The 144,179-nt window shown below is 31.6% G+C and overlaps 5 protein-coding genes, 1 long non-coding RNA gene and 1 pseudogene across 6 annotated transcripts in view; 3 read left to right on the plus strand and 4 right to left on the minus strand.

Moving 5' to 3' along the window:
- Positions 1-5,891: 5,891 nt before the first annotated feature.
- Positions 5,892-19,920, plus strand: LOC143053709 (uncharacterized). The gene is made up of 14 exons (XM_076226837.1): positions 5,892-5,901; positions 8,683-8,796; positions 10,280-10,393; positions 10,711-10,824; positions 11,144-11,257; positions 11,566-11,679; positions 12,171-12,284; positions 13,271-13,384; positions 13,855-14,054; positions 15,623-15,811; positions 17,307-17,378; positions 18,275-18,383; positions 19,012-19,131; positions 19,844-19,920. Exons 1-14 carry the CDS (start codon positions 5,892-5,894, stop codon positions 19,918-19,920), a joined length of 1,575 nt encoding a protein of 524 aa, XP_076082952.1.
- Positions 19,921-20,146: 226 nt separating this feature from the next.
- On the plus strand, positions 20,147-36,404 carry LOC143045185 (adhesion G protein-coupled receptor B1-like). The gene is made up of 13 exons (XM_076217562.1): positions 20,147-20,261; positions 23,858-23,904; positions 24,547-24,670; positions 25,084-25,187; positions 26,533-26,635; positions 27,254-27,401; positions 28,671-28,740; positions 29,571-29,637; positions 29,925-30,010; positions 30,578-30,704; positions 31,035-31,076; positions 32,939-33,016; positions 35,611-36,404. Exons 3-13 carry the CDS (start codon positions 24,653-24,655, stop codon positions 35,848-35,850), a joined length of 1,083 nt encoding a protein of 360 aa, XP_076073677.1. The 5' UTR covers positions 20,147-20,261; positions 23,858-23,904; positions 24,547-24,652; the 3' UTR covers positions 35,851-36,404.
- A 4,737-nt stretch (positions 36,405-41,141) lies between these two features.
- LOC143085034 (serine/threonine-protein kinase B-raf-like) lies at positions 41,142-73,489 on the minus strand. Its single transcript, XM_076261172.1, has 16 exons — positions 73,346-73,489; positions 65,864-65,965; positions 64,401-64,619; positions 64,017-64,120; positions 63,173-63,293; positions 61,985-62,148; positions 61,333-61,504; positions 56,312-56,351; positions 53,287-53,441; positions 52,470-52,666; positions 51,264-51,440; positions 49,823-49,869; positions 48,206-48,324; positions 47,586-47,717; positions 46,962-47,096; positions 41,142-46,345 (listed from the first exon to the last, which is right to left on the minus strand). The coding sequence occupies exons 1-16, from the start codon at positions 73,448-73,450 to the stop codon at positions 46,160-46,162; spliced, it is 2,175 nt and encodes a 724-aa protein (XP_076117287.1). The 5' UTR covers positions 73,451-73,489; the 3' UTR covers positions 41,142-46,159.
- A 6,617-nt stretch (positions 73,490-80,106) lies between these two features.
- LOC143045264 (uncharacterized) lies at positions 80,107-83,813 on the minus strand. Its single transcript, XR_012968927.1, has 2 exons — positions 83,755-83,813; positions 80,107-82,169 (listed from the first exon to the last, which is right to left on the minus strand). It is a non-coding gene; the product is annotated as an uncharacterized LOC143045264 (long non-coding RNA).
- A 19,278-nt stretch (positions 83,814-103,091) lies between these two features.
- LOC143054546 (big defensin-like) lies at positions 103,092-104,508 on the minus strand (annotated as a pseudogene).
- An 8,462-nt stretch (positions 104,509-112,970) lies between these two features.
- Positions 112,971-119,962, plus strand: LOC143045301 (fucolectin-like). The gene is made up of 4 exons (XM_076217766.1): positions 112,971-113,205; positions 117,445-117,708; positions 117,918-118,103; positions 119,259-119,962. The coding sequence occupies exons 1-4, from the start codon at positions 113,178-113,180 to the stop codon at positions 119,330-119,332; spliced, it is 552 nt and encodes a 183-aa protein (XP_076073881.1). The 5' UTR covers positions 112,971-113,177; the 3' UTR covers positions 119,333-119,962.
- A 9,863-nt stretch (positions 119,963-129,825) lies between these two features.
- Positions 129,826-144,179, minus strand: part of LOC143045383 (chymotrypsinogen B-like) — a 17,677-nt gene continuing 3,323 nt past the window's right edge. Inside the window, exons 2-8 of the mRNA XM_076217882.1 lie at positions 136,035-136,178; positions 134,523-134,612; positions 134,140-134,320; positions 133,424-133,523; positions 132,081-132,507; positions 130,770-130,903; positions 129,826-130,449 (exon numbers count right to left, since the gene is read on the minus strand). Of these exons, the coding sequence (XP_076073997.1) occupies positions 130,288-130,449; positions 130,770-130,903; positions 132,081-132,507; positions 133,424-133,523; positions 134,140-134,320; positions 134,523-134,612; positions 136,035-136,178 (1,238 nt within the window). The 3' untranslated portion in view covers positions 129,826-130,287. The remainder of the gene's footprint in view (positions 130,450-130,769; positions 130,904-132,080; positions 132,508-133,423; positions 133,524-134,139; positions 134,321-134,522; positions 134,613-136,034; positions 136,179-144,179) is intronic.

Raw genomic sequence — 144,179 nt, forward strand, 5'->3', positions numbered from 1 at the left:
CATGCATCCCATAATATATATATGTTATATAATTAAAAAAATTAATTACAATAATAAACTGATTTGGGAAAGTGTAGTTTTAAGATGAGTCCTTATGAATTCCCTTTTCTAAAACTTTAAGAAAAAATGATAATTAGATTTTCTGATATATTCATTTATGATCTTTATTTCTGCTTAGGATACAATCTTTAAAACTTCTGATTAAACTTTACTTCATAAAAATCAAAAAGTGAGAAAATCATGTCGCTTCAGAATTCATTATTCTAATTTCTTCAGACCTAAATCACTAGGTTTCAATCGTCTCATTTGTGCAACATACTTGAGTAAGTAAATACATCTTCCAATCAAATTACAGAGGGCAGTCATTCCAAATACTGTGCACTGCTCGACTCTTTTAAGGTGGTACCCAACACTTTCAATAAAATTAATTTGGCCCGTTTAATTTTCATAATATTTTGTCAAATTATTTACTTTTACCCTTTAACAAAAATATAAAAATTTCAAAACGTTTTAACCAACCGTTTTGTCAGAAAAATTACACTGGTTATATAGCAGTTTGACAAACACCTATTTTGATCATTGAGAAGCTTAATATTCCTTTTACAACACAACGTAATTAAAACGTTTAGCTGACTTTACAGAGTTATCTCCCTGTAGTGTTAGGTACCACCTTAATACCTACGTGGTCGGTAATGACAAATGTTCATTTTGCATTATAGATGTGCTTGACGTTACACTGTCACATATTGACTAAATTGTGGCGGTGAAACGATAGTCAAGTGTTTCAATCGGATCATGAAGTAACTGGTATCTGAGCGTGAATGCATTTAAATGCAGTTTAACTTTAAAATAACGGATCCTAAACATTTCCATTTATCATAAGCATGGGTGAACCGGTATTTTGTTGTATAAATGGATTAACTAAATCGATTTTGCTGTGTCGTGTGAATGAAATGTAAGTTATATGTTGTGCTAGGGATACACAACAAATGCAGGAAACATTGAGGTCTAAATGATAAAGGAATCAATATTCACCATTTTCCATGAGTCTGTAAACACTTGTGAGCGTTCTGCATAATACAACCGTAAAACGCAGAGTTGGATAGTAAACTGTTTATAATATTCCTTCATGGGGAATGATAATTCAATCTATGAGTTTGACTGAATTTCTGGTATATTTCACCCCTCTTTCACAACAAATCCCTTGTGATATTTTGATACCTCTCTCTGATTTAAGGTACGCAGACTGTTGCTGGATCTCTCTTGTCGAAGGTGGTAGCAACTGGTCATTGATGGCAACTGTAAACTTATCCGTTCGGTCGGATACTGGACTTATCAATAATCCACCAATTTGTTCTATGCAACCAGTTGTTAGAATGAAGCAAAGATGTTCGTATTCTATGAAAATACCAGGTAAAGTGCTTACAAATTGTTTTGCATATTCAAGTTAATTTATCAAATTAGACTAAATCTAAACTTTACTGAGGAAGTTGTTTAAATGGCAACTGTAAACTGAGTAAAATAATTGTTCAAGGGAGAAAAAGAACGTGGAAGATAGTCACATTATTTTTCAAAAATGGCATATAGAAAAGATAGGAACATTTACATTAATTTTATGGGATATTTGACCAAAGAAACAATCTACTTCAGATAAATATGTTGAAAATTATCCATCAGAAAACATGTCTTCCTAAGTTTTGAAATACGTGATCTTGTTTTGATGAGCTTATATTTGTTAACCCTTAACTGCAAAAATCTGATTTCAGTTATAGATGAAGATGGTGATTTCGTAAAGTGTCGATGGGCAACCAGTTCGTCGGGAGTGAATGAATGTGGAGATGTTTGTAGTGGTCTAAGTAACTCCATACTGGATGAGGTATATTCCATTTTAAAGTATATCATCAGCAATCGTACTTACATGACATTATTGTTTTGAAGAATAGCTGATTATTAACGTATTGATTAATTGTACATGTATTAAAACTGTTTGCTCTTTAGTTGTACATAGTTCAGTTCATACGTGATCATTTGTTTTCTCTCAAACGGAGGGTCTTGAAATCATTATGATGGGTTTTCACCGGCGTTTCTGTGTCACAAAGGATTAACTTTGTCATGTGATGTTTTAATTTACAACACTTTCATTTTAGGTTTTGATATTGAATTAGACTGGACATTTAGCATTCAAAACATACTGCATGTATCGATCGTAAAAGAAGCTGCTTTTTAAAGTTTTAAGGTGGTAGCCTACACCTTCACGTAAACTATGTGACTCGTTTAATTTACACACAATTTTGAAAAAGTATTTACTTTGACCCTTTGACACTAATATAAAAATTACAAAACATTTGAACCAATAATTTTATCAGAAAATTACACTGGTTATATAGCAGTTTGACAAACACTAATTTTGATCATTGAGAAGCTTAATATTCCCTTAACAACACAACGTAATTAAAACGTTTAGCTGATTTTACAGAGTTATCTCCCTGTGGTGTAACGTACCACCTTCAAGCGCAAAAAATGGAGAACTCATGCATCTAGTGAACAAAATACCTTAAGTTGAATGTGTACAAAAAAGAAACGTTTTGCAGAATATTTCAAAATTATTATTTTTTCATTTATTCACAATTTATATAGAATCGATAAACGATGTTTTAAACGGACACCTGTCGGTCATTCTCTCTAGAATGCAAGATTTGTTTTGGTTATACTTGTTTTTGGTTCATGTCTTATTGACGTATACACCACATTTTTATTTAACATGACTAATGACATGCTCTTAAGGTTAATAAGTTAATTTTACTTGAATGATCTCAATCTGTTTCCAGGAGACATGCGAGTTATCATATAATGCGACGGGAGTTTCAGGATGGTATGTTGTTGCTCTTCAAATAGAAGACTTTGCTTCGCGGCAAGATACGAATCCATTAAGTAGTGTGCCTTTACAGTTCCTGGTCTACATTTACTCTTCAAGTGCTTTCAACTGTGACAGTAAACCAGTTTTAGAACCAACTGTTGCCGATGGTTCGATTATTCATATTGTTGTAAATACAAACTACCTGCAAACCATTATAGCAAGCTCTTCGAGTTCGTGAGTATGATAAAAAAAAATCCGATTTGGTCTCGGGGAAAAGTTGAATCCATAACTAATAGGAGTGTATAAAAATACAAATTGTTCATGAGTAAATTATAAATACGTCCTCATTACGGTATTTGTGCAAGCCCTAGACTTGAAATTGAGAAAAAGTGTCAAGACCTTTGTTTAAAGAATGTGTATTCACACTTAAAAATTAAAAAAATATATATGTTTAATGTCATGACAACTTATGCATGGCTTACAAACAATTATTGAACACATTATATGATAGAATGTTGTGTAATTGCCACTGAGATAAGTATCCTACAAATCTAGTGTCTAAATAAAGCGAACAGGAGTGATCCGCAAAAATATGCAGTGCAGAACCTGTTCCGTATCATATTTTGAACATATGACAATATTTTTCTTGTTAACAATATGAAAAAAATGTACGCATAAATTAGGCCGTCAGTTTTCTCGTTTGTAATTTCGGTACCTTTTATAGCTAACTATGTGAAATGGGCTTTGATCATTGTTGAAGGTATTTGTACGGTGACCTATAGTTGTCAATTTCTGCGTCATTTGGTCTCTTGTAGAGAGTTGTCTCATTGGCAATCATACCACTTCTTCATTTTTATATATACAATATCATCTACTACAGTAACTGTAATGTATCAACACAGATTACTTTAATTTAACTCATGTATCGCAGAATATAATCAATAAACTTTCACCTTGATATATATAATCTATTATCAATGAGATATTTCAAAATTAAAACAAACTTGTTTTTGACGTACAGCCCCATGTCACCAGATGATGGAAGGCTGCCTAAAATACCTAATCTGGACGTGGACTTTTTTTTATGATAGAAATATTAAACACCTATGTTATACTAGACAGACACGCAGTATAGTGGAGTGACAAATCGGGAAAAGTCGCTTATTTAAAGAGTTTAATGGACCGAAATACCTCACGGTTGAAAATGCGCATGAAGATAGAGTAAACATAATATTTTCATTTTAGCCCTGTCGTAGAGTTTTCCCAGGGTGCAGTTTTGTGTAAAATTGCGTTAAAGTGTGATTTTCGATTTTTTTCTTTTTCACTAACAAATACGAGAACGCTTATAATAAATTCCGGAATGAAGATATCATAAAAAAAAATTGCTATGAGATGAAAGAGTGATGTATCAGCTTTTATTTGACACCAAACTTTATTAACATATGAACATATAAATTGCGTTAATTGGACGATTTTAAAAAGTATTTAACATGTTTTCCAATCTTACCGTCTGTCAAAGTATATTACATTTCATATATATATATCACAAATAGTAAATTTTCACACAAAAAAGTGGAACAACCAATACTTAAGAAATTTTGATATATAAAGGTTTGATAGAACATACAATTCGACTTTAACAAGCATTTTTATAAAACTCACCACAAAGCAGTATTACTACTCAATTTTCAACCCAATAAGTCATGTAACGTTCCCTTTCCTATTTTCCCCTGTCATATGAAATGCAATGAATTTAATATGCATTTTCTAAAAGTTTATAAAAAAGAATATATTTTGTATCAAAAGTTGTGTCTATGTGTTTGAATAAGTACAGATGCTAACTAAAGGTTTAATAACTTTTGAGCTGCTTTTATTCTTCTTTTTCGAAAAGACTAATTTTAAACCACATTGGAATAACTCCGAAATATTCTTGAAAGTTATTGTCAGTGCTAATTTCATTTAATAAGAACGAGTAAAGTAGCTTAGATCGTGTTATTAAGCCTTTATATGTCAAAGAAGATAACATTTTCATACATTTGAATTAGTGAGAAAAAAAACATGCGTGTAACGATGAATCAACTTTCGTTAAAACACGCTTCATGGCATTACCATGATTACCATGACTAATAAAAAATGTCTTTTTTGGAGGCAAAAGTCATGCAAGTTAAGCAATTAAGGCATGTCGAGTCATTTGAGAGTGCCGATATTTATTTCAATAACGCAAATTATCAGGCAGGACATCCAGGGTGAGTGTACTCTTCATAAATACCTTCAAGGACAAGCCGCGTCAACATTCAATACGCAATGTTAACTACTTGATGAAATTAAAAGTCATTTGCTTCTGGTGCTTCAAATTACTCGGGGCATGATGTTGCTTTTCAATTACTAAATAGAAAGTCTACATGATGATCTGTTTGCAAAAGAAAGAAAAAAACCTTTTCGTTTTCGTATAGTTTGCTAGTTTCACTTGTTTACAGAAAATGTATTTTGCGAAAAAAAAATATTGTGAAAAGCTGTTTACGATCGTTCGAAATTTCAAATTATTTCTATCTTTACAATGTATTCCAAATCCAAAAGGACCCGAATTGACAAATGTAAAACAATTCAAACGAGAAAAACAACGGCATAATAAATGTACAAAATAATAAACGAACAACAAAAATATAACAGCAACAAATGACAACAACTGAATAACAGGCTCATGACTTGGGACAGTCACACACAGAATGTGGTGAGGTTAAAGATGTCAGCGAGCGATGTGGTATGACTGCCAATGGAACAACTCTTCCAAAGAGACCAAATGACACAGATATTTACAACTATAGGTTACCACACGACCTTCAACAATGAGCAAATATCATACCACTTAGTCAGCTAGTAAAGTCGTCAAAGGGACAATAAGGTTTATTTCAAATGGTGGTAGATCCAAATTGTTCTTCAAGTCATTGATTGCAGACCAATTAGAGATTATAAAAATGTCTTTGTGCACCTGAAAATAAATATGGTTGATAGGATTTGTAGGTACATTGTAAATATGCACTATCGTACTACAATAATTTTGATTTGCAAGAACATGGCGAAATATATCTAGCGGGATCTTTTCAAAATCTATAGAAGTAATTTTGTGTAGGATCGGTAAATTACTTAGGAGACAGATATAAGAATGATTCTGCCGCCTCGTTTTGCCAATGAGCAGATATTGAAAAGTTATTCCTGGGGTTGCATAATATTAAAATCATGACAGTTATGTTTTATTTCTAATAAGGTCTTTTCCTCAGATGTCAAACATGATGAATTGTGATTTTAGACTGGAGGCGTTTCTTCAGCAAAAGCCACAAGACAGTTCACAACATATGCAATTTTTTAGTTATTGGACCCCTGATGTCTGGCACAACAGCAGCTCGCGCACTTACAGGATGCGATACGTCTTCTCTAATCGAAATTAGCAAAAGACAACAATTATAAGGGGTCGGGAAAAAACATGCATGTATCAAAACTTATCATAGCTGGTTCTTATATTCACACATATGTTGCAGTGAAAATCAGTTCACCGCAGATCAAAATGACCAAGAAGCAATGGTCAATCAGTACATGGTGGTCTGAATAAACTTATGAGTATTGTCGGCGCAATACAATGACATCCAACTTTTTTTTCTAGTATTCCGTTACCTTTTCAAATTGATGTGCATATTGATGTCTAGTGTTAGTGTATTATAATTATACATAGACAGTGTTATATCCCTGTGAATTTTGTTTGTAGTTCACATATATATCGGGCTTTTACGTCTGCTATTTACTTCAGTGTTCATAGATAAAAGAAGGTGTGGTATGAGTTCAAATGAGACAACTCTCCATCCAGGTCATAATTTGTAAAAGTTCACCATTATAGGTCAAAGTACGGTCTTCAAAACGGCGCCTTGGCTCACACCGAAAAGTAAGGGCTCCAAAAAATTATAGTATGAAACCATTGCAACGGTCTAATCAATATAAAAAAATAGAAGCAAGAAACATTTATGAACCACATCAACAAACGACAACCATGTCTGTCGTTGTTTTATAAAAAAAAAAAGGGGGGACACATCTTCTTAATGTGATATTAATTTTAGTACTAATTTATTTATTAATATAAAACAAACTTCATATACTATTGTATCATGAACATGGAGGCTAATTTTTATAGTTATTGCCTCGCAATTCGAAGACAAGTAGCAAATATTAATTCGATAGCCTAAAAGGTGACCAAGACGTGAATCAAGCCCACAACGTCTATCATTCTAATTGAGAACACAACCGCAGAAGGAGGTTTGTGTTGCTAAGGAGAATAATCTTTATCTCTTCTATTAAAGATACAGATTCTGTAATTTTGTTGTGTTACAATGAGTTTTATCATATCTCTTACTTTAGAATTGCAGAAATAAATACAGTTTCACCTTTGGGAATGACAAAGTCTGAATTGTTGGTTTATGGGACATCCAATAATAAATGGTATATAAACGTAACCTGGACTCCAACAGAGACACAAGTCGGCACTCATATATTCTGCTATACAGCATTTGATAATAACAGGTAATTGTGCTTCATATGAAAAAAGTGAAAACTTGATTACCAAGGCAGCAACAATCGTCATGATAGCTCTCCAGAGTATTATATTCATTACGTTTGAATTGCCTTATAAATTCGCTCTCAATGACTAATTATTTTAAAAAACAATACTTCCTTCTGTTAGCTATTCGTATGTAAACGCACTTTTAAATAAAGCGCGGAAACGCTTATGACTGACAATGTGTTCAAAATCAACGCCTAAATAAAAAATTGCAAATTTGGGCATCCAATTCATACGATCATTTGAATACATTTAATAAACAGTATTTTTGCCATTTATAAAAACGATTAGATTTTACCCTCACAAATTTTATAAAGCTATTCGCTATTGGCTTTTGAGTCTAGACTTTTCTTTTAAAGTTCATTTATCCTTTTGGGAAATATTTTTTTCAATGGTGTATAATCCCTTTCCATTAATGTTTTGGAATAATGAAGGCTCATGGTGGATTTTCTATTATTTTAATCAAATATTTATCTGTATTCTTTTGGGATTTTTTTTCAGAGAGGCCTCTGACCAAGAATGTATCAGGCTTGTCGTTGTTAATGGTGAGACTTATTTGTACATATTTCGCCAAGGATAAAATCGAAAATGCAAATTGGGAATGTGTCAAACCCGACCATAGAGCAGACAACAGCTGAAGGCCACCAATGGGTCTTCAATGAAGCGAGAAACTCTCGCACCTGGAGTCGTCCTTCAGCTGGCACCTAAACAAATATGTATACTATTTCAGTGATAATGGACGCCATACTAAACTCCGAATTAAACACAAAAAAACTATGCGACAGGGTTAAACATGTTTTTTGAGATATCAACCATCCTCCTATATCTACCTCTAGACAATGTAGAAAAAAACAAACGCACAACAGTACGCACAGTAAAAGAAGTTCCATTCCGATGTCAAAATAGGTAACAAAAGAAAATAAACAAAATGACAATAATACATAAATAACAAAAGACTGATAGCAGTTACTGACATGCCAGCTCCAGACCTTAATTAAACTGATTGAAAGATTATGTCTTCATCAAATGAATATCAAGCACACTTTTGAAATAGCAGGTTTATCTTTGACGACAGGTATACTTGTCTAGTTATGAAAAAATATAGGAAAAGAGTTCACATCGTATGGAAACAAAATTCTAAATGTTCATTAATACATTCAATTGAAGTAACTACTGTTTGCACTAGTGTTAATGTCAAGTTAAATTAAACAATTTTTTATAGATATCGACGAATGCTCATCTAACCCATGTAAAAATGGAGCTACTTGTAATGACCAAGTCAATGGATATAGTTGTGCATGTGCTGATGGATTCACGGACACACATTGTCAGAAAGGTAAACAAATTGACAAAATATCTCCAACGTTTATGCAGACTTGTTTCTTTATTATTATGAGGCAGACTTTATCATGTTCATACAGGAACTGCTTAAACAAAAAAGGTGATACGGCCTATATACAGTTTACAATTTGATTACACATGCGCTTATGTCAATTACAATGAAATATTTTTTTTACAGATATTGACGAATGCTCATCTAACCCCTGTCAGAATGGAGCTATGTGTAATGACCAAGTCAACGGATATCACTGTATGTGTGCTGATGGATTCACCGACACACACTGTCAAACAGGTAAGCAAATTGACAATACATCTCCAAGGTGTATCTTTAAAAATCTACCTTGACAACCTTTTGTTGAAACTACACTTATTACAATTTACTATTCATTAAGTTCTAAACAATTCGACTCGTTTTGAACTGTTGAGTATAACTTTTAAGGAATATCCGGATTATATCTGACTACAGGTTAATGCGATTAGGTTTTAAAAAGTATAGGCAGAAAGTGTACACTGTTAGAAATCAAAAAGTGATTAGCGCATTACTACAGTCAATTAAGCTACTTCTTTTGAGCACATTTGTTGGTATCAAGTAAAATAAAATTTATGTTTTTCAGATATTGACGAATGTTCATCTAACCAATGTCAGAATAAAGCTACTTGTTACGACCGAGTTAATGGATATAACTGTACATGTCCTGATAAATTCACGGACACACACTGTCAGACAGGGAAACAAATTGACAAAATATCTCCAGCGTTTATCTTTTAAATAATCTATCATTGACCAAATTTTTAGAACAAACAACTGAATTTTAAAATCTACCAATCATTCTCAATTGATCAGTATAACTCTTCAGGAATATAAACATTATCTTTGACGACAGGTATATGTGTTTAGTTAAAAAAAAATATAGGCAGAGAGTAAACACCTTTAGGAAAAAAATGAGATAAGCTCAATAGTGCATTTAATTGAGGTAACTGCGTTTTGCACATTTGTACGAATTCATGGATGTCAAGTTAGTTAACTTAAATAAATATGGTTTTTTGTTCACAGATATTAACGAATGCACATCTAATCCATGTCAAAATGGGGCAATTTGTATTAACCAAGTCAACGGATATAGCTGTACATGTGCTGACGGATTCACTGATACACACTGTCAGATAGGTAAACAAATTGACAAAATATCTCCAAAGTGTATCTTTAAATATCTAACTTAGACCCTTTTATAGAAACAACAGCTGTAACTAATCATGTCATTCTAAAAGCACCGACTCATTTTTAACTGATAAGTATAACTCTTCATGAAAATCAGGATTAACTTTGACGACAGGTATATGTATTAGGTTTAGAAAAAATATATACAGTATGTTAACATTATAAGAAAACAAAAAGTGATTGTCAGATTTATAAATTCAGCTGAAGTAATTACGTTTTGCACTTGTGTTGATGTCAAGTAAAATTATATATTCTACAGATATTGACGAATGCTTATCTAACCCATGTGAGAATGGAGGCACTTGTAATGACCATGTCAACGGATATCACTGTGCATGTGCTGATGGATTCACGGACACACACTGTCAGATAGGTAAACAAATAGACAAACAATCTTCAAAATTTAGCAATAAACATCTAAGTTGACAAACTATTGTAGAAACAACAACTGTGACTATTCATTAGTTTAAAAAAAATACGATTCGTTTTGAACTGATAAAAGTATAACTCCTTGTGAATATCAGGATTATATTTGACGACACGTTTATGTGTTTAGTTCAGAAAAAAATATAGGCAGACAGTTGACACCGTTTGTCAACAAAGAGTGATTGGCGCATTAATATATTCAATTGCAACTACTTTGTTTTGCACATTTTTTATGTCAAGAACAATTAAATATATTTTTTTAAGATATTGACGAATGCTCATCTAACCCATGTCAGAATGAGGCTACTTGTAATGACCAAGTCAATGGATATGATTGTACATGTGCTGATGGATTTACGGACACACATTGTCAAACAGGTAAACAAGTTGACAAAATATCTCGAACGTTTTTCTTTAAAAATCTACCTTGAAAACCTTTTGTAGAAACACCAACAGTGACTTTTCATTAATTTCGAAACACCCCGACTCATTTTGAACTGATGAGTATAACTCTTTAGGAATATCAGGATTATCTTTGACGATATGTGCATGTGTTAAGTTCAGAAAAAAATATAGGCAGACAGTTGATACCGTTTGTCAACAAAAAGTAATTGGCGCATTAATGCATTCAATTGCAGATACTTCGTTTTGCACATGTGTTTATGTCATGCAAGTAAAATTAAATATATTTTTTTAGATATTGACGAATGTTCATCTAACCCATGCCAGAATGGGGCTAATTGCATTGACCAAATCAATGGATATGATTGTACATGTGTTGATGGATTTACCGACACACACTGTCAGACAGGTAAATAAGTTGACAAAATATCTCGAACGTTTTTCTTTAAAATTCGACATTGGCCACCGTTTGTAGAAACATCAACTAATCATGTAATTCTAATAACTCTGACATATCATGAACTGCTTAGTATAGCTCTTTGACAATATCAGGATTATCTCTGATAAGGGTTAAATAAGTTTAAATTGGTAAAATTACAAGCAGAGTGTTTATATCGTTTAAAAACAAAATGTGATGGGTCATCAATATATTGATTTGAAGTTACCACGTTTTGCAGAAATGGTCTTGCCAAGTTAAAGTTCATGAATGTTTTACAGATATTAACGAATGCTCGTCTCACCCTTGTCAGAATGGAGCCACTTGTAATGACCAAGTCAATGGATATATATGTACATGTGCTGATGGATTCAATGATGAACACTGTCAGACTGGTAAGCAAATTGACAAAATATCTCCAACATGTATCTTTATAAATCGACTTTAATGACCTTTTGTAGAAACAACACTAGTGGTTAATCATGTAGTTCTACAAATTCCAACTCATATTTAACTAATAAGTATAAAACTTTAGGCATATGAGGATCAACTTTGAGAGGTATATAAGTTTTGCAAAGAAAAATAATAGGCAAAGTGTTTACTTTTATAGAGAAGCGCTTGGGACGCATAAAATTATTAAACGTGTTCTTTTCAATATTATAATGGTCTTAAACTTTATACTTGTTTGGTTTTCTAGCTATTTCAATCTTAGTGTCACTGGTGAGTCTTATGTTGACGAAATAGGCGTCTGGTGTATCAAATATAAGCCTGGTACATTTGAAAACTATCAAAAACAAAAAGTGATGGGTCATCTATACTTTCAATTGAAGTAAGTTCGCTCTGCACATACATTAATTTCAAATTCAATTTGATATATGTTTTACAGATATTAACGAATGCTCATCAAACCCATGTGAGAATGGGGCTACTTGTAATGACCAGGTCAACAGATATCACTGTACATGTGCTGATGGATTTACCGACACACACTGTCAGACAGGTGAACAAATTGACAAAACATCTATAGGTTGCATTTCTGTTAATATTGACAATGCAATTTCCCATAGGAACTCCTTTTACGGCTAAAACTGTACCACTTTTACTATGACGTTTTGAAAAAAATCTTATCCTAGAATTGAAAGTTCATATGCACCACAATTTTTTTCAAAGGTCAAAATATAGGGCTGTGCGGCATATTTTCAACGTTTATATGACCTGAACTTCTCAGAGTTTAAACTTACACTAATTTTCTTAACTACCCCTACCTCGAATGAAAGGTTACCACAGATTTCAATGTAAACAATATGCACGAATTTATTTACTGGTAACATTCCCAAGTTCTGTCTCTGCGATATGGAACACAGAGAGCATAACTGGGAACCAGTATGTAAACAAAATGAATTTTCTATGAATATTCAATTACTCCCCAAAAGAGGCGTGTTTTGAGAAACAGCTGTATTTACAAAGTGCAACCTTTAACGTTTATTTTTAAAAAGTCTATCATTGACCAAATTTTGTAGAATCAATAACTGTGACTTATCTTGTTATTATAAAAAATGCGACTTATCCTGAACTGATCAGAACAACTCTTCAGAAATATCAGGATTATCTTTGACGACAGGTATGTGTGTTTTAATTTAAAAAGAAAAATGAGCAGAGAGTTTACACTGTTCGAAAAAATAATTAGAAAGGCGAAGTTATTTATTTATTTGAAGTTCATGGATGTCAAACTAACTGAAATGTATATGTGTTTGTAGAAAAACAACTGTGAATAATCCTGTTATTCTAAAAACTACGACTCATGCTGAACTTAAGTATAACCATTTAGCAATATCTAGTTCACTTTTGACGACAGGTTTATGTGTTCAGTTAATAAAACTGTAAAGTGTAAACATCGTAAGTAAGCAAAATTTAATAGGCTCATCAATATATACATTTGAAGTAACATTTGTTTATGTCAAGTAAAAGTAAATATATGTTTTACAGATATTGACGAATGCTTATCTAACCCTTGTGAGAATGGAGCTACTTGTAATGACCAAGTCAATGGATATAACTGTACATGTGCTGACGGATTCATTGACATACATTGTGAGACAGGTAAAGGAATTGACACAACATTTTCAACCATAGAAAAGTTATAGAATATATTTGAATTTAAACTTTCTTTTAGAGTTTTGATTCATTTACTAAGTTTTAGTTTAGTGTGGTATCAATCTTAATGGACAAATCGTTGTTTCTATTTAAGATGTTTTTGTCATGTATCAAAAGGACATGTTCTAGCATGTAATGAATATATTCGATGTATTCACATTCAGGGATTGTTTAGAAGAAAATTTGATCAAATCCGTTGTCATCGATCTGTGAACAAGATATTGAATACCAATCAAACCTGTCATGCAGGCGTACGATAAAATTGCAAAGTTGATCGTTTTGAAGGTTTGCATTGCTATAAATGTATGTATCCCTCAATGTCATTCAATTTTTCGTCTGAATTCTATTTGTTGACAATTTTGTCTATCCCTTTCTAAGATATACCAGTATATGTAAACTTGACTCATTTGTTTCAGACGTTTTAGACTTATGTCCAGAGGATGTGGACAAAATCCATACACAATGGGGCCATACAAAATTCAATACCAGTGTTATCATTCCTTGCACTGGTGGTTCGATTGGTAATGTGTTAAGATATTGTGACATTGACAGACAGTGGCAAGAGCCCGACTACAGTGGATGTATAAGTGTACAAATATATCATCTTAAAGAACAGGTGAGATATAACAAAAAAGAGTTTCCTAAATCATGTTCAGTGACATTAAAAATGGATTTTCGGATTTCGTTTTTTAAACAGGTAGTTCCATATTCCCTACATAGTATTTATTTTAAGATAAATGATATCTAAGGCAAAAACGACACAATACTTATCTTTACACGAGTACGGCCGTACTCAATTAAATGCATTAGTCATATATATGCTGATGGGATGACTTCGTTCTACAATATTTGAAATGTTTCTACTAAATATTTCTACGCATTCAATATAACTTGTTACTATGAATGGATATAGATTAGAAGAAAAATATGAACATACTAAAAACTTAAATGCTACTTATTATAGAATTCTGACTTAATATAGGTATGATTTGTGAGACCAATGATTATGCTGATTTGTATTAAAAACTAAGAGTATATAACATATCGGATTAAAGAACACATGTTTAGAGAGCCCCATTCTTATAAATATATCTTAGTATTCAAACATTTTTCGTTTCTGTTAATTGAAATAAATGACAAAACGCAATCTAATTTTTTTATAAATTATGCATTGAAAAGTTGAAAAACAATTAGCATGTTTAAGTCAGAAATATGACAGTTGTTATCCATTCGTTTGATGTGTTTGAGCTTTTGATTTTTCCATTTGATTACGGACTTTCAGTTTTGAATTTTCTTCGGAGTTCGTTTTTATTTTTAGTATTCTACTATTTATTTATATTTGATAAATGACAAACAAAATCAAGAGATGATATAAAATTAGTCAGGAAAATTTTTGATGCAACAGTGATTCTAAAAGAATGCAGCAAAGGAAATGAATTTTAAATACAAACATATTTTGTAAAAAAAATTAGCTACGTATTTCGTTGAAGTACATAAAAGAATCACACAAATCACGTAAAATACCGAATAGCATAACGCCAGTATAAACCAGTCGAAAACAACAGCAAACTACATATGATCTAGAAATTTTGACTTGGTAAAGGCGCAAGATGTGGTTGGTTTAAATTACTCTTCCGTGTGGACAAAACTTCCTCTTTGTTTATCTAGATCATTAATCATAACACTATATAGAACACAATAAAACATGACTTGCAAAATGCTGCTACAGTTAAAGTGATAAAGTAAACTGTTTTTTATAGAATATTTTGAACTTAAATCAAAATGATTATTAGCCAACAAATACACCTCAAAATATAGTGTAGATTTTATTCTTTTATAAAAATTCCGACGGTTGTCGTTTGTTGTATGTATACCGTTTTCTGGTTAAATTATTTGACCATTTCATGATTTTGCCATTTTGGGGCCTTTTATAGCTTGCTATGAAGTATCGATTTTGAAAGCAGAATGGAAATCTATTGCTGCTTACATCCACAATTGTTTCTTTAGTTATCATTTTCTATCTTTTGTTTTTATGTACAAAAATCATGTTTTTAACAACATCCATATTTATTCCTATTCAATGTTTTGACAGTTTTTATCTTTCTTTACCCATATTTTCCTATATATTACCTAAACCATATGTGAAAACAGCAGTTGTCCATCTAACTTTTAATATCCTTTTAGTCTTCTCTATTGAAATCTGGTGTGGGTACAGAAGAAATAGTTAATAAAATTCTAGATGATCTTACCAGCATAACATATACGATGAATGCATTAAAGACTGGAGATTTATCAGCTTCAGCAGGAATTTTATATGATATCGCCGAAAATGTAGCAAAATTCACTGATCGAATATCTGAAAATCAGTTTGACGTAAGTATGTCTTATAAATTTGATAAAACATAGGTGTTTGTGGTAGTTATGTTCCTCTTTTAAATATAACAAGACAGTATAACTTTGCATTCGAATACAGACCACGGTTTATACGATGTGTTCTTTCAATTCATCTTGAACATTATTGTTGACAAGAATGGAAATTATCCAAAAACAAAAGGACGTCTACAAGACTTCACTATTACAGAACATGCATCATCGATTGATATTTTACAGCCGATTCCATTGAGTGTGTAGGCAAAGGTAGTACATTGTATCTTTGGTTAGCTTGCTTGCTAGCTAAACTGTAAAGTCATTATTAGGTAAGGTATACTACCCTCCTTTCGAAGTAGCCTAGTCCTACAGACAGATAGATTGGTTTTCTGTCGGACGTTTATTCTTAAAGGAGGGTAGTTTACCTAACCTAATAATGACTCCACGGTTCAGCGAGCAAACTAGCTAACCATAAAAAACTTTGCCTGCACACTCACTGGAATCGGCTGTAAATGATAACGGACACATGGTCACTAATTAATACTGCACACACATTGCGGAAATTACCATTTCACTGTCAATTAAATTATTTGTACTTCAATGAAGACTAACCTGGATCTCAATAGTGTTTGCTTAACAAGAATGTCACTCTATAGTGGTTAAAAAGGTTAGCCACGAACATTTCTGAACGATAAAGCCTTCCTTTTGATCCAGTCATTGATCTTCTAGTACGTGTGGTGAGAGTGAGATCCCTAATACGTTTAAAGTAAAAGTACCGTTTATATTAGTATAAAGTACGATTTGTATAGAAAGAAGTTTCGAAAATTAAAAGTTTATAACTTGTAGTGAACACGATATAGTATTAAATGCATCAATGTTACAGCACCAAATGCTTTCATCGACAATAAATGTATCTTAAAAAATGCGCAAATCCAAAATATTCAAATCTAAGATTCAGAACCTAAAAAAAACGTTATACAGCCGATAACATAAAAAGAAAGAAAAATAGAGACCAAACCATATAAAACTTTTTTTTGCGTTATAATAACTTTGTCCATTTTTCTGTATGTGAATATAGTATGTTATGCAATCATGCAACATATGCTGCCTTTTACACTGGATTATATTATAAAACAGGGAAGTGTATGAAATCAAACTTTGCAAAAAAGAGAAAAAAAATACATTCCGAAATTAAAAACTCTGGTTGGTTACTATTCTTTAAATAGAAATGAAACGGTGCAGAAACATATTTTTGATTTTTATTTATTGACAAGCAAACGGTAAAAAGAGTAGGAATGTAGTAGGAGGTTGTCAAAAACATACAACAAAACTGACATATAGAAGGAAAAAGCAAAAACGGCTAATAAAAAAAACATCACAAATCTCAGAATGCTCTGAGGTAAGCGCAGGTGCTCATTTTTTATTATTTGTTTTATGTTTGCATTTCACTATGCCGTTAGATAAAGTGGTTAGTCTTGTTCTAAGATTATTGTTGTTATAGGCATTTACCGGTATGGCAAGCCGACTGTTAGATGAAAATAATATTCATGGATGGTCTGAACTAAAATGCAAGGTAAGGACATATTAGTTGAAAAAAAACCATCTGAATTTGAAGAAGGAAATCACTATGTTAAATTGTTGAAACCTTTTCACAGCGAACCAAGGATTGAGTTACACGTACCAACAAACAAAATGGGGGCTAATGCAGGTGCTCTGAATCAATAAGCAGTTTCCTTTAAACTACACAAACTTTTGACTTTGTATTGAAAATCACCGATTAAACACCATACAATAGCAGATCGACAGTTTTCTCTGAACTTATCCGAACAAAATACTTTCTATTCGAAAACATTTCCGTAGCTGAAATGCGTACAAATTCCTTAACCCAGATTTTTCAAAAATTCGCTTACTTTAGATTATAAGAAATTTTTATACCTACTACACGAACGGATATGAACGTTTGAAATATAAATAAAAACGGAATAAGAAAAAGTTGTCGCAGGACGAATATGATAATGTAAAGTGCTGAAAAACACAAACTAAAATATAACAAAATACAACACAGAAACGCCAAAAATCGTAATTTTAGTTCCGTCATATTGTTTATGTATATACATAGATATAGGAAGATGAGGTATGAGTGCCAATGAGACTACTCTCCATCCAAACAACAATTTATAAAATTAAACCATTATAGGTCAAGGTACGGCCTTCAACACGGAGCCTTGGCTCACACCGAACAACAAGCTATAAAGGGCCACAACAATTACTAGTGTAAAACCATTAAAACCAACGGTCTAATCTATATAAAAAAACGAGAAACAAGAAACACGTATAAATTACATAAACTACTGTACATCAGATTCCTGACTTAGGACAGGTGTTTGTTTGCCAGTATATTTGATTATCAATTCAATCATGCCCATTTGTAATAACTTAATCATGGCTTAATGAATTATTAAAATCTAGGTGATGGGTGACATTACTTATTTAGTGAAAGCAGTAATGTTGTACAGTAAAACATGCACCCACATCGTTGATAGTGACAAACCAATGCTTGAACAGAAGGATAACTTAGGTATGATTCGATATATAAGGAGAACGGTAACTACTGATTTTATCAAATTTAATTTACACGCGATTCTTTAGTCACACAACGATGCATGTGTGAAAAAGAGATTTCATATATTTCAACTTGTGTCAAATTGTAAAAAACAAAAGTGTTTATGGTATGCAAGATATCATAAGAAATTATAAATATGTTTGAACTCCATTGAGCATTCAATAAAATAAATACTGATACATTTTCGTAATCTGAATGTTTATAATTTAGCAAATTTCGAACGGGGCTTATTTTATCAAAGGTTTAGCCATTTCGAGGTCGAGAATGCAGTATTTGTTATCAACTTGTGGAAATTATTTGTTTCAGAAATTTTAAATGAACACATAACTTTGACATTAAAATGTAGCGCTCCAAAACAGGCTTATAACTGGCGCATATACAAAAGTTCAAATGTGTATCTATGATGAGTTTATTGTTCGGCCAAAGCTACTAATTTTGTTGTTTAAACAAATGTTTTGCAGAGAAACAAAACTATTAAAATTATATCAATTGGTAACCTTACTTCATATATTGAAAATGCATGTTTTATAAAAAATATTTTTCACACGTATGAGTGAAGCTATAATTTTTACTTTTATTACAGTAATTCAAGTAGGAAAGATAGGTTCTAAAGAGATAATTGCTCCAGACACGTCTCAAGCATCCCAATCATGGATGTTAGAATCTGCAACACATATCAAATTGCCAGCGAATATTTTCAACGGTAAATACAATTAATACGTTATACTAGTATATGTTTTATGTTTGGCCGCTTTACTGTATTTGCATTCGTCTGAAATTCTTTGCAACCGTCCTATTGAAAGCCATTGATGTATAAACTATACATCCTTAAGCAGCTAAAATACCTTACTATTTACGTAATATAGGGGAAATGCCTGACGGAGTTGGTACCTTAGTTTATTTTAAACATATAATTAATTTGTCAGTCAATATAATTTTACTAGTTATATCAATACCTTAGTCAAATTTTAAAATATCAACGTCGGAAGATCATCAGTTAATTAAATAACTTAAATATAAAGACATCATTCTGTATGTATGTGCCTGTCCTAAATAAGGAGCCTGTAATTCAGTGGTTGTCGTTTGTTTATATGTTAAATATATGTTTTTGTTCATTTTTGTACATAAATTAGGCCGTTGGTTTTCTCGTTTGAATTGTTTTACATTGTCATTTTGGGGCCTTTTATAGCTGACTATGCGGTATGGGCTTTGATCATTGTTGAAGTCTGTATGGTGACCTATAGTTGTTAATTTCTGTGTCATTTTGTCTCTTGTGTAGAGTTGTCTCATTGGCAATCATACCACATCTTCTTTTTTATATCACACTATTCCATTCTTTTTGACAAACTTTGTATTTTATATGTTATTTTATGCATAGAAGATTCAATATTTGCAACAAGCATCATACATTTTAGGTCCAACATCGTACAGTAGTACATTCTACAGAAATCTTTCAAAGTCATTTCCAGGAGGTATTGAACCAGACGAGTAAGTTTAAGAATTGAACACATTCAGATTTTACATTTTTATTATGTACCCTTTGAATTAACATGTATTATTTCATCAGTTTTTGCTTAAGCAGTGACAACGGGGGGATAATAGAAAAATTAGATTCGTGTTATCAATTGATTCAGAAATATTAAAACGCTTACATAACCATAGCTATGCATGTGTTTGAAGTTTTCATTATATTAACGTATAGTGTCTCTTTATAGGGTATTACAGTCATCCAATGGAAGTTATGGTGTTAATTCCATAATTGCTGCTTTCACTACTGAAACAACTCAACATAGTTTAGACTATCCTGTTGTTGTTAAATTTGAGCATTTGTCAGTATGTAACATTTTTAAACACATTCTTGTATTTTTTTATACCAAATGATACGAAGTTTAACTGTAAAGTCGTCTTTTTGAGATCATTATAATATAGCTTATTTTTGTACATGCGAAACGTACGCGAGTTTCTTGGAAACAATTCATGAGCCAGGAACTTCCGAAACCATTTATAGATTAAGCACGGAATGTTTTTGTGTAAGTTCTAACTTTTAATCTAATGCCATTGATTTTTTTGCAAGATTTTGGCATCAATTCGGGTTTGTTTTTTAAGAGACTGACACAACCTCATTCCAATCGTATGGTATGTACATTTCAGAAGTATGACGTTACACTCTATAGATTCACATTTAACGAACTTTATTAACGTGGATGTGCTTCTATCATAAAAACTGCTACAACAGAGTGAAATCGTTATATAAATATATGAATATGTGTACGATCGCCATCACTAACATGTTTACCATTTCAATATGTCTGTTTTTTTCGCATCACCGTCGAAATGATTTCATTGTCCTTGCGGTCAGTAAATAAGCCGATTGCGATATTTTGACTGAGTGTTCGTTCACATAGAGGTAATGTTGATGTATGTATAACATGAGACCAGTACCCTGTCAACGAATCCAGTCTTGCTTTGTGTAGTTACAATTCCCTTAGAGTTAGAGTTGTACTTTTATTTGTATCTTCCTTATGGTTTCATGACATTTTAACATCGGTAATTAATGTTGCCTCTGTTTATTCCGTGACTGTGTAAATGAGTGACAAAAAGTATCGCAGTGTAAATACACCTTATCGCTATTTAGTCCAATCCGGGAAAAACTTCCTGTTTGGGTCATTCCGCCGAAAATAGAGGTCATCAGCAGTGAGCTGAGGGAGGAAAAACTTTAGAAAGCGACCATTAAAAAACTTTGACAGAGTATGATCCACTTTTTTCGAAATTAAAATTGAAGTAAAAAAATATTTTGCATGAAGTATTTACGGTAGTTTAAACAGGTCTCATTAAAAAGTATCTTGCATGGTGCAATGTTTAAACAGGGTCCCAGATAGTTTCAACTGGATGAAAAAGTTGAGAAATTTTAGAACTTATTCGGAATGGAATAAATAGCGATTAGGTGTATAGTCTGTGTACACCGTGAAACTTCAGATCTTAACTTCAGATTATCATTTTTGGAAAAAAATCATCATGTAAGGTCAGAATTTGTTGGGAAAGTCTAACACAAAATTATACTGCTCTGGTCCTTTACCAAACAGCCAAACACGTCAAAGTTCAACATTTTCTGAAGGTGCGGCACTTAACTTCAGATATCGTTACAGTATGTATTATTCTGAAATGTATACAATCAAAATGTTTATTAACCAACTAAGTACATTATTGCCAAAAATGACTATTTATTAAAAATTACATATTTTCTGTAATGGCCCTGTTTTTTTCTGTAATGGCCCTGTTTTTCTGTAATGGCCCTGTTTTGTTCTGTAATGGCCGTGTTTTTTTGTAATGGCCCTGTATTAATGCCCAGTTTGTCTGTATTAAACCCAGTGAGGGTTTTTAATAAAGTTAATAAAATTAAGTTGTAAAGAGTATAATACCTTTTTGTATTTTGTTTAATTTAGTAACCAGCAACAAACATTAATATAGTAGTAATGAATGGGTGTTTTTACAATGGCCCTGTTATATGTCCAAGGTCTGTAATAATGGTCGAGGAAGTCTGTAATGGCCCGAGGCAACGCCGAGGGCTATTACAGACATCCGAGGCCATTATTACTGACCGAGGACATATAACAGGGCCATTATACAAACACCCATTTCTTAATACATTTATTAACCAACTGAACACAAGTGTATGTGTTGCTACTAACTTGATGTACTGTCTTACTCTTTTAATGACAGTTTAGTTTGAACAAAATAATTTGTACTTTACCATTATAAAGCTTTAAATATACCAACTATCCAAGATATTAAGTTGAAAGAGATATGTGTTAAAACAGGATGAACAGTGATCCCTTTATATGGTTCTTTAATGTTGGTTGCTGAATTAAATAAAATACAAAAAGGTATTATACTCTTTACAACTTAGCTTTATTAACTTTATAAAAAAAAAAACATAACAGGGCTTAATACAGACAAACTGGGCATTAATACAGGGCCATTACAGAAAAACAGGGCCATTACAGAAAAACAGGGCCATTACAGAAAAAACAGGACCATTACAGAAAAACAGGGCCATTGCAGAAAAAAACAGGGCCATTACAGAAAATATGTACTTTTTAATAAACAGTCACTTTTGGCAATAATGCACTTAGTTGGTTAATAAATAGTTATAAAGAACCATATAAAGGGATCACTGTTCATTCTGTTTTTCAACACATAACTTCTTTCAACTTTATTTGGATATTTGGTATACTTAAAGCTTTATCATGGTGAAGTACAAATTATTTTTTTTTTCAAACTAAACTGTCATTAAAAGAGTAAGAGAGTACATCAAGTTGGTGGCAACACATACTTTTGTTCAGTTGGTTAATAAATGTATTAATAAATGGGTGTTTTTATAATGGCCCTGTTATATGTCCTCGGTCAGTAATAATGGCCTCGGATGTCTGTAATGGCCCTCGGCGTTGCCTCGGGCCATTACAGACTTCCTCGACCATTAATCCAGACCTTGGACATATAACAGGGACATTATAAAAACACCCATTCATTAATACTTTAATAATGCCTATTAATGTGATCATGTACACACTACTTCTAAAAACAGGTCTGGAAATTAAATGTCCAAGTTTTCATTGATTGTTAATCATACTGCATTAACTTTTCTTATTTCAGAAAACATATATATACAGTTTGTCTTCTTTTAAATTGCAAAGGAATGTAGTTTTTCATTTCAAGGACAGATTTGACCGAAAACCTTTGTTTGTATACAGAATACACCGATTTGGTGGAGCATGTACATGTGTAACTTAGTTTTCTGTTTTCTTCGTTTATCCGGAGTCGGTTCTGGCATAGCGTTATCAGTTTATATTTTCTTTCACAGATGATATCTGATTTGTTCAATATGTCGTAACTACAATCTCGTTCCCTTTTCACGAATGTGACCTTCCGAATTAGACTATTACCGGGTTTGTGATAACATGGGCAACTTGACGGGTGCCACGTGTGGAGCAGGATATGTTAACCCTTCCGGAGCACCTGCTATCACCCCCAGTTTTTGGTGCAGTTCGTGTTGCTTAATCCTTAGGTTTTGTGTGTGTTGTGTCTCGTGCACTATTATTTGTCTGTTTGTCTTTTTCTTTTTAGCCATGGCGTTGTCAGTTTATTTTCGATCTATGAGCTTGAATGTTCCTCTGATAACTCTTCTATTCGACCTATAAAATTTGAATTTCCCGTTGGTATTTTCTGTTGGTTTTTGTTTAAATTTCTTTAATTTACAATTATTTGATTTAAGGCGTTGACTATAAGGGTATGTCATATTGAAACACTTTCATAACAAGTATGTTATGTATTTTTTGGTCTATCTTCAGATAACTCTTGAAAAAAACCTCATTTTTACTCAATCTAATACCTTTCATCATCTTAGTTTCACTATAAAACTTTTATTGCAGGAAAATTTCTCAAAACCTATCTGTGCTTTTTGGAATTTCGAAGCTCTGTAAGTATATGTCTGCAATATCTCTTTACCAAATACAGGGACAATACGGATGTCATTTCTTACTGCAGAAATGTTTATTATGATCTAATATCATTAAGAGTACCAATATCAATGCACCAGATGCGCATTTCTACAATTAATGTCTCTTTGTTGATGCTCGAGGCCGAAATATTTGAATATCCAAAATCTCATAAAAACATGCGAAAGGTAAATCAAAATAAAAAGACCAGTTCTATATGATCTAGATGTGTACCTATTAAAAAATTGAAAACAATAGTTTAATAGTTTCTTGCGTCCGAAGCGCTTTTCTGGATTTACTTTCATCAGGAACGCTCAGAGCCAAACATTTGAAATCCGAAGATGTATAACTACCGAAAATCGTTGAAGAGCTATGTGTCAAAAATACTGAAAACAAATAGCCAAATTCATCTAAAGCCAACTTTGCCCGAGGGAGTTGAAACCTTAGTTTCATATTAACTTATGTTTGACTACAATGTATGTTTGAATCACTAGTATCTTATTTTATTAAACCACACCCCTATATAAAAACGTGGTGTTATTTATACATGTAATATTTACAAATATCAAAAGGATAGATTATCTCGTCATGTTAATACGTTATGTTGACATTTTTATTGACAGCAATGCATGTAATGGAGCATGGTCAACATCAAGTTCAAGAGTAGTTGAATCTACAGATACATATACCATTTGTGAATATAGCCAAACCGGAAATTTTGCTTTATTGATGAGCCCTGGAAAAGCTGTAAGTAGTTAACAGAGCAGTGATTGTTTTTTTCAAACCTTAAGTGGACAGTCTTATTGATTATTCGAAGCGTTCATGCATATTCAATTATGTCGAATTATTCACTTGCAAGTGAATAACTTATCAGTAATGTTACTGCGATTGTTTTCACAAAATTTAACAAAATTGGTTGATGAAAACGAATTATTATTTCATCATTTCACTAATGCTAATGATTGAACCAAACAAAATCATATTCTGGGTTTTTTTTCATATCGCATACCCGCCAAACGATTAAAAAATATTGAAATGTAATGATAATTCTTAGTGAGAACTTCACCTTTATTTTCTCTGTTAAATAGATTTTTAGTTGACTTTATAATGCATGCACTATTGATCTTATTTATTTAAATTGTGCTTATGTTTTTTGACAGTCACAAAAGCATAAAGCGGCATTGAGTCTGATATCAGTCGTTGGATGTGGAATTTCAATTGTATTTCTAGTTATCACGATTTTCATTTATTTCAAAATCTGGAGGTACGTATTTTAATATATTACATTTTCTTACAAATGTTAGCTACCCGATAATTTCGACTGAATAAACAATCCTTTCAGATTACATCTTAATCAGACTTTATATTTACATCTACGTAAAATGTAAAATTGAGAAAGGAAATGGGTAATGTGTCAAAGCGACAACAACCCGACCATATAGCAGACAACAGCCGAAGGCCACCAATGGTTCTTCAATGTAGCGAGAAACTCCCGCACTCCCCCACCCGTAGGCGTCCTTCAGCTGGCACCTTAAAAAATATGTATACTAGTACAGTGATAATGGACGTCATACTAAACTCCGAATTATACACAAGAAACTAAAATTAAAAATCATACAAGACTAACAAAGGCCAGAGGCTCCTGACTTTGGACAGACGCAAAGTTGCGGCGGGGTTAAACATGTTTATGAGATCTCAACCCTCCCCTATACCTCTAGCCAATGTAGAAAAGTAAACGCATAACAATACGCACATTAAAATTCAGTTCAAGAGAAGTCCGAGTCCGATGTCAAAAGATGTAACAAAAGAAAATAAATAAAATGACAATAATAAAAAAATAACAACAGACTTCTAGCAGTTAACTGACATGCCAGCTCCAGACCTCAATTAAACTGATTGAAAGATTATGTCTTCATCATATGAGTATCAGGCACAATCCCTCCCGTTAGGGGTTTAATATCATACTTGAATAAAAATATATGAGAAGAACATAACCCGTGTCATGCCAACAACTGTTTTTGAAATAAATGTGTTTAGTTCCGATGCAAAGACCCTATAAGTAAATCAATATTAAAACCAAAATATGCCATCTTTAATGACCTGACAACAGTATCCCTTCTTAATAAGTCTGTTTAAAGGTTTTGTAAGCTTTTGAGGTGAATACTGACATTGTTGTGCTTTGTAAAGAATATTACCATAAAAGATTGGATGTAAAATACTTGAACGTATACGATGTCTGCATGTTGAGTTATATTTACGAATTACTTCGTGTAGCATGTTTTTTGTTACAAACAAAATGTAAAATAACAAAAGTAACGTATTCCTGTTTTGGTACAGGCATTTTTCTTATATCAAGTCTTTGTATTACAGATTTAAGTACGTCATTGAATTTGCTGCGTATGGTCCCTTCTCGCTTGTCGTTTCAACATCTTCTAAATACTGTTAGGGTTTTATTTATCCTTAGGTTCATCTTCATCTAATTGTGTCAATGTTTGGAATACTATTTAAGCAATTTTTTATGTTTTCATGACCTGTGAAATGTATAAACAAAAACTCAATAATATCATAAACATAGGCAAATGAATACAAATACGACTATATTATTGCAGGTATGTTGAGCCTGACAGCTCTCAAATTTTAATGCACCTATGTATATCAATGATCATAACCTACATTGTGTACCTCGCTGGCATAACAAGAACTGAAAACGAGGTAGGATGAGTTATAGTTTAGAACCTCTCTACAATCCAAGTGTTTAGGTTTTTTTTCAATTGATTATCTGATTTATCTGTCAGGTGTACGCTGATGTTTATTTAGTTTTTTGTTTTGTTTTTACTTCTACTCATGGTTCTTGTCATTATTATACATTAGATTTTTTTATCGATGAAGCATAGACTTTAAAAAGCAACTCAATATCAGAAAAAATAAAAGAAATCGAAAACAAAATTAAATGTTGTTTAGAGTAAAATCTTCATATTTATATGCAAATTCAAAATATAAATAGACAACACGTCTATGTGGTTTAAAGTAAAAAGATGCATGCTAGTACATAATTAAGAAATTGTGAACACTATCATTATAATAAAGCAATATGATAAATTGTCTATTATTTAATTGCCTATGCAATGGCTATTATTTCTAATGATATATATTTAAACCTGTCTGAATTGAAAGATAAAAGATAGACGTCAAGTATTTTAGTTGATTTCAAAGATTGTAAAGAATACTTACTTGCAAAGGAACTGAAACAATGAAATTTAGAATGGAATAGGTAAACTTTTCATTGATGTTTTATTTTCAGAAATTGTTATATATGTTGCCTTTTTTCAGGTGGTGTGTACATCAATAGCCATAGCATTACAGTATATTCTTTTAGTATACTTGACACTCATGTTAGTAGGAGGAATCCAAGTAGCATTAATGGTCATTCTAGTATTCTATCGTTCATTTGTACGTTGGTTACTAGCTGCTTGCTGGGGTAAGTTTTCAAGAGTGAAGAAATATATGTTTTATATAACATGTATAACTAAAGAGCATGTTTTATGAACTTTTGGTCCTCAATACCCTTAAACATCGTACTGTTTTTTTTTTTTATTCGAGTGTCACTGATGAGTATTTTGTAGACGAAACGCGCGCTAATACAAAATTTAAATCCTGGAATCTATGATGAGTTTATTTCCTACAGTTATTCATAGAATAGCTGTAATCTATGTTTCTTTCAGCTCCAACATTTGACGAAGATCGACTTTTTACATTGAACAAGCATACACAATCATTAAGCTGTGCTGTACATGATGTGTGCATACGTTTTCATTTCTGTTTGGAAAATTGTGATTACGAACTTTTCATCGCATTTATGTAACAAGAGTGTCTATTTTACCTTGATGAGACAAAAGCTTTGGTCCTGATGTCAAACAATCTATTCCCTTAAACTGATTGATGTCTTAACTAAGACTTGATTAGAATTTTCTAACACGACCGAGGAATGTTTGCACAATGTATGTACGAACAGGTACATGTGCATACCGATACTTATGTATTACCGTCTTAGTAACTGAAAACTACAATGTCACTGTAAGGCATTTAACAAAAAGTAAAACGTGTACCATCTATAAAAGGTTCCGTCATGATAAAATTCAAAACGGTTCAATCGGGAAAACCAACAGTAGCATTCAAGAAAATAAAACAAACGATACAAATATGACAGACAGAAGCCATCGACATGTTGTTGCATTTCTAACTTTTTAACCCTCGATTGATACCAAGGTTAGTTACAAATAGTCGATGACGGTATATGATGTGTAACTAAATTTGAAAATACTCATGATAATCCACTGAGATTTCAACTTAAAAATGCATCGAGATATTACATGTGTAAAAATTGAAAGCAGATGATGAATTACTATCTTAACAGGTGAAGGACTATATGCAAGGGTCCTGAAAGAATACCAAAATCTATATTATGTCAACTTTGCCTGGGCGAGTTGAAGCCATATTTCATAGTTAAAGGACACAACTTTTTATAATAGTTTTGCATCCATAGAGCTTTTTTTGTTTATCTTAAGGAATATGCATACGTCAACTTTGTTATTTGTTTTTCTACGTATTTGCATATAATATGTACGTAGTTTTATTTAATCAGTCAATTACGAACATACCTTTAGTCCTGAATTGAATGAGACATAATACAAAGGAGAGTTGTTATCGTGTTCCTAAATAATAACTAATATATCCATTATGTTTGCAGTTGTTCCTGCCATTATCGTTAGCAGTTCAGCAGGTGTGTCTAAACTGGATGGTTATGGAAGTTCTGAATAGTAAGTCACATCAAGTCTATAAGATAGTATATTGAATAGTTATTAATAGGAAAATGAATTTAGTCCCTGTCTAATCCTCTCAATAATTCATTTATTCATTTTAAATTACAAGAGTAAACGATTTAAGTCAATACTGACTAGAAACTGTATATGTTTTTAAAGAAATGGGTTAAAAACGAGGAACCAGGAACAGTTACAGTTTCGATACTTATACAACTTCGGATTTCAAATGTTTGGCCTTGAGCGTTCCTGATGAAGGTAAATCCAGAAAAGCGCTTCGGACCCAAGAAATTATTAAACGTGTTGTTTTCAATTTTTTACATGACTGGGTCGATACCTCTACCGAGGGTATTATCAGCTCAGTAGTCAGTATTTCGGTACTGACATGATTTAACACACTTTACTAAAATTGTCCGTTTATAGATTTATAAATTATTAAGAAACTAAGGTTTCAACTCCATCAGGCAAAGTTGGCTTTAGATAAATTTGGCTATTTAATTTAGGTATTTTTGACATATAGCTCTTCAACGGTTTTGGTAAACGTGTTGTTTTCAATTTTTTACAATCAGATGAAAACATATTTTGCTTGTTAAGGTTATTACTGTAAATACTTTTCTCGCTATTATAACTGATATTGAAAAAAAATATATTGTGTTTACACTATGCATGCGATTACACTTTGTTATATACTATATATGATGCTTAATATGGCAATGTGCAACTGGGATAATTAATGTATGCATCTTTTTTTCTCGGGTGTAGTTCAGTTAATATGTGATATCATGAAGTTTTAGTTTATCTTAGTAGATTTGTATTATTTTTGATTTAAGTTGTTGGCTATCACTGGAATCAAAACTTATCTGGGCAATACTTGGACCAGCATTGTTAGTTGTTGTGGTATGTGAAATACTAAATTATTATTGTTCAAATCTAACATTATCTGCTTGTTGGCATAAAGAAGGCATGACAAGGCTCCCTAAATCCATAAAATGTTAATGCGTTCAAGTACAGACATTTTTTTACAAACTTCATTACATATTTTTCTTTATACACATATAAAATTAATTTGAAAATGTTTTATGGTTTCAACATGAATAGGTTTAAGAGAAAGGTTAGCAAAATACTTTATATTGTAACTAAAATTGATATATATATAGATATGTAGATCTCAAATTTTCTTTTAGATTAACCTGATACTACTTGTCATAGTGATGAACAAGTTGAAGAAAAGTAAAGGGTTGGCTGCAAAAACATTGAAGGAAAAATCAAGGTACACGAATTAATAGGACTCTTAATTCATAAGTACAAGAAGCAATGTTACCTAATGAAAAATATTTGATAATGATCAACATTAACAATTAAGAACTCTGAATTGCAGAGGTCTCCCTCAACGGTAACATGAATGACTTAATTCTATGGCAATTGTCATTGAGACACCAACACTGGACAAAATAAAACTTCACTTACTCCCAAAAATAAATTATTAAAAAACCAAACAAATGTAAAAACAAAACAAAACACGAAAAAACAAAAATAAACGAAAGAGAAATTAATGCACTGTATTTGTAAATTTTAATTTAAGAAAAGAATAAAGATTTTTCTTATAAAGATATGGTGTGAGTCAATGACACAATTCTCCTTCCAAGTCAAAATTTATAAAAGTAAACCATTATAGCTCAAAGTACGGGTTTCAACACGTAGCCTTGGCGCACACTGAACAGCATGCTATAAAGGGCCCCAAAAATTAATAGTGTAAATATTTGTATGTGTCTATTTCAGATAGCATTATGACAATACATCCTTAACTCTCTCAAAATAAAGGTAAATTCCTTTTCAGACCTCGAATCCTCATTATTTGTATCCTTTTACCATTACTTGGAATCACATGGATGCTTGGAGCTTACTATATAAAAGAAGATGTACTAGTGTTGCATTATCTGTTTTCTATTTGTAACTCACTTCAGGTAATATTCTTATGCAATTTCGAAGTCACAAAGTTTACCAATGTTTGCTCACAAAACTAAGACGATCTGTAACTTAGGATTTCGAGTTGAATTTAATTGTATCAACACTAAAACCATACACTAGTACTATTTTTTGTTACGGGGCCAATTTATAACTTTATACCCATTTTAAAGATCCATGTTATGAATGACTACAGGTTATCATCTTAGTATTAGATATCAACAGACAGAAGGATTGTCGTCAAATATTTACAATGTTCACGAACTGTTTTTTTTTTTTTTTTAATTTATAATTAGTATGATTTCATATTGTACCTCTTTCTGTTTCAGGGTTTTTTCATTTTTTTGTTCCATTGCATATTTTGCAATCAGGTAAGGCTAAATAGCTTTAGTATGTTATTGATATTTCTATACATGCATTTCATAAATGTTTAGCATCAGCGGAAATATATAAAAAAAATGTGTCCTAAGTACACGGATGCCCCATCTGCACTATCATTTTCTTTGTTCAGTGGACCGTGAAAATAGGGTAAAATGTCTAATTTCGCATCAACATTAGAAAGATCATATCATAGGAAACATGTTTACTAAGTTTCAAGTTGATTGAACTTCAACTTCATCAAGCGCTACCTCGACCACAAACTGTAACCTGAAGCGGGACGAACGGACGGACAAACGCACGGAAGAACGGACGCACAGACCAAAAAACATAATGCCTATAAATGGGGCATAGAAATATAGGCAACAGTAGTTTAATTTTAACCATTTTCAGATCTCGTAATTGCATTTTAAGCATATAAACCAACATAAAAAATCAGTTAATCGCATGATCTCCAAAAGGAGTTTGACTTTCTGTATTGACAAGGTCACCTAATCAGAAACATACATCCCCCATGCGCGCATCATCTTAATCAAAACTCAGTAAAATTGTGTCAATATGGATTGAGATCATTTACAGATCAGACGATCTTTTAAGTAGCTTAATATGTGAGTCCTAAAATATGTGTGTGTATTTACTATGGGCACCTTGATAGATGTTGCTGTTTGTGAAAAGTCTTCCTTCCCTTCAAAGGCACATGAGATCACCCATAATTTTTGTAGGAGTTAATGTTTATAAGTTTTTCACGTTGTATTTTGTTAACTTGTTTGTATTTTCGTGGTCTCATTTTTTTCAGCTGTCAGTTTGTGTTGACTTATGATTTCTGAATGTCCCCTTGGTATCTTTCGCCTCTTTTTTGTGTTGAGACCAAGACATAGTGCCGGTCGCCAAGTACTTCATGGTGATAATATAATTTGCAGTATCAAGTCGCGTCTATCTTTCTCTGAGCCCCTATGAAGCAGTTATACATACATTTTTTCTTGAGATAACACTCGAGCATTGATTATCAGTTTTGGTTCATTGAATGATGGTAATAAAGTCACTGGGATTTTATATTTGTAATCATGGAGATTACAAATAAGTATAGTTTTTATAGAAGAAAACATGACTGATAAAAGAAATGATTTGGGAGTGTTGGTTTTGGGGGAACGATATCTTATCAATGCGCAAGCGTAGATAGCCAAACGATGAATATTTGATTTGCTCTTTGTCGTTTCTATCAAGTCATTGGTCATAAATTTACTCTGAAGTAGTTATGATATGCTGTTTTACTACTGAATAACCCCCCCCCCACCCCCCCCACCCCCAATCGCCCATCCCCTCCACACACCCCAAAAAACACAAAAAAGACATCTGAGTTATTTCTCTCTTTGTTGAAGACTAATTAGTGGCCGTCGGTTGTTTTTTTTTTTGCACTATGGAAGGGTTGTGGTCTCTTTGACACATTGTCATTCTCAATTCTATCTACAAAATGTACGCGTCAACATAGTATATCAACAATAAAACAGTGTATATACCAAAGATCTACCTTCAACTGTTCCGATAAAAGATTCGTTATATATAATGGTAAAATTTAACATGGGTACAAACAAATAAAAAATGATCAGAAACAAAAAGTCTAACGTTAGCGATTGTCATTTTCAACTTCAGTTTATTTGTTTTATGAAAGTGTTTGTGTACATTTTCATAACGGCAAATGGACATGACTCAAGTTCAGATTAAGTCAATGGAAAACTACAACTTTTTACAGTATTTGTGTCTGGACATTTAGTATAACTTTTGTGTCCATATGTAATTCTTCTTTAATAAATAATGTAATGAAAAATAAAGTAGTAACTGTCTTGTACATCCACAGGTTGGGCAAGGGTATCTACAATGTATGAGAAAACGGAAAGAAAGTCGTACGTTATCGTCGACAGATTCTATAAATATTGTAAGTTATAATAATATTGATTTGTATTTAATAAAAAGTAAAATCACAAAAATACTGAACTTAGAGGAAAATCTAATCGGAAAGTCCATAATCACATGGCAAAACCAAATAACAAAACACATCAAAAACGAATGGACAACAACTGTCCTATTCATGACTTGGTACATGCATTTTCAAATGTAGAAAATCGTGGATTAAAGCTGATGTTACAGCGCTAACCCTCTCACTTTGATGACAGTCTTATCAAATTCCATTATATTTACAATGATGCGTGAACTTACTTTGTAATGCATAATAGAAATATATCATAAAGACATAAAATAGAACAATATCATACTGACGGGATCTTTTAAAGTACAGAGTCACGTTATAAGAACCAAAGAAATACAAAAAGTCGCCTATACAAAACACACCAGAAAAAAATGAAAGACAATACAAACACATTGACGGGATGTTTAAGTACTGAGCCACGTTAAATGAACAGAACGTTTTGAAAACTAAATTCCTAAAATGTATGGGATTTGTTTACACAGTTAAGGGCATACGATACAGTTTTGAACCTGTATTTACAAGTTGATGAACATTTGCATATAGGCTATTTTTTACCTGATTAAATCAAATATGTCATAAAAAATATACCTTCATGTGCTACTTTTTGAGTAAAATGAGGTCGAAATTTTGTATATTTGCTCAAAATTCAGATTTGTGTCCATATTTTCTTTTTCGAAAGAACGACGTAACTTTTTTGCTTTAAAAGATAAACACAAATTGTTTTTTGTTAAATAATCGGTAATTTCTGTATTTTATAACTATCATTAAAAATTATGCAATTTTTATTCCGAAATAACTCTATATTTATCAAATGTTCATGAATAGAGGAAAAAACGTCATTTTTTGCTGAATGTTTATTAAAATTAAAAAAATTGCGCTATTTACAGTTTTATAAAATTTGGGTCACATAATCTCCTTGCAAAATGAAACAAATTGCTATTTTAAAAAATAGGGGTCCATGCACTCGTTTTCAAATTAAATCAGTTTGAATGATAAAAATCAGTCGAAAAATGCATCTTTTCCCGATATGTCATAGTTTGACGTCGCGAAAATAACATTTTACGTTAGCAACGTCATTACCTTCCCTGTAACTGTATCGTATGCCCTTAAGCATTGACAGCGACTGTCTTGATTATTTTAATCAAGTATTGACAAAAAGTTAACTGCTCTTTAATATTGAGGTTTACGGAAACATTGCTTGAATCATATGGGTCATTTTCAAAAAATGTGGATATTTCAGTTGTGAAATAACAATACATAAAAATATTCAATTTTCAACTTTAATATATGAAATTGAATAGTTTAACAACAATACAACCTGAAATAAAAATATGCAATCTTAAATGCTACTACAAAAATATTTTAAAAAATAACATAGAACCAAGTATGGGACATATGTCAACTACATAACGGATTTAGTTTCGGTCCCTAATTTGTTTTTAATAATATTTACATTTTGCTTGATATATATTTCCATAAAAATCATCACACTTTTTTCAAAACAGTTAAACATGTTAAAATAACACTTTTTAGAAACATATTTTAAAGTGAATTTAATTCAGCATTGTCAACTACATAACGCTTTTTGTCAACTACATAACGATTCACTGCGTTATGTAGTTGACTGTTATGTAGTTGAACTTGACCTATTTGTTGTTTTTGGATGTTTTTCCTGACCCTAATACTATCAGATAAATGGTTTTTATTGAATTAGAGTCAGTATTATAGACTTTGAATGATTTATGTAAAAAAAAATATTTATGCCAAAATTTATCAATGTGTTTGCCGTTACAAAGTTGACATAGAATAAAATTACGGAGTAATTTGTACTCACCAAAACTACTCTATAATGAAATTAATCAATGATGTCATCCTGTAACTTTAAGCACGTCATCAGAGGATGAAGAGTAAGTAGAGGGCCCTTCCTTAGTTACTAGGGATATAATCAGTTGTTTATTGGCAACATTATTTCATGTGTGTTATGTAGTTGACATTTTTTTTAAAGTACGAAATGAAAAGTAAAAAAAAATGCTAATAAAATCTAATAATTCCCTGTATTTGTGTATACATACCTGCAGTGATACCTATATATTTATAATAACAAAAGAAAAATAATAATTTCCGCTGGGTATTAAAACCAGCATTTAAAAAAGACTAGTTTTTCAATTTCGTACAAGCAATTTTGGGATTTTTGGACCCTTTGAAACCCACTGGAAGCAATTTCTGTAGCTAAATGTCATATTGAATTTGCTGGAACTTGTTACACACACCAAAAACTAAATTGTGTATCTAAAAATTGGATAAAAATATTTACACTTTTTTAGAAATATTGATTGTACAAGAAAATCCACATTTTTTGAAAAAGGCCCATATTTCACTTTCAAATTGCCATGTTATCGTCTTTTGAAGTTGCTTCTGACTGCCTTTGCAAAGGTTTGACATTACATTTGAGATTTCCTTAATTCATTGCCTATTCTTTTTAATTTTCTCACTTTTGGATATTTAATGCATGTTTACTACCTTTATTTTATATTTTAATGCAGAGTTATCAACGAAGACTAAATCAGCTAAAAATTTATCCCGACAAACATATACCTCACTTCCCAAATGAAGAATTTATCAAACCATCAGACAACCGAGAAGAACCGTTTCCAGATTATCCGAAGGAAGCAACACAAAATGTAGAAAATTCTATATACAACTTCAACAGACTGGCCCGAACCGTATATTATGATTCCAAATACGACAATAGAGGGTATTCGCCGTTCGATATTCCGAAATAAGTGTATTGCTCTATGAAAGTTGTCTATTCACGAGCTGAGTAACAACGCATCATTCTCACACTATTTCTTATTTATCTTTTATTGTTATTTCGGACCAAAATTGATGCATATTAATTGTCAACATTAATAATATTATTTTTTCTACTCTGTCTAAATGATTTTAACATTGTCATTGTAATATAAAATACCTATGCTTTTATAGCATAGTCCGTCATAATATTATACCTCTGTCGTTATCTTAATTTATGTTTTAATAACTTCAAAGTCATTTACATAATTAAAAATAAACTTACTTTCTATTTGGTATTTGTTCGAGAATATTCAAGTGCACCTTGACCTCTATATATAATTGAATATATATAGAACTGTTGGGTTTTAAGTCAAGGAGTCGGCTACCAAATGCCAATAGCATTCATCATTCATCAATCACAGTTTTAAGCATAGCATGACCTAGATTAATAAATTCAAATGCATGTTATGTTTCAGAAAATTAAAATAAATATCTGGATTTTGCTATGCACGTTTTGTCGTTCCTACAAAAGATTCCAAAATAAAAAAAGTTGGAGAAACGTTTGAAAAATTCCTCAAATAGTTATTATGAAAGTGAACTGCATTTATCTTCTGTTTGAGAAAAAAAAACAAAAAAAAAAAACAACGTGAACAACAAAATCCATTTAATAAGTGTTTAATTTTCTGAAACAAAACATTCGTTTGAATTTTATTGATCAAGGATAAGAATTATGTGGTTCATACTGTAGTTATCGGATGATATAATATGAATCGTAGCAATACAATGTTATTAGATTTTATAATCTTAAGAAACAATTGTACTTGATTAAAAAAAATCTCCCTAAAATATGTTTTCTGACTGCTTCCAGTACATTGCATGTCAGCAAGCAATAAGAAAGTGCTTCGTCTCATTTCTGTATATTACTGACTAACTGTGCACCACTTATTGCGGACCTGTGTTTGTATTGTTATGAGTTGCAATTTATGACAAAAATAAGCAAAGACCCATCGAAACAACATCTGATAAACAAATTTAATAATACTTTTAGATATTTGGATGATATTTTGGCTCTCAATAATGACGACTTCAGTATGTATATTAATGAAATTTATCCTGTTGAACTTACTTTAAATAAAGCTAATACTAAGAATGACCACTGCCCTTTTCTCGATCTTGATATCTATATCACTAATGGAAAGCTGAAAACTAAACTTTATGATAAAAGGGATGATTTTTCATTTCCTATCGTTAATTATCCGTTTTTAGATGGTGACGTTCCCTTGTCACCATCTTACGGTATTTATATATCTCAACTTGTACGATTCGCTCGTGTATGTAACAATGTTTTAGATTTTAACGAGAGAAATTTATGTATTACTGAAAAATTATTACACCAGGGTTTTCGATATCACAAACTAGTCAAAACATTTACTAAATTTTATAATCGGTATAAAGACATCATTCGTAAATATAGCTCAACATGCAGACTTCTAATACGTTCAGGTATTTCACATCCGATTTTTTATGGAAATATTCTTTATAAAGCACAAAGGTGTCAGTATTCACCTCAGAAACTTACAAAACCTTTGAATAGACTTATTAAGAAGGGATATAATTACGATACTGTTGTCAAGTCATTAAAGATTGCATATTTTGGCGTTATTATTGAGTCACTGATAAGGTCTTTGCATCGGAACTAAACACATTTATTCTAAAAACAGTTGTTGGCATGACACGGGTTATGTTCTTCTCATATATGTTATGATGGTATGATACTAAACCCCTAACGGGAAGGATTGTGCCTGATGTTCATATGATGAAATCATAATCTATCAGTCAGTTTAATTGAAGTCTGGAGCTGGCATGTCAGTTAACTGCTAGTAGTCTGTTGTTATTTATGTATTATTGTCATTTTGTTTATTTTCTTTGGTTACATCTTCTGACATCAGACTCGGACTTCTCTTGAAATGAATTTTAATGTGCGTATTGTTATGCGTTTACTTTTCTACATTGGTTAGAGGTATAGGGGGAGGGTTGAGATCTCACAAACATGTTTAACCCCGCCGCATTTTTGCGCCTGTCCCAAGTCAGGAGCCTCTGGCCTTTGTTAGTCTTGTATTATTTTAATTTTAGTTTCTTGTGTACAATTTGGAAATTAGTATGGCGTTCATTATCACTGGACTAGTATATATTTGTTTAGGGGCCAGCTGAAGGACGCCTCCGGGTGCGGGAATTTCTCGCTACATTGAAGACCTGTTGGTGACCCTCTGCTGTTGTTTTTTATTTGGTCGGGTTGTTGTCTCTTTGACACATTCCCTATTTCCATTCTCAATTTTATTTTATTTTTTATATATGTATAAGCTTGGAGTCAAGACTGGTTAAACATACGATTGGATGACATTGTCCTACCTTCTACATCTAAGATAGACATTGCATACCAGATAATTGTTCATTTTCACCTGAAAAATTGTATTGATCATACATTTCTTCAAAGTTGCTGTAGTTGGTACAGTGTGTATGAAAGTAACAGGGTGATTTTATTGGTATTTTTTAAAACGCATTTTTGTGAAACAGTTGTTAATTTGGCTTGCTTTCATTTTTTTAATTAACGGTTATCTATTTACCGTTCGACGATACTGTTATCAGAACATAAGATACTTTCAAGTAATTTTATACGTTTTAGATCATTGTTTCAAATTTATAGAAAGCAATCCAGTCAATATGTAAGGGTTCCGCGGTACCCAGTGTCTCGCCTACTTTTGCTGCCAATCGCAGGCTCAACAAAAATGAGAATAAAATGCATAGAAATATTCCTCTCGATACTATCTTCTGATTGTATGGAGCTTCTGTCCAAGTTTATTCAAATTCCAGGATAGTTTATGAAACTAATAAATGTTTTAAAACTGAACTGCAGACTATATGTAATGTTAACTGGAAAAAAACTAATTCCATATATACGTTAAATACAGAAAAAACAGGAAGAAAATTTTAACAAAATTTACTTCTGGATATAGCTTTTGATCATAAACAAGCTTCTGTCTAAGTTTGGTACAAATCCAGGATAGTTTAATAAGTTGTGAAAATTTTAAAAACTTTATTTACAGAGTGAATGTAATGTTTCCTGGCAGAAAAAAAATTAGTCCTTTTATTAGTAAAATACAGGGAAAATAGAATTTTTCTTTTACAAAATTAACTTCTGGAAACTACCCTTAGTTTTTTAATGGGGTTCGTGTTGCTTATTCTTAAGTTTTCTATGTTGTGTGTACTATTGTTTGTCTGTTAGTCTTTTTCATTTTTAGCCATGGCGTTGTCAGTTTATTTTCGATTTATGAGTTTGACAGTCCTTTTGGTATCTTTCGTTCATCTTTTGTGATCATAAACAAGCTTCTAATCAAGTTTGGTACAAATCCAGGGTAGTTCAAGAAAGTTATTAAAATTTCAAAATCTTTAACCACAGAGACGCCTATGGAATGTAGGATCGCTATGTCTCGCTTTTTCGACAAAAGTCGATAGCTCGACAATAAATGGAGTGGCAGTTGCAGTTGGAAATCTAAAACTTATCTTTTGCCTTTCTGATATTGTTTAACATCTCAACCCTTATTTTATTGATTTTGTGTTTACATAGTTTCATTGATAAAATGCATTCGTTCAGTGTGTTTTCACTTGTTAGTGTTAAAATGTCTTTTGATTTAATTCAGCCATTTTAATTGATATTTATAGTGTATCTTTTTATATGGTGACGTTTTTTATAGCGTATCTTTTTATGTTGTGATGTTTTTATAGTGTATCTTTCTATGTTGTGATGTTTTTTTATAGTGTATCTTTCTATGTTGTGATGTTTTTTTATAGTGTATCTTTCTATGTTGTGATGTTTTTTTATAGTGTATCTTTCTATGTTGTGATGTTACACAATTGTTCTGGTCACTAAACTGGTCGTTTTGTTTCCATTCATAACATGCTTTCTACTTTTCAGCTGAGGCTGTTCGAATTTTTCGTGTAAGAACTTGTAGTCTAGTTCTCCTGTTCCTCAATTTTAAACGGATTGGTTCCTACTTTGTCCCTGTATAAGAAGAAGTCTATGCATGTTGAGTCGTACCCTTTTGGATGTATAAAGGTCAGACAAAGTTACAAGGTTTATGTTCCTTCATAAATCTATGGAGGTATTAGGATATTTTACTTTAAGTAAAAATGTATTGCACTTTCTTAAGATCTGATCCATGTAATACAAAGATGGAAGTTTTTAACGACCTTGACTGGCTATACTGCCCTTGCATTGTCGGCCCTCACATGCAGATATACTCATAATAGTTACCATGATAAATTTTGTTCTTACGCCAAAAGTGCGTTTTGTCTAATATTGACTCCTCATTTACGCTTCAATCCAAAAAAATTATTAAAAAGGCCAAATTAAGTATGAAGTTGAAGAGCATTGAAGATCCAAACTTGTATGTTGTGTGTATCTTGCTATAAGTATATTTCATTTAATAGATCTATATCCTCCTGATATCATTTATGTTGTTTGTCGATCCTCTTCAGGCAGATATACAGATACAAAGAGAAGTGGTTCTGCTCCCTTGATTTTAAATGCCTTAAATATACGGCCACTGCCATCTGGCAGTTGTGTGATATACAACGTAACTATTGATTTGTTTCATCCAGATAATTGCTCTATATCTTTATACACTTTACCAATAGCTTACAGTGTAATTCTTAAAATTCCTAAAATTCTGGTAAGAGGTAAGTTGTATAAGAGATATATACTGTTAATATTGTTCATGGATTTATAGTGTGGATTTCATAACTTATGTGAGAGCTTTTTATTAAAATTTGAATGGGAAAAATTAAGAAATTTAAATTTTTGTATAACAAATACTGAGAGCCTTCTTTTTATGAGGTCTTGTTGTCCCTGATGACAATAGTTGATCATCTGAAATTAAATCTGTAAAAAGCTGTTTACTGGATCTGTGAGTCATTTTTATACATGTATGTTCCAATAATAAGTTCCAAATCTTTAAAAAAAAAAACAGATTAAATGACCCCATTTGCATGAATTGTTTTCTATGATTGAAGGCCATAATTCCCAAAACGTCAGTCAACTTTAAGAAAACACCTACTTAACCTTTTCCAAAAAAATATCTGCAGAATTAAAGAAAAAAGTCTTGACAATTGTTTGATTCAGGAGGATGGACTTTGTTTTACACTATTTGCAAAACTAATCACTGGCTAGGGCATAAAAACCTAAAGAAATGGACATAGTTTTAAAATTAAAAACAAAATCAGATCAGAAAGGAAATTTTTACTTGCATTTAAATATAACACAATTTAATTTCACACTTTTCAATCATACATCATATATACTATAAATAAAACCCTTTAAAAAGCACTGAATAAACATATCAAATGTGCTGTAAGATCAGACAGATATTTGTTATATAAACATCATCTTTTTACTTTGCAGTACACTTTCATTATTTGTAAAATATCAGAACTATTTCCTGAAACCAGATACAGATACAGAATCATATAGTATTGTAGTTATAAAGTGATTGAACACAAAATTAAATAATAAAATACCTCTCCTGGGTCTAGTATTGTCAAAAGTCAAACAGGGTGTATAACTTTTCTTGATCATGTATAAAAGTTAATGTTTATTGGAATGCAGAGTTGTTTCATAACATTTCAAAGCATGTATAGCAGAAAAGCATAAATCAAAATTTTGCAAACATAAATTTTTGTTAAAATTGATCCAAGCAGGCATTAAAAGATAAGATGTTTGGATGTTAAAATGCTTTCAACATGTTAAAATACATTTCTATTATTATAAATATATCTTGAAGTTTATAAAGCAACTGTTATTCTTTTTTTTAATTTATAAGAAATACATTTTTAGTCAACTTAAAAGCCATGTTTTAATTTTTTTAATGATTATATTTCTTAAAATACAATAATAATGTAAATATTCATTTTTTCATCAAGATTTGATTGAAAACAATGGTTTTATTTGATTAGAAAAATAAAGGAAATGAAGCAAATTTATAGATATATATCAATTATTTTTGACATTGATTGCAATATTTTACAAACTAAAAGTAATTGTTCAACATAAAAAAAAATGTCTTGGAAGGACCTGAAATTTCCAAATTGAATGAATTTCACTTTTAACCTTTTTGATCAAATATCAAGACTGCCAAGTTGTTTTAGTCAAAAATACGAAAGAAAGTTTTAGTTTCTTTTACTTGTAAACCATTGTATAATTTCACAGTATATAAAAAAAAAACGAAAATGGAAATTTATTTTTTATATGTAGCATAGTCAATATTTTCCTCAAAGATATGCTATAGAAATATGAGTATTGACAGGTTCCTGTCATGGAAAAGTCGACAAAAAGTATAAACATTAAAAAGGTTGATAGACAAATCTTTTTAAATTTCCCCACTAAGTGAAGTTAAAATGCAGTAAAATATTTTGAAATCATTTTGCAATTAAAATACAATAAGGTCAGTCATGAAGTAAAGTTTCATCAAATATGAATTTTTAAGATATTTACTTTTTAACATTATTTTTCTTATTCATAGATAAGAAATGTGGTATGAGTGTCAATGAGACAACTCTCCAATGGTGTCATAATTGTAAAAGTAAAATATCCTTTTTTGAACAAATACTTATAATATTTACTAAAATCAAAATTATTCAATAATAAAAACAGACTGCATTGAGAGGTGCTTTATATAATACACAGGAGCCAAGCATTCATACCCTATCTTCTTCAATCATACAAAATCACGACACCATCAAATTGGTGACATATATAATATACATGATGCTTGTGTAGAAGTATTGTACATTGCACGTTCCCTTCAAAAACAGAAAAAAAACAAACCATGTGAGCACAATTCCATGACCATTAAAACTGGAATATTTTTATATACAAATAAATAGTTCATCTCTATTTCACCCTGCCAAACACAGCTAAAACAAAACATTTACTGGAAGTTCTATTAAAAATATTCATACACAAGGAGGAATCTTAATGCATCTCAATTTCACACATAATATTAAAACTAATATTCATCAACTTCAATCGTACCATTTATCATTTGCAGCAACTCATGTACACACATTCAGCCTCACATATACTAACACATGTATATTCATACTCATACTATGTATAAATATATAAGTACACTGGCAATTTTGAGTTCATATCAAAAGAGCAGAATTTTTTTAATACATTATGTCTGTGTTAATAGTAATTTTCCTTTATTCTTGTTCTATCTGACTTAACACATTCTCAATCATCAAATATTGAGATACATTTTAACTACATAGACAGTTAACACTGAACAATTAAATCTGTTTCATTTTCGAAAATTCTTTATTTTAGCGAAAAAAATAAAACAAAACAGACACATTTTTTTCTGTTTAGGGTTAGATACTTGTCATTTTATCTTTTAATTAAATGTTCCAACACTTTATTTATGTAAACAAAATGATATATATTTCATCAAATGAAAAATGTGAATAGCTATTGCTATACCAATGAATTTTGTCTTTGTAAATTTCAATTTTGACAGTTTTCAAATATAGATATGTCATAACTTTTACTCATCTTTACACACATCAGCAGCTCTAGGCTCTTTTCACCAAACTTGTAATTGTAAGATTAAGATTCTTGCAGTCATGAACATTTTCATATGATTTGAAAATCTGAATTGTGTAACTTTAATATGAAAAGAGTCACTGTGTCGCTTCAACGTGTAGGGATGTGGTATTCAATTGTTTGGTTCAAATGCTGTGTTTCTTGAAACAAAAAACTCATTATTACATTATTTTTTTTGAGAATTAACATAGTTTGACCCACATTTTTTTCCGTTTCCATCAAGCCAGACATCTATAGAATCTATATAGTACCATGTAATCATGTTTCAAATTTAACAAAAAAATAAAGTCCAGTGGTGAAGCTACTAATAGGTAACCCTCATCTTATTGGTTTATTGTATCATCCTAATGAGGCAATTGTAAACTGTGTTCTTGGTCAAACTATACATGTACCCTCTGCTGATTAGTGTGAATTTAATCAATAACGGTTTCTGATAAAATATATTACAAAATGGAAATCTGATTTTTCAAAAGAATACATTTTTTTTAAAAGCCAAACTGAAATTAATGCAACCCTATATTATAGAACTCCAACTATTGATATATTTTACTAATGAAACACAAAAAATGCTTACATAAATTCACAATCTCACTCACTCTATCAGACTTTCTCATTCATCAAACACAAGACTTCCATGAAGCATATCTCAAACAAAAAAATTAGTCACTAATTTACATCCTCTAAAATCTTCATATATATATTTTAAACAAATTATGCATACACACACAAAAATCGTAAAATATACACAAACACTAAGACTATTTACACAAGACTTAATTGTACACAAAATCACAGTAAAGTCATATAATGTATTATAATGCCATGGCAACTGAGATGAGAGGAATATTGACCTTGAGAAGGTCAACAGGTGATTAAGAATCTGACATGATTTTCTAAGTATATTTCAGCTTAGTACACAAATGAAATAAATGTATCGCCCTATCTATATGAATTTGGTCTGCCACTGTCAGTTCAAAAACTGTTTCGTCTTTTATTAAAGCCATAAATGAGATCTACTGAATATTTAATAAATGAAAATATTCATTTTAGATTCAAAGTTTACACTCTTTAATTTCTAGGATTAAATTGTTTATTTTTTTGTATTTTCTATAAAATCTGAAATTCTCATAAAAATTTCATGATTTTTTTTCTAAACAATTCTTATGAAAAAAAAAAGAAGAAATTTCATCTTTAATATGCCAATTATAAAAATAACTTTATTTTCTCACAATAATAGAAAGAAAAAAAAATCCACCAAATTGAACAAAGAAATCAAAATGTCTAAAATTGAGATGTTTATAATTTTCATATTTTTATAATTACAACACAAGTTTCTTTCAAGAGATGGGACAAGCTTTAATATTTCTGGTATTACCTTTAAAACATACCTAATCAAAGTCGTTTTGTTGCCATTTTTGATAAACATTTTAAGGAAATTAAATACTTGTTTATGTATTCAATAAATTTCCTCACTATATAGAATGTGTTTTTCCAATAAAACATAATATATCACAAATGTTTTAAAGCTGCATAATCCAGCACTATTAAATGACCAAACAAATCCATGTCTTATGGAATCTGTTTGATTAAATGGACCATTGAAAAAAATAAACACACTGTAACATCAAATTATACCGTGTTATAACAAAACCAGCTGTAATGCTGGCGACCTCATTTCTTGTCAATGTCACATGGTAACTATATACAATAAAATAAATAAATAGTTTAACAATATTAACAGTTCTCTTTAACATAAGATTATGTGCATTTAAATTGGGAAAGATTTGTCAGATGAACTTAAAACAGCTCATTTTTTGGTACATTTCTTGCAATTAAGAGATAATGAAATATACAGTTACTAACTTTTTCACAAATAGGAAGATTGAGTTCACTGTCAAGAGTTGAGCAAACTTTGAAATACAACTTTTCTTTTACCAAACTAGTTATATATCTAGATGTTCACTTTTTCCTCATCTTTTAGCAAGTCTTACCTATTCATAGAGTTTGAAGTCTTTATAACAATAAGATGCCACAAAAAAGGAAAATCAAAATACTAGTGAATCCAAAATCACTTTTTTGAAAGCAGTTGCACTTGTGCATTCATACCATTGTTCGAAGCTTCCATTTTGCAAAGCTTACATTAAGGAATCAATTTGTGACAAATGCTTATTGTAGAATAAATCTATTGTTTTTTTTCAACGTTATTGATATCTTAAATATAAATCAATACTACTGCACTGGAAAAAAATATTAATGTTGAAATTAATCCTTTTATGCTACAACTTTCCATATTACAAGAAAAAAAAAAAAGGTACAGTATAATTTTTTGCATTGAAGCTTAATTTGTTTCTAACTGAATTACGTATTAAAAAAAAAATGAAGAAATTGCCCCAAAAAAATAGCATATACAGTCTGTACATATTTATGAAATAACTTTATCATGATTAAACACCCTTCACTTTCAACTGCTATATACATTACAGACAGCTATCAAGTGAAAGACATAAACTTATAGACAATATGTGGCTGACAACTTTCTTTCCCACTAAAAATGCACATGACCTTATGACATAAAGAGCAGTACAATTTATCAATAACATAAAAAGAAAGACCTGGTAGTGTAGAGATAATTGTTTACATTAATAAGCAGGCGTAGGTGAAGAAAAGATGAACTGAGAGTACTGGCTATTTATAGGAGTTTTTGGGGACGCACACATGTACATTAAATCATAGTCTTCAGTGTGTGATTGATTTAAAGTAGGTTCAGATGAACTCCGATGAACTTTAGGTAACGACCTTTCTAATGTCTCCAGTACTGATAATATCTAAAAAAGAAAAAGTGTAGAATTAAAATTGGTTGTGGGTTGCAAATGAGCAGAAGAAATTATGCATAAAAGCTAGTCTTCCTTTTTCAGACAATTCCATCTATAAAAATTGTGACATTAAGGAGTAAGTATTGTAAGGGTTCTATATGCCATGATAAAAACTGGTATTTTGTTGTTGCAAACAAGTGAGTAATTTGTCCTAAAAAAATATAGCAAAATAAGTTCAATGTTTTTACCCAGCCAAATTCTGTATGATCCTGTTCCAAGTCTGGAGCCTGGAATTCAGTAGTTGTCATTTGATGCTGTATATGATTTTCCTTTTTGTTTTACATATAAATTTGGCCTTTTGGTTTTCTTTTTTTTTTTTTTTTTTAAATATTTTACATTGTGTCATGTTGAGGCCTTTTATAGCTTGCTATGCTATATAGGTTGCTCATTGTTGAAAACATACTGTTACCTTTATTGATTCACTATAAGTGAACTCTAGTGGACTTATATTCTTATCATCATACATTAAATTAGTGTTGTCAAATACGGAGGTTGTTTTATTATAGATCTACATGTATCAACTGAAATTCTGGAACAAACACTTCTTACTCTTTCTAATTATTTATACCTGTGGAAATAAAGGCCTCTGTTCTCGTTCAAATTTACAGCAGTCTTGAAATAAAATCTTTAATCGTTTAGGGCTATCTGTCCTTATTTTACTATAGTCTGGTCGAAGATATCCTTTACCAACCATGAATAATATCTACAATAAGAAAAGAACTATCAATGTAGTAAATAGAATGGGCGTGGCTTGGATAACGTTTACAGGTGTTCACACTTTGATGTAATTATTAGGTTATGAAATTATAAAGAGAGATAATTTGGTACATATAAATAAGGTCAAAATGCATGAAATAACTAGTGTATGACGTGTATCTGAAGTAAGATGTATGTTTTTAAAATGTACAGTATTTTGCATGGTATGTCTTATGTATGAAATTTGTACTTAACTGTATTAGCTATGTCTGTTTAAAGACCTCTTAGCTTATTTTGTTCTGTCTAACTAAAGATTTTTGTCTGATTTGATATAATATGGAAAATTTTCCATTTGATAGCTTATTCTACAGGTATAGAAAGCCACAACAAAGACCATACTCCAACACAAACATTAACAGTTTCATTGTCAGTTAAAACAATAGGAATAAAATACCCAATCAACACTGTATTCACCCTTCTTTATATGCATATATACCTGATCTTTGTTACTGATATTGCCATATGGAAGTTGGCCTGTCATCAGTTCATACAATACAATACCAAAGGAATATACATCTGATTGGTTAGTATAGGGATTATCCTCCTGCATACGTATCACTTCTGGGGCCTACAAAAACATAGAAATGAGATTGAAGCTTTGTAATACTAATATCATCTGGTTCCCAATGTGATATAGTTTTAAACTATATAGGCTTCAAAAAGCCCAAAATGCTCACAATGCAAAAATATTGTCAAAATATAAATCACCACTCAACAGTAACACACTATTACTCTAATATACACTTTTTTGAATTCATTCATGTGAAATCTTGACCATTTAAGTATTTCTACTTAGATGCTAGTATTATATTTAATTTACAAAATGCAAAAACATTCATTGCTTGGTTAACCCTTTTGCTGTCTACTTTTCCCCTTCCAAAGAAATAATTAAAAAAATAATTTCATTATCAATTATAATCTAATAGAGGGCAATAATCCAATAGACAGTTACTTGAAGCAACCAGTTTTCTGATTGGTCAAACGTTTACAGAAATACCAGAATAGTATAAATGTTCTGATTGGTGAAATGTTTACAGAAATACAATTTTAACCTACCATCCATAATATTGAGCCTGTTGGTTGTTGGAACTGATGTGACCCACTCCATCGTGTTTTCACAGTTGCCAGACCAAAATCACCAATTTTGACAGTTAAAATATCTGTTAAAAATATGTCTGAGAAGCTGAGTTAAGGTATTTTTAATAAAGTAAGGTTGATACATTTGTGGGTAACTTATGTCTCAATTTGTTTGGAGTTAATATACTGAGGAAAGGTGTAGAGATCAAAACAAAAATGGTCAAACAGACAAATTACTATCATTACTTTTAGTCGAGAATCTGTAGAAATTACTTTGAGATTTAATAAAGTATTGTGCCTGAAACTGTTAAATTTGTGATTTGGAGAAACAAGATAATTCATTTGGGATACACTAGTGAACAACAAAATAATTGCCTGAAATTGTATTTTATCATAATTTTTTATCACTTCTGCAGATCATAAAAATTTGATGTGAATATTAATTTATAGCTAAAATGTACAAATGAAGGATGGCTTAATGGATATTTCATAAACATCTTAAAATAAGGAGAGATTTCATAACTCAATATAGAAAATTAAATTAAAGCCGTTATTCTGAAGCCTAAAAATATACAATTGATTTTGAATTACACAATTTTTCTATTTAGATCAATTTACAAGGAATAAAACAAGTGAAACAGCGAGCTACTGTTCACTGATGATACCCCGCCGAAAGTGGATAATATTAATAGTGTAAAAATATACACGTGTTCGGTAAACAGGAAGTTGTTGAGTGACTTATCATGCTTATATCAAGCCTGAAACCAAATTTTAGAAATCCATTTAGTATAGTTCCTGAGAAAAATGTGACGAAAATTTTCAACCTGGCTATCATGTGTAAAATGGTACAAGTGTTCGGTAAACAGGAAGTTGTCGAGTGATGAATCTGAAAACGCATCACACAGTATAGCAGACTTATATCAAGCCTGAAACCAAATTTTAGAAATCCTTTCAGTATAGTTCCTGAGAAAAATGTGACGAAAATTTTCAACTTGGCTATCTGGTGTAGAATGATACAAGTGTTCAGTAAACAGGAAGTTGTTGAGTGATGAATCTGAAAATGCATCACATGGTATAGCTGACATATATAAACTCTTAAACCAAATTTCAGAAATCCTGGTAGTGTAGCTCCTGAGAAAAATGTGACGAAAAATATTCATGGGACGGACGGACTGACAGACAGACAGAGGTAAAACAGTCCCCTTTTTTTAAAAGCGGGGGTAAAATAAAAACACTCTTCAATGTACCTCAACCTTGGGTGATAAATACCTTGACATATGGTATCAACAATTTGCAGGTTGACCTATAAATGTCTTTCCTTGTTTTATTTTGTTTTGGGGTTGCTGTTTGGTATACATATGGAGGCGTGATATTCTCCTCATAATATTTTTTTCATACCAAAAGAAGGAACAATTAATAACAGCCAATCTTATTCATATAGCTATTTCTTAAAAGACATTATACATGTAATAAGATGATTACTAAACAATTTGTTTTAGAAGATGGGTATCTTGTTAAGAAAAATTACATATGTTTTCATACAACATTGCTGCTGTCAGATGATATTCACTTATTCAACAATACTAAAAAGGATACTGTTTGACTTGAGATCTCTATGAATTATTGACTTCGCATGTAAATAGCTGAAAAAGAAAGAAAAGAGTATTACAAACACGAAACAAGGAGCCTGTAGTTCAGTGGTTGTCATTTGTTGGTGTATATCATATTCATTTTTCGTTCATTATTTTGAACAGTTAGTTTTCTTGTATGAACTGTTAACATTTGTAATTTCTGGGCTTTTGATAGTCGACAATGTGGTATGGGTTTACTCACTGTTGATGGCTGCACATGAAGTTTTTGATTTCTGTGTCATTTGGTCTTTTGTGGAGGTGTCTCATTGCAATTGGCAATCATACAACATCTTCTTATTTTACATTGTTGACAGTGACATCTGATTAGATGATTTTTTATCTAACATTTTACTACAGGACTTCTCACATCAACATATCCAATCTCTTTCCAATTTTTGATTTTCTGAACTTTTTTTCTACATTTGTGTATGTACCAACTTAATTAAATCGATCAGCACTTAAAGTTTTTAGAAAATGTTAAAATACAATGAAGGCTATTTAGAGAAGCACAGGTATAAACACTTTGTTGAAGACCAAATGTTGACCTATGGATGTATTTTGTGTATGTATGTGTGTTATGATGGCTTCTTCACATACCCTTTTTATCATTATTACTATAGTTTTGCCTCAGTAAAAATCTTAAAAAAACATCTTTTAGCATACGATATTTAGACTGTCTCAAATCAATACAGTATATACATATAGAATAACCATACATTGTCTTGAAATATCAATGTTATTTGTACAAGGCTTAGAAACAGGTAGAAAAGAAAGGCTGTGCCGAGCATTTTTACCTATTTCGAGCTGAGTACAAATAACATTGATATTTTGAGACAATCTATGGTTATTCTTTATATACTGCAACTCTTATAACTGTTCTAAATGAAGTATTTAGGGTAAAAACCATAATTTCTTAATTTTGAGCAAAAGACGTACAATTTCCGCGAACCTGTATGTTTTATTGACGTCATAAATAAAACTCTACGGAAACGCATTGTCAACGTCATAAACAAGGCGATATACGGTCAGTGACTGTATATCACATATGAATATACGGTCAATGCAATTTGACTGCTCAAATAGCACAGCTGCAGTATATATGTAAATATAAAGTAATGCTGACCTACTGACCCTAATTTTATTCAAAACATAACACAAGTCCCATATATCTTTTGGTTAACACAGATACTGTGGATGCATTATTATTCTTAGGATACCTATTTTTATGGAAATTATGAGTATAGCGTTAACCAGGAATTTAAATGTTCAACAAAGTAAAAATTTTCTGTAGGTTTGAATACAGACTTAGGCAAATATATCAAATCAAAGATCCAAGAAAATACATGTATTCCTTAATCCACAAAAAATGTATCCACAAACCTAAATGAATTCACATATAAACTTACTCCATGCCTTGAGCTGTCTGTCTGGATATTTCCATTAATGTTATCATTTCAAATTTATGTTCTTGAACATGGAGATGTTTATATAAACTAGAACCTTCACACCACTGGGTTATTATAGCTAACCATGGCTTCGACGTCCAACCCATAAATAATAATACATTTGTATGCCTTGTTTTCCTGAAAAAGAATAAAGATGCACTTTTAAAGAAATGAATGTGTACGGAGGCAAGAATGCCTGGCTCAACTTTGCAATTTTCCAAGTTAAAAAGGCATAATTCTAGAATGATTCACAAGTCAAATTCCAACTGTCTAGGTGCTGTTGTTCTTAGCCCATACCGCATAGTAATTTTATTTTTAAACTTTACGTGTCATACTATAAAACAGAAGATGTGGTATGATTGCCAATGAGACAACTCTCCACAAGAGACCAAAATAACACAGAAATTAACAACTATAGGTCACCGCATAGCCTTCAACAATGAGCAAAGCCCATACCGCATAGTCAGCTATAAAAGGCCCCGAAATAAAAATGTAAACCAATTCAAACAAGAACTAGCCTGTTGTCAGAAAAACTAAACTTCCAAAGTCAATTGTTGTGGCAATACATTTTTTAAATGTTTTTTTGGCTTATGATCAATCTAAACGAAAACTTTTTGGCATTTCAAAGCATTAGGGTATTAGAATGGAGTATACACCTATAGTAAGTTTTCAGGTCAAAAGAATGCATGCAAATGTCAGCATAATGAAGATTTGGAATATCAGACAAAATAACACAACAAAATGCAATTACAGACGGACTGATGAACATGTAGACAGACGATGGACACATTGACACAGGGGGAAGAATGGCAATGATCCAGTATTTCCTCAGGGGAAAGATTGGCTCATGTCCAGGGGGGAAACTGGCATGGGAGAAGAATGACTATATAACACCGGACAACGACGGACGACGGAGGCCAAGTGATGAGAAAAGCTCACTTGGCCCTTTGGACCAGGTGAGCTAAAAAGGGGACAGATGGAAGGAAAAACAAATTAACAGAACAAAATTTAAATTTCATCTAATACAATTGTTCTCTTAATTCAAGTGTTGTCTTATCATATCATAAAAGAAGATGCAAACTAGTTCTGTAATTGATGGATGAACAACAGAAAATAATTGTAATGAACTTCAGACCTTATCATTAAGAACTATTGTACAATACATACCTTAAAACTGCAACCTCATTTTTAAAAGCTTTTAATTGTTGAGGTGTTGGATCTGTAACATTCAATCGTTTGATAGCTACAAAACCATGGTAATGACCTCTATATACTGTTCCAAATGACCCTGAACCTATCTTGGAATACACTTGAATCTGATCACCAGCTATTTCCCAGTCTTCATTAGAATCACGTCTCTGTCTCTATATAATAGAAAGTATATTGTATGATAATGTATGATTACAGTGAGTAGCAAATTTTGTGGTATTGTACAATACTGTAAAATTTCAGTCTCTCTTTTTCCATTGATAGATTGGTATGTAAAGCCACTTTCAAAACTATTGTGCTATTTCCTGGCAGTTAGGTTTTATAGGTGAAAAAAGCCAAAGTCCCCACAGAAAAAACACCAACCATTGGTAGAAAACAGACAGTTCTAGTTAATTAAGATTGGTGTCGTGTGCACCAGCCCTTATCCATCTAAAGTGAGGGCAAAAATTACAAAAGGTTCTTTTCATTACCAACAATTCTTCTAAAGTTTCAGCATGTTGAGTGACAATGTTTCTTTTTTTTCTTATTAACATGATTAAAAGCAGTTGAAGTAATAATTTTTTATAGTGCATTTTTCACCATATCAATTGCTTTTTCCAATAATATGTGATCAAATGTGAAGAAGGAATTCTGAAGAACTAGTTCAAATCTGTCTGGTTTATAGTTCTGACCTAAGTCAAAAACATTATATACACAGAATACTTGAAATGTCTTTTCTTTCCTTGGCTTCTAAGAAATAATATCAAGTGAATACACAAAATCTATCATAGCTTACACAACGGATTTTGCCAGGGTCTGCCTCTTCAGAACTTGCTCTCTGTCGCTTTTCACCTGCGGTTGGTGAATGCTGTGAACTACCCGTCGGACTATTTCCTGGGCTGTGACCATGGTTTGAACTGGGTATTGGTAATGTATGAACTCCTGCATGACCTGAAATGAAAAAAGATATAAAATTAACATACGAGATTTAATTTTTTGTATTGCTTTTTTTATACAACATTTCTTTGAAATTTAACAATGATTGACTCTGAATAGAGATTTGGACAGGCTAGCCAGAGGTTAACAGGATTTGGAATTGAGCTGTTCTTTAAATTTCTTTTGTCATTCAATTATGAGTACATATAGCGCAAAAATGTACTTTAAAAGATGAAAAGATGAAAAGATAAAGAAGAGATTTAAAATCCATCATCTTTTTTAATGGAAGTGTACCATACATGGAAATTGAGAGAAAGTTGATAATAGAGGATTACTTTATGTAATTTCTGTTTTAGATATTAATGGAAAAATCAGATTTGGGCTAAGAAAATTAATATTTTTCTTTTTTGTAGAAAATAAAGAAATAGTAAATTGAATTTAAAAAGTCAGGATTTAAAATTATTCATGGGATTCCATGTGTTAAGATATTTAAGTTCACTGGAAGGTAGTTTCATGCATTTTCCTCAAAAAATCTTGTACAACAAAAAAACAAAGTAAACTATGTTATAAATGGTTTTATAGAAGATTTAAAATAAGTTCCATTCTATGAAAAGTTGCTGTTGTGAATGTCAATGAAAGGTTGCCTTTATCGTGTTTATTGCAAGGTTTTTTAATCCTATCAAAAACAAATGAGGGTAGTCTATAGAAGAATCAATACTTTAATTCTACAACATTTGTATGTATCAGATAACTGGGTGTCACAAAAAAAAATGAATATGCAAAAAAGATACCAAATAAAGGTAATAAATAGCCCTTAATGCCATGTGGAAACACATTTATACAACATTTTTGTGACAGCAACACAGATCTGTCAACTCTAGACAATTTGTTAATATATATCTAGCAAAATCTAAACACAATGTGCTATGGGATTTGCAAAATCACTAAACTAAAAAAAAAGATGATGAAATTGATAAATGATTATGTAATTAAAATTTAGTTTTTCCTTGATATTTGAGAGTGAATATATTATGTATACTTTAATATAAAGATATTTTATTTTTTATTGACAGCATATTTGACACATTTGGTGAATGCATTCTTCAACTGATAATTTGCATTCCCATGGAAACCAGCTCTACTCTTCTTCTTGCACAATGTTCCCAAACAAAGACTAGATATCAATAAACTTCAGTAAAATCATTTCAGTGTCTTTAATACATATGCATTGTGCATTTTCAATTTTATTTTTCCAATCCAAATGGCTATCAGTGTTGCACAATTCAAAACCTAAGACTCTGCAGTATATTATTCTATTTAAACAGGGTACCAGGTATAGCTTTGTGATTTTATGAGATTCTGTTTGCACAAAAATTAATTCAAATCAGTGTAAATGATTTAAAAACATATGAAACTTTTTTTATGAGTTCCTTTCAGAATGATGCATGCTGGTATTTACAGTTAAGAAGGGAGGTCACTCTGTTAATATGTCACACTCAATAATCAGTTGTCTAGCTATGATTACCTGCCGGTTTGCCACCATCACTCTGATGACGTTTAGCTTTATATACATTATAGCCTGAAATATGTGTTGTAATCATTACTATGGATTCATTTATTTTCCTGGGTACCAATTTTTGTGGATTAAGGAATACTTACATATTCGTGGATATTTAAATTCATGGTTTTGGTAAAGTTTGCATACATTCCTTTAGAAAACTTGTAATTCATTGAACATTTAAATTCGTGGTTCCCCTGTACCCACGAAAATTAGTATCCAACGAATAAAAATGAATCCACATTACTTTCCAAACTACTAAAAAATATTATTTTATTCTTTGAAAAGTAACATGTGTTATCCACAATGTTTGATTTTATAAAAGTATCTCCATAGAAGAGGAATGTTATCTCGTCATAAAATATATAATGTTAAATAACCTGATTGGGAATGAAGAAACTCCTTAGGCATAACTAACACTTTTTTTTACTAAACTGTTTTAGTATGGCGTCATTTTAAAACAAGGAGATGTGATGTCACATGTAATATATATCATGCTCACAAATTATTTATCTTTTTTATATATATATACACTCCTCAATATATATTAGCCAGGGATGATGCTTTTAGTGTCTTTTCAGTCATCGTAAGAAGCTCCCGAATCAAGTCTTCCAAATATAAATAAAGGAACATGTTGGCAAGAAAAAGTACCCAGTTTGGTCAAATAGGAATAGTGATAACTATCAGTTGAAAATATGTCCACCAAACATAACAAAAAACTCAACTAAAAAATCAAACATCCTGATGTCAGTTTTAGAGTACTTGTTCAAACCATTTTCTATAAATTTTTATTACTTCTTTTTTTCAATCCATCTGTAAGTTTCGAATCAAGATTACTGGTGTTTAGAGTAGTGGTCAAATGTCTTTATTTTATTGCAGCTCCTTAGTAACTAATAAAAGTTAATTTGAAGAGGTTTATATGAGCTTTTGTTAAGAATTTAGCAGACATAACAAATAAACAATATTACAGTGTTTATTATAAGGACACTTATGTAATTAGGGTATCCAGTAAAGATTTGTTATCTTCTGTTAAAATTCCAAATGAATATAAAACAGTATTTTCTCATTTTCAAGTGTTGCAAGAGTACTTGTTGGTTTATATTTAAGTGAACCTGATTTCTGTGGGGACAGCAATAAAAATTTCGTGGATGAATGACCGGCAATAAGCACCATTTTGATCATTAAAGACAAATGTAGCATGAGCGTTCAGAGTTTCTTTCAATTCTGATTTGTATCAACAATTTCCCAAAAAACACCAGCAAATGAGGTGCAAATATGAAAAAGTGTTTGTAAATATAGATTTACTCCATTAAATACATAAACTCACCTCCATCTTTCATTGTGGCTTCTTGTAATACTTTACTATCCTGGAATCATATTAATCATAGCATATAATTATCTATACACAAATACAGACTTCCCATTGCAAGGAAAATGTATCTACAAATGGAATTTTGTGTGGGTTTTGCTTTTTCTCCCTTAAATTGTAATTACATTTTTTGATTAACTTATTCATTAAAATATGGGTTTGACATTCTCATTATTTTTTCATTGTTGGAAAACCCATTTCTAAGCCATTCAGAGAGTACAGCAATACTGCTTGCACATGTTTAAAAAGATCATTTATAATTTTTTTAATTATTAATATTTTATTAGTCAAATAACTATGTACTTTATATTGAATTCAAAATATATATAATAACAAGGCACAAACAATACTTGTTCTTCAATCTTTATTTACATATTTTAATTCAGTTTGTATAACCTGAAGCTTTATAAAATGAAATCTGCTATTACCATATTCAAGTTTTAAAAACAATTTTAAAATGAGAAAACTAATATTAATTTGTGAGCAATCAAGAACTGTGTCAAAATTCAAGTCAGTCAGAAAAATGAAAACAAGAAGTGGCATGATTGTCAATAAGAAAACTTTCAACCAGAGACCATTTGATGTAAAAGTTATTCTAAGCATTAGGATAATTGCATTATAGTCATACGAATGTTTCTATAGGAATAAGAAAAAGTTTATTCAAGAAATTGAAGTTAAAAGCGTGTCTTTGTCATGCATTGCATTTTATTAATTAATGTTTTGCATACAATTTTATAACTTATAAAATATTCTGGGTTTTTTAAGCTGATTTTTTTTTTATTAAACTTGGGGAAGTTTCCTTTGAAATTGTCATCCATGTGACAAAGATCGATATTATCAACAGTTTACCAAAAACTTCAAAAAATTAATAACCCACAAAATCTTTGAATTAGGCTTATGTTATTGTTTTATACTGTTTTGTACATGAGTTTCAACATAACAATTCCTAAGAAGAAATGATAACTTCTAATTATCATTTTATCAAGAAATGGTCTGCGTTTGTTAAATTAACATATTTGTTTTTAGATATAATAATACATTTTGTACTTTATTCAGAAGCAATACAGCTTATAGAATATACAATTTTACAATGTTTTTTTGAATGCAATATAAGAACCTTATTAATGTGGACAAAGATAATGTATTGACCCTTTATTTGTATAGAAAAATAGCCAAAAAAATTGTAAATTTTATCCTTAGAGGTCAACCATTAAGACTTCTTGTACACTTAAACCTTCCCATCATATCCTACTAAAAAAAACTGATCTTATTCTTCTTTCATAAAATCAACAATATCAAATAACAGATATATAAAATATGCATCTCTCTAAAGTGAATAAAAGTTATACTCAATAAAGCTATTAAATTAAATTAAATTATTAACATAGAAACTTGTCTTCTGTTCTGACCAAAAATAAATGTAAAAATTTATAACTGCATGTTTTTTATGAAAGTGAATACCCCTTGGTAAGAACTTCTAAAACCTGCCTGTTTATCATTTTAATGCAAAAAAGTCACTGAAGAGGCTAAAGGAATTGATCCCCTTACTCTGTTTAAAACTGAAGACTGAAAGGCTTAGTTATTTAAAAGCAACTGTCTAAAGCATAAAGTTCATCTTTATTAACTACCAAGTAACTAGGATTGTCAGTTTTCCTATCGAACATTGGTGGTTTTCTCCAGCTTCCTCCACCAATAAAAACTAGCCGCCACGAAATAGCCTAAATACAGTGCTTTAAAGAGGCTTTAAAACACCAAAATTCAAATTAAATATTAACTATCAAGTTGTTATGCTAATATAAGCACACCTCAACTCCTAATTCAAAGTATCAAAAACAGGAAGTAGGGGTGCCATACAGATTCCTAAATGGCTCGTACATTACAAACATTGTTGTGCTGGTGACCAAATATGATGTCAATCTGTTCAGTAGTATTGGATAAACTTGTGACAACTTTAGAGGACTTTCGACTTATTTCAAAATATCAGAAATCAGGAAGTCATTAACTAACGCTTACAAGATGCTAACCAAATATATAGTCATTTTGTTAAGTAGTTTCGGAGAAAAGTGAAAATATTTGTCAGACAAAGGGATAGACTTAAAAAGTTATTGCAATATGCCCCCATCCCAACAAAGTTTTAATATTAAGGGTTGACAAAGCTTATGGAACAACATGTATGTCTTACCCCAAAGATTGAACATATTAAATGGATATTTGATCAAATAATTAAAATTCAAAAAACTCTACACTAAAGTGAAAGGAAAAAACAGCATGAAGTTCATCACATTCAAAACTTGAACCCCAAATAATGCAACCTTTTTCCAATTTAAATCATGTACTAGATGAGGAACCCTCTACACAACAGCAGTGTTCTTAAAGGAAAATGTAGGCCTAAATATTGCTTGAAATAATTGGAACTTCTACTCCATTATCATTCAAATTTATAAACTTTGTGAAAGTTGTAGATTTATTCCACAATTTCCAGTAGACTGTATTTTGACATAAATCTGGATAGCTAACTACCAATGTCGTCAAATGTTTCACAAGATAAAAATGGCTTACAACTATTATCTTCACATATTACAGAGCCAAAACTTATTTTGTTTTGTATAAACAATATGATATATACAATATATAACTAATACTGATACATCTAAAGCAAAGGGGAATAACTTAGAATAATGCATACAGCAATTAAAAATAAAAATTGACAATATGGTCACCACTTCCAATGATAATTGTCATAAGTTATGGGACTATGGTCATTGGAAGGTTATGTTGACAATTATATCATGCTAGGTGATTCTATATAAGGGAGACACTAATTGCAAGCAATAATATCAATTATAATATGCACTATCTGCACTTATTATCCAAAAATAAAAATAAATACATGGCTATACTGTTCTAACATACATAAAAATAAAATAAACAAAAGATCGACACATAAAATTATTAAAAAAATTGATAAAAAAATTATCAAAATCAATTCTAAAATAAATCTGATGATATTTCAAATTTTCTGTAAAAAAAATCAAATATTATGGAACCTTCCTCAGGGAAGCTGCTAGAATTTATAAGGACAGAAAAAATCTTTGAAATTAGACACATATAAATTTATTAAAACATTTTCCATCCCATTAAAATAACATCCTGTAGCTATGTCTTATGTGTCAAAAGAAGGCATTTGTGTATTTCCTGTCACCTTAAATATATAAATAAATATTTTATCTAAATATGTTTCTTCTTTTTTATTTAATACAAGACTGAAATATATACATGTATCAAATCGTTTGCTCTTTAAGTTATATGCACATTCCTAGACAAAATTACGCATTTAATTTTTACTCAATCTACAGTACAGTTGTACAAGTCAATCTTGTTTGTTTGAATACTGTTTGCATTTAAATATCAATTTGAAGTTTGGCTTTAATGTCTTTTAAATTTTGTTTCTGAAACAGATCATTACATATTCTTATGTACTACACCATTTATTAAGGAAAAGTTTAAACATTTCGAACAGAGGTGATTTTTTTAATTGTTTATTCAACAAATGTGAACAACTTTAGATAAAATTTGTCAACAGGAGTCATACTAAACCATGAAATCAATCCTCTGTCTTTGGTGCAATGTTACTGTATTGTTTATTAAATTTAGTATTAAAATTTACACTTCTACAATAAGACTTTATGTTATAATGTGCTGAGTGTAACCTTAAATCAATTTTTGTGGGGGAATTGAATTTTTACTTTCTATTCTTCATTTATTTATCAAGGCTCATATAACAATTTATTTGAATGATTTTCAAAAATTTTAGGCTTAAATAAAAAATGTAAAAACACTAGTCATTTATTAATAGTTCTCTGTATTCCAAAAATTTCTTGTTTAAGGTGATCGACTGCGCATAATTTCACGCATGAATTACAATGCACACGAAAAGCATAGTTTGTCCTACAAAATGTCCTAAATTCTATTTATTTTTAATATTTTGATTGATTAGAAATGTTAAATCATTGTAGTTATATCACCTATGTTTTTTATTTGTTCATTCTTTGAAACTAAATTTCAGCTTTTTATATTACAGTTATGGACCAAGTGTCATAGAAAGTTTTTATGATATTCTGATAAAAATATGTCAACATCTCTATTTTCCCTATCATTTCATTGAAAAATGGTCCTTTTTACATACCTGTTTAAAAGTAAAATTTTGAGCTTAAATGGTCCCTGACCCGCTATTTTTTTTTAAACCAATTTGATTCACTTTCTGTAAAGAATAAAATAATAAAAAATACGGCACTTCTGATAGAAACTTCGAGCCCCCTTAAGGTATTAGAATTGAATCCCTACTATTATAAATGATTACCACAAACTACCATACTAATTTAGTGCAAGTTCATTGATAGTTAATGCCTTCTTAAGACTGAGACAAGTACAGGAATCCCATCTTCGTATAACCTACCTCATCACTTTGGACTAGAGAAAAAACATTTGGTACAGATTCAGATCGAGATACGTGTCGTAACGGGGTAACCAATGGCTTATGTGTCGGTTGAGACGGCGGCAATCTACGACAAATCAAAAATAAAAACATTAGTTTCTAATAACTAAACAAGGCACTGCAAGAAAACAAGCAATACGTCAGACAGCAATTTCTGTGCATTTGCAAGAAGTCTTAGGCTGAATAAATGTAGCATGGTCATATGACCTAAATTTGGAACTTTAAAATTTAGAAACATTAAAAAAAAAAATTCACTTAAATAAATGTCGTTACAGATTTATTCAGCCTCACCGAAAGCTTGGATAGTAAAGTTTTGTTAGATTAGTACATTAGAGTACATACATATCATGAATGCTTGAACATTCAGTTAAGCAGTACAGTGCATTGTTTTAAATACCAGTAAAAATTGCTGTCCGACAGGTACTAAAAAATAAATGAAGGGACACCACAAGATTACAGCAAATATTGACGGGGACAACCTTACCTCATGAGAGATCTCACCCGGATTAATTAGGCACACATTAGGGGCTGAGGAGGATCGATCCCTCTGCCCCAGGGCAGGTTTGCTGCGCTGAGGTGTATTTGGTGAGACAGGAATTGACTGATTTCGGCTGTTAAAGGGAAAAGATGATGTGAATGTATCCGCTGGAAGTTTACTGAAAATCAAACATGTTATTTCCTAATAAACAACACTGATTTCTAATTACCTAGTGTGAGGTTAAATTTAAAAATACATGTATGAGGTTTTTTTTTTCATCATTTCAGTGCTTTTACATTTTGTTAAGTTTTATCTTCTATGGTTTCGTCTCAATTCTTCTATCTATGAGAATATGATAGGGAAATTTTCAATCATTGCAGATTTTTTTTAAAAGCTCAGAAAACTTTCTTTCATCGAGTATAAAAAAATATGCATATTTAGAATGCAAGTGAATTTTCAGTTAAGTCATGTTGACATGTGTGTTTGGTTTGTTGCCTGCGATTCATTTCTGATGAAAACATGTTGGAATAAATTTTTGACATATAGAAAATCTTCTTCTAACATGTCTAAAGGAGCAATAATTTGGAGACAATCATACAGAATGTCTTTATTAAACCTGATGTCCTGAAAAGTATTCAAGTTTTTCCATATGACATACTTATGCCTTGCCCATTCTTTCATACTGTCCCAAGAACAGACTGGGTTGACTTTGTCTATACATCGCTGATGGAATCTTATACCACATGTCTGGCAGCGTAGACTCTGGAATAAGGATCGGCCACACCCATCACAGAATGTTAAAAGCAAAAATGTTTTACGAACCTGAAATATTTAATTAAAATTAGAACGTAATATACAAATTCTTATGTTTTCTGTAAACATGAGCATAAGTTTCACAAACTTGTAAGTTTCAATAACTTATACAGGTCATTATTATGGTATTTTAACAGCTGGATGTGTTCCAAAAGGATAATTAAGAAAAGATGCAAAAACACTTCTATGGAAAAAATTTATAAGAGTTCCGCGGAACCATGGGAACCCAGTGTCTCGCCTACTTTTGCTGTTAATTGCTGGCTCAACAAAAATGAGGTTAAAATCAATAAAACTACTCCTCTTGAAACTATCTTTTGATTGTAAGAAGCTTCTGTCCAAGTTTGGTAAAAATCCAGGATAGTCTATGAATCTAATAAATGTTTTTAAATCTTTAACTGCAGACTGTATGTAATGTTAACTGAAAGAAAAACGAAGTTCATTTATAAGTAAAATACAGATACACAGGTACAAAATTTTAACAAAATTTCCTTCTAGATACTAGCTTTTGATCATAAACAAGCTTCTGTCCAAGTTTGTTACAAATCCAAAAGAAAGTTGTTAAAATTTTAAAAACTTTAACCACAGAGTAAATGTGTTGTTACCTGGCAGAAAATCTAAGTCCATTTAATAGTTAAATACTGAAAAATAGATTAATTTTTTTACAAAATAAATACGGAAAAAATGGAATTTTATTTTTACCAAATTTACTTCTGGATACTATCTTATGATCAGAAACAAGCTTCTGTCCATGTTGGGTAGAAATCCAGTATAGTTTAAGAAAGTTATTAAAATTTCAAAAACTTTAACCACAGAGTGAATATTTGTGGACACCGCTGCTGCTGCCAGAATGTAGGATCGCTATGTCCTGCTTTTTGGACTAAAGTCAAAGGCTCGACAAAAAAAGAACAACAGATTCAACAAATAAGTTATTTAACAGCTGCACCATAAGTTAATAAAAAAAATATCACTTAGATCTAAATCAATTATTCTAAAATGTGTCTTGATGTTCAAGGTCTAAGAAATATCTACTTACTATATTATGTGTAAACATCGGTAAAGTTGTTCCCGACACAGAAGGTCTATGAGATTTGGACTGAACTTTCAATTCTTTGTTAGCTAAACTTCCAATATCTATATCCCAGGAAATTGGCATTCTGCAAAAATAATAAACATCCTTACAGCTAACTGTGGGTAAACTAAAACATTCTTTTTTGTATTAAAAAAACATTTATTTTCAATTTGGCTGAAAATTGTAAGTGTGTGTATAGAGAGCATTGCACTTAACTTGGTTTCTAGTTGAATATTCATGGAAACATATTTGAATATAACAATGTCCTAATACCAGTGTTCTGGAGAAATCATTGACTGACCACAGTGTGTCCGAAACTCTGTCTGTCCAACTAAATGTTAGTCAAAAAGTCATTCGGTCAGACAAGAACTTTTTTTTTTTTTAGTAGAAAAGTTCAAAATTCTTTTTGGGTCAGATAAGCCCTAAAACACTTTAACAGTTTGGCACAGACTGTGACCATATAGCAAGTTCAAGATCATAATAAATAATCCTACTAAGCTGAGTACTGATGTATTTCAGGCACTCAAAGATCATAACCATATACCCTGAGGCGCAACATTCAGGAAATAAAAAAGTAATCAGACCATCATAAGCAATAACTCGCTATCCATTCATCTATCAGTTAGCAATCTTAATAATAGTTTTCAAATTTACACAATTTCTAAGTTATCTTCTAGAATTTAGAAGATCAAAATCTAACTAGAATGATAAGGTTTTACAGCAGTTTACATAAAAGGAAAATGTAGCATCTTCATTTCAGTAACTGCCCTTTGGGCCTGGTGAGCTTTTAAGGTGTTTATATACTTACTTTGTTCTAACATCATAGACTTCACAACTTTCTGCTTCAATTTCTCGTCGACTCATTGCCTTCTTCAAAGCATCTTTTAATGTTTTACCTGCTTCTATTCTCACCTGAAAAAGACAGACAATGATGATTACAAATTTGAAAGTAAACAAATTGAATAATTTGAATTTTCTGTATTTACAATGCATAAAAGTTATCTGGTTTTGTAAAAACTTCAATATTCTAATGGAAATTGATGTGAGGTAAGAACTTTAATTAACAACCAACAATCTGGATCTTAACCATGTAAACGACTGTTGAAAATTTCAATACTATTTCTATGTATTGTATCTATATTTTTTGCCAAACATACATGTGTATTTTTAACAAAACAATATTTGAACCTACCGAAGACACTTGGTCATTTGGAAAGTTTACTCGAAGTATGGGTCTTGATGGTGTTGGACTAGGTTGTGGTACAATTGGAAGGATTGGCCCTGGGGCTTGGGGAGGTGGTTCCGTTTCTTCAGGGGGTGAAGGTTCACAGCTATGTTGTTCATAGTCTGTCAGTAACTGGGACTCCTTCTCCTGAAGTTCATGGATTTTGTTGGCTAAAGCTTCATATTCCTACAAATACAAATACTACAAGTTATTAATCATACTTAAATGTATTCATTTCAGTAAATAAAATAACATATATATGCACAAAATATGAAAATAGGATGTGGTATTATAGCAAATGAGACAACCTACAAAGGGAGACTAAATGATGCAAAAGTTAGCAAAGAGCCAAATTATTTGAAAATCAAGGAAAATGTTACCTTTTTTTCTAAAAGTGTATTGGTCACCATTACCAATTGGTTGACTGATCGATGCTTTCAAAAATAGACACATTTTTTCTATAAGTTGTTGTTAGCTTTGAATGTAAGGGCATTTTATATCTTGCTATGCTGTATGAATTTACTCATTGATGAAGGCATTCAGTGACCTATATAATACTGTAGATTAATTGTTTGCTTGGTACCAATTTTCATGGACTTCTCAAGTATAGGCAAATGACAAGTTCAAATGTTCAATAAAGTATTTATAAGTTTCCTTGACACGTTTTAGCTATAAATAGGCTGGTATGTAAATTTTAGCATATCACAAAATCAGGTATCCATGTGATACATTTTTTTCTTATATCCATGAAAACTTGTACCCATAAATATAACTGAATCCACGGTAGTTGCTAACTACCATTTTGTTTCCTATGCCATGGACTTCGGATGCCAGAACAGTTCTCAGATCTGGATAAGAGACTGTGAACAATTACACTAACTACTTTGGTGCACCTAGTCTATTTTTTTGGTTCATATGGATCCCTCATTTGTTTTGTTTTTTGTTTATATTATTATCTTAGTGTGTATATCAGAAATGGATTTACTGTTGCCTATATTCAAACTGGGTCCTTGATGAGAACCTCGCAGTCTAGACACTTCTTTGGTAAATACACATATTAAAATGTTTAGTTCTAACATTTAAGAAATTGACACGGTTTGAAAGCATTGTATTTCAAGGTTATCAGTCTAAGCCAACACTGTCTTTGTAAATTTATCTGTTAATGTATATTGTTTTCTTACGCACTTCCTATTGAGTTACAAATAATTAATGTCATGATTTTTTTTTTACATTTTGCCTATGTGTGAAGATTGTTATTCTCATAACAACAGTGTTTGTAATATAGCACCAAAGAACTAACAAAGTTAACACAAGAATAAGGATCAGTAGTATATCGATTGTATGTGTATATTGTTTAAAACAAAAATCAAGCTATCTTATTATTGCATAATATATGTCAGACACATTTTTATTTTAACCAATATCATTACCTGTAAATACATAGGATCTGGTTGTTGTTTACTTCCAAACTTAGCATTTAAAGCTTCTAAATTTTCTTTTGTTAATCTCAACAAGTTCTGTATATTTCTAATCTGAAATGACAAAATGAGCAATGTTACATCATTATTACAATAAATTTGGAAGAGGACAGTCCCATTTTAGGAATAGGTAAACCATATATATTTACCAAACTAAAGGAAATACATTGTACCGTAATACTAACTGCAAAATCAAAATAACAATTTAAAAAAAAGTTACAATGATCTTAAGAAACTTTCAGAGTGTACAGCAACATCTAATAAACAGCTGCGCCATGAGCGCATGATACACCCGACGTCTTGTGTGGAAGTTTTATGCAATAATCATAAATAGTTTCTGAGGAAGTTTTTAGCAATAAACATTTATTGTTTTTGAGACACGGCGGGACATGTGAAACCCCCCCCCACCCTGTTTTTTTTTTACAAATATCACTAAAATAAAATTTTGAATCAAACCAAAAAGTATACAGATCTTTAAATTAGTATAACAAAGAAGTGTGTACAGTTTCAAGCAATCATAAATTGTTTTTGAGATACGGCGCGACATGTAAAAAAAAACCTCCCCTTTTTTACAAAATACTCAATAACTCAAAAATAAAATTTTGAGTCATCACCAAAAAGTATACAGATCTTTAGATTAATATAACAAAGAAGTGTGTAAAGTTTTAAGCAATAATCATAAATCATTTTTGAGATATGGCGCGACATGTAAAAAAACCCTCCCCCTTTTTTACAAAATACTCAATAACTCAAAAATGAAATTTTGAATCAACTCCAAAAAGTATACAGATATTGAGATTAATATAACTAAGTGTTTAAAGTTTTAAGTCATAATCAAGAATCGTTTTTGAGATACAGTGCGACATGTGAAAAAAACACACCCTTGTTTTAGTTATAAAGTGCCGTAACTCAAAAAGTTTAAATCTTATTTTCACCAAAAAGTATACAGATCATTTGACCATCATAAGAAACAACTATATTAAGTTTCATGAAATTTGGATAAGTCGTTCTCAAGTTACGTTGCGACATGTTTACGCCGGACAGACGGACGGACAGGCGGACGGACACCGGACTGTGGTCAATAAATTTGAGTTAATTCCCCTTTAAAAACACAGTTTGGGTCCTGTCTGTGTTGTTATTTCACCTAATTTAATACCACAATGTTTTTATTGCAATCAAATCTTCTCAACTTATGTTTGTCCTCACAGAACCCTTAGGCATTTCACAAGATAATCCTTTAATGACACATTTATTATCATCCCTTTGAAATCCTTAATGATGTCTTAATGATTAAGTGATCAATGTTAGAAACAAAATTATATATGATAATTTATTTATTTTTTACCACCACCTAAGAAACTTGAAAGTGACTTTTTCAGTTTCATGCCTCCTACTACTCAATCAAAGGGTATAGACACAGGTACGGTGCAGTACATGATGTTGACATCTACTTGTCTGAGCCATGTGAAGAAATTTCAATCAATGCACTGGAATAATGGAAGTCAAATTCAGTGTGCCTTTCTTCTTTGGCTAATACAGCTATCAAGTATTTAGCCATTTCCCACACATAAGCTCCTGTAGAAAGGCTTTTAAGTATTGCCGGAAAGGTGTACAGAACTGATCGCTGTTCTCTTTAATAATGGCATCACATTTAAACCACTTATGATGATAAATTGCAATGGACATATTAATTAACCAGTATTTGAAGTCTATGTACCTAACACTGTATACATATGTACATATACCTGTTTTTTAAATGCTTTTTGTTTTTATATTGAAAAAGTAATGTGTAATGTAATGCATTACACAGGCAAAGTAATTGTAATGTAATGCATTACATGTGAGAAAAAATGTAATTGTAATTGTAATTGAAATGGAAGAATCACAAAGTAATTGTAATGTAATGCATTACATTGCATTGTAATGGCCCCAGGCCTGATACCATAATACGTCCCGTCAAAATTTTGACGGGCGTATAAAAAGTCCAAAAGAAACAATAAATACATCATGTACATGTGGGCGCAGGACATTTTAACGAAAAAATTTTGAACTACTAGGGATAATTTGAGCGCCAACATTAGAGCCCATTTTAGCGATGGATTAATCCGTTCACTTGTATTTTAGATAGCCCATTTCAGCGAAATCTTACCTGGTTGAAAATACTCACTAAGCTTTGGGCAGAAGTTCAGTGTAATACAAAGGGAACAAATAATGGTCCAGAGTAAACAATGGTCCAGAGTCATTCCATGACCATTATAATGAGCAATGTTATAGTTGTCACCCAGCTATTTACGTTTTTCTTGATACTATTACCAAATTGCAAACAAAAACATGTACAAAAATACGAAGTATAGATGAATGTGCATCACCGTGATCACAATCTAGACAAGAGAAAGAGAAAGAACTTTCCTAATGCAAATCAACAGAATTTTGCAGGGGGTATATCACGAGCCCATTACATATACATTCTCTAGGATCTAAATTCCAGGCTAGAACAAACTTTTAGCATTTGGTTAAATCTTTCAGACATTATGTGCTGTTTTGAGTCTGTTAGACATGTTAGAGTTTTTAATTTATTATACTACATTGTACTAAGTATATTATAATGGGTTAAACATATTTCGCTAAAATGGGCTTTGACAATCTTAATTTTCGCTAAAATGGGTTCTACTTTGGCGCTAAAACATCTGATTTTTTTTGCTCAAATACATGTATCATATCAATGTGCTAAAATGTCGTTCTCCGATTCATGTAGCCTACAATTTACAATGTGTAAATTCTGGAGAAACCAAAAGGTTTAAACATAACATTAATCATTGGTGATTAACAAATATAGAAGGTTGTTTTGAGAGCATGGTGAGATAGGAAATTGTATTTTTGGAAATCCTTGACCAACTCCATATTTCCATGTACACAACATGTATATTTTTCTTGATGTGGAACTTAAGTATTTCTCGTTTTTTATATTGATTAGACCGTTGGTTTTCCCTTTTAACATGTTTAAATGGTCATGATGGTTTTACACTTGTTATTTTGGAGGTCGTTTCATTAATGCCTTTACAGCTTGCTGTTAAGTGTGAGCTAAGGCTCTGTGTTGAAGACCTTAATTTGACCAAAACGTATAATGGTTTACTTTTAATCAAAGAGCTAAATAGCTCTGAGGGGAAAGACGGCCCTTGTTTCCATATTATTAATTTTTTTTGGGGGGAGGGGGGTTTAGAATGAAAAAAAGAACAGGTTGACAATATTGAAATCAATTATTGTTTAATGTAATTTCCTTTCCTTAGTTTAGGATTCAATTTGGACCAAAAGAAGATATCTGCATCTTCTAAATCTAAACATTCGATTAAAGTTGATAGTTAATTATCTAAAATTCAACTGAATTCTGTCATTTAACAAAAACTACATTTTTTTGAAATCTTAATTGTGTACCACTGAACTGCAGGCTAGGGCGATTTTTCCATGTTTTGTGACAGTACTCTTAAAATTTTATTTTTTTTCTCAAGAAAGTTAGGACTGAAAAATCTATTCAGTTTAAAATTTCCAATGATTAAGTTCCCAGTTACAGCTCTCATCACAGGGATACAGGTACTAATAAAAACAATATGATTGATGTAAACTGTGAGAAGCTTGTTTCCAGATCCATAGATGCCAACCCCCTTTTGACACAATCAGTAACAAACTATCAAATTTTCCGCATTTTTGAAAAGTTTTCAGTAATCATTCATAAACGTGCATTTACCAATAAAAATTACTGACGAGTGGTTGCAAAGTGATGTACACTAAAATTTGTCATTTAACATGTTGTCTGTAGTATGTATTCCATTCATTGATTGTTCAGATGTTCTCGACTCAAACATTTTTGTTTTGTCAAGGAGAAGTAGAGAAAGGGGGAAAGCTACTTAATAAAATGCAAGTTTGCCTCTTCGGAAGTCAGTTAGTTACCCAACAATAGGTTGATAACTCCCGAGAAACCGGAAGCATTACATTGGCGTTTCCTAAATACTGGACCAGGACGGAAAAGTAATGATAAAAATCCGCGTTTTACAAAATTGAACGTCGATGATTGGGAATCCGTAACTATTTGACTTTGACCGTAATAGCGTAGTTTTTATCGCAAAATCGGAAAAACTACGGAAAAATCGTAATGGTTGGCATCTATGCAGATCCTACATTTTGAAATATTTGTACATTTCATGATTTCAATTTGTTTAAACTACAAAATGCAACATTTTTAATTTAATTATTTTTTTACCATTACAATGATTATGTTGATACACAAATTTAGTTCTAATGGGAGACTACTAATCATATACTAAATGTCACATTTTAAGTGTTCAGATACATTAACTTTTATTTTAGTGGATAATTACTCATCAATTGAGGTGCTCCTGAATTGGAGGAAGATTCTCAAAACAGAATTTTACAGAAAAAAAATGAAAAAATCGTTTCTCCCCCCAATCTCATGTATCCCCACAGACTTTGTTTACTTTGAAAGTTATTGACCTAATAATTAAAGTATTGCATGTTGATGTTTGAATCATCTACAGCAAACAAAATTATGTTTAAATTTAACAAATACCAATTTTTAATTAGTGCACGATCTCTGAGAATGATTTAAATAACCAGTGAAGGATATCCTTGCCTCTGCGCAGTGTGGCATTCCAACAATGACGTCACTACAATATAATGTAGGTTGGATATATTTAGAATATCTCGTCAAACTGATTTTTCCAGATTGTAAAAGAAACCTAAATAGTGTAAAGGAGAGCTCAAGATACAATAATTTCACGAGAAACAGAAGGGAAATGTGTAAAAAAGTGTTTAAAGTCAATCTATTCATTTGTGTGTCTCCTTTTCTTCAATCTCAGTAAGATTTGTTGGTGGGTTTTCCACACTTTAAAAACAAAATGAATGATGTGAGGGGATGTCACTCTGGTCAACCCCATAGGGGATTGACGGCTTGAAGCCGTCTTTCCCCAAAAACTATGCAGTGAGAATTATTATTATGTCAAACTCTTTGTACAATTAATGCTGCAAAACAAGCCATCCACTTCCCTGCGCTTTCGTGATTTTCAAACATTTATACTGGTCATCATGGTCATACAACATTCATGTACAAATATCTGAAAAAGTTAATTCAACTCTAACAGGGATCTCCACTATCGCTCAGTAAAAAAAAATAATCACGAATATAATGTCTACCTACAATTTATGTTAAAACTACAATAAAGTATAGGTCGCATCAATTATTTCTTAAATAACATACAGGTTAATTGATTATAATTGCCAACAAAATTAACAGCAGCTGCTAGAAAAACGAAACAAATTTTGACAATGGAGGGTAACATTTGAAGATTTGAGAGATATTTGAATGCCTGCTATCATAAAACAGGTCATGGAGATCCCTGACTCTAAAGTCCTAAATATTAATATTTATTTGATTAAAGTACAAGTCATGCAAGTAGGGAGGACAAACTAAAGAACAGACTCTATGGGCGAACAGACCTGATACCATAAGGTATGACCTGCCCTTACATGTAACTAATTTATGATCAACAAATCCAAATCGGACATTGAGACAAGACAGTTGATTGGGTCTTAAAAGAACAAAGACACCTAAACTAGACATGTTAGAGGTGCCATCTAACATGGCAAAGTCATGTACATATGAATGTAAGTGAAAAATAATATCATCTCAAATGAACAATATTGATAACATGAAATATTTTATAAAAAAATCCCTTGGCTAGACAGCGACTATAAGGTATCAGGTTCGTTCGCGCCCAATACACTTTGACACCCTACACGTTCACACTTCGCACGTTCGCACCCAATTCTAAATAAAATTCCAGTTGAATAATTAGAAAATCAACATTGTTGTTTTTAATTGATTTGATGTAAATACTGCATGTATGAGTAAAAACTTCGAAGATTTTAAATGAAAAACACAAAAGAATTTAACAACTTGGCCCCTTTGATCTGAAACAATGAAACAAAAAATCATAGCAATATACTTAACCAAAAAATTATTAAAATTTATTCAACACAAAAAAATACGTTGTCATACTTTATTTTGAAACAATGAAATAAAAGTTAGCAATACACTTAACCAAAACAAGATAAATATTTAAACAACACAAAAAAACATGTTGTCTCACTTTAATTTAGAACAATGACAACAAATATATACTTTATAGGAATACACTTGCCAACACTTGATTACAAAGTTATTAAACACAAAACCAAGGATCAAGGTTCATCATAACAAACGGACAAATATGGCTGTATTTACATGCCAAAAATTACTCTGAGTACAGACTTACCTGTGAAGTTGGAAAAGTTTTAATGCCTGGCATCCACTAGATATAATAAAGTTAAATGCATTTTGTGTTTCAGAAAGATAAAATCTCTTTTGGATTTTGATGGGCATTTTTTTTCCCTCCTGCAAAAGGTGTGAAAATTAACTAAGTTGTGGTACAACTATGAGATGCTCCCTCAGGTAAAAAACCGGTTTGTATTGTTTTGATTGCCCTTAATTGACATGGACAAGAGGTATCTTCCCAACTATAGGTGAGTTAAAGAGTCTATCTGAGTCAGTGAGTGGACAGTATCAAAGTAGTTCAGGTGTTTGTTTATTTTTACACCTTCTGCAGAAAGGAAAAAAAATGCCCATCAAAAACCAAGAGAGATTTTATCTTTCTTAAACACAAAATGGATTTAACTTTTATATATCTAGTGGATGCTAGGCATTAAAACTTTCCAAACAGCACAGGTAAGTCTGTACACATGTCTGTACACATAGTAGTTTTTGAGGTGAAAATACGGCCATATTTGTCCATTTGTTATGATGAACCTTAACCAATAAAATTTGGTGCGAATGTGTAGGGTGCAAAAGTGAAAGGGGGTGAATGTGAAAGGGTGCGAACGTGAATGGGCGCGAACGGACCCAGATTCCAACTATACACATGATATAAATTTACAACGCATCCTTTGAGTTATATTCTGTACATCAGCATTTTGCATAGCTGGTAATTAGCGGACAAAGAACGTTATATTTTATCTGAATGAACTTTTAACAGTTGATCAAGGTGCTATTAGGTACAATCAGTATGATTTGATAGCCTTTAATGTTAAAAAAATATTGGCTAGGTTGACAGACATGACTGAAAAAGCAGCAATAACATATCTGGGTATGAATAGCAGATTTAAGTTGCATGACTTGTGTATTTCAAGTCTTGTAAATGTACCTCTGATCACATTTTCTACTTTCAACTACGTCTCATGCACATTAGCAAAAGAAAAATGTTTTTACTTGTCAACAAATGGAAACCAAATTATGGCTGATGTCGGGAGAAAATTACATAAATTCAACTTTCATGTCATGTATATTTAAATATTTGTGCGGACAATGGGTTTATTTGCTATTTCTACCTGGTCTAATAAATTAGCTATGTCATATGCGTCATGTCTAGGCGGTGTATTTGGTAGATCTTGGATATCCCCATTCGGCATTGTCACTGGTTGAACGACCGCCATTTTGCCTCTTTAAGAGGCTCTCACGTGACCTATCTTACATTATCGTATATTCACGCGATAATTTGACGAGGAATTTCTAGACAGTACAAGTCAGTCGATATTTTTACGCATATGATTAGTCAGACAGTTGTGTAATATTTATCAATAGACCTTACTGTATCAAGCTTTATCATTTATTTCTTTCGGTGACTTTCGCATAACGCCTGAACTGAAAAAGGCCAAGCTTTCTTTGTCCGCCACATTTAAATTTAAGGGGGGGCTTGAATCAGTAAAGAAAAATGAGCAAACAAAATAAATTAAAAATAGAGAATAACTGCGGAAAATAAAAAGATTAAGGTGATACAATACTGATTACAAAAATGACTGAGATATACTGAATAAAGAAATAATATAGATGCCCCCCTCACAGATCATCTACAGAAAAACATTCTTTGAGAATTTTACTTTTTATGGAATAAGAGTTATTTTTAAAAATAAGTTTTGTACGTCTTAAAAAATAAAGAACAGAGGAATAAAGGACCCCATTCATTATCTTATTTTTAAATGAATCCATCGAATTTAAGCGGTCTAACTTCAGCCGTTCTGCCATATAGAAGGCCCATTATCTCTCTCCGTCTTACATACAATTTTTTTTTACTTATAGGCATTACTCATGTTACTGTGCATAGGACCTAGTGCAACCAGAATTACAATATCTTATAGTATACAAATTTGAAAATCCCGATTGTACTAGGAGGTTTCTGGTAGTTTTAATTATTATGGGTTGTAATGAAACTACGGTTTCAGTTAACCAAATTATATACTTGACTAGTAGGAAATAAAATGAATTATAACAAAATGCGATTATTTATATTTTAGTACAAGCCAAATCTGGTAAAAAAAACATTAACTTTCATGAAACTATTTATAAACAGTTATTCAAAGTAACTCCTTAAGATCGAAATAAAAAGATTCTTCAGTGCAAAATATTGCTGTATTGAAAATTTTGCGTTTTTGTCAAATTTGGTAAAGCCTTGAAGACATATATCATTAGCCTAAATGAAACAATTTGAATCTGAAAGACAATAAATAAAAAAATAAGTTAAAAAGTCCGATTATTGCTTAAATTTTAAAGTCGAAATTCAAGTTTTGAACTATCTTTAACGATCTTTAATTTGATCGAGTAAACCTTAAAGTATACATGTATGAACACAATTTTGTTTTTTTTTTTATTATTGTGTCTTTTAAGAAATCGCCGTGTACAATTCAAGATCCTCATATCTGAGGGGGCAAGGGGTTTAACTGTTATGCTGTTATGGGGTTATTTAATTCTTTGTTATCTGTTATTCTGAAAATTTATTTGCTGTTAGCTGTTATTGTCATATTCCTTGTTAGCTGTTATGGGACTATTATTTTTATTGTTATCTGTTATTGTGACATTGTATTTATTGTTAACTGTTATTGGAAATTGGAATGTTAGGATTTTGACAGCCAATCTTAAGTAGAAATTGAAGATAATTGAACATTGTGACTTGGTTTGAGAGTTGTCTCATTGGCACTTATAACACATCTTCTTATATCGATTGTGGTCTTTCCACTGGTGATATGGAAGTCACGTATTTGCAGGATTCCAGTTACATACAACCCATCATATGTATTTTGACTTTGTACACATTTGTTGTACAAATTACAATTTGGTTATGGTTATTTGTACAAATTACAATTTGTACAAATAACCATAACCATCATCCAAATTGTCAATTTCAGCCCATTTCTATTAAGTAGCTACCATTTGATTTATAGGTAGGGGAGGGGGTAAGTAAAAAAAGGCAGGATGAGACATTTTATGTAAAAAAACATGAGGATATTAAAAAAAAAAATTGCAGGACCATATAGAGTGAAAAATAAATAAGCAGGACAGAGATTACAACGAAAAAATGCAGGAAACAACTTTTTCATCCTAGCCTCCCCCCAAAAATGTTGTTTTTTTTTTATTAAATATTTCTTTAACAAACACAGAAATTAGTAATTTTGTTTAGTTTTAAGTGATTTTATGTCGAAAATTATAATTTGTATAATTGTATATTTTTGGTACAAATCATAATAAACCAAATGTTTTAAGCCAAATCAATTTACTGTTTTGCTGTTATTGGGACCCCCTTGCCCCCCCCCTCATATCTAGTACAAATCTGGATATTCCAATTCTATTAGTAGACGTTGGAATTAATTTTGAACTGGATTTTAATTAGTTTAAATCATATTTATGATTTCTACGAATAGATATTGAAATTCAAATTTATATATATATATTAGGAAGAATCACGAGTTCACTAAATTTCAATTTGAACTAGGAGGGTTGTTGAGCCCACTGAATTTCAATTTGAACTAGGAGGGTTCTTAGTCCCACTGAATTTATATTTGTAAAAGGAGGTTTCTTGATCCCGCTGAATACCAATTTTTACTAGGAGGTTTCTTTCTTAATTGATCCCGCTGAAATCAAATTTGTACATGTATACAAAGTCGAGCCCAAAACAATAAGGAAAATGTAAATACACTAGAAATTGCTAGTTGGCCTATCTACAAAACACACTTCAAATGGATTACTCATAGGAAAACTTGAAATCAAACAACATGAACTCAAGTGCATAATATCAATATCCTAGAACACATTACTGAACAAGTAGACATATATGTTTAGGGACGAATTGAAGCCCGCCTTCGGGTGTGGGATTTTCTAGCTGTATTCATCTCTTTTTTCCCCGGGTTGTTGTCTTATTGACACATTCCCCATTTCAATTCTCAATTCTATTTTATATATATACTAATCATTTTTACGCCGGACATTGCAGGATGCTATATTTTTAGCAACGTTGACAATTCAAAATTTAAGACACAATTTGTAAACAAGATTCCTCATGGAACATTCAAACAAATTTAATTAAAATCCGTTCAAAAGTTTCGAAAATAAGAATTTTGGAGAACAGAAGTTTGTGGAGACGACGGACGCCTGGTGATGACACAGACAAATGATTATGAGCAAAGAAGACATACAAAAATAAAAACAACTATAGGTTCCTTCAAAGAACTTCGACAATGAGCAAAATAATAACAAGGAGATGTGGTACCCCGGTATGAGTCCCAATGAGACCGAAGAAGGAAGATATAAAAACTACAAGTCACCCCACGGCCTTCAAATTGGAGCTAGTCTTAATTTAGATTATGTATAAAGATACTAAGGGCAAAAGGATGCCAAAATGTTTAACAGCTCAAACGAAAGACAATAAAAGTAAACAGCAGCACTCAACAATATTTGAATTACAGGCTCCTGGCTTGGACGGGAACATACAGAATGTGCCAGGATTAAACAAGATTATGAGCATTTAATATACATACATGTAGGACAATAATGTACGAACACATGTAAAGTCATCTGTATACCAAATTTCATTGACTTACATGTACAACTATAGTGACCTCGCGTTAACTTTTCTAGTTACAAACTATACAATATGTTAAGATTTACATCATCGCTCATCTCTGAAATTTGCAAATAGGTTTGGTAGATCTGCCATCAGTACCAAGTTCCCTCAATAACCAAACATAATAAAGTGTGACAAAAGACAACAGCCTTATAAGGTTCATCTCTATTGACCAGTACAGGTAAACAGTGAGAAATGAACTATTTTGGTTTAAATCTGAGTCCTCCACCTTTTAATTATGTGCAAGAACAATTTATACTCAATATTTCCTTTTATTTATACTAGAATTCATCCGTCGCATAGCGAGTCTGCACATAGATGACTGAATTGTATAATTAGTATAAAAAAGTATAAAGTTGATAATGAAAATTGGAAAACTCATACAAATAAACTCATCATAGATACAAGGGGTGGTGTTCTCGAAAGTATCCTAAGATTCATCCTAAGTCATAGATAAGACCAATTTTAGGATCGACTTAGGACACTCTTAAGTTGTGTCTCGAAGCTATCTCAGACACATCTTATGTTAAGACGTCCTATGTGCGAAATTCTAAATAGTTAAAGTTATTGTTTGATAAAATATTTATTAAAGACGAAACCATATGATAAAATTGTTTACGAAATTTTGTAATAACATGTATTTGATAAAATGCATAATTTCAAATGTAATTATAAAATAATATCAAAAAGGATCGGGATTTAAACTGGAAAACAATTTGTTTTGAAATGAGAATAATGAATTCGTAGTGTCATCGTATTGTAAAACACGAAGTTCAAAGTTTAAAATCATGCACAATTTCTGTATACGAGTTAATAACCGATGGTGCGTTTCATTTCATGTTCATCTTCACGTAAAAAAATGAGAAAAAAGCATGCAAAAAGTTTGGATGAAGATATGATGTTCTTAAGACACCTAATTAGGTGTCCTAAAGTTAGGACGAAAAATGTGATATATCCTAAGTTTAGAGAGCTTCGAGAACACGACTTAGGACAAAGACTTGTCATAAGATGGTCTTAGGACTCGTCCTAATCCTAAGATAGCTTCGAGAACACCATCCCAGGATTAAAGTTTTATATTTACACCAGACGCGCGTTTCGTCTACATAAGACTCATCAGTGACGCTCGAATAAAAAAAATGTTTAAAAGGCCATATAAAGTACGAATTAAGTTGAAGAGCATTGAGGACCAAAAATTCCTAAAAGTTTTACCAAATACAGCTAAGGTAATATATTCCTGAGGTAGAAAATCCTTAGTTTTTCAATAATTCAAAGTTTTGTTAACAGTTAATTTATAATTATGAACATATCGATGATCGATGATAACTCAAGTCAACACATAAGTGTTGACTACTGGGCTGGTGATACCCTTGGGGAAATGAATCTACAAGGGATAAGTTTGACAGTTTTCTCTGTTTCTGCATGTAGGAGCTCTCCCGTGTTTTCTTTCTTTCTTATCGTATTTGGTCAGAATTGTTGTTTTAGGCGCATATTTAATTTGTCACTTGTTTCTATTGAAAATGCGGACTAATTATGGAAAGTTCAAGAAGTGTTCATGCACATATATCAATTTGAACTATAAAAGTTTTTTTTTCTTCCGAAGAAACTTTTGAGTCTATACAGACAGTAATAAATTCATTTTGACGTCTTAGTCTGTTAAAAACTTATGAGTTATAACAGCAAATATGGAACTTTAAAGCGACCCATTTCCGATATATATATATATATATATATATATATATATATATATATATATATATATATATTCAGAAAGACAACATATCAACTACTGATATTCAAGCACTAGAGTTATCCTTCTTTGGTTGTTTTCAGAGAAAACATCTCGTAGTTTTCTACTTCAGAAAAAACTGCTCCTGCAGCGACCTCAGGCAGGCAGCGACTGTCGTACAAGTAGGATTAGCGCTTTAAAACCAGATTTAATTCACATTTTTCTGCATTTAAATATGCCGGTACCAAGTCAGGAATATGACAGTTGTTGTCCATTCGTTTGATGTTTTTTATCATTTGATTTTGCCATTTGATTAAGGATTTTCCCTTTTGAATGTATTCGTAGTTCATTATTTTAGCGATTTTACTTCTTTCTCCAACAAAGTTATGAGGAGGAAAGATTAAAAATCACACGTAAATTTTATGGACACCATCACGAATGAGTTTATCCAAATGATGTTTCTGTTTCTAAACTAACTAAGGACATTTTTACCACGTCTTGAATTGTGGTTTACCATTTACATCGTCTGGTCTCCCTTTTTGCTAAAGAACCGCATGACCTATTCTCGAATATGACTGTTGGCGAGTGGTTCTGTTGTGCTGTTTTTATGTGCTGTCCTGGTTTGTTTTACGTGTTCGTTTTCATTCAGTGGTTATCATGTCGAAATGTACTATTATATCGTTTATTTGTGTATTTCTATCTCCTGAATGTTCTTGCATTTATTTGTAGTTGTATTCCTGTCATTTAATGTTGCCACTTAAGTGTTTTATTTAACATTGCTATGAAAACGCGATGTTTGGCTAGCCACAAAACCAGGTTCAACCAAACCATTTTTTTCTTAAAATGTCTTGTACAAAGTCAGAAAAATAGCAGTTGTTATCTTATAGTTCGTATCTGTGTTTGTTTCCTTGTCGTTTTTTTTGCACACTGACAGTGTTTCTGTTGTTTCGTTGTTTTCCTCTTATAGTTGATGTGATTCCCTCCGTTTCAGTTTGTAACCCGGATTTGTTTTCTCTCAATCGATTTATGACTTTCGTACAGCAGTATAGTACCGTTGCCTTTATTTTTGAACTAATAGAGGAATTACATTTACCCCAGTTTTAATTCTACCAGAGATTTTTTTTTATCACCAATAGGTAAAGTGCTAATAAATCGAAAAAGCGAATATGTATAAAGATTTTTAAGTTTTTGCAAGGTCTCATGTTGCGTTTATTATATAATTTTTTTTTAATTGAATGTAGGCTTTTTGTAATTTTATCTTTTGTCTTGACAAACATTCTTTTTTTTTGTATTTGTCATGGATGTTTGATAGGTATTTCTATGACGAATTCTTCCAGTGTTGAATGACTGCTTACCGCTAGAAACACTTTCGATTTTCGACAGTGATTTTTTAGCTCAATATCAGTTTTAAATCATTCGTAGATATTTCCCAGTTTCGTCCTTATTTTTTTTGTCACTGCATTGACTCACTGTACTTCATCAACATTTTATTTGTATTGTTACCTTGCTTTCATACTGTTTCTTTATAATGTAGTTCATATTTTGACAATAACAAAAAAGAAGTTGCACGGATAAGTTTCTTTTCATTGAAACTGTATCATTATCACTGTTTTTATGATGATTCAAATGTCATGTTGAAGATATAAACAGATTTTCCTGCATTATTGACAACAGCAATATCGCTGGTTAAGGCATCATAGGCAATACCACGTGGACAATCAATTTTGTTTTCAGCGTTTAGAACAGATTTCCAATTATACTGCCCTTTCTGAAGCATATAAACTTTGTTCGAATAATCACATGTTATAAAAATGTTCCCATCTTTATCTGCTACAATGCTGTTTGCTCCGAATAAACCTGCACATCGTGATTGCAATACTTTGGTAGTAGATACATTGAACATATTAACGATTTCCGAATTTCGTTTTACAGTTAAAATGTCCCCATTTCTTCCTGCAATATCCAAGATTCCTCCGTAATATGTGTGTTTCTTAACAATAGACCCATGTAATGTTATCACTGCAAGTTGACTGTCAAGACAGTTTACAAAAAGAGTATCATTTATAAAAGTTATTCCATGACAGTATTTCTGCAGTGTAATCTCTTTTTCTATTTGTAGATATTTGAGATTCGAAACGTCTATTATTAAAACCGCTTTCCTTACTGTAACAGCAATTTTATTGTTTGGAACAATAGTCATATCTTCTGGCTTAAGTTGAAGCGAAAGTTCACTTAATCTAGAACCTGACATGTTAAAAGTCAAAAGTCGAGGTTGCGATCTTTCGGCAAGTACTATATTGCTATCTCGGAGTAATATTATACAACGTACATCAATGTTTGAATTCTTCTTTCCAATATGAAAATTGCTTTTATATTTCAAACTAGGCATTCTGAGATGTTTTCTTAATTTGGACTGATCGTTTTCAGGAACTTGTAAGCAGGTTTCAGTTTTCCATCTAGAAGAAGACTGTAATGCTGTTGCACTTTCATTATAGTTTGAAACCACGCAGTCGGAAGTTAACAATGACGATTCTTTTTGAGATTTTGAGGGAGTTTGTAATTGAATTTCCTCTTCGGCTTCGACCGTCGAAGAATCTTGATCATGCATGCTAAATCCAAGACTTTCAATATCGCACGGTAATGATTTGAAGGACACTGTATCAATCATCAATATATTTTCATTCCGTTCATCAGGTTTGAATACAATTGAATATTTACACTGCAATGTCGATAATTCTTTTACCGACTGTCGTAATTTGCACGCATCTTCAACATGTTTTTCCTTAATGACCTTTTCCGCTAGGAAAAATTGCTCGGGACTCGCTTGTTTGAATTTTAGTAACGTTTGCATCATGTTTTGCATGTCTTTCATATGTTCTAGCCTGGAGCTGAAACTTTCTATCTGATTTTGAACTACAAGCCTTTTAATTTGATATTCACTTTCAAACTTCTGAAATGTATTGTCTAGATCAAGCAGTATTTTTTGTAAATGTTGTCTTTTGTCTTGTACATGCATTTTACATTGTTTATATTGATGGTCAATTTGTTCTAGATTTTCTGAACGGTTTTTGTTGATGTTTTCTAATGTTTTGGTAGCTTTAGTAATGCTAGAAACTATATCGTTTGATTGTTTTTCATATTCTGGTTTTTGGACCAATTCTGCAATCTCGACAATACAACACATTGTGTGTTCCTTATTTTTACATGAAATGCAACATGGCACCTCATGAGATGAACAGAAGTAAAGTATAGGCGTATCCTCGTGGGTTTTGCAGGAAAGTTGTAGGGTTTCAAGTATCTTAGCGATAGAAAAGTATTCATTAGTCGATAAAAAGGAATGATCTTTTGTGATCTTAAGAACTTTGTGGTACTCAAAACAAAATCTACACAGTCTTTCATTACACTGTATACACCAGTGTGTTCCGGGTTCCTGTTTCTCCTGTCGTTCGCATGGGTGACATAATTGGTTGTTCATATCGTTCATTTTGTTTGCTGGTATTTGGTTACAATAGCCTCGTTCTGATTCCTATGTAACCTGCAAAATACAATGTTTTGATTCAACATGTGTTTATGACTTGAAGTGAAAATAAGATAATGAAATTCAAGAAAGCAAAATAATAAATGTGCTTAATCCTTGAGTAATTATAACAATATCAGATAGTCCGATTATTTTTACCAGTTTCTCATCAAGAGAACGCGACACGCCACCTATGACGACAAATCGTTTCCTGTGATAACGTATTGCTTTAAGAATGATAGTCTGCACCTTTGTATAAATATCATTTATAGGATTTTATACCCCTTCAAATGCACGCCGATGTTTACTTTTCTCACGATGCCTTTTAATCGATAAAGAAGTAAAAATTAATGATTTAGAACGAAACTATAGTTTTCCGACAGACATACTTAAAATTACCTTGATTGAAATAAAAATAAAAGATTAAACATTTGATTGAAATGATAGAAATAATAATTCCACATTTCCAGGATACCTTACATTGCCTCAATCATTTTCAGATAATGTATAGGCAACACAAATACAATCTATAGATTCTAGCATATGCTAGGATTTTCACAGGTTCAAGTCATATCATAGTATTATTGTCAATATAAAGATGAGGAGATGTGGTATAATTGCCAATGTGACAACTCTCCATCAGAGAGCAAATAACATAGAAGTTAGAAACTACAGGTCACTGTACATGTGCAGAACTCAACATGGAACATACCACATAGTCAGCTAATAAAGGTCGCGAAATGACAAATATAAAACAATCCAAAGGAGAAAACTAACGGCCTGATTTATTTTGAAACAATACATAATAAAATTATGCTACACGCTAACACAGCAACAAACGACAACCACTAATTAATGGGCTCCTGGTTTCAGACAGGTACATACATGACGGGGTTAAACCTATCAGCGGGCACCCTGATCCTCTCAGTTAACCGGGGACAGTGGTTCAACAGTATTAAATATCAACAAACTCATAAAAATCAGTTAAGAATGGCTTAAATCATCAAGTACAAAGCAGAACAACAGAAAACAGTACATATGTCAGAGTACTCATAGCTACTGATAGCTAGATGAAAGCCAGTAACAACTAATAAAAACATCATGTATTTAAGACAAAAGTATCAATCAGTACATATCAGACGTCCAAATGGAATTAGTGTAAAGACGTCATTATTAACGATCAGAAAAAACATGATCTTGGACAATGCAAACATACAGGTATCGACAGATTTTAGAATCGTTAATGTGAATATGTGATTAGGTTTTGGTCTTTGTAGATAGCTGTCGCATTTGCAATCATGCCACATACACAAGAATGAAAGACATTTAAATTTTTGACATTAATCAGTACACGTGCTATGTCATTGATTAATCTTATAAATAGTTATCATTGATTTAACAGTTTAAACGGGAAACACTTATATTGTTTATTCTTTAGTTTTCTATGTTGTGTCATGTGTACTATTGTTTGTCTGTTTGTCCTTTTCATTTTTAGCCATATGGCATTGTCAGTTTATTTTCGATTTATGAGTTTGACTGTCCCTCTGGTATCTTTCGTCCCTCTTTTATAGCCTGTTATAATTTTTAAAATATCTTTTTTTACCTTAAATGTGATAAAAAACTTCCATAGGAGGTGAACTCTAAGAATAATTCCCAAATATGATTCTGCAAAACAAAATTTTTAAGTCAGCGTTTGTTGTTGTGAATGGCCATTTAATTTTCCCAAAGCAGATAAGATTGAAAAATGACGAAACAATCTAAATATCAACAAAAAAAATATTTTAAATCAATGTTTTCTGTTGTCAACTGCATTTTGAAATTCAAACTCCAAACCTCCATTCGACAGATGTCGTATGTACAGTATACAAATGGATCGACATAATAGAAAGGTTGACTTTATGATAGTTTCTGATTTGTCCACTTTCATTATTTAGAAAAAAAAGTGGTAATTGTTATTAAAAGTTCCATCGAATTTAACATGTTTAAGAGATTTCATACAGAAAAATGTATCAAAATGACGTATTTTGTTTATGAATTTGATATAGCGTGGCCATGCTATATTTCGATGAATAACATGAACAATAGAATAACACAGATACATTCAAAACCGAGGTCATGTTAATTTACCAAAATTATGAAGACTTATTTTAAATACACATACGATATATATCATGTGTCATAATAAAATTATATCTCGGTGAGCAATTTAAAATTATCACAATTTTAATTAAAAAAAAACTTTATCTCGCATGGAAATAAAATTGAGAATGGAAATGGGGAATGTGTCAAAATGACAACAACCCGACCATAGGAAAAACAACAGCAGAAGGTCACCAACAGGTCTTCAATGTCCATTATTCTTGAACATGACCTCTTATATTATATTTATACACAGGCCTCTGGCCTTTGTAAATCTTGTATTATTTTAATTTTAGTTTCTTGTGTACAATTTGGAAATTAGTATGGCGTTCATTATCACTGAACTAGTATATATTTGTTTAGGGGCCATGCAGCTGAAGGACGCCTCCGGGTGCGGGAATTTCTCGCTACATTGAAGACCTGTTGTTGACCTTCTGCTGTTGTTTTTTTCTATGGTCGGGCTGTTGTCTCTTTGACATATTCCCCATTTCCATTCTCAATTTTTATACTTGACATTCAAAGTTTTTGTTTTGAACGTTCATAACACAAGTGATTTAAATCAATCGCTTCCATATATGCATCAAATTCATTAAGTGATATTTGTAATTTGCTTTATTTTAATTTCCCAATGCTTTCAAACTGTCAATTAATTGATAATCATATTTTTGCTTACCATTCATTTCAAAATATTTCCAATCAATCGTGGTAGATATATAGTCCAGTCAAACTAAGTTTTAACCTCAAACTAATTGCAACAGAAAATGTTTTAGTTTAATCTATAGCATTAAGCCCTAAATAAACAAAGAAAAAGTCCCATAAAGTGTAACTTCAGGATAACTCAAAATCAGCATTTTTAATTTTCTATGGAAATTGACATTGGAAGGGGAGATAACTCCGCAAAAATGAGTCTTTTGTTGTCAGTTTTTGGTTGATTTTCTTAAAATTTATGCAAAGTATGATACTTTGATGGGGTTAAAAGTTCGTATTTGACTATATTATATAATATTCTGTTCATGAAATGTACAAAACCGAAGTGTTATTATTTTTTTTTTGTGTACATTTTTCATTAAAGAAATTTCAAATTTGTGGCTTTGTGACCATTTTTGAAAAAATAATGTGAAAATTTGGTATTGTTTATATCTGTATATTATATTTAATCAGCATCTACCTTGTTTAATGAAACTTAAAACCACATAAAGAAGAATATATGCTTAATTATTTTTATCAAACTTGGGATTCTTTACCTTGACATGCTGAAAAATTCAATGAATGGTCGACTAATAAATTACAAAATCTAGATTGTAGCTTGATAAAAGATATCGAAACACCTTTCGAGTTGTTTGTTTTACTCTAAAGATGGCTAAAATATCAAGAAACAATACATTCTGTTGTTTGGAAGCGGTAAAGTTATAATGTTGTTTCAATTTTTATTGATATTTCTGCCTTTTTTGCAGAGTTATCTCCCTTCTTTAATGCAAATCTCCATAGGAATTTAAAATCATGATTTTTTTTTTACGACAAAGGAGATGATTTCAGCTTTCCAATTGTGAGCTTTCCATTTTTAAGTAGCAATATTCCAGATCACCTGCATACGGTGTATATATCTCCCAATTGAAACCTCCGAATAGAAACGATATTCCTATGCTTGCATTTCCTATCATGATTTTCTTGATAGAGGGTTGTTGATCACAAGGAAGCTATTAAATCAAGAGTTCCAAATGGTGAAGTTGAAATCATCTCTTCGTAAATTTTACGGACGCCATCACGAGTTGGTTGACTGTTATGGAATAACCGTTTCACAAATGATATCGGATATGTTCCTTACGTTGTATCTACAATCCCCTTCCCTTTCATGAATGTGACCTACCGAATTATACTATTTACCGGATTTGTTATCTCATGAAAAACACGACGGGTGCCACATGTGGAGCAGGGTCTGTTTACCCTTCCGGAGCACCTGAGATCACCCCTATGGTGGGGTACGTGTTGTTTATTCTTTAGTTTTCTATGTTGTGTCATGTGTAAAAAGTAAAATAAAATGTATTATTGTTTGTCTGTTTGTCCTTTTCATTTTTAGCCATGGCGTTGTCAGTTTATTTTCGATTTAAGAGTTTGACTGTCCCTCTGGTATCTTTCGTCCCTCTTTTTAGTCTTCCTCAAGTAATAATTTATGGGACTTTTTTCTGTGTATATTTGGGGTATAATGCTTTTAAAAGATTAAAACTTTAAAATTGTCTGTTGCAATTACTTTAAGGTTAGAGTCAAATTTATGCTAGATTGTCTGAACTAATAGGAAACATTAAAAATATATGTTTATTGCTTCTAAGGAGACTTAAATTGAAATCTCTGATAAGAATTACTATTTATGACAATAAACAGTGAACAAAAATGATTTCAAAGTCTTACCTGGTCATACAAAGTAAAACGATTTGCATGTTACGTCACATCATAATTTATTAAATTTCAAGGTAATCTTTTTGTCGCTTATCGCATTTGTCAAAATACATTTTCCTGTATATAACGTTACATCATTGTTTATACAATATAACGGTAATCTATGAACTCTTATCGAAATTGCGAGCATACCATCTCAGGTAAAATCTTAAAAAAATAAAATGCATATAGTTACCCCTCTTTATGTTATTGATTTGTTTGAAAAAAAACGGCCATCAACACAAGTTACTACAGCTGATTTACCTAGGATTTATCTTAGCCCAGGCTATTTAAATTGAAATACTTAGGGAGAAAAGTAGCTGTCATATTTAATAAATGAACAGGATCTCATATTCAAAATACATATAACATATTTTTGGTCCTTAATGCTCTTTAAACTTGAAGTTGCTTTTGCCTTAAAACCTGTTTTATTCCAGTGTCACTAATAAGTCGTTTGAATTCAAATTCATGTCAGAAGTACCAAACTACAAGCTTGTTATAGTTATCAAGGGTACCAAGATTTTAATTTATAGTACGCCAGACATACATAAGACTCATCAGTTATCTTTCAGGAGACATTTTATTTCATCTAATTACAAAAAAGAACTTTGAAACTGCAGACTATGGCAACACAACGACCTTTTTCCTTTTAGAAAGTTAAGTTCGTTCCTTTTAAATGATTTTTGAATTTGGTTGAACTGAGGATGGAGGTCATGGTGCATTATGTGCCATTGGTACATTTGTGCAATGCTCCTGTTCGGTATACGTAGAGTGTTCCAATGTTCTAATTATAGGAAGTCTTCCACACCATTTCACTGTCTCCAAGCAGATTGAATTTTCACTATCTCAAAGCAGATTGACGTTTAACAACGCAAAAGTCGTCTTAACGATTTACGTGTTTAACTCGGTAACGCAACCGTTGTTGTTCTCTAAGAGATTTCGGGATACATATATAAATTTAATCTGACATACCACCAACAACACGATGTACTTAGCGCAGCATTGCCCAAAGTATGAACGCATATTAAAAAAAGGGATATTTGTTGTTTAAATTTTTGTTGTTGTTAACCAATCGGTCTTGGTCGATAGGCAAACATTGAAGAAAAATGTTATTGCTTCCAATGTGTCTTTTAGTTAATTGTAAATTGAAATTTCTCTGATAAATAAAAATAAGAATAACTAATTTTTATGAGAATAATAGTAAACAATTACCAAAATGATTTCAAAATCTTACCTGCTCATACAAAGTAAAATTACCTGCATGCTACGTCACATCATTAAATATTCTATTTCAAGATAATATATTTGTGAAAATGCCAACTAATATACTTTGAAAAATGATCAAACGCATTTAAATCAATTATAACAATAAATGACCTATTTCGTGCATTGGTTTTGTTATCAAGGGTGTTTCAACATGGGACAAAAATAACAAAATGATTTATAAAAGGGAAAAAAATCTAAATAGTTAAAACTTATTACGGCATGGGTTGTTAAGGCCTTGTTCGTCAAAAATACATACATGATATCATTAACATGACTCAAATAAATTCTTGAAGTCGTTCTGTTCAGTATTCTTTAGAAAATTGTGACTTGATCTACTAGTTATCCGAAAAAGATTGGCTGTAAAATGATAGCTTGATCTCCAATAATTCTATCGGACACTGAAATTACATATGTGTCTAAATTATTTTTGTGAATGTGCCAATTGCTAATTGAAAATATTCTTTATGTATTACTACGTGTAGTATTAATTTATTTTAAGCGTTTAACAGCAACCAAAACCTGACTTTAGAGTTACTGGTAAACAACCTTCTCAATAATGAGATCACTTTACAACAGCTTCGATAAACAGTCTGTCTTATTACGAACAGATTTGTTATGAACTTCAAATGTTTTTGGTAATAGGGTGGTTGTATTACGATTACAATATAATTGAAATATTACTCCAAATTTCATTTGTTTCAAATTGCTCCTTTCCTCGTTAATCATCGTAAGGTCACGCATACAGTTGATACTGACCAAGATAGAGCACGAAGACGTGGATTATTGTGCTTTCATTTTGTAGATACAGACGGATTTTCCGTTATTATTTACAACTACCAATTCGTCTTTTTTCAAGTCATAGGCAATACCTCGCAGACTTTGAATATTATTATACTTTGTTTAAAATAGTACACCACTGAGAGTTTGATTTTCGAAGCATGTAGATACTATGGGATTGGTCACATGTAACATAAATATTTTCCTCATGATCTATGGTGATCCCATTTGCTCCTGATAATTTGGTACATCTAATAGAAGAATTTACGGTTGTGTTTAAATTGAAATACATTACAATGTCTGATGCTTGTTTCACTGACAATAGTGTTTTATTGTTGTTTGTACAAATATTTAACATCCCGATTACGAATTTAATCGTGTAAGCTGTATAGCCAGCCAAAGTAACTAACTTTAATCCATCAACCATACAGTTCACAACCAGGTTCTGATCTATACAGGCAATTCCAAAGCAGTGATCATTAATTGAAATTTCTCTGATGCATTTCATGTCAGAATTATCATTAAAACTTACAATAATAACAGATTGTTTTAAAGTAACAGCAATAGAATCACCATAAACTACTATAGAATTTGCCTCATGTCTTAGTTTGTATTCTTTCCTTCTTACTCCTGTTTTTAATAAATCATTAGACGTGGACTCGATACTTCACCTATAACTAAATCACTATTTGGAAGCACTTTCGCGCATGCAATATTTGTGTTGATATTTTTTCTTGACACGAAAGCAGAACTTAAACAGACACACCCGTACATTTAAACACGAACTTGTATCTTGTCTTCATATATCTCACTTTTGTCACACAATTTAAGGATCTTTAAGCGCTTGTAACTTTTCAGAATTATTTAACAACTGCGAACTAGCACAATCATCTTGATTTGAATCGAATAAATTGGTTTCAGCTTCCGCCTCGACTGTAGAAGAATCGACTTCAGATTGGATAAGTCCCTGATTTCGAAAAATGCAGTTCTTAGATATGAACCTAAAGGAATCAAGTATTGTTATATTACGATTATCTGTTTTAAATGAAATATTTCCTTTGTATTGTATATCGGAAAGTTTTGAAAAGGCGTATTTAAGTTCATCTTCATTTTTGTCCTGTTGTTCTTTAATTTTCCTTTCTGCAAGGAAAAAGTAAATGTCGCTTGCTGATTGAAGTTTCATAAGGGAGGGTATATTTTGTTTTCTTTCTTTAATCTGTTGATATGCCCGTTTTAAAGTTTCTAGCTGCACATGCAGTTCCCTAGTTTTCACAGAATAATAACTTTCAAACGCACCAAGCTTCAGATCTAGATCGTAAAGCAATTTTTGTAAATTTTGCCTTTTTTCCTGTGTAGTTGCAATATAATCCTCTCGTTGTTTTGCAAGTGTCTTTATATTTTCAGATCGATTTTCACAGGCGAGTTCTAGCTCTTTGTATAGACTTTCTATTCTCGAGGACAGATTTTGAGCACTGTCTAATTGCCCGGGTAATTCCGCCACCTGTTTAACGTCACCACAACCAGAATGGCTTTCTTGTTTCCATAAAGTGCAGACGAAACCATTATGATTCTGACAGTAATATTCTATAATCTTTTCGTTATGTTTTTTGCAGTGTATTGAAATCGAAAAAAGTTTTGGTGAAAACTGATTGTATTCATTAATTGTAAGAAAACAGTGGTCCTTTGTAAATCGTAAGATTTGATGGTAGTCGTAGCATGTTTCACACAGTAATTCGTTACACTGTATACACCAATGAGATACTGTTTCTTCTTTATTTAATCTTCCACAGGGTTGACATGATATACAACTCATGCTTATTTTTCACAAGATCTTCAGTTACGCCTGTTTAAAGAAATATGTATTAATTTTGTTCACAGCTTTGCAATTGTACAGTTCATTAAAAAGGAAAACGACGTCTTCTTCGTTGAAACAAGACAAAATTGACTAAAAGGCAAATTAGTTTTCCGAAAATTATGGTGAAAGTGAAAGTACGGTTAAGTTGAGGAATACTTGAGATAAAACATCTTCAACCAAGTGTTTGCCACTTTGTGTTGATATGAATAGCATTGATTCTATTATAACAAATGTTGTAAGTCTTTTTGGTGTAATTTTTTAGATTAGTAACATATGTTTGTAAATTTTAACTGTATAAGAATAACTATTTAGTCATTTTCTGGAAAGTCTCGTTCGTTTTACAGAATAATTCGAAAAATAAAGGGTTTCAGTCTCAAGACATAGATGCCATATGACGTACTTGCGAGTTTTCGCAGGTAAAGTTCTTTAAAGGGCATTAGATGTCAGATTCATGTTCATTGATTTGGTAAAAATTCTCATATTTGATTTATAATTTACTCAAACGTATATTTAATTTACCAAAAAATCCAAAAGAAACATATACAATGCATGAACTCTTTATAATGTGTCAGCATTGTTTGCTTTTTTTTGGGACTAGAAATCATCTTATTATCCATCAGGATGACCTCAGAAGACTGCCAACGGTCAAATACCACGATAGATACAAAAATGAAAATATGAACCGACAGTCGAGCACGTATCCTCTTATAACGAATTTTCTGTGTTTGTTTAATTTTTTTACAGATTAAAACAGATGTATATATTTTCTTTACTTGTATAAGAATAAATTTCAAACTTGAAGTAATTGACTTGCATATTCTATAGTTTGTTATTGAATTAATGTCGTCACGTACTCTAATTAACCGACTGTTTTTTTTTGTATGCAGTGACCTGTCGTTAGAACTTCGCCACCCGCACAACTCAAGTTGGAGGGAAAAACCGTAACGAAAGATGTAAACAAAAGAACCCTGCAAGGTTGATATTATTTATTGATTCTTACAAAATAAACTGAATATTCCAAATCATATCAACATTTTTTATTAACAAATGAGAAAGCATGAGAAAATAAATTTATTGTTCACGTGCTCCACATTTATGTATTGACTGTTAACAAAAGTAATAATCCGGTGAAATTTTTACCAAATCAATGCACATGAATCTGACATCTAATGCCCATTAATGAGCATTACCTACTAAAAATTCGAAAACTTATCAGTACGTCATATGGCATATATGTCTTTGTGCTGAAAACCTTGAATAGTAAGCTTGCTATCAACCGGTACTAAATGACACATTACGTTACAAATTGTTATAAATGTAAAACAAACGTGCACAGAGGATTAAGTTCAGTACATATTGATGTATTGGTTCTATAATGTCTATAACTTTGTAAGTACAAGAACCTTTTTCATATGTCTTAAAGTTGACTTGCAATCAACAGCTGGATGGTCACTCTTTTCCTGATGTAGCAAATTGACAAAAAAACCTTTTAGGGTTTTCATTTGATAGCTCAATACTGGTTCACTTGTGTTGTAGTTTGGACTGATGTTAAATGGCACCACGTCACAAAAGTAGACATGCATATTTGAAAGTGTAAAATGCTTGATCTTTAATTTTTTGTGATGTGTTTTGTAGACAATGTTAACTCGAAAGGATACATCTGAAGCCCAAGTAGTCAGTGTCTATTATTAGGTGATAGTTGATAAATGCCTTTACTAAGTCAGGAATATGACAGTTGTTATTCATTCGGTTGATGTGTTTGAGCTTTTGATTTTGCCATTTGAATATGGACTCTCCGTAATGAATTTTTCTTTTATATCGTGTATATATTTTACTTTTTTAAGATTTTGTCTTTCAAAAGATATTTCAGTTATAAACGTGTCCTCGCTCAGAATATGTACTAGTATTTATGCCACTTTGTATAAGATAATAATACGGATCAAATTCATGGCGTCTTTCCTGAGATCTTCGTTCAGTGGACATATTCTTGGGACCGTCATCTATGGTTCCATACCGTAAACTGGTTTTAACGGTATAACTGATCTTAGAGAAATTAGTGAAACAGTGCGATTAACCAAAATCAAAATCTTACCTGGTAATAGAGGTCGGTCATTTACAAACGTATCAACCGTATCGTATACGTTGACATATCCGCATCTGCAGATATATCAAAAAATATTATGTGATCCCGAGCTTATTAATAAGACCATGCTTCATTTAAAAAAAAACTAATTGGAATCTCTTCGAAACAATCAAACATACACTTTCAATATTTGTGATAGTGGTGTTTTGTAAAAAAAATAAGGGGTTCTATCAACTACTTTTTAAAAAGGAGCCAATGTAGGGCAGGTACACGAATATCGTACACAATCCTTTAATAATCTAGTTAAAAAAATATTTTAAGATCTTATATGAATAAACACAAAAGAAATCAAATGTACTACTTGTATACATGTATTAAAGGAACTTTGAATATTGTTCATTTGCGATTTCATCATAAAAGGTAATAGAAAATTACTGAGTATCACTCTATTTGTCAATTAACAATTTGGTTCTACGTGATAACAAGTTCATACACAAACAAACGATTTTACCGTATTCACTCCTATCATGCCTGTAAACTGTTCCAAATATCCGGAATATCTTTAAAAGTCGGGTTACATATTTCACAAAAACATCGATATTTCCTAATTGTTTTGTAAATTTCTCCATTAGAGATTAATCAGTCACCCATTTGCATTATTGAAAGTACACAAAATTAAAGCTCGGGATCATATACTGTTTTTTGGTATATCTGCAGATGCGGATACGTCAACGTATATGATACGGTTGATACGTCTTTAAATGACCGACCTCTAATACAAATTAAACAGTCCATTATGTTACCTGTCTGCACGCCTATATTAATAAATACAAAGGCCGACTCATTTATCTCTTATTGATAATTTTATTTTACTACACATCGATACTCTAGTAGCATGTGACGTCAAGCAAATTTCAACGCGAGGTAAATATAACATCATGCGACATAATTAAAAGTTTTTAAATCGCATTGACCTTAAATTTCCCACTGAAATTCAATTTGTTATGATATTTTTAGTTTAATTTAAAAAAAAAAAAACCGCTAAAGTTTCCATGTTGTGCTTATTTGTAGATTGAGCTCAACACTAGAGGTCGATACCATGCTGCTTGTCGATCAATTTGGCAATAAGTTATCAAAATTTAATGTTCAATCTATTTATTAAATAACAAAACAACACTTCTTTTTGTACAAATTATTTTTTTTTCAAAATAATTTCGAGTATTAAAGTAAATTAAGCGAAAATGACGTTTTATAAATAGAAAGTTAGACGCACCTTTCCGGATTTACCTTCATTAGGAACGCCAAAGCAAAAATAATATATAACACTGCAACAGACGACAACCACTGAATTAAGGCTCCAGACTTGTGAGACGAATATACATACATAATATGGTGGGGTTAAACATGTTAGCGGGATTCCAACCCTCCTCTCAGCCGGAAGAGTAATGCAACAGCTCAACATAATAACAAGCTATAACAATGAGATGAAAAATGTTAAAATCGTTAGATGGGTATATATAGAAAAACATGTCGTCAGGAATATGACAGTTGTTGTCAAAAGCTCAAACACATCAAACGAATGGATAACAGTAGTCAAAAATAAAATACAGACAAGAATTTATAAGTACTTGAATAGTTTAGGTGCTATATGACCAAACGTTACACAAGTATTCAAACACTGGGATATCATTAGATATCAGATTAAGTATGTAAATAGTTTAAACACCTTTTGTTGTGCAGATATCAATTGTTCCTCTATTGTCCATGAAAAACAATACAGTTGACAATAGTTATTAAACAAGGGGAGCTTCTTAACCATCTTTTCCAATTTATTTAATTTTGGTACATTCTGCAGGAGTGAAAACAGTTAATAGCTAAATCCGGTCATGTTTTTAATATTATGAAAAATTAAATGCATAATAATTTTATTCCTCTGCATTCAGCAATGCCTTTAAACTTGCCAAGATGCGCAGGTTGTTTGTACTAAGAGTTATATTTTTTTGTTTATAAAGACGGACACATTTGCTTAAAGGTAAGGATGAACCTTAAGCGTAAACTAAATAATATATATGATATATGTAAATTATGATATGAACAGTAAAAACAATTGAAAAACATCCTTACCAGGTAATACAAGATACAGTCCTGCATGTTACGTCATATCGTTCTTCTTCAAATGTCAAGGTAATATATTTATCGTTATCAACTATTTAACAATTCCTACTGCGATTAATTTAAATTACTTGTTTGCTTGAACTGTCGTATTTAAAGTCATATGAAACGAGTGACCGGTGAAACAGAATGTTATTCCAATTCTTGAAGCAATGCATACAAACATCATAAACTTAGTCTTCTGTACAAGATTTTATCATTTTTTCGCATAAATTTCGTATAATCATCAATTTTTTTTCTCAATTGGTCAGTGTTGTTGTGAAAATATGGTAGATAATTAAAGTTCATGTTTTGAAGCAGAAATTTAACGATTGTCAACTGTTTGTCAACAATCAACATAAAAGCATGCATATTGAGCACGTGTTTAACATGTACAATCAAATAATAGTTTATTTTAAGGACATCCATGTGTATTGCAATCACCGTATTTTTACGAGATGGGTCACACTGAGGTCACTTTTCATACGGAAAATATGTCGGGGAATTGATTCCTGGAAGGAAGCAATAAAAATAAAGTTACCTTCTTCTTAATATGAACAAATTAAAGAATTTTCTTCAGAAAAAAGTAGATGTACATAAGTTTTATAATGAAAACTATCCATTGAGTTATAAAAAAACATATTCATTATTTTTTTAATTGGAGGTTTCTTATGACTTGAAATAAACAATTATGCTAACTGTGATTAATTTTAAAGAGATAAAACAGACACGCGATCTGCCAAATAGTTCAAAATGTCAAGGAGGAGTGTGACTACTATTTGCATTGAATGTGCATGGAATCGATGCATTATCTGAATCCGTTGCAAGTTGATGATAAAGTTAAAGGCCTCATATCCAGAAACACTTGAACTTTAGACTAAATCATTTATAGGCAAGAGATCCAGATGCCTTGACTTCACTTAATTGCGCTCGAATGTGTGCTGTGCCAAGTACTACCAGATATTTTTATTCACCTTAGAAAAAGTGTCGTAGCCAATGCAATCCTGCACTCATTTATTTACATCAACGAAAACGTCATCACACTTGCTTCTTAAGAACGACACAACTTGTGCCCATTGTTGAATAAAACTACCCGATTCTTCGAGAAATTGATCAGTGCATAAAAAAGTAAAATCACAAAAATACAGAACGCCGTTGAAAACTCAATACGGAAAGTCCCTATCAAATGGCAAGATCAAAAGCTCAAACACATCAAACGAATGAATAACAACTGTCATATTCCGGACTTGGTACAGACATTTTCTAATGTTGAATATGGTGGATTAAACCTGATTTAATACACGGCCGACACTCGGCTAACCGAGAGATAGTCGGTTAATCTATATTGAGTATGCGGCTATATCGGCGGTTGGTCTGTTAATCGGGTTGGTTATACGTCTGTTAAGAGTAAAACGCACAATTTTAATATTAAAATCTATTTAATATACAGATTTTAGGTACATTATAAGAATCAAATCAAAAAAAGAAAAGTGTCTGACAAAATGATATATATCATAGAACATTTTCCAACATTTCATAGTCGGCGCAGTTTTCAGTAAAACTAAAAGGCGTCGCGCAAGTATGTAGTATTTATGCTTATACGCATAGCAATTTTTGTAATGAAAGGCGAAAAAACAATTTTAGATATCATTTAAAGGACACAAAATCCTACTTTGGTTCTAAAATATAAATTGAAATTAGTAAATATTTCATAATTGTAATATAACGTCAGTAATACCACGTTTTAGTGAACATTATGGGAATAAAGTCTGTTAATGGGTTGGACAATTGAAATTGTGTCAGTTAAGAGTTATTTAGCCACGGCAATAGTTGTGCTACCTTTATATTTTCCCTTTGAAAAAGTTAAGAATGAGATGCTCTTGAGTAAAAAAAATGACAATACGCTGCAACAGTATCCTTCTAGTAAGAACATTTTTATTTTGACTTCCTTTGCATTTTATTAAGGAGTGTGTCACTTCAATATATGGATATGGATTGCCTGCTGGAATATGCATGAATCTATTATTAACGTTTTCTTCAGCCTTAATTTTTGTGTCTGTTCAAAGTAGCACGTTCTCAAATCCGTCCGAAAGTGTCTTTCTAATACAACACAGGGTACATATAACGTGCTGTCGTTCTCATATGCACATGCTATTTGTCACTGGACGTTAAACTCTAAATCGTTAACATCATTCGATTGGTTCTTTTCTTCTATTACTGAATCATCTGTTGTTTACAAATCAGTCTAAAGAAGTAAATGGAAAGGAGCGAATGCAGCTACATTTGGTTATCTTAAGTTTTAATTCATTTTATTCCGTTTAGTTCCTTTCTACATAGGTGCAGAGGAGAACTGCAGTTGTCCGCATGTAAACTTTTAGCATTTATTACCAATATGAGTACATAGCAATCCGTTACTGTTTCAACACCAAGGGAAGTTTCATGTCTTTATTCTCAAACAGTTATTATTTTTTTTCTATCTTTTTTTATTAATGCATCACTTCCTACTGTCCTTATCTATTATTCTATATATTCTGTGTTTCCATCCAGATTCTCGTGTATACAATGAGGGTCCGGATTGGGGGTGTTGTTTATTTCTATATTCTTTAAATTGTCTGTTACTTTTCTCTACATTTTATTTTATCTTACTCATTATTATTTCTTTATTCTTTATATATTCTAGCATCCCAATATATTTTACTTACTGATGTTTAGTTACATTACGACGTTTATCTCTGATTTATATACTGGTTAATACCAATTTAGATACAAATTAGTGTCATTCATGACAACCTAAACAGAATCCACATGATATATGCGACCATTCTTGGATGAAATCAATATGTATAGATTATAACATGCCCTTTTCTATATTAGCCCTGGTATCATCCCGAGACTCCCATATCGGCCTCGAGGCTTTAGCCGAGGGTCGATATGGATCGAGGGATGATACCAGGGCAAATATGGAAAAACATGTTATAATCTTTAAGCTATTTATCACATATTTAAGTGTTGCAGAAAAGAGGGAAAAAAAGTTCAATTATAACAATTTAATGAAACATAACAGGTAAATCTTAAAAATGTATCCGTATCCATAACAAATATGTGATAAGATATAAATACAAAAATGTAACACATAGCTGAGAGGGTGATAGAGCAGATTGGGTCCCGAGAAAACATTGTCAACCGCGGCGAAGCCAAGGCTATGTGATATTTGATTTATTATAATGAATGTCCTATCATCATTTTCTTTAACAGATGATTTTTATTATAAAGTATTTTCTATGTAGTCACGTACTTGACAGCGTAACGGGTATTTGAAAAATCATCAGAAGTGAAGTAAATAGACAATAGTAGTGCATTGACTTGACATATAAACGATACAAGGATTAGGCCCGAAACAGGGAAAAAAGCTCTGCTATTAAGAAAAAAAATATTTTCAATTGTTGTTATTTTGTTATTGTTCTTTATTTTATTTAAATTTTGGGTAAATACCCCTTTCAAAAGGCCTCATATCTGGCTGAGAAATATACATCACAATGAACATGATGAAATGTACATCACCAGTTGAAACCCATCGATGGTGAACGAATGCGTTTAATATCAACAATAAGCATAACACACAATGATTTATAGGTTTTAAAGTAAAAATATTAACAAGTGAAATACGTTTTTCCAACAATTGTAAAAGAAATAAGTTTGAGTCGTTCCACGCTTCGTTGTATAGTAAATTAGAACTTTAAGCATTGTCTATAAAATAACTTGATGTAGATTCAATTCATTGTCGTTTAAATGCCGATTTTTGATTGGTCTAGCCGAGAGGGTGACATTCCAAAAAAATTGTCACCCGCTCAGCCATGTGATAGAGTAAATTAAAACCTTCGTATTAGGCAATCAAAATATGGCATTTTAACATGATGTATAATAATACTTTAATATTACACTTTTTTATATCAGTTTTCAATATTCATGACCTAAATTCATTGTTCATGTCAGTGTTTCCGTATATATTATGTTTCATTGCTCATGTGTTGTTTCCGTATATTTTAGCCACTCGTCTTGAGCCTACCCATTTTATCCGATAACACCCCATACAGCAATAAAATTATACTTTTGTTGCCATTCGTAACTCTTAACAGACCAATTAACAGACCGGGTTTTATACATCCGACCCATTAACAGACCAGGTTTTAAATAAAGATTGATTTATGTCACCAAAATACAGATTTTTGTGTAGATTTTTCACACAATGATATCAATTTGGTTGACAAACATAATGCCTGTCTTTGTTCGATGTTCAAAATATCGCATGCAAGTAAATTCAACCAACGTGTCTTTTTGTGTACATTTTGTGTGTGTAAAATGTGTATAAATTTATTGATGAGTAACACGCCTTTTCATTTTATAGATCGTACATCGAAGCTAGAAAAATAATAATTACACCACTGGATTCGGTACATTGAATTGTTTTGTTAGACATGGATAATTTATATGATAAACATATATTTAAAAAGTTATACAATGAAACATGCAGAATTTCCAATGATTTCCTCGATAACACCTGATTAACAGACTTTAGCCAACCCGATTAACAGACCCACCGCCGATATAGCCACATACTCAATATAGATTAACCGACCAATCTCTCGGTTAGCCGAGTGTCGGCCGTGTAATAGCTAGCTAAACCTTTACTTGTATGACAGCCGCATAAAGTTCCATTATATTGACAACAATGTGAACAAAACAGAGACATAATAATTACATACTACAGTATCAGTTCGGATATTGTACATAATTATATGCTTTTAAAACCGGTTGGTATTAGAAAAGAGGAAAACGAGAAACGATATTCAATCTCCAACTCTCTTTTTCAAACATCGGTCATCATTGTAATCTACATACCTATCTAATATAGTCTATGCAATCACCTATATTACTTCGCAAATTACGACCTAATTATTACTTGCAGGATCTGAATTTTTAATACTATAAGTCTATAGCTAATGCTCCTGATAGCACCTATGCAAGTTCTCCTTTTAAACATATTACAGCTGGCAACGTTTTAACTACTGATAATATCACTTCTGTACGAAAAGAGTAAGCAAAAAGGTTGTCATATAATGAGCTTAAATATATAAACTTGAAACACAACTTTAATACACTATCCTTATTTTATTCGCCAGACAAAACTAAAAAGAAGACGTAAAAATTTACCCGAAGGAACCTACTAGTACATATAGAAAACTTATTTAAAACGGGATAGCAAATCCATATTTTACGGAGATGGTGTTTACCGTGCCCGGAAATTAAAGCAAAAAGAAAGTAAAATCACTTTAAAATTCTGAACTCCGAGGAAAATTCAAAACGAAAAGTCCTGTACTTATGAATCCTGTCATACTTTGAAGGACAAAATTATTTCGTATCTGCCTGTGGGACGTCAAAAACGCGATTATACGTCAAAGTTAATGTTAATCTAGCCATGTGTCTGTCAGGGTAAGGATTCGGTCCCAGTACAATCTATAGGTGATTTTACATAGATAAATAACATAATGATAGTAAAATTTAAAAAAAAAGCAACATGAGGTTGTTAAATTTGATCCATGTCTTTTTGTGCTTCTTTGTAACATTTATTAATTTTTATAGTGATTGAGATGATTACACAATTTTGCCTGCTGTTTCCCTATTTTTGATATTTTAAATATTGTGTCTGTTTGTTTTGCTCACGCGTCGTTATCGCTATAAAGAAATTTGATGCGACTGCCATACAAGTGAGAGTTTTAGCTAGGTATAAAACAAGTTTCAATCTACCATTTTCTACATAAGAAAATACCTGTACCAAGTCAGGAATATGACTTTTGTTATCCATTCGTTTGATGTGTTTGAGCTTTCATATTCCTGACGACATTTTTTCTATATAATTATACTCATCTGACTATTTTAACCTTTTTCATCTCATTTTTATAGTTCGTTCTTATGTTGTGCTGTTGCACTACTTTCCCGGCTAAGGGAAGGGTTGGGATCCCGCTAATATGTTTAACCCCCCCCCCCCCCCACATCATACACTTTGTATGTGCCTCTCCCAAGTCTTAACTCAGTGGTTTTCGTCTGTTACTGTGTTACATATTTAATCTGATATCTAATGATATCACAGTGTTTGAATACTTATGTAACTTTTGATCATATAGCACTTAAATTATGCAAGTACTTATAAATTCTTGTGTGCAATTTTTTTTTAATTTGGTGTTCCTAATGAAGGTAAAGCCGGAAAGGTACAAACTTTCCATTTATAAAACGTTATTTTCGCGTAATTAACATAAATACTCGAAAAAATGTAAAAAAGACAAATAATTTAATTCTGAAAAAAAGAAATGTTCTTTTTTATTTAAGAAATAGATTGAACATTAAATTTTGCTACCTTATTGTCAAATTCATCGACAAGCATGGTATTGGTCTCTATGTTTAAGCTCATACACACTTTTGATATTAGGTAACCAGAACAAACACCAACATAATGGAAGTGGGGGGGGGGGGAGAATGAGACACAGTTCCAAAGAAAATTTGTTAATGAAATGCCTGTTAACATCATTTTCATTTACATTTGAACATAACATTTTCTATTTTATATCGGTAGGTATAACATATTTTAAGAAGTGTGTATTCGCATGTTGGGTGATGCATGCAAAGTAGAAGATACACACCCAGCTATCCTTCAATTGTTGTTAGTTACCTTGATTCATATTTTTGGTAGGTGTCACCAAAGGGTAGCAGTTTCTGTTTAACCTATCGGAGCACCTCAGATGAACCTTAGTTTTGTTAAGGTTTTGTGTTTTCAGGTCTTTATTTTTCTTAATAGTGTTTTGTATTTTCATACATCTTTTGTTTTCGTTGTAAGTATCTTTTCGGCTTTTGAGGTTTAAATGTCCCCCCCCCCCCTTTCCACTTTTTAAATCTATTTGTGAGATTTGAACATTGTTAAACTATTGTTTTCGCTGTAAGTTTCTCTTCGGTTCTTCATGTTTAAACGTTTTCTTGGTATCTTCCCCACTCTTTTTAAATACGTTTGTTCGATTTGAACATCAATAAACTATTGTTGGCCTAATTTCCAAATGTAGAAAAAGTACAGTACGTAACATACGACAACCAGTGTCGACGGGAATATTATAAACTCTTATTTTGTGTGACATCGCATTGCTCTTTAAGAAATGACTGTAATATTTTTTCTGTCTATGAAGAAATAACATAAAAAATTAGGTGCACACTGAATAACGCGCGTAGCGGGTTATTTAACAGTGGACACCACATTTGTTATGTTATTTCGAATAGACAGAAAAAATATTACAGTCATTTCTTATAATTTAATTCTAAATTCCATTTTAAACCGTAGAAAACCATGAAAAAATGTTGATGACGTCACGGTCACATGACTAAATTATGTCTATTGGCTGATAACAAAATAACGTCAGCCAATCAGAAGACGCGTTACATCCAAAATTAAATTATGTAGAAATGTTTTCTGGATTTTCTTATCTATTTTTCTATTAGGAAGAACATTATAACATACATTGACTTATTTTTTAACTTCTGTTTTCTGAGAACAATATATACAAGAGCTTCCTTTGTATTTTATATCATTGTTTCCGTAGAAACAAAATATGCTTGTCTTTGGATTAAATTTATCGATACGTTTGCAATTTTCAGATTCTAATGATTTCAATTGTTAGGAAAAACATGTTGAAGTCCCTCTTGGCCTTATGAGTTGATTTGTATTTCTAATTCATTCTTTAGCTTCAAGCGAGTTTGATGAAGATTTATATGTCAGAATGGAATTGCTGCACTCAAAAATCAATATCAAACAGGTTTTTTTTTGTATCCACACAATTCGAATGACAGTTCTTGAGGAACCATCAGATAGTTTTAAGGTTAATTGTATGATGTTTAAAGATACATTAATAATCGTAAATATTCCGAATCCAAAATTTGAACACGGTACAAAGAAAAATGTATCACAAACTTCGTATATTCTACTATATACTTAACAAAAAGCTACGTAGTAAAAACAAATAAAAAGAGATGCAGGGTAATCAATGAAGGAAGTCGGTATAAAACATTTTTGTAACAAAAATCAATCAACCGACATATGAGGCAGTTGGTGAATTGGTGACAATATATCCATGTCAGCTTATCGGTGTTGGGTAAAAAGTACCCAGATATTAAGAATTAAACAAAACAATGCGACATTAATAATATCAATATTTATTTTCAATTTGAACAGTTTATAAATAAACGATCCAAAATCTTCATCTTTTTTTTAATTATGGTATTGTAGTTAGGTTTAAGCTTGTTGTTAGTACTTCTGCAAATGTTGGATGTTGATTTGTTATTACAAGTCATTCTGTCATATCTGAAGGATGCTTATCTATAAAGTCAACATTTGTAAAATCCACAAACATTACGATGGTACCAGTCAGGGTACTCCTTTCGGAAACACTTTGGATGATACCAAGCCCAGTACTTGGCACAGAAATGATTGTCATTTCGTGAATCTGTAAGACAAAAATACTGTAAGCCATGTTTGTGAACTTCACTGCTGAATTTATTTTGTTTTTATACTATAACTTAGTATCAATGAAGAACGATTTTATTTTATTTGGATGAAAGCGTTAGTTTTTTGTACCCATACTCCAAAATCAACCAATAAAAATTTCTGATTTCATGTTTCAAGCATGATTTTTGTGCTCTGAGTTTTATGACGTCAACCCCTAATTCCAAATACAAATAAAGTAACATTTGCAGAAGAAAACAAACTGCAATCAGTTATCTCGATTTTAACATGTTTCACAAAAGTCGTCATAAAATGTCAATATTAAATATGTTACATTGTATATGTAATGCATATTTTAGTTTTTTTTTGTTTGTCGTATTACGCCGAGGTTGTTAGGATAGATTGAATGAAACACAGAACGTAGAGATATTTCTTTGGCAAATCATTGCTGACATCCTCATCAAAACTAAAATACAGGGTATAAAACATAATGTTTTCTCAAGACTTCAACATTTTGATATTGCACTACACCAGATTAATTTACATAATACTTACGAATATGATATCTGATAAATGTCCAAGTGCTATAGGCTGATACCAAAACAATAAATACTGGAAGTGCGACTGTCAAAACTGCGTACGCTACAAATGGTAATACACCTGCATTCCGCTTTTTTTTCTTTCTTGTTGACATCTCTTCCTAAAATCGTAGCTGGGATAATCAACAGTGTCGTATATAAGATACAAAGAATGGCCTTCTTATTCATTTTTAGATAAACAGTAAATAAAAGAATACAATGTTGAGAATTAATCTTTAAGTCTATCATACAATCTGCTAACGGTTATTATGTATTATCTTTCTCTCTCTCTTCGTCGTTAAATGGCGATTGTGTCGGTATAGAAAAGCATAAAATTAGTCTTTCTTATAAGGAATATTATTAACGAGCTTGAGCTAGTACAGGTTAACACTTTTTTAGCTGATGGTTTGGAATTGGATTGATTATTCCGCAGTTACTCTAATCTAAAAGGATACCCTGACTTGTCAAAACTGGCTTATGTTGCGTATTTCTTTCATTGAACATCCAGTCGGAGCCCAAGAGATCCACCGGGAGATCCGTCAGGAGATCCGTCCATGGATCCGACGAGAATCGGTATAAATAGGCCGGGAATACGGAACCATGGGGAGCGAACATTTGTAGAGAAGGATTATATCTAGTGCTATAAAAGTTACGATTCGCAATCATATTATTTGGATTATTTAAGTGAATGTACGAGTGACATTCGATTGTTTGATGGATACACTAGTTTAGTAGAGGATATATGCGGATAATAACATTACTGATAATCATTTGATGTATATTTTGATTTATGTGATTTTAGTAATGGAACATATAAACTATTTATTTTGTTTGACTCTATTCTAGCTGCCTTGCCTATAAAGGTTCAAGTTACACTTAAATAAATTGATGACTTAATAATACAAGTTTCTTTATTAAACCACATTTCAAAGTATCTTTGAGTTTTTGTGTTTACCTAATCGTATAATTTTGGGTTATTCATATTCTTTTGCTTTAAATCATCGTAAGATTATTTGGTAAACAATACATTGTAGCTGTGATACAAGTGCAGGCTGGAAAATTCCGGGAAAAATAATACAACAAATATTTAGTAATCATGAGTAAGAATGCTAACATGAAAGTCACACAAATAGTAGCAGTTTATTATTCAGATAAAAACAGTATGAATGGGTCATAGTCCTTATAACATGTAAATCGTAGGGGTGAAACATAACTAGGAATGTTCCTAATTTGAGCCTCACCAATTAGGTAAGAGAGTCTCTCCTTGGAATTAAATCAGAAAGAGAAATAATAATATTCTTTTTTCTTATTCAATATATATATATATCGATTAAAGTTTTTAAAAATAATTTGAAAGGGAAATTCCTTTTCTTTGAACAACTCTATCTGTAAAAACCATCCTTTTGTTGAGATGGGAAAAAAACGGTGTGCCGAACTAGCATGGTCACTAGGTATGGACATCTTGTGTTGCATAAATTAGAAACTTACGATTTTTCTACGATGATATAACTATCTTATATAAAAGAGCTGTTGAATTAAATCAAATCAGAGTCTTTTTTTTTCAAAATGTTGAATGCACATTATTAGTTACATAGTGTGTTAGTGACCTAATATGATATATACGGGGTCAGTAAATTCCATATGTGATGGGAGCGAAGCTCGAACCCCATATGGAATTTACTTTACCCGTATATATCATATTAGGTCACTAGCAGACTATGTAACGAATTTATCTTACCGACTATCTTTATTTGTTGTATTAATTAAGACTAGAGTTGTCTCATTTGCTATCATAACATCTTATTTCTATATTAAAGTGTTCAAGTTTTCAATTTTAAGAACCTTCTTCAACTGGTCAGTACTAAAAACTAATGCAAACAATAACTATTTATTATCAACAACCTTGATATAACAATATTAAACAGAACTTTCAATACTTTTAAATAAACAAACAGTGCCAAAGTCGTAAATCCACTACTAATCGTGTATTGAATTAATCCCCGCCTCCCTACTAACCTAATATTGAATATACACGGTCTTCACGTGGACGCTCTTAACCAATCATATTCCTAGAAATGTATAGAAGGTAAGATAACTAGGGATACATGAAGCTACATGATGCCAAATATAGTCAATATCATTTCTGTACCTCTACCAAGAAATTGTCTGACAAGTTTAGGGTAAATATTATGATATAGAAAACTTCAAGAATAAAGAAAAGTGAACGAATGATACACAGGTCAAAAGGCTTTTAAGTGAAAAAATAAAGTGTTTTTAGTGTTCGGTTTAAACCGATTATCTGTAATTTATAGATTATCGTTGGTCATCTCAGCGAGATTGATTTTCTCGCTTGAGCCGGTTCTGCGAAAGCAATCGAGTTGACATGACCAATGCTAATCTGTTTATCGCTATTTTACCTATGAGAACTTCATGTCAATTGCATTAGCAACGCCGCGTGCCTCCTTAGTTTCTAGCGATAATTTTCCATCTCAAGCGAGTAGCATGATATGAAAAATTATCAAAAAAAAGTTCAAAGGAAAAATGCACAAAATAGCGATTATAAGTTTTATCGTTATTTTTTTAGTTATTGTGTGCTGCTGAATTAAAAACAAATAGGCGATTGTTTTGTTAAATGGCGTTCTTCTTTTGCCTTTAATACGTTATTTTATGAGGTCTCTGTTATTGTAAAACATTTTGTAGTTATCATTGAAGGTAGTTTAACCGTTAAATTATTTTTTTTTGTGTATTTGTGTATTTAATAAAGATAGTGTGTCATGTACATTGACCCCATATTTACATTATACTTGTGAGAAATAAAATTTGACTGTTTCTACTTTATTTCAAAATTCAATGGATCTATTTACCACCGCTAACTCAAACATTTATATGCACTATTTTGAGAACAGTTCAATCTGTTATACATTTTTTTAAGAACTACGTTTCAACAGAAAATTAATATCACATATGGTATTGAATATTTTGCAAATTTACTTCGAATTGAGACTGAATATATGTTTCATTTGGTGCACTTATAATAATTAAGAAACTATAAAATTCAACATACCAATAAGCAGCGGCATCTGAAATATATAATCAAAAACCTTTACTGATGCTAATTTTCAATATAAAATAGCGTGTTCACATTGCGTGATGGGTGAAAACATATGTTGTTTATTCCAATTTTCAATATTATTTACGTATCATTTTTATGTATTTGTATGAAGATTTTTGGTAAATTCAGTGGTTTTGTTTCACAATTATCTCGAAGAGTACATGCCCGCATAAATTTTAATGCTAATATCTAAGTCAAGATTGAAAACTTAAAATGTCCTTGCTGTGAAACAAATTCAGAAACAATTTGTTTTAATATGCCTTTCAGCAAATAATCGTCTGTTACACATAAATTACAATTTAATAGTACTTTTGGTAAAATAAACCCTAAAAGACAACTGTGGCAGCATGCACATAAAAGCCAGTTTTCTGTACATCTATTATATATATATTACTATTTGCAAATAAAATTCCAATCATATTTCTGATATAAATTCTAACATTAAAAAAATACAGTACTCCTGTACCCCATTTTTATAGATATGACAAAACCTATGTACTGACACTAAAAAAAACCGGAAAATATTCGGATCGACATTTAAACTAGAAGCTTCACACAGTCATCCAAATTTCAAACTTTTATCTTAATCCTGGTATCTATGAAGAGTTTAATTATTATCAGAATTTATGACAATGAAACGAGTTTAGTTTGAATCTACCAAACCTTAGTAGCAAAATAAAAAGTTAATTTACAAAAATACAAAAATACCGAATGCCGACGAAAATTATAAACGGAAAGTATGATGTGTTTGAACTGTTGATTTTACCATTTGATAAGGGACTTTCTGTTTTGAATTTTCGTCAGATTCTTTTTTTTTATTTTACTTTTTTATTTTATTAAAACAACACTTGAAAATAGCATGCTTCCAAATCAGCACTTTTCTTCATTTATCATAACACTTTTGCACCAGGAACGCCTAAACCCAGACATTGAACGACAGTATAAGTACAAAGAAATTTGAAAATTTGACATTATAAAAATCTGTATAGCGTATTGCTTTTAATTTAGGTGACGTTGATCCGGATTAAAATGAAAATTAAAACAGAAACTATATCATTTGATATGTCATTCCGTTGGTTATATTGTCTTTTGAATAAAATAGCTAGGTATTTTGAAAAAACCATCTCAACAACTAGTTATCAAACATATTAAAATGTTGGCCGAGGTGCAGTTATACAGTAACTCTTTGATGATACAACTGCATATTAAAAACACGTTGTTTTTTATCAGGCCGTTAGTTTACTCGTTTGAATTGTTTTACCCTTGTCATTTTGGGGCTTTTTTTATAGCTGGCTATGCGATATCTTCTTTGTATTACCAATGTTATTTCAACCGATCGGGCGGAGCTTATGTTTTAATTTGCATAATGACAGTCTATTTGAAGATGTGTGTAATAAGGATGATTGCCGTTATAATTATTATTGAATTAAATCTAGTAATACTATGACCTATATCTGGAGGAGAGTTGTCTCATTGCACATCTTAATTTTACATTTCGATATTCACGCTACCTCCGGGATTGAACTCTTTTTATAAAATAAAAAAATGATTTCTTTAGTCTGTTGATTCAATTTACTAAAAGTTTTAAATACGAATCATAATGTTTGTGACCCTTATATATATTTCTAGAAAATGACAAATATACGGACGATCTTTATATACGCAGCACTAGATTATTCTTTCAAATCATTATTTTCAGATATGCATGCAGTTCTGAAATAAAATATAATAAACATTAATTTCATACATTAATTTACCTCATTCATGGTCTTAAAAAGATTGCAGCTCGAAAACTGAATAACGTAATCTTTCATGTTTAGATCAAGAGGAATGCATTATAATCATGGTTTCCCCCTTATCAATCGATGTGACACCGCGTCAAATGCAATGACAGCCTAAAACCAACGCATAGTTACGTGATTAAAAAAAAAGACGGCTAATTATTTTGGTCATACTGTGAATTATGTTATGTAGTTTCTGATTTGAACCCTGGTCCACCCATGTCAGTCTGTTTTGTAAATTTTGCGGATTAAACTTTAGGGCTAATGTTTTCCGCAGACTATTCTTTGGCATTTCAGCATGTTGGCGTGAATCTGTCTAACCAATGCATTCGACAACAATATTGATAAGCAGTTGGCGGTCGTAAACATGTCTCGCAAATGATATTGTGTAATCGAATTCTATTGACTAAATAATAGCTTTTCATGTGTTGTTAACAATTCATCCTGTACCGTTGTTGTAAGGCCAACTAGAGTTGTTTTCGAAGTGCAATTTTATATTAACAACAAATTTACGGAGCGTATGACATTTGCGCCGATTTTGCAAATTGTCTTTTTTTCATTTGCGCCGATTCTAAATTTGCTCCTAATTGCATTTACTGTTCAACACAGGTGAGCAAATACTTATACATGTACTATACATGTACCTTGAAGGTATATTGGTAAAATTTGGTTATAAACGATGTTCACTTATGTTTCAGTTAAGAAAATCTAGGCCGTAACGCATGTTAAAATGCAATCTCTAGAAATACCCGTATTAGTATGTAAGCCAGTGAAAGAAAAGATGAACTTCAATATTGAAAATTACGGCAAATATGGAAAAGACGAAATCATAAGAAATTAATATATTAGATGTGTTGCCTATAAATATTCGACAAGAACAGATTTATAATTTTAATGTATTCAGTTTTTATGAATGTTAATGTTGATTTTAAAGTATGTGAACATAGTGCGTTTAAATTGATTTATCCTACTTTCACCTAGCTCCTCATGGTTAGTTAATTCCACGAGGGTATCACCAGCCCAGTAGTCATCACTTCCTCAGGAATAGATTACCTTAGCTGTATTTGGCAAAACTTTTATTAATTTTTGGTCCTCAATGCTCTTCAACTTCGTTCTTTTTTTTTTGGCCCTTTTAACATTTTTTTTCGAGCGTCACTGAAGAGTCTTTTTTAGACGAAACGCGCGTCTGGCGTAAATATAAAATTTGGATTCTGGTATCTATGATGAGTTTATTTATGTTACAACTGGCTAACGGAAGAGGACAGTAATGATATATGAGAAATAACATTCACCTGTAATTTACCTGTAAAAAATCGGCGCAAATGAAAAGAAAAATCGGCGCAAATGAAAGAAAAAAATCGGCACAAATGAAATGCAGATCGGCGCATATGCAAAACGCAGAATTTACGCACTCCTGTCTGCAATATCCGTATGGCCTTATTCAGTTTCTTTGTTGATTAAAGATTGAAAGAATTGTTTCATGAAGAAACAAAACATTTATGGGTTCCAAATAAAACTCTAGGAAATTAGTGTGACTTTCAAAACTCGGTATGTTCAATTACCCCAAGTAAGTTATATGATTTAAAAAAAAGAAAGAAGTGTGGCAAGCATGAATAATGGTTTTATGAGAATGAATCATGATTTCGTGAAACAAATATTCAACTAATTAGTGTTGCGTTTTACAGTCCGTCAATATAGATATGGACAACAAGATCATTCAATAGATTGCTCGAAAGTTTATGAGATATATATATCGATAGAATGCGTTACTGCATGTAATCTATCGTCATGATTCAGAGTGAAGGAATATAATAAGATTAGTGAATATTTAAACTTGCCCATGTAATAAAACTTTTTGACGCTGAAATATCTATGTTTTAATTGACTTTGAAATACATACACTGAACAGTTATTTTTCTAATGCATATACATATCAAATCAAATTCGGCGAAATATGGAAAACATACCATCATTGTAAAAAATGCAAAAAGAATTGCCAGATAAATTTTGACCTTTTTATCTGCCATTAGATTTAATATAGTGTACTGATTTATGTCTTCTAAACTGTTAAATGTCTACAGAATTTATCTTATGCATCAAAATGGTCAGTTGTCGGCTTTTTGTTTCTCAAAGTTTTTTGTCAAATGAAGACAACAAATACAGAGCAAACGTATTTAAAATATGACTTTTTCCAAGTCCTGCTTTCATTACAGATCATAATTTAATAAAACCTACTGTAACATGTAACATATATAATATGTGAATATCAGTATTTTACACTATTGCCCATGTATGGCGTTTGCATTTACAGCAGGGATGAACCGATTAATTAGTGGCAAACATTGTCTGAATATTTTACATGTTTTTTTGCCATGTGAATAGAAAAATTATACTTCAAAATGAAAGATCCTGATGTTGTCCCAAATGAACAATAATGAGTAACAAACCTAAAATTGTCATTTCAACGACATTGCCTAAAGGACATCACATGGGGATTAAGAGAAGAAACTCAAGCGTTAGCCGACTTAATATATAAGGTTCAGTTGATGACAACACTAAGGTATTTGATGATTATTTTATTTCGAACTTGGATTCTTATAAAACAGTTCTACCATTGTTTTCAGTAATTGCAAACGAGATATATGTAGTGTAATGTATAGTATGTTAGTTGGATTACCCTTAGCTCTGAATATATCTTATCTACCTTGCTAAACTGGATTGTAAGCTACAAAAAGTATAATTAGAAAAAGAAAATATTCAATGCTTCTTTTCGCGTTTAGATATTTATGTAATTCATTTGACATTATAAAAATCTTTGATTTGTACAGTGTTGCCTGTAATTTTCGAGACTTTGAGACAGAAACTGGAATATGAAATGTCAACCTTTCTTTTATTTCCTCTAATAAGTGTGCTACAGTTGTTTGAGAAATCAATCTTAGCAACCAGCTATTAACCATATACAAATGTTGGCCATGGTATAGTTATAAAATAACACTTTGATGATAAACTCTCTGCATATCAAATGTTTTATTTTTATTTTTAACCTCGTCTTTACGTCGTTATTGCACTAGATAACTTTATCTAAAATGAACACATTTAAATATTAACCCTCAAACTAGGATTGCAACCCTTTAATTAAGATGAATGATGTCTTTATCAGTTGAATTCAATCTAGCGAATTGATTCTCTAATGACATGATGCATGGTGCACTTTAAACATGTTTCTAGATTATGGCAATTTTCAAAAATAGATGAAGTAGATAAACAGAGCAGTCGAATAATTTCTTAAAAGTTTAAAGTATAGATAGATGGCTTAACTACATTCAATCTTTCGTCATGATTCAGTTTTTTTTTTAATTTTATAAGAAAACACGTTAACACATATAATAATTTGTTTATTTTAAACTTTAATTAATTAAATAATAATTTAGTTCAATCTATTATATCATGTGACATATATATTTAACAGTCTTTTAAGCTAATGTTCATATATGGCATATACATTTAAAACAGAGATAAACTGTTTGGTTAGAGGAAAACACATGTTTAAACATTTTTATTTATTTTTTGCTTTGTTGATTCGAACAGTTTTCCAATAGTTAGCTGTAAACCCAAGTTTAATTCACCATTTTCTACATAAAAAAATGCATGTACCAAGTCAGGAGTATGACAGTTTGTATCCATTCGTTTGATATGTTTTAGCTTTTGTTTTGCCATTTGATTATGGACTTTCCGTTATGAATTTTCCGCGGAAGTTGGTATTTTTGTGATTTTACTTTTTTCAAAATGAAATATTTCTATCTTTAAATATATACACAAATCGATTTAAGCAATCACTGAATATTCAAAAGCTTTACGCATGCGTATGAATGTAAAACACATCATAATTAGTTGTAGTAACAGACTTACATTTCATTTGGATTCAAATAACATATTCTGTCAATTGACAGAAACACCAAAGACGGCAATACGTTGATAGTATCACTTTAACATTAATACATTAAACTTTAAAAGAAATCGAAAAATGAGTTTTCAATTTAAATTTACTAAACCAACAGCTTATATGATTGTCTTTATTTTAATACGCTATGTTGATTTGCAGTCAAATGCGAACATTTTTATCTTGGAAACTGGGAATCGAATAGCAACAAGTGTAACAAGAATAGGAATTAAGAAAGCTACATCCGATATATCATGTGCAAGCTTATGTTCAAGTCATGGGACTTGTTGTTCAGCAACGTATGAGATAGAGAAGAACACATGTTTCCTTGATTCCTGCTGTAATCCAGTTACAGAAGCATTTCTGGGTGCAATGGTGATAAGAACTAATTCTAAGAAAGGTAAGAACAGGTAAATTGCTGTTTACTGGTTTTACAGTGCTTTTTATTTGTCATCAACATGGTTAAAGATAACAAAAGTATCTTTAAAATTCTTTGATAATCGTAAATTAATTTAAGATGACGGGGCAAATGAGGTGTTAGTCAATGGTTCTCATTATTTGCATTGAGATTTTCAGACTTTGACGTAAATAATAGATATAGAAATTTACTCGATACATGATATGAGACTTTTTTATTTCATTTTCGTCCTTGCTTTTGCTATATTAGTTGCAGAAAAGATGCATTTTGATTTATATAATTCAGTTTTAGCAGCTATGCCTATACTACTTTTGTTATTCATTTTAAAAATGTTTTGGAAATATAGAAATATAAATAATGATCCTCTATTTCAACAGAAAAAAAATAAAAAGGAATAACTCTTACTTTTAAAACATGCTGCCCTCATCATTTCAAAATTGAATGACTCACACATTAGCCTTAACAGCGGTAGTATTTCTCTTTGTATGCACTGTTTTGTAAATTTTAGCCCAGTATCACAACAAAAGTCTGAATGTTTTCATTAAATATATAACGCACAATTGATGTGGTTTCAAAATATTATGTCTTTACTGTTTGCAAAAGTATAAATTATTCTAAATAAAAGGGATGTTCTGGTACTTAACAGAAAACCCTGGCCGTTTTTGGCACAACTTTTTTGAACTTTTGGTTATCGATGCTGTTCAACTTTGTACTTGTTTCGGCTTTCAAACTTTTGTATCTGGGCGTCACTAGTAAGTCTTGTGTGGACAAAATGCTTTTCTGGCGTATTAAAATTTTAAACTTGTTGCCTTTTGTTAGCTATTATTCGTGTGTTTCTTTGTCAATTATGTTCTCCTATTCATTTATATTGTAGTCCTGTAATGTTGTGTTGTCATTTTAATGTTATATTTCACATGGCCATAAAAGAGGGAGGTTTGGCATGCCACAAAACAAGGTTCAACCCACCATTTTTTCCTTTAAAAATGTCCTGTACCAAGTCAGGAATATGGCCATTGTTATATTATAGTTCGTTTCTGTGTGTGTTACATTTTAACGTTGTGTCGTTTGTTTTCTCTTAGTTTTGAGTGTGAATTCACATTACTATAAGACGTGTCACGGTACTTATCTATCCCAAATTCATGTATTTAGTTTTGATGTTATATGTCTAATGCTTAGTCCGTTTCTGTGTGTGTTACATTTTAATGTTGTGTCGTTGCTCTCCTTTTATATTTAATGCGTTTCCCTCAGTTTTAGTTTGTTACCCCGATTTTGTTTTTTTTCCATGGATTTATGAGTTTTGAACAGCGGTATACTACTGTTGCTTTTATTTACCGTGGTCCAGAAGCGGGGCGAAAGATACCAGAGGGACAGTCAAACTCATATAGATTGAAAACAAACAGACAACACCATGGGTAAAAAAATAAAGAGACAAGCAGACACATAAAAATACACAAGAAATAACATAGAAAACCAAAGACTAAGCAACACGAACCTCACCAAAAACTGAGGGTGATCTCATGTGCTCCAGAAAGGTAAGCAGATCTTGCTTCACATGTGGCACCCATTCCAGGGTATAGTTCTCATTCTCAAGTAAAATGCGGCCCTTCCATTATTAGTTACAGCTGACCTATTTATTGAAAAGGTTCCAGTATTCTGTGCTCATCAAACGAATGTATATAAATCTCTTTGATCGTTGAATCAGTACCGTACAACGAAAACTACAAATGCTATTTGAATTCTTTGCATTAACCCTAAACCGCTGAAATTGGTCAAACATTTAGAAAACCTAATCCCTGGAATTGCTGATAACATTGAGTTTACTTTGAATGGTAGAAAAACAAAAGAAGGTTTCTCTGGCAGATGTATATTATTTTTTTAATTATGATTCGGATGTTCAGAAATTCTTAGAAGTAACGATGATCTAGGATTGACTTAGGTCAAGCATTCACACCATAGACTGCGTAGATACATCCAAAATGAATATCACTGCGGAATTTGAACTCGTACGATAATATTATCAAATATTTCAGTTTGACGCTGATTAAGTATTTACAACAGAGACCGTAGATGTGCATCCAAAAAGAACAGCACTGTGCAATTGAACTACACTTTTTCGTTGATCCATGGAGAGCCAACGTTTTAACTGTTCTTATCCAAAATCTTTTCCAGACGATTTTTTCCTTGCAATAACAACAGTGATGTAGTCGATGATAGTAGTAATCACGTCATTGTGGTCGAGGTTGCTCGAATATACAGAGTGGTCGCGATTGCAGAGTGGTCTACGTAGTCAAACTACTGTATGACTAGCCTTTGTTGTGAGTTGGTATACTGCACGTGGAATGTCAGCACACACCTTTTTTGTTGAACTTCTATTTATGTTGTAAACGTTCATCCCGTATGATATTTGTCAATATCTCTTCTTGTATAGCCCCGATATTTTAGGTGTCCGCGAAGTTCTTGTAATTGCTTTTTACAGTATTATAGGTGGACTAAATCAGCTTTTATATGATGGCCTGACTGTAGGGAATGCTCCTGGTTTTGCTTTGGGTGACAGTTTAGGGGAGACAAATATTGACTTCCAAAACAGATCTGTAAAAACTAATTATGATATCATTATTCACCTGTGAAGCAGTCTCAATATGAATCATAAAGACCAAACTTATAGTACTCACTTAGACGTTGTAAGGTGCCGTGAGATTTCCAGACCTCACTACAGACTACAATACCATCTTCATGGGGGATGTTAGTTTAGAGAAATGTAATTAAGAGTGCGATCGTGATGGTTTTAGGTGGGAAAGGAACGTTCAGATGGTATATATTTTTTCTATGTTTTTCGGAAGCCGATACATACTAATATTTCTTTAAATGGTGGCCATTATCATTGAACATATAAACATACGAAGCAGATCGTCTAGATAAAGAAAGCATGTGTATTTGCTTTTGCTCTTGTTATTTTCTGTGTTTTATTTGACATCAGTTTATTGTGCCGAAAAACACAAATACTAGTACACGGAATTTTAATGGATGTAGGGAACTATTTCATAGAATTTTCCTCTCTTTAATGGTCATTTAGGTTAAAGCAAGCCAGATATTTAAGAATCTTTCTGAACTTTGCTATGCACATTGCATCTTAAATGTATAGCATGGATTATTCATTGGCTAATCAATAATGCTTGTTTGATTGAATCATAATGCATACATCGACAATAGTTCAATATGTATTAACGTTGACATATTTCCTGTAATTTTAATGTAAAATGGCATTTGAAGCCAGTATATTGAAGTCATATGCTCATATTTTAAATGAAGTATAAGTCTTGGTATTTAATGTAAATATTTGTTATTTGTGTAAAACTGAAATTCTTTCTTTGATTGAATCCAAGAAATTGCATTTTCTACTTCTAAATTCATATGACATTTCTGAATATACGCTCTAAAGTGCTTCAATCTCAACAAACTAATTAATGGCCATGTTGATATTATAACATGTAATGTAAAACTATAGTATGTTTAAGAATCAAGACACTTATTATGTTGGCATACGAAGTATAAATAATTAAGAATTTAAAAAAAAAAATAATGGCATAATTTGAATTGAGCTCCAATTCATATTTAACAACTAATGGTTCTTTTAATACATCGTGAGAAATTTCGATGGATTTTTAAGTCCAGGTGCAGGTTATTTGAGGCTTATTATGTTTTAACTGTTTAATTTAGAAATAACAAGATATGATATAATAGCCCATGAGACAACAATTAACTAAAGACTACAAGTGACACGGAAGTAATAAACTTTATGTCACCGTAAGTCTATTATTTTTGATTTTGTTTAAAGTCTCTAATTTCAAGATGCTTGATTTTTTGATTGATTGATAACATACTTGTTACGTTCGGGGAAAGATTATTCAACACAAACTTTACATTTTACATTTATGAGAACCATATGGTATACTCTTTTTGTTTCTTTTTTCATATCAGGCAGACTTCTTGGAGGATGAAGAGAAGCTACCAAATACCCTTTTACTTTAAGTACCGTTATATAAAGATGATGTCATCTCAATAGGTTGAACCTATCTGTCCCATCAAACTTAAAATACGCAATGCCACAGATAAAGTTAAGTCTGCTTTATGCCTTGGCTTACATTTAGAAATTCACAACATTTATATTGCATATAGATATACGAAGAATTGGTATATATGTTATCTTTCTATTTCTTATAGATAAGCTCAATACAAGTGGAAATAACCGACTCTGCAATTTAGCTTACCACCGTCAAACGACCCAATCCTCGGTTTATGACAATTCTGGTGTTTTTGGGAGCCCTTGTAATGCTGTGGATGGATTAGAAAGCCAAGACTTTTATGAAGGAACATGTGTGCATACTAACAAAGAATTTGAGACTTGGTGGGAAGTGGATTTAGGAGCAAAGTATACTATAAAGTTCGTTAATATCTCTGTACGTACAGATCATTCAAGTCACTATGGTGAGTAACTGTGGATTCATATATTATTTATCTTCGTGGATTTGTTCATTGATTCATGAAAAAATATTTTTCAATTATAAATCATTACCGACCGTGACAAAACTATATAATGAAATCTTTGTTAATAATTAGAAATGACATATAACTTGAACGTTTTATCTCAAATATTACAGTTGAAATCTGTTCTCGTTTTCGAATATATTTTTCAGAAAGATTTAGTGCAGTTGATGTGACAGTAGATGCTTTGTATTGTGGGTACTACACTGGACCTCCACTTCTTTCACAAATATATGAACCTATTACAATCGGCTGCAGTGATGAAATAAATGGACGTTATCTCAGGTTAACACGATCAGTACATGATACATTCCAGTTCTGCGAGGTGGAGGTATTCGGTAAGATATTTATAAAGTTTTGAAGACATAATTAGATATTGAAACAAATAATCTGTGTTTCCATTCCATCGAAAAGCTTAACAAAGCATAGTCAGACTCTTTCATAGAAAAAACAGCAAAATGATATTCGAATGCAAAGTTTGTAACTCAAAATGAAAAAACTAAATATTTGAATGACAGTTCAGATTATGGAGTGTCTTTCCCATCTTTGTTTTCTTTTTATCAAAATGACAAACTGAGCTTCCCATTTCACGCATAAAACTGTTAAAGACTGGTTATATCCTTGCAACATGCGGGTATTTAAGTAACCTTTTCTGTCTAGCGTTTGTAAGAGCCAAACAAATCAAAGATATACACAGGTCTAGACATGTGTACATCGTGTTTTTCTCTATAATCTTTCAATTCATTAACCTTCATTAATTTCGCAAATTCGGACTTTCCAGTTTTGTTAGAATAACCTATGGCAGATACATACACTTCATTCTTGAACACAAAGGCCAAAGGTATATAGAGGGAACCAAATAATATTCATACGATGCTTTAGGTACTGCGATGTTTTCTGCAGTATAGTTTGTCTTTTAGGTGATGTTTTAAATAGAATAGCTGGTTGTTTTGTTTTTTTTTGCAATGAATAATTAGATATATAGGTATAGTTAGCCATTCGTTATATTGCTTTTTCGTGTTGTTTTCCGTTCTTCTTTCATTCATGATTGTGCGTTATTTCTACAATTAATATAATTTCCATATGAGTCAATTATCAGTTAAATCAAAACTGGACTCTTGGCAAATCTTACCATATCTCTTTAGAACAATGAAAACGAGATGACCTCGAATTTTTCGAAGCTATATATTTTCTTTTCATTCTCATTTACTGACAGTATAGAACAGATCTTTATCATATATAAAAGAAGATGCGGCATTATTGCCAATGAAACATCTCTCCACAATAGATCAAACGACAGAGCAATTAGCAACTGTAGGTCACCGAACGGACTTTAACAATACCGGATAGTCAGCTATAAATGGCCCCAAAACTACAAATGTAAAACAATAAATACCTTATAAACTAGTTGAAAATTCAATAAATCATTGTAAAGAAAAGTGAAGAATAGCAAACTCATAATCATTACTTTGCACTTGGTTTTTACATTTCAGCCAACCTTACCGTTTGTCCAGGACCACCAGAACCTTGGACATGTCGCGACTTATCACATGAACCATGTGTATAGATTAAAGACAGCAAAGATGCATATGATTGTGGAATTTGATTTTACGTTGAAAGTAAATGTATTGTTCACCAGATGGTTGACAGAAGCAGTTTCGATTTAAACAGTATTTTGTTGTTTGTGCTTTATTTTAAAATAGATTAATTCTGATATGAATGTTGTACAGACTATAGCTCAAATGAAATGTAAGAAGATGTTGCATGAAAACCAATTTGACTATTTCAAGCGAATTTAAATACCCATGATAGTTCATCTGTAAAACTAATATTCCCTAACGGTCAAACAACTCGTGATAGCGTCTGTAATACTTACGAAGGGACGATTTCGACATCACCATGGGAACTCTTGACACAACAGCTTCCTTGTGAGCAGAAACCGTCTATTGAAAAAAATATATTGAGAAATACAAATCCTAGAATATTGTATCAATTTGGAGATATAAATTTCGTTTGCAGGCGCTGCTTGTTATTACATAGAAATGTTAAGTTTACAATTGGAAAGCTGAAATATATCTTTTGTGGTAAAGTTTTGTTTTCAACCTACCCTCATTGTCAATTTCAAGATGTAAGTCAATATATATGAGGCAGACTCAACTGTATCTGTTGTTTCCTTCATCTCAGGTTCGATGGGATACATGCGTTCAGCATAGTATTTTATATGATAATGTAATAAATTTTTAATCATTTATAATGAGAGAACATCATCTATATAGTGGAAAGTAAAGTTAAGGGATACAACTAGCTTCTTTTCTTTCTTCCTGAGAAGTTCTAGTATGAAGTAAATCTCATATGAATAAAGGAACAAGTCTACTAGGGGAGAAGCACAGTTTATTCCAATGAAAAACAGGTCCGCCAAACGTAACAAATAGGTTGTCTATCAAGAAATCAAACATTATTTTGATAATGTTAGTTTCAGGGAATGTTTGCTTAAATCAGAGTTAACTGCTAGATAGGTTCAAAGGGACATAACTGTTTTTTACATTTCCAAACTTAGTGATATAATGTTTATGTTAAACATTTAAATAACGGGTCGTATCCAATAACAAGCTGCCCACATGAACAACTAAATAATCTCTTAACCCTTTTATAGTATGATTAAGGGTTCAAATTGCAATGATATGAACATGAGCATTATGATTAGTCGTACCTCAAACTTAATTCCGTTACTGTTTAATGTTGATTCGGCTCTTAATGACAAGATGCTTTCTGTAGAGACTTACAGAAATAATTTAATACAGTATTGTAAAACAAATATGAAAAAATATTTTATAATGTCATGCCGTCGACGCGCTTTTCTGGATTTACTTTTATCCGCAACGCTTAGAGTCGAATATTTGAAATCCAAGGATATATAAGAACCTAAACATTTGCAGATCTATATGACCAAATAGGACCTACAAAATGATAAAAAAAAATCCTTATGCGTTCATCTTTGTTCGAAGGGGTTGAAACCTTAGTTTATAATCTTAATAATTTCCGAAGATATAAACGGAACCTGTAAGTTTACTTTCGATTTTAAGAAAATTTGACGGACTGCGCATAGTGTTTTCAAAGAATATCCTTACAATTAAAATTTTAACTTGTAAATATGTGACTTGTAGTGTTCTAGTGAAATGAAAAACTCCAAACGAAAAAAAAATCGTGCTTATTTCTTATCGTAATATTCAAAAAGAGAGAGAAATGTCTTGAATATTGTTTGGAAGTTGGAATATGATTAACAAAGCGTTCATTTTAAAATAACTTGCTTATGGTTAATATGAAAACAAGTTTGTTTAAATTGAGAAACATTAATATGCCAAGGGGAAAAAAACACAGACATACGTATTAGCTCATTAAAGTAGCAAATTTACCTGACCATATCGGGAAATAGGTATTTAGTCGGATCTTAACACGTACTTGTGATTTGTTTAAAACCGGTTTGATAAAAATAAACGAAGAAATGTCGAAATGTTCACGACTTAATTGAATCCGCATTTCGGTAAGATGGTGCAAGCATACGATTTTTATGCGTCTTACACTTTGAGAAGCGAATAATCTTTAACTACTTCATTCAAATATTGTGTATTTTTCTGAGGAAGTTTTAAAAAATTGCAAAGAAATATTTTTACATTGGGTTAGCTTTCATTAGTCTTCGCTATCTATAGATTAACAACTTTTGGTTATAGTTATAATTTAGAATCATCATTGAAGGTGGAGCACGATTGCACAGTAAATTAATTATATTAATGTGCCATTTGTATGCAAGAGTGACATTCCGTTGTATTATGTGCCAATTCGAAAAAGTTATGCGAGTATTGTCTCCCCTTAACAGGTTCATCTTTTTATAATTAAGTTTAGGTTTCTGGTATAATTTTGAATAATTACAAAATGTATCAATTCAACAATATTTCAGTTTTTGTTATTGGTGTATAAAAAACATTGATGTACGAATATAATTTCATAAATTTGAAACGTTTAAAATGATTACATACCAATATAAGAAAACCGTTCATTATTTTTGAAAAAGATTATGAATGAAAATCGAAATATTTATCTTCCCTTGATGATATATTGATTGGGAAATGAACCAGAGTTATCTAAATTAGCCTTTTCATCTAAATTTGGGTTTTTAATGTAAAATTAGAATAGAAGGTGAAAAAGCCTTTGTGACACCTCGAAATTGAAAGTATTATCCTTTTCCTTTATCAAAATATTGTTAATCAATTAAAAATCATCAAACAAATAATCATGCTTTGGAACTGGTTGTTATCAAAGGGAAACAATTCAGTCTCAATCTCAATGTGTTTAAATCCCAGGAGAGATAAATCTTGTTACGCGAAGGGGTAGCTCATCCACTATAGTCTATTTTTAAAACATCTTTTAGATATTTATTTTGCTTTACCAAATTGTTTTATAATTAATTCCTCACTTTGTGCTCGCAAAGTAAACTTTATTAAAAATCCTGAGAATGTATTTGCTAAAGTCCGTTTGACTTCTATAAATCTTCAAAAAATAATTCTTAAAATTTCATTTTTAAAGATAAATATTTTTTTTCTTCATGTATGTTAATGTATGATATATACGAACTCTGACTATGCATATCATAATTTTAAACCTATAATCAAGAAAGTTACTCATTAGGTCTCTATGTTACTTCAATTTATTTTAATATAAAATACTCAATGGAGTACGTATGAGTAGTGTAACAGCCTTCCATTCAAAACAAAAACATTAGACATGTGCTCTTAACCTGTTTCATTGTACCATGTGACTTTACTCATTTAAATAACTCTGGTCATGTGATTACTGAGCTTTCTGTATTCAATGAGAAATACAAAAGCATGCACACATGACCAGAGTTATTTAAATGAGTAAAGTCACATGGTACAATGAAACAGGTTAAGAGCACATGTCTAATGTTTTTGTTTTGAATGGACGGCTGTTACACTACTCATACGTACTCCATTGAGTATTTTAAATTAAAATAAATTGAAGTAACATAGAGACCTAATGAGTAACTTTCTTGATTATAGGTTTAAAATTATGATATGCATAGTCAGAGTTCGTATATATCATACATTAACATACATGAAGAAAAAAAATATTTATCTTTAAAAATGAATTTTTAAGAATTATTTTTTGAAGATTTATAGAAGTCAAACGGACTATATGCAATTTTTGTGGTTTTGTGAAAAGATCGTTTGAATTGTGTGCATTGATGCCATATAGTTGATAGTAACAAATACGCATGGGAGTTCAAAAACGAGATGTGTGAAAAAAAATTGCCATTTATATTAAAGCAAAAAAACCTGACTCGTAATTTTTGCATATAGGAGACAAATCAGGTTGTTTAATATAATTTGTCGAATGATGGGTTGTTAATGGGTGCGAGTCATTGGGACACTTTAAAGGGGTTGGACAGAATTATGGGAACTGTGGAATAAGAGGACTAGAAAAGAGAATTTGATGGATGAAAGCTTGAGGCAGGGTGGTCTTAATCGTGAGAAAAGATTGATAAAACAGGGATAATTCTTGTTGATCAAAAAATAAGAGTGCAGAGGAACAGAATATGGAGTGAAGTAGGAGTTTGGGGAGGGAACTGGGAATCAATTCCCTGTGTCCACCAAATAACTGAAAGCAATTAAAGAAATAAAGGAGTGGGGTCTGACATGTATGTAAAAGGATCAATTATGCAGGGGATGCAGACCACAGATTGGTCTAATTTAACAACTGATAAATAAAAATACGATGGATGCCGAATGTGATAGCGCTATCTAAATAAAATAAATGAAAACAATATATATTTTTTTTCAATAAGTATAATTTTTATTATGTAGACCTAAAGTAGAGAAATGTAGCATTGAATGACTCCAATAATTGAGCACGCATCCGGCAGAGCACAGCTTCCCATGGTCGGACTGAATGTCAGTTCATAAATATCTCAATCATTCAATATTGTTACCAACCATATACAGTATTAGCGTTGACTGCTTTCAATCAAACAACAGAAGAAAGTTTGTAACCAACAATATTTTCAAACAACTTATCTAAAATGATTAAGTCTTTCAACAAAGGTTATAAATGATAAGCAACGATGCAAATATTGAATTTTAGAACATATATAATTCTCTTTAACAATGAATTCAAAACAGCAATATCTATATTATTTAACAAATATGTACTAAATAGTGTCATGCAAATCGTTAAATATAGAAACACGCAATTTCTATTTTTAAACAAGGGAAATAACAATTACATGACAATCCTGTCTTCCAAATGAATTTAAAAACATTTTGTTTTTATAAACAATCATAACTAATTAGAAAGAAAGAAAAAACACACATACACACTGAAAATAACATGTGTTTATGTTGCAACAACTTTATTGTTGATAAACAACTGCCAACCTGTACCAGAAACAAACAATGGTTTGGAACAAACTATACACCACGAACGACAACTCGACCTAGAATGTTACTCACATTTGTTGATAATGTAAACAAACATCGATTTACAAAAAAGCGGTAATATGTAGCAATTAATAACAATCAGAATGCTGTAGTAAAGATTATCAGGAAATTAATCTGGCTTGCCGCCCGGAGATGCCGATAAGTGATATTTTACAAAATCATGTTTTCAGGGGACGTGATGAATTGTCCTTGCCAAAATTACAAATAATTCAGGTATCTAACATTTCTAACATATATTGATACCACGATAATACATTGATAATACTGCCTTATTAAATATACCTTATTGTCAAAGAATGCAGCAATAATTCTGTTGTCAACGGCCAAAGAAAAAATCGGGATGATCAAGCATGGAATTCCGGAAATTGACCGTCTCCAAAAATATTAAATTCTAAAATTGAGTTATCGTCCTTTTCGCGCCAGACGACTATTGAAAAGGCTAAGCTAATGGTAATCACAGAGAGGGACAAGCAAGCAATTTTAAATTGGAGCTTATTCAACGTCAAAACAATTTTCCACTATAAACGAATGTTACTTTATACAAATATAAGGACTTTGTTAGCTAAATCTACAAATTTTATTAGATATTATGATTTTTTTATTGCAAAAATTAATATGCTTAAATTAAAGGAATTGAAACAAAAGTAGATTCTATTAAAATGTATCATTTTAGAGAAAAAAAGTAAGTATAGGGGATGTTCTTTTTCTTAAATTTCCGTGAGCAGTTAAACTCATATTCAATTCTGATCTCTGTGGTGTTATAATATGAACCACCTGACAACAAAGTAATCGCGTATTCAAACCTCTTTTTGGGGTGAACAAAAAATAATTAATCATATTAAATATGAATTACTTTTTTTTCATGTGAAAAGGAAAACTGTATTATGCGAAGGCTATACAGTATAATTAGGATGATTTGGTACGAGTGCCACTGAGAAAATTCTCTCCATTCAAGTCACAATGTATAATGTATAAAAGTAAACAATTATAGGTCAAAACACGAGGCCTTGGCTAACACCGAGCAGCAAGCTATTAAGGGCCCATAGCGACTACGTAAACAATTCAAACAGTAAAACAAACGTTAAAATCTATATAAAGAATGAGAAACGAAAAACACCCTTGATTCACACCAACAGACGACAACCACTAAACAACAGGCTCCTTAATTAAGACAGTTTCAAAAACATGCAGATGTATGTAAGGGTACCTTTGATAGCTATTTACTCTTTGAGTTCAAAACAGTCACGTATATCAAACCCAGAGGCTCCTTGTAGTAGAGAGTCGTGAAAATTATGACGTTTTTGTTCTTTGTTCATCAGTTAAATGTCTCGTTGACAATCGTTTTAATTTCATAGTTTCAAATTTATAAATAAAATAAACTATACAAAACGATCCCTAACTGTTTCAATAAATAGGAGTTGTTAGATTGACGTCCATGGGATAACAAATCGACGACACAAATAAAACCAAATGACATCGTATGTGCAACATACGGTTTTATAAATTTAACTAATGCTAGACTGGTAAATGCTAAGCTCTTAATCATTTAACTGCACTCATTTTTAGACTTTGAATCGTCTCTGAATCGTGGATTGTAAGTTAGTTATGTCATTTGTTTCAACGGAGAACTCTATTTTAGACGTCAACCATTGATTTACTCTTATTAAAAAAAAGTGATTTCAGTATATATGAATAAAGGAAACAGTAGTATACCGTTGATTTACTGTTTTCAATCCATTGTATACATTTTTCAAGTTTCTCGAAGGAAATTTGTCGCAGATTTCCTCTTTTTATATATAATTCATTTTATTTCGTCTGCTTTCCGGCAAAACGTAAAATCGCAAAACTACCGATCTCCAAGGAAAATTCAGAACGGAAAGTCCCTTATCAAATGACAAAATCAAAACATCAAACACATCAAACGAATGGAAAATGACTGTCTTATTTTGACATAGTACAGGCATTACAATCGAAACTTTGTTTTAATAAAACCAAAGACAGATTGAGATATTGTAAATGTTTAAGTTTTATCAGATTGGTATATCATCTAAAAAATACTGTTCGATACAAGGGATTTGTCTAGTTATTTAATCAGTTTATTATTTTCCCAGCTTTAACAGTTTGAACGGTCCAAAGCGGAATAACTTTTGTTTTACATATCCAAACTGAAATTTAAAATCGATCGTATCCAGGTTTGATTCCAATAGTTACTGTAATTAATAGAATCCAACGCGAAAAGTTGGATGCTCTTACCCTTTTTCCGTTCTTATCGGCACATGGTTGTCAATGGTCAAAGAAAATGGACATCTAATCTGCATTAAGTCTTGTCTCCCGAGCATTTTCCTTTCGTAAAACAGTTGGTTAAGGGTTCAAATCGTAATGCTATGAATACCAACATTGTGATTCATCATGCCCAATCTATCCTCTTCAGTTTAATGTTAGTTCGCTTCTCAATGACAAGATATTTTTTCTGAAACTTACAAAAAATAATTCTAACAGAATATTTTTAAAAAAATGAAAAAAAAAAACAAAAAACAAAAAACAAAAAAAAAACACTTAATAATTTCATGTGTCGGAAGTGATTTTCTGAATTTACTGTCATTGTGTACGCTCAAAATCGAATATTTCAAAAAAAAAAAAAAGAATGAAAGCCGAAGCAGTTGTAGGGCAATATGACCCAAAAACGCATTTAGTAAAAGCTAAATTTATCTAAGGCCAACTTCGACTGAGGGAGTAAAATCTGAGTTTCTTGACAATTTCAAAATTTAAGAACGGAATTTATAGTTTCATTTTGATTTTGAGAAAATTCGAATAACTGTGCCGAGTTTAGAATATCAAAATTAAAATTATAACTTGCAAATTGATAAGATGTGAGATTCTTAGTGTATCGGTGAAATGGAAAACTCATAATACCCTACAAAATCATGTTCATTTTTTTTTTAATATTAACTTGAAAATTGAATAATTAGTAAAAATATGAGTAACAAAAGAGTTGTTCCTTTTCATATTAATTGCTTATGGTTCTGTTGAAAACACTTTCGTTTGAATGGTGATGATGGAAGCATGCAATTAATTACGTGTTGTTTTCATTTTTTTTAACATCGAGAGAAAACCACGCAGACAAAATTATAATATCAATCAAGGAATAAAAACAAAGGTACAAGTGGTATATCATCTTAACATTTATCTTCTTCGAGAAAAAAAAGTTTAGTGATATTCTCCTTATTTATTGGAAACTTTCCGTGAGCATTAAATCTCATATCCAATAATATCTTCTGATCTCTGTGTTGTGAAAAGATGAACCGTGATCTGATCGCGTGTTCAAACCTCGCAACATGAGGTTAAAAAAGAACGATTTATTATAATATTCAATAAAATGTATATTTTATTAAAATCATCAGTGTCAAAAGGACTACTAAATGCATGCGAATCACTAGTGGTATATCCAAACAACCTCATATATTAAACCCAGAGGCTCCTTGTAGTAGAAGTTCATGAACATGTTAAAGTATTTGTTTTCTGCTCATCAATTAATTGTCTCGTTAGCAATCTCATATATCTTTTAGTAATAAAAAATAGTTTCAAATAATTTTACAACACTAACTATTCAAAAAAACATGATACCTAACTGTTTTAATAAATTTAGATGTTGGTTGGACGTCAATGGGACATCAGATCGAGAACAGACATAAAAACAAACGACATATTGAGGTCAACATTTGGTATTTATCAATTTAACAAATAACAGACTGGTAAATGCCAAGCTCTGAATCGTTTAACTGCTAACTTTGTCAGACTTTGAATCGTCTCTGGAAGTTAGTTATGTTCATCGTTTTTAGACGACATCTATTACATTTATTCTTAGCAAAAAAATGTTTCAATTTATACAAAATTAGTTTATGCGACACCATTTTCTGTAGTGCATTCGTATGAATTTTGCTTTTAAACTCAATTGATTTTCCATCAAAGTCTAATGATGTCGTAACCTATGTTTATGGGTTTTATTAAAAATCTTTAAAAATGTTTCTATCATTTAAAGTTCAATTTAAAAAGATGGATTGAAAACACCGTGGCCAAAAACTGGTTCAAAATTACATCTCAAAACTCAAAATTGTTTGATGTTTTTTATGAATTGAATTCTGTGCTGATATTTTAAAAGATTGTGTAGTAAATTAGTTCAACTCTTAGGTCTTTTGGTATAGAATAAAAGACATTTTATGTAAAACTATTTGCTTGCTTTATCATCATGGAAAGTTCAGCGACCTCATCCAGATAATGTGACAAAGAGTGAAATATAACGGAAATCTAGATTTTTATTCGAAAAATTATAGAAATTCTGGAGGATCGCTTTTAAATAAAATCGGATCTTTTGGACGTTTTTCGTTTGTTTGTTTTTTGCCATGAAGTTAGTCTTTGGCGTATGAATAACCTTTTTCTATCTTTTGCCTCTCTATACAAAACAACAAAGCACAAAAAGCAAACCAGAATACAGCATGATACTGTAAAGCCTGCATATGGTTACTGATCCAGCTTCCGTACCGAAACATTTATCTTGTTTTAACCTTTTAATAGCCATTTCTTGATACTAGTTTCCATCCTTTTTTATAGATCTGCTGTATTGCTCACCAGGAAGGCATCGATAAGGTCCCAAGCTCCTATAATAGGTTTCAAGATCCGCTTATGTAGTAAATAAAGGCAACAGTAGTATACCGCTGTTCAAACTCATAAATCCATGGACAAAAAACAAAATCGGGGTAACAAACTAAAACTGAGGTAAACGCATTAAATATAAGAGAACAACGACACAACACTACAATGTAACACACACAGAAAAGGACCAAGTATCAGACAAAATCCCACGAGAATAACAAATATAACATCAAAACCAAATACATGAATTTGGGGTTAGACAAGTACCGTGACACGTCTTATCGCAATGTGAATTTACACTAAAAAATAAGAGAAAACAAACGACGCAACGTTAAAATGTAACACACACAGAAACGAACTATAATATAACAATGGCCATATTCCTGACTTGGTACAGGACATTTTTAAAGGAAAAAATGGCGGGTTGAACCTGGTTTTGTGGCATGCTAACCCCCACCCCCCCCCCCCCCCCCCCTCCCCCCTTTTATAGCCATGTGAAATATAACATTAAAATGACAACTCAACACCACAGGACTACAATATAAATAAATAGTAAAAACATTCTTCGGACACAGCTGACAACACATACATACATGTAGATATAGATAACAATCAGTCCAATTCATTTGAATGTATTCTCCAGTGAGTTTGCAGTGTGCAGGTTTAAAAAAAAACGTCTATATGTTATTTTAATGGATGAACACGAAAAGAAAAGAAACTTTAGCATTGAGGTATTAATTTCACCAATTAAGTTTCAATTATGTTGTTATATACCCTCATTATCATGACTAACATCTTGTAATATAACATGTAAAGCATCCGTCTACTAATCAACATCTTGTAACATTATACGTCAACACCCGTCAACTAATGCGTCAAGAAAAGAACACATTTGGAATTAAATCAGTAACAGCTATTTTATTTCAATAAAATTGGGAATGATTAGAAATATGATAAAACCATACGTTTCTGTGTTCAATATAAATCATTTAATGATAACTACAAAATATTAATCACCTATTTTATTTGCCACTTACAGCTTTTTGCTGCGTGTTGTCACAGTAACCGAACATTAGTATATCAGTTCTCTCAAATTTTCACACTTCCAAATTTTTAATTAATGATTAAGTAATATATGATGAACCTTTTTGTCTTCAATTTATTAAACAAAATTAAACAATTTACTTCTTTATAACATTTTAGTTTCAGAATTAAAGATGTCAAAAATATACAAATAAATAAGAGTAACAATATCGCCAGTTATGAGCTGTCGTGCCAATCACATTCGTGTTAAGTTTCGCCATTCCCTGAGAGACTTTGAAATCCAATCAAATAATTCACAGATCATCTAAGAAAATTATCAGGCACCTGTTTGCTGCTTTATCCAGTCAACGTATGACGTCACTCGAGTGAAGACACTCGGATATCCTTGCTTATCACACCCTTCTGTTCCCCAAGATACAATTCCAGTTAAATAGTATCTACCATTGCGCTTACAGGACATCGGACTTCCAGAGTCACCCTGAAAATATTAAGAATGTATCAAATGAATAGAGAACATAGGTTTTTCTGCAATATGTTACTTGTGTTGATATGTTGAACTTATACTATTTTTGTTTTTTTATTTTGACCCTTTTAAGACGTAGATGTTTTATTGTATTTTTTAATGGACTTTAAAATTCTGAAACTGATGCATACCAGATGAAGGTTAATCGAGAAACATGTGTCATCCGTATACAGCTGGATTTGCTTCCATCACTTTTTACTGGACGGATACATTTTTTGTAATATCTTTACCCCCTTTTTTTACCCTCCCCATTCCTTTGCATCAGGTATACTTACTGAGCAAGGTCCATATGTTCCATCACCAAAGCAGATCATGTCAGAATCCATGTTTGTTTTCCAGTACTCACTGCATCTTGTGTTGCTAATCACGTGCCCATGGACTTGCCGCAAGGATGCTTCAGTATCGTCTTCTGCAAAGAGAATAAATATGATATCAATGTCACTGATAAAATAAACGTGAGCAATGTTTTGTGTCACTATCATGACTTAATTGATATTTTTAAGAAATTAACACAACATCGACCAACAGACATTGGTTCTCTAGATGCTGCTGATTAAGCATTATCAAGCAGAGAATTGATAAATGTCAATCATCTAATCAAAAAACATAACCAAATTAATACCGCAATAGATATATGAAGATGTAGTATGAGTGCCAATAGGACAACTCTCCATCCCAGTCACAATTTGTAAGAATTGAAAAAAATATTGCAATATTATCATATAGATATGTGAAGATGTAGTATGAGTGCTAATGGGACAACTCTCCATTCCAGTCACAATTTGTAAGAATTGAAAAAAATATTGCAATATTATCATATAGATAATTATGTGAAGATGTAGTATGAGTGCTAATGGGACAACTCTCCATCCCAGTCACAATTTGTAAGAATTGAAAAATATATTGCAGTAGTATCATATAGATATGTGAAGATGTAGTATGAGTGCCAATGGGACAACTCTCCATCCCAGTCACAATTTGTAAGAATTGAAAAAAATATTGCAATATTATCATATAGATATGTGAAGATGTAGTATGAGTGCCAATGGGACAACTCTCCATCCCATTCACAATTTGTAGGAATTGAAAAAAATATTGGAATATTATCATATAGATATGTGAAGATGTAGTATGAGTGCCAATGGGAAAACTCTCCATCCCAGTCACAATTTGTAAAAGAAAACTATTATAGGTCAAAGTACGGTCTTCAACATGGAGCCTTGGCTTACACCAGCACATTTAAATTGCTTAGATTTTATTCATGTAGTAAAGTTTAAGTTTTAAATGAAAACATTTTTCAGGGTAAACAAACCCATTATACAGTTCAGAAATGGAACACTAAAATAACACAAACAAATCAAACAAAAACACAGAGATCAGTCAAGCAAAAGACAAAAAAAATCCATAAAAAACAAATCAAGGTTCGAACACAAGTTGCATTGGAAAAATAAGCAGTTCCTGTTTCATTATTGGTATCTGTATTTTTGCTAGTGGCTAGAAACAATATTGATAAGTTAGTAGCAATCATAAATCAGGAAAGGAGGAAGAGAGAAAATACATTGTAAGTAGATAATAATTATACTTACCATTCGTGTCTCCCCATCCAGTCACCCAACACTGGTCAGAATTTTCAACATCAAACAATTCCACGCTGTTACTCTGTTCTCTCTTAATCCTAATTTGCTTCAATAAATCAGGGACATCCCTTTTAAATCGGATATGGTTGACCATGTCTAAGTTTGGAGAAATATCAGGTATATTTAGATGGTTAATGTACTCGTCTATTGATGGTTCCTGGTTCAGATTTGCATTGTTGTCGTTTCTCTTCAAGTTGTTGTTGGGAAACTGGGAATCACCATTCGAGGGGAGACAAATCGTCTTGATGTAATCGGTAGATAGATCTACAGGTCGTGCTAGCTCTATTAATGCAATATCGTGAGCGTACTGTTTGTGAATGGGAACAGTCTCATTTTCTTCGACAGTTTCTCTCTGGTCAACTCTGTAGTTTGGATGCTAATAAAATAGATTTAATACAGTACGTCAATAATTGAAATAAAAGAAATTCGTCGCTTGTTTAGGTAAATCAAAACAACTTAATCCCTTCCTCCGTCAGTCTATTTGTTTCAGGTACTTTTGACAACTACTTTCAAATAAAAATGCTTAGCAGTTTGCATTTTATGTACATGCCTAATGAAATACTCAGTTAAAACTATTACATAAATAACATTTATTTTAATGAAAATATTTCAGTTCATCAAAATTATGAAGACTACAACGAAAGATTCGTTATATTGATTTTGATCTAAAACCATTTATAAAGTTGATCTTTTGGATTGAAATGTTGAATAAAAAAAGATAAATGTAACAGCTGAATAACCATATAAATTATATGAAAACTATATAATAAATAGCAACATTTCAAAACGATGGTTTACGAATTTGGACATTTTTTTAGGTTTAGTGAGAACCAGTTCGCAACCGCTACTGCTTGATACCTAATCGGTTCATATTACTTCTCAAAGTATTTTAGCGAAGCAGGAGTGGAGAGCAGGATCAGTAAACCCATACGATTCATCGGAGACTACCACCGGTTTTTGGTGGAGTTCGTGTTGGACATTCGTTGATTTAATATGCAATGTTTTTTCAATGATTTTTTTACAGAAATCTACTTGAAATGATTTTAAAACGCAGGTTTGAGTAAAACTAATTTGAATAAAAACTAAATAGAGTAATAGAAGATTAGCTAATGCATTGTTTTGGAGTTCAAGGAAAAGTTAAAAAGGAAGCTTCCCTTCCTTGAAAAGCAATCAGTGTTGAGAATATCGCTCAATACAGTGGTTATATATGGTACTAGAAGCAACCTCATATTCATCATTGCAGAAAAGAATTGTTTCTTTACTTAGTCGACTTTGAACTTATATACACATACCCGTATAATTCTGTTGATAGGAATATCAGTTCCGGATTCTCCGTCATACAGATAATGGAGACCTACTGAAACACGCCATCTTGAAGGCTGGTTGTACCATCTATAACAACAAAGATGCGCGAAAGTTATGTTATAAGTTAAAGAAGGGGAAGAAACAAGGTTCCACATGCTCAGGTCTTGTTATCAATACATATGTGGAAATACTAATTAACAAATTAATTGTTTGTTTTTCCCTATCAATAAAGAACGAGTTTACCGTTAATTTGCAGATGTCATTATAATGGTAATCTCTAAGTTATAGCAGTAAAATTGTTAAAAGGGCAAAATTGAATAAAAAAAATAAGGAAGGGTCATGTAGCAAGTCTAGAAAATAGTCTGCGTGTCATGAGAACAGCTTCAAGAATTGCAAATTAGACAGAAGTCAAATCTAAGGTTGAATATAAAGTTCAGAAATTAGAATGTTTATGAAAAATTAAAAGTAATTTCCATTACTTTGAACAAAGAAACTAAAACGAAAGTTAATAATTAAACTTATCGTCCAAAAATCGAATCCCAAATAAAATTCCTTATAACGAACATAATATACATAAATTGCTGGTTATTAAAAGGTCAAACAGTATAAGTATTTGAGTAAAACCAAGGAGGTTATATGCATGAGATATCATCTTCTTGGTAAAACCAATTACAATTCTATGAGGAGACAATGTGCGCCTTACCCTTTTAAACAATGAGCAGCAGTAACTACCCATCTATCACTGATTAAAGCTCCACCACACATGTAAACCCCAGTCATGAACCGGAGCGCCACCTGCCATGGCCAGGCGCCACGTGGTGCATTTGTACCTCCAATGATACGTTTCGATCGATGTGGTATTGCTGGAACGCCACATTCAGGATCTAAAATGTAAATAAATTAAAACTTTAAAAATTGAAGACAAAAGTAGGGATCCAAATTAATTAAATATATATTTCTATCAATTTTTACGCATTTGATCGCTTGTAAGAACTTATATATAAATGAATGGGTATTACATCTATGGTATCACTTATTCATTTGAACTGGACTAAAAGGCAATTTAAAAAAAAAAATCGTCATTACCTCTGCTAATTAGGGCATTTGGAAGTTCTATTTGAGGAGTTGTAGTTGGCGCTAGCGTCGTTGTCGTCTGCATCGCTCTCATCCTTTCAACTGCCAAAAAAAATCAAATAAATCAAGAATAAAATGCATACAGCGGAAGAAATTAGTTTAAAACTGTAGCTGATATCTAAATGATCATGTGGCTGTGCAAAAAAAGAGTTTCTTGTAACGTTAAAGCAAACGTTTATACCATAGTCAGAGTGGCTTGGTATCTAATCTCGAGGCAAATTATCATACACATACCAATATATCCTTGTTTTTATAAGCAGTCCTTACTCGGATCTTATTCTACATAATTATTGTATTATTCATGTTATTGTTTCACTTTGTATCGTTCGAAAGGTGTGCGTGTCATTGAATCCCGAAGGTTAATTTTTCAATTATTATTTTTTTTTCGTTTGTATTCACCAAGTCTTTTCAATTACATTTTACCGATAGTCAACCGTTTTAGTGTTATCTCTTTGAGGTTTTTATATTTATATGAATAAGTGTTGTGAACAACAAAACATGTTTGCGGGATTTTCTCGTTGTATTGAAGACCTATTGGTGACCTTCGGCTGCTTTCCACTCGGTCGGTCGGGTCGGGTTGTTGTCTCTTTGACACATTCCCCATTTCCATCCACAATTTTATTTTATTGTAATTGTTAGAAAACTTACCATATGCTGGTGGTGCACAGCAGCTGTCAATAGGAGAAGAACACAATAATATGCCCCATGAATGTACATACTTACCATATGCTGGTGGTGCACAGCAGCTGTCAATAGGAGAAGAACACAATAATATGCCCCATGAATGTACATACTTACCATATGCTGGTGGTGCACAGCAGCTGTCGATAGGAGAAGAACACAATGATATGCCCCATGAATGTACAAACTTACAACATGCTGGTGGTTCACAGCAGCTGTCGATAGAAGAACACAATGATATGCCCCATGAATGTACAAACTTACCATAAAATGGGGGTGCACAACAGCTGTAGATAGGAGAAGACCACAATGATATGCCCCATGAATGAACAAACTTACCATAAGCTGGTGGTGCACAGCAGCTGTCGATAGGAGAACACAATGATATGCCCCATGAATGTACAAACTGACCATAAGCTGGTGGTGCACAGCAGCTGTCAATAGGAGAAGAACACAATAATATGCCCCATGAATGTACATACTTACCATATGCTGGTGGTGCACAGCAGCTGTCAATAGGAGAAGAACACAATAATATGCCCCATGAATGTACATACTTACCATATGCTGGTGGTGCACAGCAGTTGTCGATAGGAGAAGAACACAATAATATGCCCCATGAATGTACATACTTACCATATGCTGGTGGTGCACAGCAGCTGTCAATAGGAGAAGAACACAATGATATGCCCCATGAATGTACAAACTTACCATATGCTGGTGGAGCACAGCAGCTGTCAATAGAAGAACACAGTGATATACCCCATGAATGTACAAACTTACCATATGCTGGTGGTGCACAGCAGCTGTCGATAGGAGAAGAACACAATGATATGCCCCATGAATGTACAAACTTATATTCACACTGTGGATTACATGTACCATCTAAATAGCTACATAGTTCAAACTGATATCCGATGGCATAACCTGAAAAATACAGATATATAATGCAGAACAACTTATAAAGAGAGCGTCGAGCACATGTTCAAACTTAATGCATTAGTAACATCTATCATATGTCCTTATTGCTTTACAACTGAAATTTATTTTAAGGTGTTTTAATATACAAATTTAATCAGCGCTGTTAGTGACTTTTGTAACCTCTCTGCCTTATTTTGTATATACCATAGATACTATAGATTGTCTTTGTATCGATGTTATACATTTGATTTCTGACAATAATGGTGCATGTATATATAAGACATCGTTTAGGAAGAATAATGACCATCTTAGTTAGATTTTAGATAAATAGCATGTGTCGAAATTCTAAACAATTCCACTGCAGTAAAAATGAAATAAACATTTTGTAAACATTCTAAGTGTCTGAGGTCATCTGTAAGAAAATATAACCTGGTTACAAGTTCACCTATACGACATGATGTGCATTTACACATATGATGCTGTGATAATGTGAATTTTAATATGATTAAGAAAACGCTTTGAAAATGTCCTTCTTTTAATCATAATTGGTTTTTCCTCTTTATTTTTCGCGCCAAAATGCCAAAGAAGTTTCAAGATGTCAAAATAGTTCGACACAATGTCAATGAAAACTTTATCAATAATTGCCTGTTTGAAAATTCATTAGTTTGTTATTTTTGTCTTAAATGCATTTCAGATATTTCTTTATCATATTTAACACAACTTGGTATAGATATTAGGTATGTATTTTTGTAATAATTATGACCCTTTATCACTGATTTCTCTATAGGCTTGCTGCGTTCCGATTCGAATATATATTAATATATTGACAACTAAAGATAAAAGATTACAGAAACTTATTTTAGATAGTTAAAGTTCTAAAAATAGAATAAAAACATATTTCTTCAGGAATGTGTCAAAATTGCGCTGGTTCAGTTAAAAGAATAAGCTCACGCAATCTTAAAGATTTCAGCAAATGATCTCTTAAATTGCCATTATCTAATGATTACTTTAGCATATGTATTCCACGGTCGTTGATTAGAGGTCGTTGGTAGACCTTGTGATAAAATATTCGACTTTGGACTTCAAAAGTGCCTGATACTCTCAACATACTTCATACCTCAACGCATTTTTCAATTTCGCTGAACATTCTTTTGCGATATGAATAGGAGAACTCATCAAACTAAAGTTGCAATTACTCTTGGGTTAATGAACGAATTTTGAAAAAGGAATTGGTGACGTTTTGGGTAGAGAAATCGTCAAGCGAGTTTGTATCTAAGTCTAAACTGAAAATCTGAAAGCAATATCCCCGATCTAACACCATAAATAATGCTGAACTAACTCAGGAAATCTTGTGAATCGGGATTGATTGCTTAAAACTGTCACGGGAAATAAAAGTATATTAAATATACAGAAATTTAGCCTTGCGAACGTCACCTACGGACACCTTAAAGTGTTGCTGCAATGTTTTTAACGCGCAGAGAGTGTGCCACTCTCTTAACACGAGGCATCGGATTGATCGTCCCCAATCTGACCGGATTATATATATATATATATATATATATATATATATATATATATATATATATATATATATATATATATATATATATATATATATATATATATATATATATATATATATATTGTCCTATTCTAACATTTGTGTTCAATTAATTTGCTAGCTTTTAACCTTTGAGTAACATGAGTAAATAATATGAAATGTGAATGACTTCTGATGTTTCCGTCTCGTTGAAATCTCGTTCTGGAATTATTTCCAAAACATGTGATACAAGTGGAAAATATCAATGAATTTTAAAAATGTTATAATCAAATTAACACCGTTTGAAAACTGTGTATTTACAATGAGTAGTTGTTGAGTAATCAATTTTTCAAATTTGATTACCAATTTTTAGCCAAATTTTTGAGAAATTGTGAGAGGTACAAGAAATGATTCATTCACCAGAAAATTGCTCATATCACTTTCTTCTTTTCAAATATCTGTATTTATCTTACCTCATATACATTTCTAGGAATATGATTGGTTTAAAGCGTCCTCGTGGAGACCGTGTATATTTGATATTAGGTTAGTAGGGAGGCGGGGCTTATTTCGTACACGATTAGTAGTGGTGTTACTTCCCTTTCTAAAAACAAAACAGTACTGAGACAAAAGCTTAAAGGTTTCACCAGACGAAGAAATTGATGATTAAGATGGAAATAAATCCATAAAACACATTTAAACCTAACAAGTTGTCATTGTTGGCATCTTTTTTTTTGCAGGATCAATGGAAGTAGCTAGTTTCTTAATGCTAACAGTATCGAAAACTTGCCCATTATGATAGGTCACTAGTCTAAATTTAAAAGTTAAGATAGTCGCTAAGATAAATTCGTTACATAGTATGCTAGTGACGTGATACGGTATAAATAGGGTCAGTAAATTCCAGTTGGGGATTCGAGCTTCGCTCTCACCCCATATGGAATTTACTGACCCCATATATACCGTATTATGTCACTAGCACACTATGTAACTAATAGTATTTTGTCAATCATTTATATCTAAGAAGTTGAAACCGTAATATGCATTTTGTTCTTGAAACAGCGAAAAATCACAAATTCTAAAATTGACAGCATGGTAAATGTGACACAAAAAAGCATTAAAATATGATAATACTTTCTAACATTACAAAATGTAACAACTACCATTAGTTTTTTCATGTAAATTTATTCAGATTAGTCCAATTCATCTTTATTGAAAGTATGAAGAAAAGTTTAACTGTGGGTCGATACTATTATATTGATTTAATTAATGATGTTTGAAGGTGAACATTTTTTCGTTTATTTCATTAGTATTTGCATGACTCTGGAGATTTCAAAACGTGAAAAGACTGTACGACGTAGAGGTTTATTATTGAATAATTGATGCTATATTGAAGTTTATATTAAAATATGTATTTTGATGTACGAGTTTTCGAATGAACGAGTCAATGATGGGTCTATAATATATATATAACATGGTATTATTGGAATACCCCCCAAAAAAGGGCGAAAGGATCGCCATCAGTTCAGAAAGCACCAAGCAAATGGAAAAATAAGAATTGTTCAACGTGGTACCAAATCCAACAAAGAATACGTAGTTCAACGCATGTGCGCCGGAAGGATGAGATATGAAACAAGTGGCACTTGAAGAGATCGATAGTTTTCCTACATGGGTCTCATTTTAGAAGATATCAGTGAAACTTATCGACCGAAGTTCTTAAATACAAACACATGAATGGGCAAGGGCGGGACAAGGATTTTAGGTTAGAAGGGGCGCATGCGTAAATTTTCGGAAATTATCGTAATATTCTGTATTAAGCCGAGGACAACCTTTATGCTTTGTAAATTTTAGGGAGCTGATTGTTTAAGAGCTGATACCGAATTCTCTTTTGTTGTCTGATATGTTATGTATACGGTTTTTTCTTGTCTTTTTTTCAGTTTTCCTTGGACCATGGAAGTGACAGTCCTTCTTCAGCTGGTTATCCCCCCTTTTTTGATGATAGTTTTACAATTAATACACAACGAACCGATTCATCTCAGTGATCGATGAATATCAGCAATTTGGCAAGACTGTATTTTCTCAGCTGGTATGACAAATTATAAGTAGTATATCCGTACATTCATATTGATATTATGAATGAAATTCTTCAAGTAGCACTATTAGCATGGAATGCTCGTTATCATATTAACTCCCACGAACAGAGAACAGCAGGCTTTTGTATTATGAATAATATAAAATCATATCGCAATTTCAAGCAGCAATCCTATGCAAGATAGAGAACCCAAAAAACGAATACAGTATATACCCTTTAATTAAAGTGTATTTTTTATAAAAAAAAAAAAAACAATTTGCCCTTTTCATTAATTTCTTAGTTTTATGGATTGGAAATGAAAGAAGAGAGGTTAAATAAAAAAATACATATCGTATCTTAACTGATTTAAATATAGAAAGAGTGACTAGGCCTGTTGCAAACGGTAATTTTTATAGTTTTCGGCACATCTTTGGACTTTAATATTATGTATATAGGGGTATGGGTGTGTATTGGCTCAATATGTAAAATGTAAAAGCGAAATTGTTCTGAATGTTGAATATAATGAGCTGACTAGAACTGCACATTACACATAACAAAATGAAAAAAAAAAAAAGACAGACAAAACGTTATAAAGAATTAATAGAAGAATTAATTGTGGTCTGTGGACAACTGCCCATTTACTGATCTACCATATTGATGTTGGTTTGGCGAAAGTGGGAAAAAGGTGTTCAAACAAATCAAAGACGGAACGGTGAAATATGCAATGTATTCCGTCCTTGAATTAAAATGCATTAAAAGCCGACAAATTTGAAGACAACATAAACAAGAACTATCTTTAAAAAAGATATCCGACGTATTTAAATTTGAATATAATTATGTTTAAAACTATCATTTCGATAACCTCCAGAAGCACAAAGATACCATTTAAATAACGTTTTCTCTGTTTGTGTTCAGTATTCTCGGTCCTCGTATCTTTCTGTTTACATTCACCAAAACCCCGCGGAAATCTCACATACGTAGGTGCGTTCTAAAAGTCATATACGCTCGTACAGCAAAGTTTACATTAAAAGTTATATAATTGTCCCGAATAAACAGCTATCACGGATGCAAAGAGCTATTGGAGAAACAATTATTCTAATAAAAACATAAATCTTTGTAAGATCTAGTTCAAATATTTAGTTTTTCACTTGCTTTCCATCACGATATAATTAACGAGACGTTTTTTCAAACACAACCAAATCACCCACCATGACAGTATTTTGTCCAATCACAGAAAGGATTTTCGAGCATGCGTATTCCGTTGCCATAGTTAAGCGTCCTTAAGTTCAAAGGGCACAAACCGAAACTATACCGACTACGTCGGAAAAAAGATGGAAGGATTATAACTGCAACTCGTATATTGTCGTATCAAGAGCCTTTCATATATATCATGTACGTACGATAATCAGCTGAAATATAAATCCGTTTTGAATATTTTAAATTTCAGAAACCGATGGTTTAAGTTATATTATTCGCTTTATTGAGTTTTATCAGTATTTACTTTAATGAATATGGCATTTCAATAGTGTGCTGATTTAGCATAAAGAAGTACCTTTCGACAATTATTATGATTAATAAATCTTGTGACAAAAAGGAATACTTTTCTGTCGCTAAAGTGAGCATTGATAGTTTTTTTTTTTTTGGTAATATGGATTAAAACAAAGGCGCTAAAACCGAATACCGATATCAATTGGCGCCGAAACACCCGATTTGTATGTTTCAAATGACCATCGTCGATCCTCATTGCGTGATTATTTTCAATGACTTTACGTAAATTAAGTTTTTATCATTGGAGATGAAACTGTTGCTTATCGATTCGAAACAATTACGGGGTATATTTCCGCGTTGTAACGACATTGTTATCAGAAGCATGAAACCAAAATTGAAATCCACATAGTCCAATAGCATGAGCAATTTCAATTAATGTTTTTATCATTTATAGCTGTAAGATACGCCTGCGTGTTGACATCAAATACCAAATGGAATATAATCTTATAACATATGAACTAACATATTAAATTAGAGGAATCAAATCTGAATTAATATGATTTAAAGCATGTGAATTTAATTATGTTTCTATTTTTACTACTAGTAGTGGGCGGCGTAATTAATTATTACTAGAGTACTGAATAATCATTTACCCCCGGGACAGTCGCTATCCCATTTATGTTTACAAAACATACAATACTAGGATTGATTTCACAAAAATGTATCATGCAAACTAAAAACATTGAAAAGTATCAAGTACACAACAAGCTTTGAATTTTTAACTGTTGTCAGCCAATTTTTATTTTTGTGTTATCGCTTTTTTCATAAAAAAATTAATGGTCATATATCAGAGCTACAACTGTTTCGTTTCTTATACATCCTTGTCTTTCAAATATTCGAATTTGAGAGTTCCCGATGAAGGTTAAATCCAGAAAAGCGCTTCGAACGAATGATATGTATTAAGAGTTGTTTTATTTATTTTAACGGGGTATGATTATCTACAGGTCTTTATATTTCCCAGGAACTATTGATCTATAACAACTACCCATTTTGATTTCTCGATTTGACTTTGATGATTTAATGAATTACAACCGTGATCCATGTTCTATGCATATTGCTGACCGCAAGGTAAGCGATTATATACGATTAAATTTACGTGGTTACTGTCGTTAGCATATCGTTATGCGGAACAGACAATTAACATATGACAAAGTAGCTACATTAATCAGAATGCAAGCGGGATGTTTACTCCGAATATCGATATCTGAAGCTGCCTGCTAGGTATGACAGGTATTTTCGTATAAGCGCATTCAGCATATTGGATACCAAATGATTGGTTTAGTGTATCACCAAGCTGTTTCCTGTCCTTTCGTATGAAAGTCGTCTTCATATTGGATAGCAAATGATCCGTTTATTTAATCACCAATTCTTTTTCAGAACTGAATGGACAAAAATAGACTATTAAACTGCTCCAATCTCTTCCCAGTACTAAATGGACAAAAAAAAACATCAAACTTAATTCTACAATCTTTTTCAAGAACTGAATGGACAAAAATAAAACTATTAAACGTCTCATGTCGCGTTAAACACACACACACAGTTGTTTTCGCAAATAATGTTTATAACTGAATCCTTTGATCAGTCCTGTGTTTAGTCTACTTTTAATGCAATAAAAACACGATTACATCCATTTTAGTTGAAACATATTTATTTATAGTGGATTGGGAAACAAGTTTTGCAACTTATATTAATCCCTTTCCACTTTGCGGGTGCGAGTGCTGCCTTGTAGTGGCATTAGTCTGCTCTTTTTAGAAATCTACAAGGATGTCTTTTACGCGTAAGAGATATAGCTCTCTCTTAACACGGGCCAGACATCCATTTATAACACTATAGGAACTGTAATTTCTGTTATATATAGACACTTTTAAGAGCACTGTCAATTGCAAAAATGGCGAAATTCTTGTTTCTTTATATAGCCTTAAAATTTAAATTTTCATATTGTTATATGAACTTTAATACCATTAGTAATTTTTATTTGGTATTTAAATTCTATTTGCGTCCAATGATTTATTAGATTAATGTTATGGACTGCTATTTGATAGTTTGTACGAAATTTAAGTAATACTTGGTTTATATGGTTGTTTAGGTACTGCCTAATTGTTTACTGCTGGTTTATTCTAATAGTTTTACTAAAAATATATATGCTATCATGAAAAAGAAACCAACTGGAAATTTTAACAGAATATATTAACTTCATGCAGCTGAAGTCTCAAATTACCGCTATGTGAACTATAACTTCGTTCGATATACTTTGATTCGGTTGTCCTTTTTTAAAGACAATATCCGTAACAATCACGGCAGCATATATGCTACGTGGAATATTGAATTACATAAATTTCATATTAGATGGTGATTGCAGAACCGTATTTAATTTTATTTTTAACCTTATATAAACGATAAGGTAATCCTTCTTGTATTTGTGTACATATGTATTTACATAATTTACTTTATAAAAAATAAAGCAATATTTGTAAGAGAAAAATCATTTTGAAACTAATAATAACCCAATAAGTTCTTTCGTAATCAATCTAATGAAGATTGAATCCTCGAATAGTTCTTAACAATATGTGTAAATTAATATTGACATCCACAAATCAGGTGTCCATTGACAATATGTAGGTATAAACTAATTATTTTCTGTATTGATTATCAACGATAATTCTGTAATATGAAACCATACTAGCAAATGTAATTCTGTTGTTTCAGCTAAATTCTTGGAGAGTTCAAAATGCTCAATCATTTACATACATAGATTTTCAGGTCACAAATAGACAGTTCTACACGACGTGAACGAAAAGAAATGTTTTTATGATCAAACCTGTAAACTATATCTCATTTTTCATCGTCAGCTTGT

This window comes from Mytilus galloprovincialis, chromosome 1, assembly GCF_965363235.1.
Source record: "Mytilus galloprovincialis chromosome 1, xbMytGall1.hap1.1, whole genome shotgun sequence".
In the NCBI taxonomy this organism is placed as follows: domain Eukaryota; kingdom Metazoa; phylum Mollusca; class Bivalvia; order Mytilida; family Mytilidae; genus Mytilus; species Mytilus galloprovincialis.

What these genes read in the sequence shown, in the direction of transcription:
- LOC143053709 (XM_076226837.1), top strand. An exon ending in CGACACACACTGTCAGACAG is followed by an intron (nt 12,285 to 13,270) that starts GTGAACAAATTG and finishes TATGTTTTACAG; the next exon opens with ATATTGACGAATGCTTATCT. An exon ending in TGACATACATTGTGAGACAG is followed by an intron (nt 13,385 to 13,854) that starts GTAAAGGAATTG and finishes CATTTGTTTCAG; the next exon opens with ACGTTTTAGACTTATGTCCA.
- LOC143045185 (XM_076217562.1), top strand. An exon ending in GGTTATGGAAGTTCTGAATA is followed by an intron (nt 28,741 to 29,570) that starts GTAAGTCACATC and finishes TTTTGATTTAAG; the next exon opens with TTGTTGGCTATCACTGGAAT. An exon ending in ATTGCATATTTTGCAATCAG is followed by an intron (nt 31,077 to 32,938) that starts GTAAGGCTAAAT and finishes GTACATCCACAG; the next exon opens with GTTGGGCAAGGGTATCTACA.
- LOC143085034 (XM_076261172.1), bottom strand. Translation starts at nt 73,450, where the DNA reads ATGGCGGTCGTTCAACCAGTGACAATGCCGAATGGGGATATCCAAGAT. An exon ending in TAGCTAATTTATTAGACCAG is followed by an intron (nt 65,966 to 73,345) that starts GTAGAAATAGCA and finishes TTGTCATTTCAG; the next exon opens with ATTAGAAATATACAGAACTT. An exon ending in CAGATCCTATGTATTTACAG is followed by an intron (nt 64,620 to 65,863) that starts GTAATGATATTG and finishes TTGTATTTGTAG; the next exon opens with GAATATGAAGCTTTAGCCAA.
- LOC143045301 (XM_076217766.1), top strand. Translation starts at nt 113,178, where the DNA reads ATGGTGATAAGAACTAATTCTAAGAAAG. An exon ending in AAGAACTAATTCTAAGAAAG is followed by an intron (nt 113,206 to 117,444) that starts GTAAGAACAGGT and finishes TATTTCTTATAG; the next exon opens with ATAAGCTCAATACAAGTGGA. An exon ending in AGATCATTCAAGTCACTATG is followed by an intron (nt 117,709 to 117,917) that starts GTGAGTAACTGT and finishes TATATTTTTCAG; the next exon opens with AAAGATTTAGTGCAGTTGAT.